A 102,079-nucleotide genomic window follows, 5' to 3' on the forward strand; every position below is an offset into this window, starting at 1 on the left:
GGTCCTTCGGCGATTTCGTTGTTTGGTGAATGTCAGAGCTTACACTCCCCTACGGGGCATAGCCTGCTACACACCCAGGCTGTATGGTAGAACCTGTTTCTCCCAGGCTACAAACTTGTACAGCATGTTATTGTACTGAATACTGTAGCAGTTAGAACACAATGAATAGTAAGTATTTGTGTATCTAAACATATCTAAACATAGAAAAGGTACAGTAACAATGCGGTGTTTAATTTTGTGGAAGCACTATGATTTTATGGGAGCACCATCACGTGTGCAGTCCGTGGTTGAATGAAATGCTGGTGTGCAATGTATGACTGTATACCCTCTAGGTTCTGTTTCTCGGGAGAACCCTAATACGCCGCTGGATTTTTATTCTCCATTCCTCTTACCATCAGTGAAGTGAGCATCTTTTCATATATTTCAGAGCCACCTGTGTTCCCTTTGGGGAGAACCATTTGTTAATAACCATACCTAATTTCCTGTTGGTTGTCAGTGTTTCTCTTAATGACTTGTAGGGGCTCTTATGATTATTTTTAGCATTTACTCAGTATTTCATCCATTTAGTTACATTTTTCTAAATCTTTTTTTTTTTTTTTTTTTTGGCTGTATATAATAAAAACAAGGCCCTTCATTTTATTGAAAAGTTTAGCCTCAGTTGCTCAATTGTGTAACGAGGATGGAAGCATGTGGGCTCATGGGCCCAGGGGCATCAGCCTCTTACTCATCTCTGGGTAACAATACCTTTCTCCCGTTGCTCCTCCAATCCTTGCCCCACTCATTTATATTTTTGTCCTTTTTTTTTTTTGAGATGGAGTTTTGCTCTCGTCACCTAGGCTGGGGAGGCCTCAGAATCAGCACAGGAGGCTAAAGGCACTTCTCACATGGTGGAGGCAAGAGAAAATGCAAAGATGCAAAAGCAGAAACCCCTGATAAGGAAAACTATCAGATCTTGTGAGACTTATTCACTTTCATGAGAACAGTATGGGGGAAACCATGACCAGAAGGTGCTTTGGGGTTTGGCCCTTGCTTCTGACTTCATCTGCTACCCTTCTGCCCCTCAGTTTAAATATTATCTCCTTTGAGAGGCCAGCCCTCACCATACTACTACTACCCAGCTAGGTTTACCCCAAAGACACATTAATCTCTTACTCTTGTCAAAAGACAAAATTACAATGAATTTAGTTAAAGATCTCGATTGGCTTTATTTGTGATTCTAGAATTGAGCAACACAGGATTCCATGAAACAGAGTACATGTTCTGATGTGCTGAGCACAGGTTGCCTTTATAGACAGAAAGGACACAGAGGACAAAAAGTAGATTGGTTATTTCAAAGCCACTGTCCTTGTAAGACGGGGACAGGGAGACAGAACAATAGCAAATTAACTTATTTGTTAACTTCAGCCAGGCTACCTTTTTATGTGTAGGGATTAAAATAGAGGCAACTTTATTATCGTGTCAGTGGAAGATTGAAACCAGCCTGTTTGGGAAATTGGCTGTCACCTCTCTGCTGATGTCTTGAGCGGTCAGCTAACAACTTAGTTTCAGTTTGGTGAGGCGGGACTTTAGCCTGGGTGACTCCACTTTGATGTTTAGTCTGACTTGTTGGGGCCTCATACAGGAGTTTAGTCCAAGTCAATGACCTTCCATAATTTTTGTTTAGTGCTCCATGCCCTGTGCCTCCCCTTCACTGCACTTCTTGCAGTTTGTAATATTTTATTTTCTCTTTCCTTGGCTCCCTGGCAAACCCTGCATTAAACTATAAAGTCCATGAGAGCAGAGAAAACGTCTGTCTGCTTCATCATTGAATCCCTGGGGCCTAGAATGGCTCCCGACAGGCAGTAGGTGTCAGGCAGTCTAATGACTTAGACGAAATGCTCCAGATGGTGAAGATACATTGAGATCATGGACCGGCAAATCCTGAACATACACCACAGACCATTTGGATATTTCTTTTATCATCATTATTACTGGTCTTATTTTATTTCTTTCAAATCTTTCCACGTCCCTGCCTTACAAGGACAGTAACTTCGAAACGGCCATGGAAGGATTTGAAAGGAACTAGGTCCTTCCAGACCTAATGACTCCTTTAAAGATTGGAGACATTGGTTCTTTTTTTTTTTCCCTAGGGACTTCATTTGCAAGGGAGCACACCTCTTCAGCACTGAGCAGGAGGCGGCGGCGGCAACCCCGGTTGCTATGGCAATCCCTGGCCAATGGAGCACGGAACCATGTGTGCCTCGAAAGCCAGCCTGCTGGGGTGGGCCGCCCTCCTGTCTGTGGCAGCTTTAGGGTAACACCAGGCCTTGTCCATATACTTTGGGTGTGGTGAGCCAGGGGGCTGCAAGCTCCCAGGGAAGCCAGGCCCCAGGCCTGTGGTTGTCAGGGCTGTGTGTGTGGCTTTCTGACAAACAAGAACAAAACACCTGTGCTTGGCCATGAGCCAACCATGAGCAAATACAGAAGGAAGGTGAAGACCTAAGATCAAATCACTTGCTGAGTACCCAGTTGCCCCCAGGAGAGCAGGCAGCGGCAAATGCCCCAGACTGAACCCTACCCCCACCTGCTTTTGTAAATAAAGTTTGACTGGAACACAGCCACATCCATTGATCACATACTGTCTCTGACTGCTTTTGTGCCACCACAGCAGAGACTGCGTGGGCCATAAAACCTAAAAGATTTCCTGTCTGGAACTTTCCAGAAAAAGTTTATTGACCCTAGTTGTGAAGGGTTTTAAGGTGAGGAAAGGGAAGAGGCCTGAGATAATTTACATGGCCTTCTACCGAGGTTTGTTTTTCGTTTTATATTTTTATGTATTTTTTTTTTTTTTTTTGAGACAGAGTTTTGCTCTTGTTGCCCAGGCTGGAGTGTAATGGCATGATCTCGGCTCACTGCAGCCTCCGCCTCCCGGGTTCAAGCTATTCTCCTGCCTCAGCCTCCTGAGTAGCTGGGATTACAGGCGCCCACCACCATGCCCGGCTAATTTTTTGTATTTTTAAAAGAGACAAGGTTTCACCATGTTGGCCAGGCCGTTCTTGAACTCCTGACCTCAGGTGATCCACCCGCCTCGGCCTCCCAAAGTGCTGGAATTACAGGCATGAGCCACCATGCCCAGCATCATTTGTAATTTTTTTTTTTTTTGAGACGGAGTCTCTGTCACCCAGGCTGGAGTGCAGTGGCGTGATCTCGGCTCACTGCAAACTCCTCCTCTTGGGTTCATGCCATTCTCCTGCCTCAGCCTCCAGAGTAGCTGGTACTACAGGCACCCGCCACCATGCCCAGCTAACTTTTTGTATTTTTAGTAGAGACAGAATTTCACCGTGTTAGCCAGGATGGTTTCGATCTCCTGACCTCGTGATCCGCCCACCTCGGCCTCCCAAAGTGCTGGGATTACAGCCGTGAGCCACCACGCCCAGCCCATTTTTAATTTTTTTTAACATTCATCAGATGCTGCTTTGTGGCAAGTTCTTTTTAATGCATGATCCCATTTACTTTTCACAACAGCTCCATTTTACAGACGAGAATAACTGCAGTTGCCAGGGTTAGCAAATATTGCATGCAACATTCTTATACTAAAAACTATTTATTGTTTATCTGAAAATCAAATTTTTGTTTGTTTTAAGCAGAGTCTCGTTCTGTCGCCCAGGCTGGAGTGCAGTGGCACAATCTCAGCTCACTGCAATCTCCACCTCCTGGATTCAAGTTATTCTACTGCCTCAGCCTCCTGAGTAGTTGGGATTACAGGTGCCTGCCACCATGCCCGGCTAATTTTTGTATTTTTAGTTGAGACAGGGGTTTGCCATATTGCCCAGGCTGGTCTTGAACTCCTGACCTCAGGTGATTCACCCACCTCAGCCTCCCAAAGTGCTGGGATTACAGGCGTGAGCCACTGCACCTGGCCTGAAATTCAAATTTTACTGAACATCCTGTATTTGGTCTGGCCTCCCTATTAATAACACAATCAAGGTCACACAACCAGTACTGGAAAAGCCATCATTACACTCAGGACTTAAAGCCCTTGGTTAGGCCGGGCGCAGTGGCTCAAGCCTGTAATCCCAGCACTTTGGGAGGCTGAGACGGGCGGATCACAAGGTCAGGAGATTGAGACCATCCTGGCTAACACGGTGAAACCCCGTCTCTACTAAAAAATACAAAAAACTAGCCGGGTGAGGTGGCGGGCGCCTGTAGTCCCAGCTACTCGGGAGGCTGAGGCAGGAGAATGGTGTAAACCTGGGAGGCGGAGCTTGCAGTGAGCTGAGATCCGGCCACAGGGCGACAGCAAGATTCCGTCTCAAAAGAAAAAAAAAAAAAGGCCCTTGGTTAAAAGTATTACCATGAGCACAGGCAGGCTGTGGAAAAAGTCACTAGCTTAGAGGGCAGAATGAGAATGCAGGGTCTACCATGAAACAGCTGTGACTGGGGTAGGTCATCCAGCTTTTCCAAGCTTTGGCATGCCTCACCCATGAAATGGGATGATCAGCTCCTGCTCGCATATCTCACTGATTAAAAATAATAATAAATCTTGACCAGGCGTGGTGGCTCACACCTGTACAATTCCAGCACTTTGGGAGGCCAAGGCGGGTGGATCACCTGAGGTCAGGAGTTCGAGACCAGCCTGACCAACATGGAGAAACCCCATCTCTACTAAAAATACAAAATTAGCCGGGTGTCGTGGTGCGTGCCTGTAATCCCAGTTACTCAGGAGGCTGAGGCAGGAGAATCACTTGAATCTGGGAGGTGGAGGTTACGGTGAGCTGAGATCACGCCCTTGCACTCCAGCCTGGGCAACAAGAGTGAAACTCCATCTATAAGAATAATAATAATAAACCTCCCTAGCTCTCTGAAGGATGACAGTGTATGAGAGAAAATGTCAGGAGGGCCTATGGGAGATTTTGGTGAGGAAGTCCCCAGTTATTCAGAAATGGCTCCTATTCTCCAAAAACACCAGGAAAAATTTTTGAGAGAATTCTTCCTCTTTCAAGTCCACAGGGCCAACAGCAGCATCTGCCTGGATAACCACACAGATATGAGCTCAGCTCTTCTGCCTTGGCCACTGTCAGATTCCTAAGTCCGAAACCCCTTGAGTAGGAAGGCTGGAGCTCCCTGACCCCAAGGTCACCCCCAGGAGTGGTCCAGGGCCAGAGATGAGTTGGAGGCCTCGCTTCCCTCTTCCCCTCCCTCGGACCTCTGCAGTGGAAAGCTAATATGGTTTGACTGTGTGCCCACCCAAAACTCATCTTGAATTGTAGCTCCCATAATTCCCATGTGTTGTGGGAGGGACCTGGTGGGAGATAACTGAATCATGAGGGCAGTTTCCCCCATACTGTTCTTATGGAAGTGAGTAAGTCTCACAAGATCTGATGGCTTTCCTTATCAGGGATTGCTCCTTTTGCTTCTTTTCATTTTCTCTTGCTGCCGCCATGTGAGAAGTGCCTTTCACCTCCTGCCATAATTCTGAGGCCTCCCCAGCCATGTGGAACTATAAGTCCAATTAAACCTCTTTTTCGTCCCAGTCTTATGTCTTTATCAGCAGTGTGAAAACGGACTAATACAGAAGCCGTCAGGCTCCACCTTGCCCTCTGCCGCTGGGGCCTCAGAGAACCCTGCTGGGTGCAACGAGTCCCTTGGGATTCTGCTTGGCAAAACCACCAATGGGGTTTTCCTCCATCATCATCAATCCTAAGCTCCTCAGTGTGGCATCCAAGTCCCTTCAAGACCCTGACCCCACATTGCTTCCCAGGGCCACCTACTGCCACCCTCTCTCTATTCCAGACAATCTCCCCAGAGGAGCTGGGGAGGGGCGTGGACCCTTTCGCCTTCCTGTATTTTTCTGGGAAATAATTTTCCCACCTTCTCCATTCATCAAAGGCCTCCCTGGCCCCCAGCATCCAACCCCTGAGTCCCCCTTTCCTGGCCACTCAAACCCTTTCCTCTGCTCTGTGCCTTCTGTGGGCCTTCGGTCATTCTGTCTTGTGTGTCTGTCCATCTCCCTCTTTTATTTTATTTTTTATTTTAATTGAGGCAGAGTCTTGTCTGTCACCCAGGCTGGAGTGCAATGACATGATCTCTGCTCACTGCAACCTCCGCCTCCTGGGTTCAAGCAATTCTTTTGCCTCAGCCTTCTGAGTAGCTGGGACTACAGGCACCCACCACCACGCCTGGCTAATTTGTTTCTATTTTTAGTAGAGGAAGGGTTTCGCCATGTTGGCCAGACTGGTCTGGAACTCCTGACCTCAGGTGATCCACCCGTCTCAGCCTCCCAAATTGCTGGGATTATAGCCGTGAGTCACCACGCCCAGCCCATCTTCCTCTTTAAACTGTGTGCTGCACAAGGTTGGTTTATCCGTCTCTGTGTCCACCCAGAAACTAACATCCAGGGCCTTGTCCACTGAGAGTGCCGAATGGAACCATCCTGCCAAAGCAACACTCTCTCTCAGAAGGGTAGATTTAGCTGAAAACACATCTTCAGGTTAGAATGCCTCCCACAATCTTCAACAAAGCTGGTGGGAGGAGGATGGTCCCTTGGACTGTGGTGCAGAGGGTTGTATGGGATTGAGGGTCTGGGCTGGGGCAGACACTTTGCAAACATTATCTCAGGACTCCTCCTAGCAACCCCATTGTCATTACAGGATTATTACCCCATTTTACAGATGAGCCACTGAGGCCACGGAATAAATTACTCCAAGACAGGAGCCCAAAAATAGGAGAGCCCTAGTCTTGCCTGAGGTTCTCTTGCCCGAGACAGCCACACTCTCCCTCACAAGGCCCTGCAAGGTGGATAAGACCAGAGCTGGTCAAGGCATCCCCCACTCCCACTTATTTTTTTTTGGAGACAGGGTCTAGTTTCGTCACCCAGGCTGGAGTGCAGTGGCATGATCATGGCTCACTACAGCCTTGACCACCTCGGCTCAAGGGATCCTCCTACCGCAGCCTCCTGAGTAGCTGGGACTACAGGCACATGCCATCATGCCCAGCTAATTTTTTTCTGCTTTTTTCTTCTTATGTATAGAGACAGGGTTTCACTATGTTACCCAGGCTGGTCTCAAACTCCTGGGTTCAAGCGGTCCTCCCACCTCAGCTTTCCAAAGTGCACACATTTCCATTTTTATGATAAAGAAACTCAGGCTTACAGAGGTGATCTCTGTGCCTCCTTCCACAGCCAGTGAGGGGTAGAGTGAAGACTTACCAGCACCTGCACAAGCTACTTGTCCCGAAACATTGGTGACAGAGACTTAGTGAATGCATAACGAATCAGCTGTGACTTCTGTGCTCTGCCAACATTCCACATCTTGGGGGCCTCTGGTTCGTGCAGCCCTCATTCCAGAGCTCAGTGCCCTCAGAGCCTGTCAGAAACCCAAGGTGCTAAAGGAAACCGTGTCTTCTGGGCTGTGCACCCCAAATCCAACATGCATTTCCCTCAAATCCAGAAAGGCTCTGAGCCAGGCCAGAGTTCCACCGAGAGGCAGGGAAAGCAACTAAGTCTCCGAGGCATTAAATAACTCAAAGTCCTGCGCCTGGTAAGGGGCAGAGCCTGTGTTCTTTCTTCATGCTGCAACACTGTAGGTGACCAAATAAAATTAGGCTTAAACCCAGTGCCAGGGCACGCAGGACAGGGTATCATCAAACAATGCCAGTGTTTGTAACAAATGGAAATCTTCCCACAACCATGGCTGTCTCCCTCATCTCCTTCCCTAGGTTGGAGAGCATCACCAAATAGCCATGCGGTCATCCTATGGACACCTGCACACATACAAATGATGATTCAGGAGTTCAATTGCCAGCTCGTCCATACTAAATCCCCCTGTTCTGTGCCAAGGATATCACACTGATGTATTTGGATACCTGTCATTGGCCCCCCTAAAAACTCCCACATGTAAGCCATTCCCCATTCTCTCTCCATAAGAGTGCACATCAGGAAAGGGTGGGCGAGATAGATACATCACTGGCTTTGTAGTCAAGGGCGCTTGTTCAAGGAGAACAGGAACCTTGCACACCAGCCTGAGAGGTTAAGTGTGCATGCACGTTTACTTCCATTTTTCCCACAAGTACTGCTGCTGCTTGTACTCCTAGTACACTCCTCAAGCAACCCTTGGAGGAGGTGGGACAGGAAATACTCTCCTGATCTGGAGGTTGGAGAAACAGACTCAGCAAGGCAACCTGCTTTTCCCAAAGTCCCTCAACCAGTAAGGAACACAGGCAGGGCAGGCTCAAGGCCCTGGATTCCTGCTCTTCCAGTCAGAGCTGCAACCCCTCAAATTCACACGTACCAAACCATGGCTTCCAGAGGCCCCAGAGCAGCTCGGAGGAGGGGCCGCTTTGGGCCCCCAGGATGTGGCAGAGCCCTTGACAGCCGAACTGTGTTCCATGAGTCCTAATGAGACTGGTTTAAATAGCACTCCAGAGAGTGTGCAGGGCCCTTACTCAGAAGCACTCCAGCCCTGGAAGAGACATACCTGGAAGTTCTGGTTCTCTAGAGAACCAGAGAGAAGACCCTGTACCAAATGTATACCACTTCCCATCAGCCACTGGCGCACATCAAGTGCGGACCTTGGGCTTTGGAACCAGGCACATCTGGTTCACACCCAGCTCCCCTGGCCAGCCGCAGGCCCCTTTCCCATCACCCAAGCTCTCCCTGCTTCGAGTGAGGACTGAAGAAGAGGGCATCGGGGAGGCCCCAGCACCGGGAAGCTCTCACCCACGAGCACCTTTACAGACTTTCCCATGACATATGTTTAACATGCTCACTGTAGATAAAGTACAAAATAAAGATAAGGGGGAAAAAGCCATAAAAGTCTTAGCACCCATAATCTTACCACCCAGCTGCCCACTTAACGTATTTTTGAACATCCTGCTAGACGTGTGTGTGCATGCATGTGTGTGTGTGCATGTGTATGTGCGCTTGTGCACTCTCAACATCTCTACGGTGATCTTAATCCCTCAAAAGGTGCCTTGGTTTTTATGCCTTATTATTAACTCTGTCAGTTATATTCAATTATTCACTATTACAGACAGAGCTATTAGGAGTGAACAATCTTGTAGCTAAAGCTTTGAGCATTTTCTAATTTCATAGATTTTTCTTAGAAATAAAACTGTGGCAAATGCACTTTTGTGACTTTTGATATATGTTGTCGTATTTTCTTTTTTAGAGATAAGGTCTCACTCTCTTGTCCAGGCTGGAGTACAGTAACATGATCATGGCTCACTGCAGCCTCAAATTCCTGGGCTCAATGATCCTCCTGCCTCAGCCTCCCAAGTAGCTGGGACCACAGGCGTGCATCACCATGCCCAGCTAATTTTTAATTTTTGTAGAGATGGGGGGTGGTCTCGCTATGTTGCCCATGCTGGTCTCAAACTCCTGAGCTCAGAGGATCCACTGACTCTGGCCTCCCAAAGTGCTGGGATCATAGGCATGAGCCACTGTGCCTGGCCCTATATTACCATATTTATACTCTTGGTTTCATAGCCAAAGCATTGTATTTTCTTATTATTTTAACATGAATTTTTAATCATTAATGAGGTTAAGTGTCTGTAGGAATGCTTATTGCATTTTTACACTTACTATTTTTTTTTTGAGATGGACTCTCGCTCTGTCACGCAAGATTGAGGACAGTGGTGTGATCTTGGCTCACGGCAACCTCCAATTCCCAGGTTCAAGCGATTCTCCTGCCTCAGCCTCCCGACTAGCTGGGATTACAGGAATAAGCCACCACACCCGGCTAATTTTTGTATTTTTTTTAGTAAAGATGGGGTTTCACCATGTCGGCCAGGCTGGTCTTGAACTCCTGATTTCAGGTGATCTGCCCGCCTTGGCCTCCCAAAGTGCTGGGATTAGAGGTGTGAGCCACCACGCCCGGCCTATATTTACACTTCTTGTATTGGGTCTGTTGTCCATGTTTTCTGCTGGAATATTTTTCCTGATTTATTTTTTAATAAGTATTCTTTTATATTGAGTATACAAACCCATTAGCTATTATATGTGAGGCAAATATTCTCCTACTTTTATTTTTAGTGGTAACAATAATAATACGTCTCTCTGTCCAAGAAGCTATGCCTGAAACTAGGATTTTACCTACTGTGTTTGGTAAAGGTAAAATTTGAAATAGCTCATGTGGAATCACAAAGCCTGGTGTTGAGACTTATCCTAGGAGCCAAAGACTGGCCAGGCTGTGTGTGTGTGTGTGTATGTGTGCTGTGCATAGTGTGTGTTGTGTGGTGTGTGTGTGTGTTCTTAAGTCACCAGGTCAGATTATCTAGATTTTATTTTATTTTATTTTGTTTTATTTTTTTGTAGAGATGACGTCTCACTATGCTGCTCAGGCTGGTCTCGAACTCCTGGGCTCAAGAGATCTTCCTGCCTCAGCCTCCCAAACTGCTGTGATTATTGACATGAGCCACAGCTCCTGGCCAAGCTTACCTGGATTTCAAAAGATAAACACAAGGTAAGACAGAACTCACTCAACCAATGCCCACCAGTTATTAGATCTCATCATATCTGCCTCACATGTAAGGTTTTTCTGAAGTATGTTTTCTTTTGAAATCATAACGTTCCTGATCACACACTGTAGTCCGGATTTCCTAGTCTGTCATCTAATTTTGCAAACCTTAACTAAAAATATAAAATAAAATCTGTGTTTTACTTAGGAAATCTTTTTTTACTTAGGAAAGCATTTTATTACATATATTATTTTTTGACACAACATCTCAGTGAAGTAACCAGGAAATAGACTATTTCTCCCCATTTTATAGATGGGTAAAATGAGGCTCAGGGAATGGAATTATCAATGCAAAGTCATTAAGGGGTGGAGGCTACACTCAAACCCAGACATTCTGACTCCAACTCTGGAAGATTCTTCGTGAGCCCACAGTGGTTTGGGGCCCAGGAGTGGAGCCAGAAACCCTCACTGCTTATAACGAGGTGATTGGTCTGCTCAGCACTGGGGCCTCAATTTCCCTGTCTGCATTATCTCTGCAGCATTAGCTAAAGTAAAACACCCACATGGGGTCAGGGATCAGGGCGCCGTGCCACTGCAGTAGGCTTGTCCTGTCCTGGCTGGCGCCACCAGCGTGGTAGGGAGTTGCCCACTCTTGAGCTAATGGCGCCACATCCCCGCAGTCAGCCTCCCAACAGTCATCTGTGGACACCCATCTCCGCAGCACCTCTCAACAGTGACAGTTCTCATCCCTGTCACAAGTGTCTCTGGATGATTTCCTGTCATTTTCTGCGTGAGTGTGTGGGTAAACGCTTCCACTTTCAATCACTTTGGGCTTGTTGACAAGTGGCTTGAATCTTCTTTGTTCATCCGTCAAAAAGTTATCAAACCCTTCCCTGTGCCATGCATTTTGGGGCCTGATGGGGATGGAGAAAAAAGTAGATGAGAATCCTGGCTCTTCGGGAGCCTTCTGTCTAGTAAAAGACACCTATGAGCGGGGTCCCAGGAGAGGAGGGAGCAATCAAGAAAGCTGAGCTTCCCAGGGGTGATGTTGGACTGAGCACTGCAGAATGAATAGGAGCTGGCCAGAGGGAGAAGAGGGAAAGGCTCAAAGGAATGGCCCAGGCAAAAGCACAGTTTCAAGGGTGGGGCTTGGTGTGATGGTGGGAGGAGCATCCGGCTGAGGGTGAAGCAGGAGCTAGACTGGGGGCTGCAGGTTGTGAAGAACCCCAGGTGCCAGGCTGAGGAGCTGCTTTTATCCTGTCCTCCCAGTGACTCCTGCATGGAGGGCAGGTCAGGTGTGACTTAGCTGCCAACCTCAAGGCACACATAGGACAAGGGAAGGAAAGAGCTGACCACTAGAGTCCTCCCATGGTACTGGCATCCAAAATGGGTCACTCTGGCTGAGAAATCCCCCTGCTCCTGCAGTCATAGCGGGCAGTGCCAGGGCTCAGAGGTGCTGATGCAGTGGCCCAAACCACCCAACATGGTGGCTGATTCCCGTTTTCCCTGGGCCTTCAAGGCTTGAGCAGGATGGTGTCTACCTTGCAGGCCGGAAGTCTTCCCCTGTGGGGCTAGAAAAGCATCTCTGCTGCCTTGGGGTTGATTTTTTCCCTGCTGTCTAATCAACTTGCTGCTCCACAACTGATTCAAACTATTTCTCAGCCCCAGGTCAGGCTCTTGCCTCACTTTCAGACCACAGCAGACATTGCTCCACACTCAGTGCTAATCCTAATCTTGCTACACCCCTGCATGACTGGCTTCCATAATCACAGTAGTAATAGCCATAAGGGTAACCCCTGCCTTTCCTAAGGGCTTCCTTTGTGCCAAGCACCACACTAGAACGGTTCACCGTGCTCGTGGCCACTGTGCTCCCCTGCCCCCTGCTCGTTCTCCCTCCACTCTGGGCTACTGTTACCCAGCAATGGGCTTGCTGCCTGAAGTACATAGAGGCTAATATTATGGCACTCGCTTTTGAGAACAGCAAAAGCTTTATTGTAAGCTGGCTTACAAGGAGACAGGAGCCAACACCCAAATCTGTCTCCCTGAGCTGGGCTCTGGGGATGGGTTTTATAGGCAGAGAGTAACAGTGAAAGAGACAAGAAGGTGCAAAGAAGCATGATCTGATAGGTTCATGCAAAGAGGCCATGACAGGTCCTTGGCTCTTGGCCAGGTGCAGTGGCTCACGTCTGTAATCCCAGCACTTTGGGAGGCCAAGGCAGGCAGATCACTTGAGGTCAAGAGTTTGAAACCAGCCTGGCCAACATGGTGAAACCCCGTCTCTACTAAAAATACAAAGATTATCCAGGCATGGTGGCAAGTGCCTGTAATCCCAGCTACGTGGGAGGCTGAGGCAGGAGAATCGCTTGAACCTGGGAGGTGGAGGCTGAAGTGAGCCAAGCTTGACCCACTGCACTCCAGCAACAAAGTGAGACTCTGTCTCAAAAAAAAAAAAAAAAAAAAAAAAGTTCTTGGCTCTTAAGTGTGTGCTGCAACAAAACAGGGCACCACTGGCTTCCTCATTTGGTCCCCATTCCTGGCTTCTAGTACTCAGTTTCCATCTGTTTTCCATTCCATCCGGCTCTGGGGTCATCAGTCGGGCACACTTAGCTCATCTGGACATGCTCAGGTTACCTGCCTTGCAACCTGGGGCTGTTTTAACAGAAAAACAACTCATCATTTTGTCACTGATAAAGTTGAGCCAAATGGGACTGCTTCTGCAATTAACCTTCCTTCTACCAATGATGTGGGTTTTGAGGCCCTGTACAATCTAATGCTTTGTCAACCAAGCCAAAATTCAATTCTGAATCAGTTGAGATACTGAGTTTGGCTGTGTAAATGTAACAGATATTCAGAGTATCAGCGATTTAAACAAGACGCAAGACTGTCTCTCCCACGAAGAAGTCTAAGAAGGCATGGCGCCTCTGCACTGCAAAGTTAGCAGGGACCCAGTCTCCTTCTGTCTGATTGCTCTGCCACCCCCAAGGTGTCGCCTTCTCACGGAGTCCATGAAGGAGCACCACCACCACGTCCCTTTGAGGGCATGCAATCCAGGAGTTGCAGGGTTCACTTGCATTCAGATCCTATTGTGTCCGGAATTGATGGGTTCTTGGTCTCGCTGACTTCAAGAATGAAGCCGCGGACTGTCACGGTGAGTGTTACAGCTCTTAAAGGCAGCACGTCTGGAGTTGTTTGTTCCTCCTGGTGGGTTCATGGTCTTGCTGGCTTCAGGAGTGAAGCTGCAGACCTTTGCCACGAGTGTTACAGCTCATGAAGGTGGCGTGGACCCAAAGAGTAAGCAGCAGCAAAATTTATTGTAAAGAGCGAAAGAACAAAGCTTCCACAGTGTGGAAGGGGACCCAAGCCGGTTTCCACTGCTGTCTCGGGCAGCCTCTTTTTATTCCCTTATCTGACCCCATCCACATCCTGCTGATTGGTCCATTTTACAGAGAGCTAATTGGTCCCTTTTGACAGAGTGCTGATTGGTGCGTTTACAATCCCTGAGCTAGACACAGAGTGCTGATTGGTGCATTTACAATGGTTTAGCTAGACACAGAGTGCTAGACAGAAAAGTTCTCCAAGTCCTCACTAGATTATCTAGATACAGAGTATTGATTGGTGTATTTACAAACCTTGAGCTAGACACAGACTGCTGAGTGGTGCATTTACAATCCTCTAGCTAGACATAAAAGTTCTCCAAGTCCCTACCTGACTCAGGAGCCCAGCTAGCTTCGTCTAGTGGATCCCATGCCAGGGCCGCGGGTGGAGCTGCCTGCCAATCCTGCACTGCGCACCTGCACTCCTCAGCCCTTGGGTGGTTGATGGGACCGGGCACTGTGGAGCAGGGGGAAGCACCCATCGGGAAGGCTCGGGCTGTGCAGGATCCCACCGGTGGGGGGGCTTGGGCTTTGTGGGCTGCAGGTCCCAAGCCTGCCCCGTGGGGAGGCCGCTGAGGCCTGGTGTGAACTCGAGCATGGTGCAGGTGGGCCGGCAGTGCTGGGGGACACAGTGCACCCTCTGCAGCTGCTGGCCTGGGTCTAAGCCCCTCACTGCCCAGGGCCAGTGGCGCTGGCCGGCCGCTCTGAGTGCAGGGCCCACCAAGCCCATGCCCACCTGGAACTCACGCTGGCCCACAAACGCTGCACACAGCCCCAGTTCCTGCCCATACCTCTCCCTCCACATCTCCCCACAAGCAGAGGGAGCCTGTTCCGGCCTTGGCCAGCCCAGAGAGGGGCTCCCACAGTGCAGTGGCAGGCTGAAGGTCTCCTCAAGCACGGCCAGAGTGGGTGTTGAGGCCGAGGAGGTGCCAAGAGTGAGCGAGGGCTGCCAGGGCTGCCAGCACACTGTCACCTCTCAATCCCCCCCTCTAAACAGGACATCCCAATTGCTGTTGGGAATTTGGTCGATGACACTCTAGCTACTTCCTGCTGGACAGGGGCGATGAGGGGGCCCTGCAGTTGCAGTGTCCTCCAGAGGGAAGCTCTCTAGGCCAGTAAAAGTGCCAGCGGGTCGGTCCAGGGGTCCTCAGTAGAAGTTGTTAGTTGAACTCATTGGGGTTCCATTTGTAAGACCATCCGTAGCTTGATGGCCTCGATTCCAGAGGAAACAAATTTGACAAGAAGGTTAAAAATACAGGGTCCAAAAGTGAGTAACAGCAAGATGGCTGCCACGGGACCTAGAAAGGGGAGAAGCCATGTTGCCCAACTCCAGAGGTTGGTATAAGAGTTTGAAAGGTGTCTCATTTCAGAAGTCTTTTCCTGTAAATGCTGGGTGGCATCTCGTACTATCCCTTACTGGTTAGTATAAAAACAACACTCTTCCCCTAAGAAGGTGTAGAGTCCTCCTTTCTCAGCAGTGAGGAGGTCTAGGCCTCGACAGTTTTGGAGAGTCACTGCTACTAAAGAGTCTATTTGGGATTGTAAAGTAAGGATAGATTTTGTTATTTCTTGCAAACTGAGAAATCCTTTGAGAGTGTGTGGTAGTAGGATAATGAAGTAGATAAACCGGCTAATTCTGGTTCCTGTAGCAGTAGCCATTCCTAACCCTATAAGTAGGGATATTAGTTGTATGCTCTGTGCTGACGGACTTGAGCTTTGAGGGGTACTGAAAAGGTCTGATTTCCTGTGGCAACGTTAATGTTGGGACTTAGAAAGACTAAGGTGCAGGTGCCCGTCCAGTTAGTGGGGAGGCAGATATAGGTCGACGTTCCACATAAGAATATACCTTGGCTGGGTAGACAGAACTTTACCCTGGCCTTTAAAGGAATAGGGTACACTGTTTTTTCTTTACTATTTCTATCTCTGTTTTTGACTTCTTCATTGTCTCTCTTCTCTTTCTCTCTGACTCCCTCTTTTTCTCTCTGACTCTTCCGCTCTCTCTCTCTTTCTGTCTCTTTCTCTCTTTTTGCTGCCTCTGCCAGCTGCTTATGCTGCTGTTCTCCCTTCTCCTTCCCCTTTTTGATGGCTTTGGCAGTGTAAGACTGCCACCTTCTTCGGTTTTTGCACTGTGTGCAGTAACTCCATGATTTCCTTGTGGTATTTAATGGGGGTTCCCCAAGGTTAGGAACTCCCTTTCTTTCCATATTGCAGCATGGGCATGTAGGATTAGATAAGCGTACTTGCTATCTGTATACACATTTATTCTTTTTCCCTTTCCCAGTTCTAAAGTTCGGGTAAGTGCTACTAGTTCTGCTAACTGGGCACTGGTGCCTGGGGGAAGAGGCTTACTTTCAAGTATGGTTACCTCACTAACCATGGCGTAACCTGCCTTTCGTATCCCATTCTCCACAAATGAACTTCCATCAGTATATAGGTTAAGGTCAGGATTAGCTAAGGGGACTTCTAAGAGATCATCTTGGGCAGCAAAAATCTGGACTATAATTTGGTGGCAGTCATGCTCAATTGGTTCCCCATCCTCTGGGAGAAAAGTGGCAGGGTTGAGGGCCATGCACATGCGTATTTGAAGCACCGGTCCCTCAAGGAGTAGCACCTGGTATCTAAGTAGGCAGTTTTCTGATAGCCATAAACTTCCTTTCCCACCTAGTGTGCCATTTACATTATGAGTAGTCCAGACAGTGAGATCCTTTCCTTGTATTATCTTGGTAGCCTCTGACACTAAGACAGCCACTGCTGCAACTACCCTTAAACAGTGAGGTCAGCCTTTTGCTACTACATCAGTTTCCTTACTTAGGTATGCCACTGGTAGCGGGGTTGTCCCACGAGTCTGAGTAAGGACTCCAAGAGCTACCCCTGCTCTCTCTCTGACGTATAAAGAGAAGTTTTGTCCTGTCGGAAGGCTTAAGGCTAGAGCTTGTACTAGGGCCTGCTTTAAGGTTTTGAAGGCTGTTTCTGCCTCTGGTTCCCATTCTACTAGATGACTATTTGCCCTCTGGGTTTCCTTGATTAGAGTATAGAGGGGCCCGACTATCTTGCTGTATCGGAGATCCATAGTTGGCAAAAGTCGGCAATTCCAAGGAACCCCCACAACTGTTTCAATGTCTTAGGGTAAGGATAAGCCAGTATAGGCTGCATTTGTTCCTTGCTGAGGGCCCTCATCCCTCTGGCTAAGATTAGGCCTAGATATTTGACCTGCTGTAGGCAAAGCTGGGCCTTCAACCTAGATGCCTTGTACCCTTGATTAGCTAGAAAGTTCAAGAGATCTAGAGTAGCCTGCTGGCATGAGGCTTCTGAACTGGTAGCTAAAAGTAAATCCTCCACATATTGAAGGACCAGAGTGCCTGAACTTGAGAAGTGGCCTAGATCTTGGGCCAGTGCCCGACCAAACAGGTGAGGGCTATCCCTAAACCCTTGGGGCAAGACTGTCCACGTGTTAGGACATTTGGTCTGTGGAATCCTCAAAGGTAAAGAAAAACTGCGAGTCAGAGTGCAGGGGAATACAGAAGGTATCCTTGAGGTCCAGAGCCATGAACCATTCTGCTTCCTCTGGTATTTGAGAGAGCCAGGTATAGGGGTTTGGTACAACTGGATATAGAGGAATTACTGCCTCATTGATGAGTCTAAGATCTTGCACTAGTCTCCACTGACCATTCAGTTTTTGTACTCCCAGAATTTGGGGTGTTGCAAGGACTGCTGCATTTCCTTGCTAAACCTTGAGCTTTTAAATGTTTAACAATATCCTGTAATCCTTTATGAGCTTGAGGCCTTGAGGGATACTGCCTTTGATAAGGAAAAGTGGTGGGATCTTTTAACCTGATTTGGACTGGGCGGGCATTTTTTACCCTTCCAAATTGTCCTTCCAATGCCCAGACTTCAGGGTTGATTCCCTCTTCAAGTAGGAGACAACAAATGGGTAACTTGTTCCCCATATTTATGTATATAATAGCTCCATCCTTGGCTAATATATCTCTCTGTAATAAAGGTGTGGGATTTTCAGGCATAACAAGAAAGGCATGTGAAAAGAGCAAAGTCTCCCAATTACAACTGAGGAGGTAGGAGAAATACCTGGTTACAGGCTGTCCCAGGATTCCTCGGATGGTAACGGACCTTGAGGACAGTCATCCAGGACAGTCATCCAGGAGATTAACACTGTGAAGGCCACGCCAGTATCCAGGAGGAAGTCAATTTCCTGGCCCTTCGTCCTCTGGGGCAGTGCACCTTCCAGTGATTGCCTCTGCATAGTGGACATGGACAAGGGGGCAGCTTGTTTCTCATTGGACAATCTTTTTTAAAGTGTCCTAATAAACCACACTGATAACAAGCCCTACCAGGTGATTGGCCTGCTCCATTTTCTGTCCCCTCTGAACCACCAAGGTTTGTTTGTCTGACGGCCATGACTAAGGCTGCAGCCTCTTATCTCACTTTTCCTTTTGGACCTTTTCGTCTTGGTCCCTATTATAGAACACCAAGGTTGCCAGGTTTAATAATGCCTCCAAATTTTGTTCAGGGCCCAGGGCTTGCTTTTGGAGCTTTCTCCTGATATCTGTGACTGACTGGGTAATAAACTTATCTTTTAGAATCAATTGACCCTCAAGTGATTCAGGTGACAGGGCAGTATATTTTCGTAAGGCCTCACGTAGCCGCTCAAGGAAGGCAGAGGATTTTCTTCTTTTCCCTGAGTTATGGTGGGCATCATTGAATAATTCATGGGCTTTTTTCTAATTCTCCTTAGTCCTTCTAGAACACAGGTCAATAGATGTTTACGACTCCAGTCCCCATGACCTGAGTCAATGTCCCAGTAGGGATCCATACTGGGGATGGCTTGCTGACCGGTAGGGAATTTGTCCCTTTCTTCAGCTGTCATTCTATCATTTACTTGACTAAGATACCAGGTAACTCCAAACTCTCGGGCTGCAGCTAAAGCCACATTCTTTTCATTAAAGGCCAGGGTTTGATCTAACAGTAGCATGACATCTCTCCAAACGAGGTCGAAGGTTTGCCCTAGACCCTATAGGACATCTATGTACCTATCAGGATCATCTGAAAACTTCCCAAGGTCTGCCTTGATCTGCTTTAAATCAGAGAGGGAGAAAGGGACATGTACCCGGGTTGGGCCAAATTCCCCTCCCCCTACAGCTTGAAGGGGGCATAACCGATAGCCTGGGGGTTTTTGTGGTCCTTTGGAGATTTCCTTGCTTATTTCCTTCTGGGCAGGGGCGATTAGAGAAGGATTATCATTAATAGGAAGGGGAGCTATAGGGAGGGCTAGGATATGGGAGTAAGCTGAGAGGTCCTCCTGTGGGATGTAAATTGCAAGCTTTGCATAGTTGTGGATTCTCCCTCAATGAAAAGAAAGCTTGGACATAATGTATTTCACTCCATTTGCCTTCCCTCTTACAGAAAAGGTCAAGCTGCAGGATAGTACTGTAATGTGTACTTCCCTCAGGTGGCCATTTTTCCCCATCAGAGAGAGAATATTGGGGCCAAGCTGTAGTGCAGAAAAAAATGAGCCACCTCTTTTTCAGGGTTTGTGGGTCAAATTGGTCCCGATGGCTTAGGAGGCATTTCAAGGGTGAGCCTGTTGATGCCTGAGTGTTTCCCATCTGAAAGACAAAACCACCCACAGTTTTGGTTTTTGTTTCTCCCTCTGCCCAAGAACCTGCAGCAGTCCCTGGACCTGCTGATCAGAATAGTTGCGCTCACCGATGCAGCAGCAGAAACACTCGTTTTCCTCTTACATCACAAAGAGGACTGAGGAATGTTGGATTTAGTGGCCCTTACCAATGCATTCTCGAAAACCTGCACCCTTTTCTGTCCTCCTAGACCACAAAGAGGACCAAGAAAAATCGGATTTAGTGGCCTTTACCCACGCATTCTCGAAAACCTGTTAGAGTCCTAAGCATTCTCCTGTTAGTATTGGGACTTTACCCCCATCCTATAGAGATGTTATGCCCCAAATATGAAGCAGAGGGCCATACCCTGAGGGAGGGAAGGGAGCTCCAGAGTTGGAAGAGTGACAACTTTTGCCGTCACTTCTATGAATAGGAAGGATACAATTTCTGAGGCTCCTCACATCCTAGCTTCAGGAATAGCTTTTGTTAGGCCTGCTTGACCGAGGAGCGATCCTAAAATTCCAGATAGTCCCCCCATGACAGGGCTTTAGGCAAAAATTATGTCTTTCTGATTGGGAGCCCTGGTGCCTAAAGAAGGCAGCAGAGTCCTGGAGTTTATGCTAGAAGTCATTCTTATAGGAGAAACTAAAGCACCAGAGACAGTGGGTGGTTTTCAGAAGCGGGACTAGTCTCACAGAAGAGAGGTGAGAGGAAGTTTGTCTGGCAGGCATTAGGACCCAGGAGGAAAAGGGTCAGGATAGATAAGATAGATGGGCGAGTCTCGCTTGGGCGACATGCCTTTTTAGAGTTCCGCTCATGGCCGCAGGGTCAACCAACTTGTTGTCAGGACCCCTGAGCTGCATGGCTTTCCTCTCTGTTGACCCTTGGTTTAGCCCAGAAGTACAGGAAAAGTGGAAGCTGGTTCCAGGTAAACCAACACTCCCAACTCCGAAGAGTCAGGGGTTGTTAGAGAGCCCTTTCCCAGAAAGCCTGACACCCGTGTCTTTAGTCCGGTGGCCGTGCTAGTCACTTTTAACTGGCCGACAGGTGCCTGGTATTTAGCCCCCGAATTCTAAGGAAAAATAGGACAGAATAGCAAGCAAAAGGGGTCCGTTGATACTCACCGCTTGGCGATAGGCAATGGTCTCACCACTTGACGATAGTCTCACTGCTTGGCAATAGACGATAGGCCCTTCGTGGTTGCCAAAATGTGTCCAGAATTGGTGGGTTCTTAGTCTCCCTGACTTCAAGAATGAAGATGCGGACTGTTGCAGTGAGTGTTACAGCTCTTAAAGGCAGCACACGTCTGGAATTGTTCGTTCCTCCCCATGGGTTCGTGGTCTCGCTGGCTTCAGGAGTGAAGCTGCAGACCCTTGCCATGAGTGTTACAGCTCATGAAGACGGCATGGACCCAAAGAGTAAGGAGCAGCAAAGATTTATGGTAAAGAGTGAAAGAACAAAGCTTCCACAATGTGGAAGAGGACCCGAGTGCGTTTCCACTGCTGGCTCAGGCAGCCTGCTTTTATTACCTTATCTGACCCCACCCACATCCTGCTGATTAGTCCATTTTACAGAGAGCTGATTGGTCTGTTTTGACAGAGTGCTGATTGGTGCGTTTACAATCCCTGAGCTAGACACAGAGTGCTGATTGGTGCGTTTACAATCGTTTAGCTAGACACAGAGTGCTAGACAGAAAAGTTCTCCAAGTCCCCACTAGATTAGCTAGATACAGAGCACTGATTGGTGCATTTACAAACCTTGAGCTAGACACAGAATGCTGATTGGTGCATTTACAATCCTCTAGCTAGACATAAAAGTTCTCCAAGTCCCCACCCAACTTAGGAGCCCAGCTGGCTTCACCTAGTGGATCCTGTGCCAGGGCCGCAGGCAGAGCTGCCCACAAGTCCCACGCCCTGTGCCTGCACTCCTCAGCCCTTGTGTGGTTGATGGGACCAGGGGCCGCAGAGCAGGGGGCAGTGCCCGTCAGGGAGGCTTGGTCCGCGTGGGAGCCCACCGGTGGGGGGTCTCGGGCATGGTGGGCTGCAGGACCCGAGCCCTGCCCTGCAGGTAGGCAGCTGAGGCCCTGCAAGAACTCGAGCTTGGCGCGGGTGGGCCGGCAGTGCTGGGGGACCTAGTGCACCCTCCGCAGCTGCTGGCCCGGGTGCTAAGCCCCTCACTGCCCTGGTTGAAAGAAAGAGGGAAGGAAGGAAGTTTGTGTGCAAGGATCTCACAAAGCAATGCAGTTCTGAGCTCAGCAAGACAGCCAGGGATCCTCCAGCCAAAGTCATCCAGCACAGGAAGCCTGCATCTTCCACCTTTCCTCCCTGTCCCTGCCAGGCCCAGCCATGGACTAGGAGCAGCCCAGGGGAAGCGTAGCCTTATGGAAATGGGTTTCCAAGGGCAGCAGCAGGGTTGCTGGTCACCAACGCTCCCACAGTCAGAGTTCTGAGAGGCCTTGCTCATGGCCCCTGCACTGAGGAACCTGGGCCAAGCTGCTTCATTTTTAAGCCTCCTATTTCCTCAACTATAAAGTGGGGGTAGTAATTTCTAACTCACAATGTAGGCGTTTGAGATCATATCTGTGAGTTTATTTCTATGCCAAGCACACACGAAGCTCTCAATCATTGACTGTTTTTATTATTGTTGTCGATGGTGATGTCATTGTCATTATTGTATATTGAAGGCTCTCAGGCAGTGGACAGGCATGAGCAGAGCCATGCATTAGAAACGGTCCCATCGCACTCAACCTGCCTCAGTCTCTTCCCTCAGCCCTCTGGGAGTATCGGTAACTCTCAAAAACAAGTCCCCTCCCTCTTTCTGAAATGACTTGCCAGAAGGGGCCCAGGCAGCAAGATGTATAAAACAGAAATGGAAATGGAAAACTCGGGCCAGGGGAGGGGGCAGGAGGAGCCACACAGGGTCACTCGGCTTCAGCAGGCACCAGGCACCGTGGCTCCGTGGGTCCCAGCAGCATCCCAGCCTCCCAGGGGCTGCCTCCTGCCTCAGGCTCTGTGAGAGGGTCACAGGTTTGTGGGAGGTTGTTTCTCTTTCCAAAACTGCTGACTAATAAGGGGCATTAAAAGAAGAAGCCTGGGCCGGGCGCTGTGGCTTGCTCCTGTAATTCCAGCACTCTGGGAGGCCGAGGCGGGCGAATCACTTGAGGTCAGGAGTTCGAGACCAGTCTGGCCAACATGGTGAAACCCCGTCTCTACTAAAAATACAGAAATTAGCTGGGTGTGGTGGCGGGCACCTGTAATCCCAGCTACTCAGGAAGCTGAGGCAAGAGAATCACTTGAACCTGGGAGGTGGAGGTTGCAGTGAGCCAAGATTGTGCCACTGCACTCCAGCCTGGGCAACAGAGTGAGACTCTGTCTCAGAAAAATAAATAAAACAAAATAAAGTAAAATTAAATTAAATAAGAAGGCTGTTTCTTAAAGCAAATATACAATTCAAATGAACTGATTGAGCACCTGTGCCAGGCCCTGGGGAATCAAAATGAACAAAACATAGGCCCTGCCCTCAAGGGGCTCCCAGCAAGAGACGTGTCCCTAACAAACATCAGGGCCTGTGATGGGTCTAAGGAACACGTGGGAAACGGTGAGATTGTGCAGGAAGGGAGGAGGAATCCAAGCTGGGTGGTCAGAGAGCCCACAGGCAGTTCAAGGGGATTTACACGCAAGGACACAGAGGGTGCGTCCTAGAGGCATGGTTCTGCAGGAGGGTGAAGGGCAAGGAGGATTTGGATCTCGAGGGCCAATGGGGGCCAAAGCCCTGAGGGCCTGAGGTCAGCAAAGCCTTGACTGTGAGGTCCTAGGGAGCCACGCAGAGTATAAGCCAAGCTGGTGGATGAGCTTTGCATTTCAGGACTTTGCACAGGAGCAGTGTGAGGCTGAGGGGGCTGGGCAAAGGCTGGTCATTCATCTTCTGCCCCCACTACACCTTGAAGCCCCAAAAAGTAAAGACAGTTGCCTTTCTTGTTTCCTCAACGTGGAAAGATCATGTTGGTCATGACCTTCCAAGGTCGTGACCAATCACCCAGTAGGTGATGGATCAGTGCTTCCTGTCCTGAATGCATACATGATGGAGGAATGACCTATACATTTAGGCCAGCATTTTCCAAAATGTATTCCCAAACCAAAAGATGAATAGCTGATCAATTTCCCAAAGGAGGTAGAAACATACCAGATATTCACTCGCTGCCATCTGGGCCAGGCCTCACATACATGATCTCTTCCAGTTTAATGCGTACAGCAGCCCACCTGGCCCCACTTGACAACTGCAAAAACTGAGGCTCTGAGAGTTTAATGTCTTGCCAGAGACATTAAAGGTCATGGTAATGACAAAATTCAAAAGCAGATGTTGTTAAATCAAATGCTTTTTCTAACAGTGCACACACGCACAGAAATAAGCTCACATTCAGTCAGGGAAAACATTCTGCACTCTGTGTGTGTGTGTGTGTGTGTGTGTGTGTATGTATTTGCAGCCTCCTCTGAGGTTTTCCATGGAACTGTTGTATAAATGGAGGTGACTGGCTCAGGAGCAGCCCTGCAAGATGCACAGGGGACCCCGCCTGAAGCGTCAGCACAGGCAAAACCAAACACATCCAGAGAAATCGGAACTAGGTCTGTTTGCAAGAACAGAGGCTGCTCAGCTGAGGCAAGAACACCACTGTTGTCTGTGCTGGCTTTCGTCTGGAATGTCTTTAAATAAAATGATTTGCCCTCGGCCAGGTGCAGTGGTTCATGCTTGTAATCCCAGCACTTTCGGAGGCCAAGGCGGGTGGATCACCTGAGGTCAGGAGTTGGAGACCAGCCTGACCAACAAGGTAAAATCCCATCTCTACTAAAAATACAAAAATTAGCCAGGTGTGGTGGCAGGCGCCTGTAGTCCCAGGTACTCGGGAGGCTGAGACAGGAGAATTGCTTGAACCCAGGAGGCAGAGGTTGCGGTGAGCCGAGATTGTGCCACTGCACTCCAGCCTAGGTGATAGAGCAAGACTCTGTCTCAAAAAAAAAAAAAAAAAAAAAAAAAAAAAAAAAAAAAAGATTTGTACTCTAAACATGAGCATTTCCAATTAATCTCCTTTTTAAGCAGAAGATGTTATCTCCAGGCAGCAATAAATCAAAGTCCAAATGAAAGGGGTTACTCTGGCCACCCAGTGGGCTGTCATGATGGGGAAGCTGGAGGCTCAGGACCTGGCAATGCCCCCGCCCTCATCAGTGCTGCCTTTTGTGGCGGAAACGAGTCTTTGTCTGCAGGTCTGGGGAGCTCGAAGACAGATGTGTAACCCTGTTGGCTGTACCTTCAGCAGGTGTCTAGAATTCAACCTCATCCCCATCTCCATGCCACTCCCTCCAACTTCCTCCCTGGGATCACCACCTCCTAACTCTGCCCTCCCCTCCGTCTTCCAGACTATCCCCATCATAGACAGAATGACCCTTTTAAAGCTCAGACTCTGCAATACTGGCTGCCCGTCTCACTCACGGAGAAGGAACAGGACCAGGAGGGCCTAGTGATGGAAGGACCAACACATGATTGGATGACAGACCCTGAAGGGCCCTTGTGGAGGGGCTCCATGGGAGGTGGCTGTGAAACCACCCAGGCTGAGGCTCCCCCGTGGGCTTGCGTCATGCCTGGCCAAAGCTTGCAAAGTGGAGGCTGTATCGCATTTTCTGTTTTCCCCAAGCCTGACATCCAGTGGGCACTAATAAAGGTTTAACGAATAAATTAGTGCGTGCAAGGGACAGAAGTATTGCTCTATGGTTGCAATATTTCATGTTTTTTCCTTAGGCAAAAAGGACATTAAAAACCATTTGAGACGGAGTCTTGCTCTGTCACCCAGGCTGGAGTGTAATGGTGTAATCTCAGCTCACTGCAACCTCCACCTCCTGGGTTCAAGCGATTCTCCTGCCTCAGCCTCCTGAGTAGCGGGGACTACAGGCATGCGCTACCACGCCCAGCTAATTTTTATATTTTTAGTCGAGACGGGGTTTCACCATGTTGGTCAGGATGGTCTCAATCTCTTGACCTTGAGATCCACCCACCTCAGCCTCCCAAAGTACTGGGATTACAGGCATGAGCCACCACACATGGCCAATATAAAAAAAATTTTAAGGTGATTTTTACCTGGCGATGGTACTGCCCTTACCTTAGGAGGCATTTGAAGCTATGTGAAGGCATTTAATTTTTTAGTTTTGGTTATCACAGTGACTGGGGGTGTTACTGATATTTAGTACCCATGGTAAATATTTTGAAATGGGTAAGATACGCAATTTTACAATCATCCCACTCAGAATGCCAAATAGCACCTGTATTAGTCTATTCTCACACTGCTAATAAAGACATACCCGAGACTGGGTAATTTATTAAGGAAAGAGATTTAATGGATTCACAGTTCCACATGGCTGGGGAGGCCTCACAATCATGGCAGAAGGCAAAGGAGAAGCAAAGGCATGTCTTACATTGCGGCAGGCAAGAGGGCATGTGCAGAGGAACTGCTCTTTAGAAAACCGCCAGATCTTGTGAGACTTATTCACTATCACGAGAACAGCACAGGAAAGACCTGCCCCCACCCCCGATTCAATCACGTCCATTGGGTCTTTCCCACGACACATGGAAATTATGTGAGCTACAATTCCAGATGAGATTTGGGTGAGGACACAGCTAAACCATATCAGCACCCCACTGAGTTAGCCTGTTGGCCTGACCATCATCCCCATTTGACATCTGGTGAAGGTGAAGCTGGTAAGCTCATTCAGCTAGAAAGTGGAGGAAGTAAACTCTTGCTCTCTGCATCCCATGGTTATGGGGCGTCCTCATGGAATGAGACTCTAGATGTAAGGAAGTGGAAAAAGGGGTTTTCTCCCTTGCTTTATCCCTACCTGCTGCCCCCATCAGAAGAGCCAGGCTCTGTCCTATGCTGCAGAAGTTTGTGTTACAGCCTTGCTCCTCCCTGACCTTTGTTTCCTTAACAGCCTGAATGACCTGGGGAGTCCATGTGCTATGTCTTCTAGAGGAGGAGGTGGGGAGAGGGCTTCAGGGGCCTAGGGAGCAGGTGAAGAGCCAGTCAAGCCATATGACTGGCAGATCCTCAACCTGCCTGATGACAATGACGCTGAGGAGGGGAGGCTGGGCTCAGGGTCCAGGGTCTCTGGTCATCAATCACCCCCAGGCCCTAGGCTACAGGCTCAGAAGCAGCAAGTCCTCCTCAGGGCCTGAGGCCAGAGCTGGGGCAGTGGATGTCTTAGCAGGAACTAGCTTGGATTTTCACATTACAGGGGGTAGAGGGAAGGGAAGAACCCAGGAATAACGGATACTACATGTACCCCAAATGACAGGATGTGGGGGGCAGGAATTGGATTTTTTTTTTTTTTTTTTTTTTGAGACGGAGTCTCGCGCTGTTGCCCAGGCTGCAGTGCATTGTCATGATCTCAGCTCACTGCAAGCTCCGCCTTCTCGGTGCATGCCATTCTCCTGCCTCAGCCTCCCAAGTAGCTGGGACTACAGGTGCCCACCACCACACCTGGCTAATTTTTTGTATTTTTAGTAGAGACGGGGTTTCACCATGTTAGCCAGGATGGTCTCGATCTCCTGACCTCACGATCCGCCCGCCTCGGCCTCCCAAAGTGCTGGGATTATAGGTGTGAGCCACCATGCCCGGCCGGGAATGGGATTTAATTTGATTTAGGAATATACATAGCCATGTACCCTAAAGAGTCACGCATGAGCCCGCTACTGGACAGACAGGGAGCACAGGCAGGGAGTAGGGGGCCTTACCCAAGCCACAGCCAGAGAAAGCTGGGGTCTCATCTCCTTCCCCACTCTCCTGCCACCATCCCCCACAACAGGAAGGCAGGCCCACATTTCTGAGGTCTGATTCTGTCAAAGCCTCAGATTTTCTCTAGAAATGTCAACAAATGCCCCCAGAAAACCACCCTCCCTCTCCTGTCTCCAGGAACCCAGGGTTTACCAAGAGGAAATTATGTGCCCCTACTCATTGGCCTCACCTGCTCCAGCAGGGGGGTGGAGATTAAGACCAGAGAAGTTCCTCGGCTTGCCCAATCCTGCAAAGGCCAAAGGCTCGCGGTGAGTCAGACTCAGATCCAGGCTTCTGGGCTCCAGGTCTGGCCCCTCTGCTGCCCCAGCCTCCACTGTTGGGCAGCTGAGGTCTCCCAGAGTCCAGGTGAGTGGAGCCAAGTGGGAAGGTTTCCAGCTCTCTAGGCGTCAGTTGCCATTTGTACTTCCCCATCTGATTACCGCACTCTAGATAGGTGAACTGCATCTCTGCATCCCTAGAGGGTGACAGTAACTGCCAAAATAGGGAGCAGTGGGGTGGCGGGGGATGCTCAGGGACCATGACACATGGGTGGTGACCATCAACCACCAAATATCCCCTGGAACCAGTTGTAAGAACTCAGTGCCAAGAGACGTCAGTGGGTGGCACTGAGGAATCAGAGGTGATGAGCTCACCCCAGGCAGCACCTCCCACCCGGGTAAGCAAAGGCACACTGTAAAAGCGGCGAGTACATCCGAGGGTTTCTCAAGCTGACTAGGACACAAGGGAAACCAGCCAAAACCCCCAAGCCGGGCGTGGTGGGTGTTGGCAGCCTGGAGGTGGGGAGTGGTGGTGGCAGGATGCCTCGTTTCCCAGGCAACACAGTGGAAACTGTCCCACAAACACCAGCCCGGGGGTGGGAGGGGGCACAGAAGGGTAGGCAGGGCTGACATCTGAGATGGGAATCTGCTTAGCTACTGCCAGAGGCCTGCCTCCTCCGAGTGCCTGGGGCCCTGGCTCCACCTTCGGGGATGCTCTGTGTTGGCGGAGTTCTGCATGTATTTATTCTTTTACTCAGTAAATGTTTACTGAGCCCCAATGTAGATTGTAGTGGAAGAGCATTGGCTCTAAAGTCAGAAAGACCGGGTCTGGATCTCACCTTTGATGCTTCCAGTTATGTGCCCTTATAGGCTATGTCACCTCTCTGAGCCTCAATTTTCTCATCTGAAGAGTGGGAATTCTACCACATTCAAAGGTTGCCATAAGTATGAAATAGGAGAGTAGATGGCAGATAACCAGTATTCAGTGAACTCAGCTATTATTGTCTGGCTCCATGTCAGACACAAGCTAGATCCACTGGGGTGGGTGACAAGGGGAAAGCAGACACAGAAATGAATTAGATGCACTCCTGCCCTTGGGAAGCTCTCCTAGCCTATCTGGTGGAGGAGCCTGACTAGAATCCTAAATTAGGTCAGTAGAACATCTGGAGAGCCATGGTAGAGATGAGCAAAATGCTGGGGAGCACCTAGGAGAACCCCAACTAGGGGGTTGAGGAAGGCATTGAAAAAGCATTTTGGTAAACTTCATCAGACAAGAAATGAGTAGGAAAGACATTCCAGGCAGAGAGAACAATATATACAAAGGCAGGAAAGCAAAACCTCAGCATGGGTTGGAAGGACAGCAAGTAGATCAACTGAGATGAAGCCTAGGGTAAATGATTTTGATAGTGCCACAGGGACTTGGGGAAAGACAGGAGAGAGAAGATGGCCAAAAATAGGCAGGGATTAGATGATAAAGGGCCATTTGATTGAACACTTTGATAACTTTTTAACAGAGGAGTTACACAGGATTGAATTTAGAACGACCACTCTCTGAAACCAGAAGTATATTGATAGTGCATATATAGACCCACAGAGCAGTAAAACAGAATCAAGTTCAGGAAAAGACACATGCATATATGGGAACTGGGTTTATGACAGAATGGTATCATACATCAGAGAGGAAAGGACATACTATTCAATAAGTGGTATTGAAGCAATTAGTTATCTATATGAAGTGATGTATAATTATATCCCTCCCTCACACCATATCCAAAATATAAATTCAAAACCTAAATGTGACAAAAATAATGTAAAATAATTAGAAGAAAATTTGAATCAAGCATAGACTTGTAGTTTCACTACAGGACTTTTTCTCTGACCTGAGCTGTCTTCTATTTTGGCGGAATCACTACACCCATTGAAGACAATATTTATGACATTGGCATAGACAAAATATACTTAAATCAGACACCAGAAGCAAAAATTATAGGCTAAAAAAAGTATCAAATTTGACCACATCAGAATTTAAAACTTCATATAAATAGTTAATTGCTTCAATACCATTTATCAAATAGTATGTCCTTTCTTCTCTGATATATGATGCAATTCTATCATAAACTCAGTTCCCATAGATGCACAAGTCTTTTCCTGGACTTGATTCTATTTTATTGCTCTGTGGGTCTATATATGCACATCAATACACTTCTGGTTTAAAAGAGAGGTCTTTCTGAATTCAACCCTGTGTAACTCCCCTGTTCAAAAGTCACTGATAAAGGACACCATAGACAAAGTTAAAACGTAAGTATTGATTGGAGGAAAATATATGCAAAACATGATAGGTAAAGGATTGGTATCAAGGATGTTTGAAGAACTCCCATAAAATAACAAGGAACAGGCAAATGGGCAAAATATATGAATAGGTAATTTACAGTAGAAGAAACCCAAATGGATTTACTCAACAGAATTAGGAATCAGAAACAGATAAATTACAACAAGATACCAGGGTCACCCATCAGATCCACAAAACAAAGTCTAAACATTGAGTGTTGGAAAGGTTGAGGGAAATGGGTCTTCCCATATACAACGGATGGGAGTGTAAACTGACACCACCATTTTGGAGGACAATTCAGCAGTATCTAGTGAAACTGCAAGTATAACCCAGCAAGGCTCCTTCTAGGTGTTTAGATAAATGTTTGTACCTAAGTACACAAGGGGACAGGTATGAGGGGGTGATCACAGTGTTGTTTGTAATAGGGAAGAACTGGAAACTATTTACATAACCATCAATAGGAGAAGGCATAAATAAATTGTGAAATGGTCCTGCAGAGGAATTCCAGACAGTAGTTCAGGGGAATAGACTAGGGTTATGTGAGCACAAATAAGAGTAGATCTCAAGATGTAATAAAGAACGGATGTGCATGAAACACACTAATCTCACAGCACCAGTCTGTCATGTAGGTAGTAATGAAGAGAGGAATAAACTGGAAATGGAAGCTGGGAGTTGACAAACAGAGGAGGTGATGTAAACTAGCACAATGGAATTGGTTCTCACAATGGAAACTAGAGTCTCAGGATTCCAGACTGGGAAGGGGCCGCTGAGGGTCCGTGATCCAAAACTCTCCTTTTCCAGACTCCCTATTTGCCACTCATCCTCATAGACTCCCAGGCTTTTTCTCTGACCTGAGCTGTCTTCCATTTTGGGGGAATCACTACACACATTGAAGACAAGAGGACTGAGCCTCAAAGAAACAAAGATGGCAGCAAAGGTAGTTCCCAGTCTAGGCAGCAAGCTGTAATCAAGGACGTATTGAGGCCCTACCATTAGCCCAGCACTGAGATTTTAGATTGAGTTATAAAGACGGGCAAGATAGACAAGATGTAAAACAGAACAGAGATTGCCAAGCATGAGGAAGCACAAGGAAAGTGCAAGTTTCAGCAGGTCTGGAGAGGAACCCAGGAATCTCTGTTTTTTAAACACACTTGAAGTTATTCTGTTCTAAGTGGTCCACAAACCTTATTTTAGAAAAAAATGTCATGCATACTGGCACTGAGAGGAACCTAGAGAATGTCTAGTCCAACGTCCTAATTACAAGTGAGAAAACGGAGAACTAGAGAACTGACTTGTCAAAGAAAGTTAGAAAGCTACCTTAGTGGAATATGAAGAGGAACACTGATATTAAACCCTATCCTACCTCAAGTATAGACCCAGAAGGCACTTCACCTACATTGTCTCAATTCTCCCAACAACTGAGGCTCAGAAAAGTTAAGTAACTTGTCCAAGGTCTCTTAGCCAGACAGCAGTGAGGCCAAACTCATACCTAGCTTCATCAGACTCCAAAGGCTAAAAAGTCTTCCAAAGGAAGCACAAAGGCAAGACATTGACTTATTTTCATAAGGTTTCACCAAAAGAGAAGTGCCAGAGCTTCTGTTTCCTCTCCTAGTCTTTTTACTTTTTCATGTTGGAGGGGTGGGTAGAAGGAGGTTTGGAGTTGTTCTCACTCTTCTGTGAACCTTTCCAATCACCCATGTTCCAGCAGGTTCAGCCCAACCTCAGGCCAAAGCCCACAGAGCCATCTGGAAAAGTGCAGGTCTGGAAACCTCCTCAGTCAGTCTTTTTTAAAAAAACTTAAGACCTGATGAGTCACCATGGAGCCAGTCACAAACAGGCATGTGCCTTCTTCAGATGCCTTGGTCCGTGGCTATAGGGAAAGTTCTCTGCAGAAGTGTAGATCAGAAGTCCCCCCAGGTGGGTCTGTGATGACACATACAGCTCGACAACACACGGTTCTGCCCCAGGCCGCTCAGGGTGTCACTTGGGATGCTGAACAATATGAGATCCTGTCTCCGAGGTAGTTATGTTCCCTAAACATACCGTTCATTAGCTCCTTATTTCTGTGCACACCTTTGAACGCCTTCTGCTGCAGGTGTCCTTTCTCCTCCAGCTGATGAACGCCTTCCCCTCCCCTAAGGTCCCTATAGAATAGCTCCTTGTATAGTCACGTGGCCATACTGATGTATACTTGGGGCAACTGGCGGAAAAAAAAAAAAAGCTTTAGCTAAATAACTTTGATGAAGATCTAGACAAACAGAACAGGACAGACAGAACTGGGTCACTCCAAGGATAGGATTCCTGGATGAGTAAACCATTACTCTATCAACCCTCTTTAGAGACATCGCAAAACTAAGTGTCCTGGGACAAGTCTCTTTCCCTCTCTGAACCCCAGAACCCCCTCTATAAAATGGGGACATTGGGACTGGGCGCAGTGGCTCATGCCTGTTGTAATCCCAGCACTTTGGGAGGCCGAGGTGGGTGGATCACCTGAGGTCAGGAGTTCAAGACCAGCCTGGCCAACATGGTAAAACCCCTTCTCTACTAAAAATACAAAAATTAGCTAGGCGTGGTGGAGGGTACCTGTAATACCAGCCACTTGGGAGGCTGAGACAGTAGAATTGCTTGAACCTGGAAGGCAGAGGTTGCAGTGAGCTGAGATCGTGCCACTGCACTTCAGCCTGGGCAACAAGAGTGAAACTCCATCTCAATCAATCAATCAATCAATAAAATTGGGACACTGGATGTTCCTTACAGGTCCCCCAGCTCTGACAACTTTATGCCTTCGTGACTCTGGGTCCCCTTTCTCTTCTCCTGAGGGTCATCTGGTGCCCTGGAGAGCGTATGTCCCCACCTGTTGATACCATCACTGGCCTCAGCCTAAGGAGGGGCTCACTCTGTTTGGTTTTCTAGTTTCTCCTCTTGGTGTCCCCTCCCTCAGTCTTCTGGAACACTCAGCTGTGGGACCCTGGGCAAGCAGGGATCTCTCGGGCCCTTATCTTGCTGCTTTTACCATGCCACCCTGTCTCCATGAAGCACAGAGGCCCTGCACAGCCCTCTCCTCCCAGAGTCCCAGCCAGTGTGCGGAGCACCTGCTCAACCTACCTGGGGTCTGTGCTACTCCCACTCTAACCCTCACCAGCCTTCTGACCCTTCTCTCAGGGACTCACAATAGCAACCCACTTTCTTCCTTCTCAGACTCTCTCTAAACTCTTTCCCCCAGCCCGAAAAGGCACTCATCATCTCTCTGTGATGGAAAAACCCCTGGGTGGTTCATGGCGTTACCTCTGTGCTCTGAGGCCTCTGGACTTTGTTCATAACATTGAAACCAGGCTGCTGGGGAGGGTGGCAGACAAAACATCTCATTTCACTCCCTCCCAAAAGCCCACCAGAATGATAGTAAACAGATTCACTCACACACACACACGCACACACATACGTACACACGCACATACGTGCACACGCACACATGCACACATGTAGGTGCACACACAGAAATAACAGGAGAGCAGACCCTGATGTTTGCAAGCAGATGGAAGAATGGTAACAGACTTAGCAGACCCCAGAAAGCAAAATCTCAAACCCACGCTCGAGAAAATTGAGAACCAACTACTCAGAATTCTCAAGAAATCAACAGGATCAAGAACCTCTGGCACTCAAGTAAAAGGGTTACTAAAATAAGGAGGATTGACTCAAAGGAGCCAGAAAAGTAGTTGGGTCCCAAGGGTCCCCTCTTCACTCATGAGTACCTGCCCTTCCTCTTCCCAGAAGAAGATTGGAGGTCTATTCTCAGGAGAAGAGTAAAAGTGGTTCTTGGGGTTGGGGGATGCATGCACAGTTGAGGACATACACTCTCACCACAGATGGCAGGTTTAAGTGAATATATGATGCTCAATGCTCAAACCACTGCCCCCACAGCGGGCCTGAGGTCTGGAGCTGGGTCTTCGCCTCGGTGAAGAGACTGGAAATGTCTTCTCTAGAGAAATGAGCCACAGAATGCACCTTTTCTCACTGGGCATTCAGACCCACACCAGAGCTCATCTCTGAGACATTTCAGAATACCGTGGGTAAACAGAAGATCATGCAAGCTTCCAGAGAGGGGAACAGGTCACATTCCAAAAGATAGGAACTAGAATGGGCTTTATTTCTTTTTCTTTTCCTGTTTTTTGAGACAGATTCTCGCTCTGTCATCCAGGCTGGAGTGCAGTGGCGCTATCTCAGCTCCCTACAACTCCACCTCCCAGGTTCAAGTGATTTTCGTGCCTCAGCCTCCCAGAGTAGCTGGAATTATAGGCATGCATCACCATGCCCAGCTAATTTTTGTATTTTTTGTAGAGATGGGGGTATCGCCATGTTGCCCAGACTGATCTTGAACTCCTGACCTCAAGTGATCTGCCTGCCTTGGCCTCCCAAACTACTGGGATTACAGGCTACCACACCCAGCCAAGAATGGGCTTGATATCCTACAGCAACCCTGGAAGCTAAAAGATAGGAGAGCAATGGCTTCGGAATTCGAGGGATACTGGTTTATGATCTAGAATGCTACAAATAGCCAACCTATTCATCAGGGAGAGGTAAGAACAGGACACGTTCAGACATGCAAGGACCCAAAAGGCTTAACTGCAATGACTCCCTTCTCAGGAAACCTCTAGAGAATGTCCCCCTTTTAAAGGAGGGGTAACCCAAGAAAGAGTCACTGGGCACAGGAAACAAGCAGCCCCGCATGGAAAGGCAGCTGAGGGTGGTCCCTATACGAGGCACAGGCAGACGCTGGAAAGACGGGTGCACGCTGGACACGGGGCGCAGGTAGGAAAGTGCCTGGAGAGACTGACCGTTTCAGGAGGATGAACCCAGCAGTGCCTGGTACATTGGAATGTCTCGAGAGGACCTTGAGACAACTGGTGAAAAGTTCGGAGTTGAATTGGTGATAAATACACAGAAAATTAAACCATAAAAAGACAATTATTAACTTCAAGGATAACAAAAAATTTGTGTAGAAAAGGAAAAGTACTCACGACATTTTACTATATTTTTTAACTGATCTAAAGTATTTCCATGGCTTAATGATATATGATGACTATGAATCTAACTAAAATTATATCATAATTCCATAGGGATGTAGGAAGGTGTATCACAGAGGCACCTGACAGCAATAACTCAAGCACACCCTGAGAATGACGCTGTGTGTGTTTCACATTCTGAGCTAAGGAATCCGGGAGTGGCCAACCTGGAAATTCACTCCTTATCTATAAAGGGCGTCTGAACCCCTGGTCCGTTCCTTTGAATATAGGTCATACAAGGAATTGAGGTCCTTTGTTTTGGGTTAAATGAAGGTTGCTAGGTGGAAGTTGGTAAGTGAAATGCTACATAAACTGCACGCTTTTTACAAACAGTTGCAGTTCTCCTGTTCAGCTGCCACTCCTGAACTGCCCTGTATGTAAGGCCACAATAAACCCTACGTCTCATTCGCTGGCTCCGGGTCTCTTCTTTGGCCTCCTGGACATGGTGTGGTACCATCCCTTAGAGTCAACAGGGGTTCAGCCTGACTGAAGGATTCACATGTCTAGGGATAGCAGAGCATGGAAAATGAGCTTAATTTCCACCTTCCAGGAGGAGAAGTCAGTGATGGGGTCCACACTGAAAAATTAAAAAGTGATTATGCAGCTGGGCACGGTGGCTCATGCCTGTAATCCTAACACTTTGGGAGGCAGAGGTGGGCAGGTCACCTGAGGTCAGGAGTTTGAGACCAGCCTTGCCAACATGGTGAAACCCCATCTTTACTAAAATTACCAAAAAACTTAGCCAGGCACGGTGGTGGTGCCTGTAATCCCAGCTACTTGATGAGGCTGAGGCAGGAGAATCGTTCAAACCCGGGAGGCAGAGGTTGCAGTGAGCCAAGATGGCGCCATCACACTCCAGCCTGGGTGACAAGAGGGAGACTCCGTCTTAAAAAAAAAAACAGTAATTATGCAAACCTGTCTTCTAGAGATAGACAGGCCATCCTGATAATCAGCTAAAAACACTTTGGGAGGCGGAGGTGGGCAGATCTCTTGAGCTCAGGAGTTTGAGACCAGCCTGGGCAACATGACAAGACCACCATCTCTACTAAACATACAAAAATAAATTAGCTGGAAGTAGTGGCGCATGCCAGTGGTCCCAGATCTTTGGGGGACTGAGGCAGGAGGGTAGCTTGAGTCTGGAAGGTCGAGGCTGCAGTCAGCCGTGTTCAAAGCGAGACCCTGTCTTAAAAACAAAATCAGTAAACAAAGTGAAAGGCTACTTCAAGGAGGGAAATAGGGAGCAGGGGCAGGAACTGCTGTTGTGTTTCTACAAGACACCTTCTAGAGCTATTCTCTTCAATATATGTGCATAAAACACAAAAGAAAAGGAGAAAAGAGGGTGGTGGCCCTCACTTCTGTCTTTGCTCTGTGAGAACAGTTGCATTCCTACATGGAAAGCTCTTGGGGAACCCGAGAGGCACGGGCAGATTGACTGGAGTCCAACTTCAGAGCCGGAGTCTCTGCCATACAAGCTTCCTAGAGGCAGCCAACAGCGCAGAGGCCCAAGACCAGAGAGAATCAAGCCCCTGAGCCTGGCCCTGTAGCATCAGCCCCTGACCACACTGAGCGTACGAGGCCACTCAGCACAGGACGTGTCCCGGTGATGGGAAGTGCACGTTTCCAGTCTCTCTTCCCAGGGAAGAGGGCGCCACGCAGTCCAGCGAAAGGCAGTTCCCCCCACCCTGCCCACCCCAGCCCCGAGCACCGGCTTGGCACCCACTGGGTGCTCTGAACATTGGCAAATGCATGTCATGGACAAAACACTGAGTTCTCAAATTTGGTATGTGTGGCCGGGCATGGTGGTTCACACCTGTAATCCCAGCACTTTGGGAGGCCAAGGCAGGTGGATCACCTGACGTCAGGAGTTCAAGGGCAGCCGGGCCAACGTGGTGAAACCCCATCTGTACTCAAATTACAAACAAAATTAACTGAGCATCGTGCCAGGCACCTGTAGTCCTAGCTACTCGAGAGGCTAAGGCAGGAGAATCGCTTGAACCTGGGAGGCAGAGGTTGCAGTGAGCTGAGATCGTGCCATTGCACTCTCCAGCCTGGGTGACAGAGTAAGACTCCATCTCAAAAGAAAAAAGAATAAAATAAAATTGGTATGTGTGTCTTTCTCGTCTGGTCCTCACATCTTCCGTGTAAAGGAGGTGGAGTTTTTTTTCATATTCCTTTCTTCAGACAAGATAAAGGAGTTGTTTATATTTTTTCAAAGCCAATATATTGAGAGTCCAGAAGGTGAAACAATGTCCCAAGGGCGCAGGGTTCCTGCTTGTAGAAGTGAGATGTTCTCAAACTCACTGCGCCGGCTCTCGCCTGAGCACAGCAAGCCCGGCTTCTTTTCATTCCTGCTTCCTGGAGGCCTCACAGAAGCCACCCACGGAGAGGCGGGGGTGGGAGGCCACGGAGCACTCGAAGACTCAGGCAGCGCTGGCACGGGACAGTGCAGTGAAATGGGACACACGGACCTGAAATGGGACGACCAACTTGCCAGCCTTTGTCCCCGCAGTGGCTGCACACAACAATTCACCTTCGTGACTGTCTCAGAAAGCAATTTAGGAAAGCCTGCGAGAAACTGGGTCAATGTACAGGCCTGAGCGATGACAGGCCCAGGTTTTCCTTGAGAGAAAGCTCTCCTGTAGGGACCCAGCAGGAGATGGGCCCAGGGACAGCGTGAACTGACGCGGATCAAACCCTCAGCAGGGTTAGGCTCGCCACTCACACAATCTGTGGGCGTATTTGTGGGATGAGCAGACCCGGAAACTGAGGCTCAGACACGCCAGGTTCCCTGCCCGGGAAGTGGACAGTGTCCGAGGTCCTTCCACCAGAGCACACGGACCAACCCAAGCGGGGTTCCTGGGAATCAAAGCTTCCAAAGGTGGCTTGTCCTGGGCTGTCATCTGCGGCATACCTAAGACTTAAACATGAGCTGCTTCAAGGGAGGGCGTTAGCCGGGTGGCCGGCCCGCGGGGAGCTCGGTATTTTTAGTCATTTTGTCATACAGACCAGGATGGAGAGATGAGAAACCGCAGGGACTGGCACAGGCCTCGGGATGAACTCACGAGGCCTGAAATAGGAGGAGCCCAGCCTCCTGATGCCTGTCCAGGCCTCTGTGCTGAGTCAACCACAGAAGTGCCAGTTGCGTTCTTTCTTTTTTTCTGGGGCCCCAAATCTCTTTTAGAGGGTATTAAATCAAAGAGAGATTGATCTAGAAGGAAACTTAAAAGATTGTAGCGTCTAAGCCCTTTCTTTGACGAATGAGGCTAAAAGAAGGGGAGTTTCCTGTGAAGTACTGGAGGACCCTCACCCTAGGCCCCTTGACCACACCCTGTCTCTGCACCATCCCAGGGCAGAGGGCTGAGGTGGAGTGTGGAGGGCGTGGCCCTGCCGTTAGAAAGCCCTGGGTGTGGATTCTGTCTCGTTGCTCACAAGCTTGGCAGCTTCCACCTGCTGCTTTGCTTGCTCTGTGATGCTCATTTCTCAAATCGGGATGTTGTGGATTTTTGAGACATTCCAAGGAGACAACATACAAACATGCCTTCTCGTCCTCTTCCTGTTCCACCAACTTCGGGGAATTCTGGGAGGAAGGAGATCTAACAAGCTGCTGTGGAAGTCCCCAGTGGAACCCTTCCAGCAGCCATTCCCTCCCCCCTCTCCCCAGGAGAACCTGATTGCGTCCAGCACCCTCTCCCCTTGGCCAAGTGCTTCCGGAGGTGGTCAGCGCCCAGCACCAGGGTGCGAGTAAGATGATCCTCAGCCACTTGTTGGCGAATCAGAAATGAAAGGCAATCTGCTGGGGCAAATGGTCCCGAGATGTTGTCATGCAGATGTGACATCTGGGCCTAAGGCAGCTTTGCCAGGAAGGACCTCAACCTGAGAGCTAAGGACAGCAGAGAAGAATAAAGAAAAGAACTGGAGTCCACGGCTCTAGACTGCTTGTCACATGAGATCACAGATTGCTCACCCTCTAAGCCATTCCCCATTCCCCTTGGAGGCTTTTGATATTTGAAGCCCACCCAGATCATTCTCGCTGCAATGGATGAGTCTGAACAGAAGTACAGTTTTATTTTTAATGCCAAGGCTAACTCAGGACTGAGCTCTCCTTGAGGCCCTTTCAAAAGACGGTGCAATTTCATTAATCCAGCAGTCTCTCCTTTCACGCAAACTTCCTGACCGTCCTGCTCCTCCCAACGTGCCTGTGTGTTCAAGGCTGTGTCGCACTTGGATCCTGAAGTCAGGTGTCCCAGTGATGTCAAAAGAAACTGTCAGGCCGGGCACAGTGGCTCACACCTATAATCCCAGTGCTTTGGGAGGCTGAGGCAGAACACCTGAGGTCAGGAGTTCGAGACCAGCCTGGTCAACATGGTGAAACCCTGTCTCTACTAAAAATACAAAAATTAGCGGAGTGCAGTGGCAGGCGCCTGTAGTCCCAGCTACTTGGGAGGCTGAGGCACAATTGCTTGAACCCAGGAGGCGGAGGTTGCAGTGAGCCAAGACTGTGCCACTGCATTCCAGCCTGGGCAACAGAGTCAGACTTCATCTCAAAAAAAAGAAAAATAAAGAAGAATTGGAGGGCATGTTTGTTCGCTGCCTCCTGAGAGCTTCACGTGACCTCTGGGGGCACACCACCAGAGTCTGTATCCCACCCACTCCCTCCCTCATGGGTCAGGTCTGGCCGTGGGGAGCCTGCATTTGTCCCTTCCAGTAGCAGCCAGGCCTGGGCTTGCTACTCAAACTGCCTCCCTGCCGCTTGGCCTTTTCACACTGAACCACAGAGTTTAATCTGGGAGAGGGGCTAGACAGGGGGACTGTGAAGGTGGTGGCCAAGCCAGGTGAGGCAATGGTGGGAAGAAGGGAGATGGGTGACAAGATTCAATTCTTGAACTGTCAAAGGTGAGGTCTCTGCTGGTCTTAGGACTCCGTTCTTGGCTTTAAAGACCCAGATGAGCAGGTGTCATTTGAAGGCCAGAAATTTGGGAAGACATAAAATCAACATTTATTAAGCAACTACTGTGTTCCAGGAACCATCCTTTATGAATGAGGTTGCTCTTCTATACCCATTTTATAGGTGATGAGACTGAGGCTCAGAGGGTAGAGAGCATCAAATCCAGCTCAGAAGTCTGGTGGGTTTAGCTCCAAAGCCTGTGCTTTCCACAGCACCGACTGCCCTCAGGTATCAAATAAAGGACACACAGAGTAAACTGGACTTACGATAGACTTCATGTGAGAGAGATCTCACTGCACTTGGCTTTTTAGTAAGAGGCAAGATTTATACAATCTGAAGAGAAACCTTTTTAGGAAAAAATAAGCATGATGGGTTCCATGTACCTCCCCACCAGGAAGAGCGAGGCTGCTGGCTGCAGCGTGGGAGTGGCTCTTCTCCTGGATAGGTCGGGCTTCTGACCACTCTGCTAGGCTAGGGTGACCCCAGGCTATGCTACCTCCGCTCCCTCATCACTAGCTGGTCCCCATCACCAACCCAGGAAGGGAGGCTTATTGGAATAGCACAGTATGTCCGTGTATGCAAGTGGGGGTGTGTGTGTGTAGCTAAAACTCAAGTCTTGGCGGGGAAGGGAAGTGAAACTAAAAGGTCTGTATATTTATTTGACTAGGCCCAAGTGGGGCTGTGTAAGTGTGTGTGTTTGTGTGTGTATAATCTAATTTTGTTTGTGTCCGTGAGGCTGAATTTCAACTCAGGATCCTGCATCCCATCTCCTTCTGGCCAGCACGAGGAGGCTGGCACAACTGGGGAGGAATCTGCTGGGATTCGCTGTGAAGCTACACTGGTTTCCTCCCAGATGAATCTGGACAGGTCTAGATGAGTCACAAATTCTGAATCCCCCAGGGGCCGCATTTCCTTCCTATAATCCCTTTCTGTCGTTAGACTGTGCAGAGTGAAATCAGATTGAGGCTGATTTGCAGGAAGCACCTGAAACAAAATATTCTGAGGTTGCCTCAGGACCTGCCTGGGGTCCTGGGGTGTCAGGGCCACAGGGTCCACAAAGGAGCCAAGGAACTCAGCTGCACTCTTCCTGGCAGGGGCCAAGGCCTGAGCACCCCTTCCTCACACTGCCTCCCGACTGCCCTCCACCAGGAAAGACCCCACCAACAAGAGCTCAAGGAGCATGAACACCAAGGGGGCACACACAGCATTCTGTCTTCCTGTCCCTCTCCAGTTGTCGTTTGTTAAGGGACACTGGAGCCAGTGCTTCCCCACTCTTGCCCTTGCTTTTAATGACCCCCAAGCTCTACCTGTAGCAGGACCAAGAAGTCCATCTTCTTAACAAAATTTTGAGCCTCCATCTCCTTCCCAGAAACCCCCCCCACCTTCCCCTTCTCAGGCCTAGGAAGGCCTCACGGCATGTGGAAGGGGTACTCCTCTGAGTGCTGGGGCCTCTGTCCCTCACCAGCAGCATCTCTGGCCAGCCAGTCAGCTTCCTAAGCCCTTGTTCTTCATTTGTGAACAGAGCTGAGGTTTACTCCTAGCTCACGAGATGAAGAAGGAAACCCAGGCATGGTGGCTCATGCCTGTAATACCTTGGCTTTGAGAGGCCAAGGTGGGAGGATCGCTTGAGGCCAGTTCAAGACTAGCCTGAGCAATTGGACAAAACCCCCTCCACAAAAACCGAAAAAACTCAGTGGTGGTTCATGCCCGTAGTCCTAGCTACTGAGAAGCATCACTTGAGCACAGGAGTTCAAGGGTGCAGTGAGCTATGATCATACCACTGCAGTCCTCCTGCGCTAGATCCTGTCTCTAAAAATAAAAATACAATGAAAAAAAAAAATGTGGATCCAACTCCTGGGAAGCAGAAGCTGTTGGCGTTAGAACTTTGTCCACCTTTTCTGTATCATGTATGTAAAACACCTTTTTCTTTCATTATCTGCACGTATTTTCTACTGGTTAATATTTACATATCTTTTTCCATTATGTACTTGCAACATTCCTGAATCCTTTTATTTAGATGTAAGTAGCATAGAGTGGGTTTAAAAAAAAAACAAATAGTCTCACGATTTTTGTCTTTAACAAGATTATCTAAGCCGGGCACAGTGGCTCATGCCTATAATCTCAGCACTTTGGGAGCCCAAGGCGGGCAGATCACTTGAGGTCAGGAGTTTGAGACCAGCCTGGCCAATATGGAAACACCGTCTCCAATAAAAACACAAAAATAAGCCGCTTGGTTGTGCATGCTTGTAATCCCAGCTACTCAGGAGGCTGAGGCAGAAGAATCATTTGAACCCGGGAGGCAGAGTTTGCAGTGAACCGAGATCGTGCCATTGCACCCCAGCCTGACTGACAGAGCAAGACTCCATCTCAAAAACAAACAAAAAACCCCAAAAAGACAAGATTATCTAATTTATTTACATTTTACATAATTTCTGATATATTTCTATTTAAATATACCATTTTTGTGATAATGGTATTTTGGTATTGTAATTTTAAAGTCCTTATCTGATAAAAATACACCCTACAATGTTTATGAATAAAATAACATGATGTCTGAGATTTGTTTTAAAATAGGAAAAAGTGGAAAACAGAAATGAAACTAGACCGTTAAGTATTAGGATAATGGATGTATAACGTTCATGATACTATTCTGTTTATTTTATTTTTATTTATTTAGATACAGGGTCTCAATCTGTTGCACAGGCTGAACTGCAGTGTCACAAGCATAGCTCACGGCAACCTCTAGCTGCTGGGATCAAGCCATCCTCCCGCCTTAGGCTCCCAAGTAGCTATACTACAGGCCTATACCACCATACCTGGCTAATTGTAATTTAATTTTTTTTTTCAGAGACAAGGTCTTACTATGTTGCCCAGGCTAGTCTCAAACTCCTGGGCTCAAGCAATCCCCCCACGTCCACCTTTCAAAGTATCTGGATTACCGGTGTGAGATACCATGCCTGGCCTATTTTTGTGGTACTTAATTTCCCATAATAAAAAGTGTTTTTTTAAATCTGGCTTTTTTTTTTTTTTTTTTAAAGAAATGGAGTCTTGCTATATTGCCCAGGCTGGAATGCAGTTGCTATTCACATGAACAATCATAGCACATGCTATAGCCTGGAACTCTTGGGCTCAAGGGATCCTCCTGCCTCAGGCATTAAACAGGATATGCTAAGGGTGTATGCCACCGCACCTGGCCACCTGGCTCTCTGCTCTTATTTTATACTTTCTAGTTGTCCTGTCTATTTTATGTTTCTTTTTCTCTCATATCTTGCCCTCTCTTAGATTATTTTTTAGCATTCTACCTTTCCCTTTCATTCATTTGGAAGTTACATACACTGTTTCCATTTAATCAGAATTTACCATTGAAATTACAACATGCATTCTCAGCTTAACCAAGTCTAACATTAATCAGTGTTTTTGTCCTCCTCTCTCAACTGCATTTATTTCTCCCTCAACTTATCTGCAACTGTTTTCATGTATCTTAATTCTATTTTTAAGCCCTACAGGACGTTATTATCATTGCTTAGTGTAGTCTGTGTTCATTTAGATTCATTCACACATTCACCAGTTTCTTTGTTCCTCATTTCTTTTTGTACCACAGACTTTCCCACTGGAATTATCCTTTTTCTAACTGAAGTATATCCTATAGAATTTAAGTCTTTGTATGACAAACTCTCTCAACTGTCCTTGTATGAAACTCTATTTTTGAAAGATGTTTGTGTTGAGCATGGGAGTCTAAATTAGCAATTATTGCCAGCCCGTTGGATTCTGTTATCTTGAGCTTCTAGAGTTGCTTTGAGAAGTCAGCTCTCAGTCCCTCTGTGGCTCATGTGCATTTTTCTTTCTAGCTACTTCCTAGGTTATCACTTTCTGGTGGTTTTTCTGAACTTTCACGGTGACGTATCGCAGTGCAGATTTCATTTTAGTTATCCAGTTTGGGATTCACTGTGATTCTTTAATTTGCGGATCAATGCCTTTTATTAGTTCCAGAAAAATTCTCAGCCATCATCTCCTCAAATATCACCTCTGCCACACTGTCTTTCTCTTCTCTTTCTAGGCTTTCAGCCTATACTGGGCTTTTTCGCTCTATATCTCTTGCCTTGTTACTGGAATAATTTTCCATCTTGTCTTTCCACACTGCACTCTGCAAACGTTTTTCTAATTGTTTTTACATTTCACTAATATCGCTTCTGCTACGTACAATCTACTATGAAATCCGTCCTTTTGGTTTTCATTTCAATTATTGCAGTTTATTATTTCTACAAGTTCTATGAGGTTCTTTCTCAAATTTTCTATGGGACTTTTCATAGATTCCTATTGCCTGAAGAATCTTCAAGCCTGGATTTGAGTTTGTTAGTCGCTATAGTCTTTTATAGTCTGGTTCTTGCGCGGTTTCTGTGAGAGCCTAATTGTCTATTACAGGTCTGGTTGTGTCCAGATTTGGGGGGTTCTTGGTCTCGCTGGCTTCAAGAATGAAGCCGTGGACCCTTGTAGTGAATGTTGCAGTTCTTAAAGATTGTGTGTCCAGGGTTTGTTCCTTCAGATGTGTCTGGAGCTTCTTCCTTCTGGTGGGTTTGTGGTCTTACTGACAGGCGTGAAACAGCAGACCTTTGCGGTGAGTGTTACAGCTCGTAAAGGCGGCATGTCTGGAGTTGTTCGTTCTTCCTGGTGGGTTTGTGGTCTCACTGGCTTCAGGAGTGAAGGTGCAGACCTTCACAGCCTTAGTTACAACCCATACAGGCGGTGTGCACCCAAAAGGTGAGCACTAGATTTATTACAAAGAGCAAAAGAAAACAGCTTCTACAGAGTGCAAGCAGACCCCAGCAGGTTGTCACCGCTGGCTCTGGCAGCCTGCTTTTAGTCCCTTATCTGACCCCACCCACATCCTGCTGATTGGTCCATTTTACAGAGAGCTGATTGGTCCGTTTTACAGAGCGCTGATTGGTCCATTTTACAGAGAGCTGATTTGTCCATTTTGACAGAGTGCTGATTGGTGGGTGCATTTACAATCCCTGAGACTAGACACAGAGTGCTAGATGGAAAAAGCTCAAAGTCCCGACTGGGTTAGCTAGATACAGAGTACTGATTGGTGTATTTACAAACCTTGAGCTAGACACAGAGTACTGATTGGTGTATTTACAAACCTTGAGCTAGACACAGAGTGCTGATTGGTGTATTTACAAACCCTGAGCTAGACACAGAATGCTGATTGGTGCATTTATAATCGTTTAGCTAGACACAGAGTGCTAGACAGAGAAGTTCTCCAAGTCCCCACTAGGTTAGCTAGATACAGAGTACTGATTGGTGTATTTACAAACCTTGAGCTAGACACAGGGTGCTGATTGGTGTATTTACAATCCCTTGACTAGATATAAAGGTTCCCCAAGCCCCCACTAGACCCAGGAGCCCAGCTGGCTTCACCTAGTGGATCTGGCACCAGGGCTGCAGGCAGAGCTACCCACCAGTCGCGCGATGTGCACCTGCACTTCTCAACCCTTGGGTGGTTGATGGGATCCAGCGCTGCAGAGCAGGGGGCAGCCCTTGTTGGGGAGGCTCAGGCTGCGCAGGAGCCCAAGGAGGGGTGTTGGGGGAGGCTCAGGCATGGCGGGCTGTGGGTCCCAAGCCCTGCCCCACTGGGAGGTATCTGAGGTCCAGCGAGAATTCAAGTGCAGTGCTGGTGGGCCAGTAGTGCTAGGGGACCCAGTGCACCCTCCATAGCAGCTGGCCTGGGTGCTAAGCCCCTCATTGCCCAGGGCCGGCAGCACCACGGCCTCTCCCAGTGTGGGGCCCACCAAGCCCACGCCTACCCGGAACTCGCACCTGCCTGCCAGCGCCTTGCACAGCCTGGGTCCCACCCTCACTTCTCCCTCCACACCTCCCTACAAGCAGAGGGAGCCAGCTCTGGCCTCGGCCAGCCCAGAGAGGGGCTCCCACAGTGCAGCAGCGGGCTGAAGGGCTCCTCAAGCATGGCCAGAGTTGTTGCCGAGGCCAAGGAGGTGCTGAGAGCGAGCAAGGGCTGCCAGCATGTTGTCACCTCTCATGCTCATTGTATTTAAAAATTGCCTGTAGGAATAATTTGCCACCCATTGATAAAGATGTCTCCCCAAAGAGGATATATATTTGTTCCTTCTAGGCACCTAGAGCATTACCAGGTTCAAGCTCGAGAGTTTCTGACCCAGGTAAGGCAGGAGAATAAGGTCTGGAGGCAGGGAACCTAACGGGGATTCACACCGATTTCCCAGAACTTAATCAAAAGGAAAATTCCCCTTTGTAAGCCCTCTTCCCTTTTCCTGCCTCACAGATGAAAAATGAAAGTACTTCTGATTGGTCCCTTCCTGCAACCAATGAGACTAGTCATGGGCCTAGTCTTAATTTGCATAGGGATATAACTTGGTAACTTCATTACAGTTGCTTCCACAAGCGATCAGACTGGTTGTGGGCCACTACTTCATTTACATAGGGTGTAAACCAAGTAACCAGTGGGAAACCTCTAGAAGGTATTTAAAACCCAGAAAAAGGTATAACTAGCACTCTTGAGCACTGCTTGTTGGAGTGATCTCACACTGTGTGTCGCATACTTTTGTTTCAATAAATCTATGCTTTTGTTGCTTCATTCTTTCCTTGCTTTGTGTGTGCGTTTTGTCCAATGTTTTGTTCAAAATACCAAGAACCTGGACAACTCGTAGTCAAGACCCTCCCCTGGAAGCACAGGGGCTTTTCCATTTACAGATTTTGATATTATATTTTTCATCCTGAGAATCTTGAATCTTAGGTTCTAGTTTTCTGGATTTAGCAAATGATCTCAGGGCAAGAACATCTGTAATTCAGGCTTACCTCTCTGAATGAATGTTCCCTTCATTTTTGATGTGGTGGTTTCTTAGTGTCTTAATATTTCTTTAATGCTTTCATCAAGACATGTCTTGTCCGTATTTTTTAGTTTTGTTCAGTAGGAAGATTTTTCCAAATAGCCTGTCAACAATCCTGAAAATTAGAAGTCTTTTTGAAGTTTAGACTATGAAATCCTCATACTAGAGCAGTGTTTCACAAACTTTAATGTGCATAAACATTACATTGGGATTTTTTTTTTTTTTTTGAGATAGAGTCTCACTATGTAGCCCAGGTTGGAGTGCAGTGGCACGATCTTCACTCACTGTAACCTCCGCCTCCAGGGTCCCAGTTCAAGCAATTCTCCTCCCTCAGCCTCCCGAGTAGCTGGGATTACAGGCATGTGCCTCCTCGTCCAGCTAATTTTTTTTTGTTGTTTTAGTAGAGACGGGGTTTCACCATGTTGGCCAGGCTGGTCTTGAACTCCTGGCCTCAAGTGATCCGCCCGCCTCAGCCTCCCAAAGTGCTGTGATTACAGGCGTGAGCCACCGCGTCCGGCCGGGATCTTCTTAAAATGTATATCCTGACTAAGTCTGGGCTGAGAAATCATGAATTTGCATCTTTAACAAGCTACAGATGCTGCCGGTCCTACTGCTTCATGGACCACTATTCTGCGTGGGAAAGCAATAGAGGACATTTTTCCAGAAAAAATAGGGAATCTCTGCATTTTACTCTCTTTTTTCCTTGTTTGAAGTCTATTAGATTCAAATCTACACTTAATTTTAACAAATCTATTTATCTGGTTTCACAGAACACAAAAGAATAGGAGTGTGTGTGTTTGTTGGGTAGAGGAGGGTCTGCCAGAGATAGGGACATAGATAATTGCCAGAGATATCTGGTCCCTGAATAACTCTTAAGCTACCTGTTCTGGCCAAAGCAGGGTCAAGTATTACAACCAACCTCCAGGTCTGAAAGTGCATTACCTATAGCAATTGTTTTCAATTTTTTGGTCTCAGTGCATCTTTACATTCTTAAAAAGTATCAAAAAACCCAAAGAGCTTTTAATTATGCAGGTTATATCTGTCAATATTTACCATATTGGAAATTAAAATAGATAAAAGTTTTAAAATATATGTTTATTAATGAATTGAAAATAATGCCAGGCATGGTAGCTCATGCCTGTAATCCCAGCACTTTGGGAGGCTGAGGCAGGTAGATCACTTGAGCTCAGGAGTTTGAGACCAGACTGGAGAACATGGTGAAACCCCACCTCTACAAAAAATACAAAAATTAGCCAGGAATAGTAGTGCCCACCTGTTATCCCAGCTACTTGGGTAGGCTGGGGTGGGAGGATCACTTGAGCCCAAGAGGTGGAGGCTGCAGTCAGCGGCAATCATGCCACTGCACTCCAGTCTGGGTGACAGAAAAAAAAGAAGAAGAAAATAATGATTAATGCATTACATATGAATATATCTTCTGAAATATAATTGTATTTTTCAAAACAACAATAAATTTCCTGAGAAGAGTAGCACTGTTTTATAGTTGGAAAACCTATACCTGCTTTTAAATTCAATCCATTGTGATATTTTGGTTTGTTTGCAGAATTTAAAGAATAGCTAGGCCGAGCACGGTGGCTCATGCCTGTAATCCCAGCACTTTGGGAGGCTGAGGTGAGTGGATCACCTGAGGTCAGGAGTTCGAGACCAGCGTGACCAATATAGTGAAACCCCATCTCTACTAAAAATACAAAAATAACTGGGTGTGGTGGTGGGCGCCTGTAGTCCTAGCTACTCAGGAGGCCGAGACAGGAGAATTGCTTCAACCCAGGAGGCGGAGGTTGCAGTGAGCCGAGATCATGCCACTGCACAGAGCAAGACTCCGTCTCAAAAAACAAACAAACAAAAAAATAGCTGGCTCACAGAGACATGTAGTTTGAAAAAATAGGAATATTTTAATGGTCTTTTTCAGTTAATTGTGGATACTCTAACTTGATATTACATAAGACTTCAATAAATGGTAGTTTCTTAGAGGTAGTTGCAGTGGAGAATCTGAATTTCTATCAATGAACTTTTTATGCTTGGTTACATTAAAATCCATTGTTCTATCTGCTACTTTCAATGCATCTCTTATTCATGCATGATTTTGTAACATAATGCATTTGTTATTTGCAAAGTATTGGTTCACTGAGTGATACAGAGCTTCCAAATGTTGACATGTTTCATCATACAATATTAAAAGACAGGCCTGGCACAGTGGCTCACGCCTGTAATCCCAGCACTTTGGGAGGCCGAGGCGAGTGGATCACTCGAGGTCAGGAGTTCAAGATCAGCCTGACCAACATGGTGAAACCCCATTTCTACCAAAAATATAAAAAATTGGCCAGGTGTGGTGGCACGCACCTATAATCCCAGCTACTTGAGCGGCTGAGGCAGTAGAATCGCTTGGACCCGGGAGGCGGAGGTTCCAGTGAGCTGAGATCGAGCCACTGCACTCCAGCCTGGGCAACAAGAGTGAGACTCCATCTCAAATAAAAATAAAACAATTTAAAAAATGAAAACCACACCCATTCATCTTTACCCACGGCTTATCAGTGTTTAAGTAATGGGAGGCTTAGCTGAAGGTGGCAGATACAAATTTTCTAAATTCTAATTTTTCAGTTGAAAATTCAAATTGTATTTATTGCCGACAAATACTATCAGTTGTTTTCCTTGAAGCGACAGGCTCCTTGATTGATTTTGTGGAAATGTTTGTCAAACATCTAAGTCAGAATAACCAGCACTTGTTTGTCAGTTGTCCTTTGCAAGTAAAAATGACACTCCCTGAAAAATGCAGCTAGTTCAGCCTGCAACTGCGTTGCACAAATGCTTTCCTTCAGACATCACATTTGATCACTTCCCAGTTCCTCATGCAGAATATTAAAAGGACCTGTACTCAAAGGTTGAGATTTTATAAAATTAGTAATTTCTACAGCTTCACCAAGGACATTCTTTTTGTTCTTTATTTTTTTATTTTTATTTTTTATTTTTAGAGTCTGTGTTCTGCTGAAGTCAAGGACATTCTTAAATGAAACTGGCTTTTTTCTCACTGAGTGCCCGGTGATAAGGAGCACAGTGACCGCTAGAGCAGGTTGGGGCCTCTGCCTCCATCCATGCCGAGGTGCCAGCAGTTTACACACCATTGCTTTTGTACCATCAGTGCAAAGGCCACCTCAGTGAACAGGGCAGAACAACTCATTATTATTATATTATAGAGATAATTTTGACCTTGAGGACTCCTTGAAGGGTTTTGGATTCCGCTAGGGGTTCAAGGACCACAATTTGAAAGCCAGTCGAGCTAAGATTTTAAAACCCTACTAGGCTGGGTGCGGTGGCTCACACCTGTAATCCCAGCACTTTGGGAGGCTGAGGTGGGGGGATCACTTGAGTCCAAGAGTTTGTGACCAGCCTGGGTAACATAATGAGGCTCTGTCTCTACAAAAAGATTTAAAAATTAGCCGGGTGTGGTGGCATGTGCCTGTGTCCCCAGCTATTTGAGAGGCTAGGTGGGAGGATTGCTTGAGCCTGGGATGCTGAAACTGCAGTGAGTCATGATCACGCCACTGCACTCCAGCCTGGGTGACAGAGTGAGACCCTGTCTCAAAACAATAATAAATAAATCTTACTGTGAGCTACTTCATAACCCTTAGAAACAAGGAAGTGGAGCTGTATATCCTCACATGGAAATTTTTCTAAGTCAAATTTAGTATGTAAAAATAAAAATTTAAACAAGCAAGTAATGGGACAATAGTATTCTATGTACTATGACATCACATTTGTGTGTGTGTGTGTGTGTGTGATGCATACCATACTGTTAGTAATTTCAGAGAGCTTCAAGGTTTTTTGTTCTTGTTCTTATTTTGTTTTGTTTTGTTTTGTTTTGAGACAGAGTCTTGCTCTGTTACCCAGGCTGGAGTGCAATGGCGTGATCTTGGTTCACTGCAACTCCACCTCCCAGGTTCAAGTGATTCTCCTGCCTCAGTCTCCCAAGTAACTGGGATTACAGGCATGTGCCACCACACCTGGCTAATTTTTGTATTTTCAGTAGGGCCAGGGTTTCACCATGTTGGTGAGGCTGGTCTTGAACTCCTGACTTCAGGTGATCCTCCAGCCTCGGCCTCCCAGAGTGCTGGGATTACAGTCGTGAGCCACCATGCCCGGCCTCAAGTTTTTACTTTATATGCCTGTATCCATCTACTAGAATAATGTATTTATAGGTTGTTTCACTCAATGACTTAACAGTTTTTTTAAATGAAACAAAGGGAGAGGAAAGAGCCTATTTTCTCAGCTTAATGGCGCCTTACTTCAGGCCTGGGCCCATGGCAGGCAAAGGAGGAAGCCATCACCACATTTGTTTCCTGGGGGGGACTGGGGAGGGAGTGTGAGCACTGAACCGGTCTCTGAGGAGTGTGGCATGGAGAGCTTTGAAGAGATCAAGCAAATGCACACGTTCTGCTGCCAAGGCTTTTACCAAACAGCCCCGGTTTTCTCCTCAGGTGGGAGCAGCAGAAGAAGGGAATGCTTTTACTTCTTTTTGTTTATATATATAGCAATCTGCAGTAAAGGAGGTGAAATAACTCTTTTTTTTTTAAGACAGCTTCTTGCTCTGGCACCCAGGCTAGAGCACAGCGGTACAATCATGGCTCACTGTAGCCGTGACGTTGCAGGCTCAAGCATTCCTCACACCTCAGCCTCCTGCGTAGCTGGGACCACGGGCATGCGCCACTGTGCCCAGCTAATTTTTTTACAAAACTTTTTGTAAAAACAGGTTCTCACTGTGTTGCCCAGGCTGGTCTCAAACTTCTGGGCTCAAGTGATCCTTCCACCTTGGCCTCCCAAAGTGCTGGGATTATAGGCATCAGCCACCACGCCTGGCTTGAAGTAACTTCTACCTCAGGGTGGCTGTGGTGGCTGAGGGCGGCTGGGAAGGGCTAGGCCTGAACTACAGTCTGTGGGAGCAAGGTCTTGGGGGCAGGCCTGTGGCTGGAAGGAATTACAGTGCAGCAGATGGAGCTGAGGCCTGCAGGAGCCTCCGGGAGAGACGGTTGAACTGCTGGCCCTGCTCCTTCAAGGTTAGGAGACCTCAGGCAACTGGCTTCCTCTCCCTGACTCTTGGCTTCCTGGTTTGTAAGAGGGGATATAACACGACTCGCAAAATGTTGTTGGTGAACAGTAAAGGAAATAATGTGTAGAGGATCAAGCAGAGTCTAGCACATAGCACTCATTCATTGGGAGTGTGATCCTAAGAATAAGTGTTAATCAGGTAAAATGTGAGGGAAGATGCTATGGACTGAGTGCCTGTGTCCCCACCAAAAACCCGTATGTTGAAACCTGTTCTGCGGCAGGCAGATCTATGCAAACCTACCCCTAAAGGCCAGGGGAGCTGAGAGGCCAAAGAAAGGCTGACAAAATCCAGTTTCTCAGAAAGAAACATCTAATAGAGACTTCGGAACAGAAGGCATGTCTTGGGCAGCTGCAAGATGGTGGATCTCCAGGTCATTATCATCTCCCAGACCCAGAGCTTACGTACCATAAAGAAAGGGTATATGCGCTTCAGAAAGAATTTGCCTATGCAGAGGATTTACAGTAAACAGTAGATAAAGCAGAAATCTTAGAGGCATTCCTGGAACTGGAATTCATCAGAAGTCAACATAGCAGACTAGCATCCAAGATGGAGTTGCTTTAGCCCCTACAAAACCTAGTCTCCAATGTGATGGTATTAGGTGGAGGGGCCTATGGGAGATGATTAGGTCGTGAGAACAGAACCCTCAAGAATGAGATTAATGCCCTTATAAAAGAGGCCCCAGAGAGATGCCTTCCCTTTCTACCATGTGAGGACACGTCTATGAATCAGAAAGCAGGTCCTCACCAAACACCAAATCTACCTTGACCTTGGATTTCTCAGACCCCAGATCTGTGAGAAATGAATTTCTGTTGTGTATAAGCCACCCAGTTAATGGCCTTGTATTACAGCAGATAATACAGCAGATAGACTAAGACAGAAGGGTCCCACGGGGGTACTGTCACTTACATGCCACTTTGTGGGAGGCCAGCAAGAAGGATGGCAGGTACTGGGGCTTCAGGAACAAGCCTGGGGTTCAGACACAGAATTATAGCACCTGTGGAGGTGGAATGGGGAGGGCTGGCGTGTCCCAGAGCATGAGGCAGGTTCACAGGACAGAGTCCCAGCCTAGGCCCAGGAAATGAGGCAGGGTCCTGTGACCCAAACAAGAGAACTTGGCAGGCAGCCTATCGTGGGGTTGTGGCAGGCAGGGCTGGACAGACCTGTGCAGGCACCCACACATGCTCTCAGTCTGAAGGCAGGAATGCTGCCCCTCTTCCCCGAGTTCCATGCACTCAGTCCAGGGCTGAAAGGAATGGGTGAAGGACCCCCATGAGGTTGCAGTCCCACCACATGCTACAGCCAGGGCATGAGCTTTTAGGACTCTTTCAGCCTGGGATCTGATGGGTCCTATGGACTGGGCTGGGCTGTGCCTCCTGTCATGTGTAGTGTCTTAGTCTGTTCCAGCTGCTCTAACAAAATATCATAGACTTGTAAACAACAGAAATTTTGTCCTCACAGTTCTAGAACCTGGGAAGTCCAAGATTAAGGTGCTGGCAGACTCAGTGCCTGGAGAGGACCCATTTCCTGGTTCATAGACAGCTGTCTTCTCGTTGTGTTCTCACAAGGTGGAAGTGGCAAGGCAGCTCTCTGGGGTCTGTTCTCTAAGGGTACTAATCACATCGTGAGGGTGTGGTCTCATGATATAATCACCTACTAAAGGCCCCGCCTCCAAGTACCATCATTTCGGCAATTAGATTTCAACATATGAATTTTGGGGGAAACACAGACTTTCAGGCCATAGATGGAGGAAGGCCTGGAAGCAGGCACTGGGTCGGCTTGGTTTTCAGAGTGTCTTACATCTGCGTGGGCCTGAGACATGGGAGCTGGGCTTTGAGGCGTGGGTGGTGATATGGTCTGACTCTGCGTCCCCACCCAAATTTCATCTTGAATCGTAATCCGAATTGCAATCTCCACATGTTGGGGGAGGTGATTCGATCATGGGGGCGGTGCCCCCATGCTGTTCCCATGATAGCGTATGAGTTTTCACAAGATCTGAGGGTTTTATAGAGGGCTTTTCTCCCTTTTGCTCTGCACTTCTCTCTCCTGCTGCCATGTGAAGGAGGACATGTTTGCTTCCCCTTCCGCCGTGATTGTAAATTTCCTGAGGCCTTCCCAGCCATGTGAAACTGTGAATCGATTAAACCTCTTTCCTTTATAACTTACCTAGTCTTGGGCATTCCTTACAACAGCATGAGGAAGAACTAATACAGGTTGTGCTTGGCAGAACTCAAGAACTTAGTAGAATATCAGCCTACTGTGTACTGTAGAGATTACAGAGAAGTCCAAATGACAACTCCTGCTTTCAGTTTCAGTGAGGAAGTAATATTACCTTATATAAAATAATAATATGATTGTGTATTCTAAAATACAGTACAATTAATGAAAGCCATAAGAATGTGTTTGTTCTTTTATTTACTCATCTCTTTTAATGAGCATATCTGCTCAGAAGCCAGGAAAAGATTGATAAATGTGACTACTAAATTTAAATTTAAAACTTTTATGAGGCAAAAATAAATAAACAAATAAGAAATAAGAAGGAATAATAAACAACAAACTGGGGGGAGATGATATATAAACAGGCTAATTTCATTAAAATCTAAAGGACCTAGGCAAATCAATATGAAAGTGAAAAATAACCAAATAGGACAATGAGAAAAGGACATTGTAACTAAGTAGTTCACTGAAAAGGAAATATAAATGACCAATAATAACATTTTAAAAATACAACTTTTCGGCCGGGCGCGGTGGCTCAAGCCTGTAATCCCAGCACTTTGGGAGGCCGAGGCAGGTGGATCACGAGGTCAGGAGATCGAGACTATCCTGGCTAACATGGTGAAACCCCGTCTCTACTAAAAATACAAAAAACTAGCCGGGCGTGGTGGCGGGCGCCTGTAGTCTCAGCTACTTGGGAGGCTGAGGCCGGAGAATGGCGTGAACCCGGGAGGCGGAGCTTGCAGTGAGCCGAGATCACGCCACTGCACTCCAGCCTGGGAGACACAGCGAGACTCCGTCTCAAAAAAAAAAAAATAAAAAAAATAAAATAAAATAAAAATACAACTTTTCTCAAATTAGTGCCACTCAGAAAACTGAATTGTATTTTTCAGACTAGTAAAAATTACAGAGGTGACTACATTGTGTTGGCAAGAGTTTTTGGAAAAAGACTCCTGCCCTATGCTTGGACTTTAATTTGTTGCTACCTTTTCAGAGACCTTTGACAAATTCTAAATGCCCTTGCTATGTCCTAGCAATTTCATTTCTAGAAATTTGTCCTATAACTACCTATGTACAAGAGCAAATAGGTACATATAAAAAGAGATTATAACGGCCAGGTGCGGTGGCTCAGGCCTGTAATCCCAGCACTTTGGGAGGCTGATGTAGGTGGATCACCTGAGGACAGGAGTTCGAGACCAGCCTGGCTAACATGGTGAAACCCTGTCTCTACTAAAAATACAAAAATTAGCCAGTCATGGTGGCACGCACCTGTAATCAATCCCAGATACTCAGTAGGCTGAGGCAGGAGAATCATTTGAACCCGGGAGGTGGATGTTGCAGTGAGCTGAGATGGCACCACTGCACTCCAGTCTGGGCAACAGAGTGAGACCCTGTCTCCAAAAAAAAAAAAAAAAAAAAAGAGAGAGAGAGATACGGATACAGCACTGTCTAAAATAGAAAAAAAGCAATTTAAGATGCGAAATTGTTTAAATAGACTTTTCTAGACTTCTATTATGGTATATTATGCATCGATAGATTAAAGTAGATCTATACGTGTTGCCATGGAAAGTTTTAAAAGCTATATTGCTGGCCAGGCCAGGCATGGTGGCTCACACTTGTAATCCCAGTACTTTGGGAGGCCGAAGCAGGAGGATCACTTAAGGTCAGGAGTTCAAGACCAGCCTGGCCAACATGGTGAAACCCCATCTCTACTAAAAATACAAAAAATTAGACCGGTATGGTGGTGGGTGCCTGTAATCCCAGCTACTCAGGAGGCTGAAGCAGCAGAATCGTTTGAACCCAGGAGGCAGAGGTTGCAATGTACCACTGCACTCCAACCTGGGCAACAGAGGGAGACTCCATCTCAAAAAAATAAAATAAAGCTAAATTGCTGGACAGGCGTGGTGGCTCACCTATAATCCCAGCTACTCAGGAGGCTGAGGTGGGAGGATCACTCAAAGCCAGAAGCTCAAGGCTACAGTGAGCTGTGATTGCACCACTGTACTTCAGCCTGAGTGAACCTGCCTCAAAAAAAAAAAAAAAAAAAAAAGCTAAAGTGAAAAAGGCAAGCGTGGGACAGCATGGCCCACATGGCCCTGTGCATATGCTCACGTGCATGGTGCCTGAGTGTACATGTAGTATAGTCGTTCAGGTGTAGTCAATATCTAGAAGGCTGCTCTCCTCATGTATGTGGATGCCTCTGAAGAATGAGATTCAGAAGTGGCAGGAAACTTTTATTCATTTTTTGCTTTAGACCCTTTTGCAATGTTGGAATTACTTTTAAACCAGTTTAAAATTGTTACTGAGCATCTAATCCATACCTAGTGCCGTGTTGTACCCTGCAAATACAAAGATAAAATTCACATTCACTGGCCTCCAGCAGCCCCCACGTCACGAGGACAGAGGTGTAGAAGAATAGGTCGGGCACAACATGTTAAGTGTGACACAGCGAGCTCGGTTTTCAGGAACAGGAGGCAGGGTCTGGCACCACTTTTTGGAGGAGCTGACGTGTGAGCTCTGAAGGCTCTACTGAGCCAGTGAGGCAGAGGGCAAGTGGAGGACCCCAGGCTGAAAAAGAACTGGCACCAGCGTGCGGAGCCCCACAAGCAGGGCGCTTAGGGGTCCCCAGGTAGTTTGCTATGGCTGACATGTGGTGACTGTGGGCACGTGGTGAGAGGCAGGCTGTAGACAGGGGCAGAGCACATAGGGCTATGGGGTCCTCCTGTCCTCCTGCAGGAGTGGGCAGTCATTTGTGGCTGCAGTCAAAGTGGTGGCTTCTTGGAAGAGAAGAAGCTTCCGGCAGCTTCTGGCACCTTCTAGGATTGTTTGCGCAGGATCTCAAATTCTCTCTCTTTCTTGGTTGGCTTTTAACAAATCTTCCTGTGATGGGGAGTGTGTGAAGGGCTGGCGAGCAGAGGAGCTGGAAGCTGAGACCAGGTCATCTGAATCACTCCTTTGTAGAGGGTGCATGTTTTTCCGACAGACTCCTCTCTGCTGTAAGTGAAAATTGCTGAGGGAGTGCACTCCTGGGTGTGCTATAACAACTCCCCCGGGGTCCTAGCTGTGAAGACGCACTGTGCTGCTTCTCACAGCTATCCGGGAAACCAGAGCTGTGTGGCTTCCCAAGGCCCCGCCCTGCGACCTCTCCGCCATAGAGTAAGGATGGGGACAGAAGAGACAGCAACACGTTTGCAAATCTGTGATACTTGTTTCTTAATTTCCATCTAACCAAGCTCACTGAAAGAATAGATCAAGGATGATGTCAGCAAGCCTAGGTAGTTTGACTACTTAGTCATCCTCAAGGAAATGGGGCATTTGGTTAATTGAATTCTATGGCTCCCATTGAGTTACCACGGTGACAAAGGATAGATGTGCCAGAGCCGAAAGCATTGAGACATTAAAAGACTATACTTAATACTCCATGCTGCGGATTCAGTCTTTCTGGGAGAATTCAAAAGGAACCAAGTAGCTGGCAAAGCCGGATTCACTGTAATGGGCATCAGTTTCTCTGCCCAAGATTTTGGAGGTAAGAGGTTCTGGAGTTTGGATTGAGTCAATGGCCTCAGGCAAGCTTTGGCTCAAAACCCTACACTGGCTTCTCAGATAGGATTAACAGGTTTAAGAAAAAAAAAACACGCCCAGTTAAATTTGAATTTCAGATACACAATGAATACTCTTTTAGCATAAGTATGTTCATGCAAATATCCATTGTGTTTCTGAAATTTGAATTTAACTGAGCATTCTTCATTTGAGCATTCTTCATTGGGACAACCCAATCCCAAAGTCTACAATTTAAAGCATCAGTCTGGCATCCAGTTCCCCAGGGCTGAGCCCCTTCCTAACTTTTCCCTCCCGAAACGTCCTTTCCTACTCCCTGTTCCCTGATTGGTACTCAGTTTAGCTTGCAGACAAGTTCAACTACCTCCCACACAGCGCATTGTCTTTTGCTTTCTGGCCCTTGGTTCTTTGCAAACTTGTTCCCCTTCACTTTCCATTCTAAGCGAGTGGGTACTGTGACATCCTTGACCCCGGGGAGGACAGAGCCCCTCTCCTTTTTAAACATCTTTAGTATCTTTTTGATTGAGCTTCTATGATTATAGAGGGCACTTACTGCTTGGTCTGCCTGACACCTCCTCCCTTCTGGGAAGCATGCCTTCTTTGGAGAACTGCTTCTCCTCTGACTCTAACCCTTTGATTTTAGCAGGAGCTTCCCAACTCTTCTATGACTCTGCCGCTGGCCACAGATGACTGGCCCAGAGGTGGACACCTGATCCAAGCCAGGTCTTATCAGATCCTTCTCCAGGCATTTTTAATATCTCATTTTGTCTGGCACCCAGTTCAGATAACACCCCGACACCTGTACTGGGCATTGAGCCAGAATCACCATTCTTATCCAAACATAATCTTTTCATGTGTTAGGATCGATAGTCTAAATTAGCATCTCAACTAAGGATACTCGTGTACTGTGGTGACAGAAGAGGCCACAATATAACAGGATAAGCCCTGGTCCAGGAGTCCAGAGAGAGACCTGAGCTCTAGTGGCAGCTCAGCCACTAACTTCCTGCAGGACTCATCATCCCAGCAGACTGCAAGCCCCGAGGGCAGGACCACCTCTTATCCTTCTCTCCAGCCTCAGCACACACACTGGGTAGGTGTTAGATAAATGGTTGACAGTGATGGTGATCATGATGATGGCAACAATGACAGCATGACTGCTGTTCCCTGGACCTCAGCTTTCTGGATTTTTGTTTGTTTGTTTGTTTGTTTTTTAGAGTTCTGTTGCCTATGCTGGAGTGCAGTGGCATAATCAGAGTTCACAGAAGCCTCACACTCCTGGGTTCGTCCCACCTCAGCCTCTTGAGCAGTTACAACTACAGGTGTGCACCACCACACCTGGCTAGTTTCTCTCTCTCTCTCTTTCTTTTTTTTTTTTTGGTAGAGATGGGTCTCACTATGTTGCCCAGGCCAGTCTCAAACTCCTGGTGTCAAGGGATCCTCCCGCCTGAGCCTTCCAAAGTGTTGGGATTACAGGTGTGAGCCACCACACCCAGCCTAAATGTTCTTAATAAAACCCCAAATTAAATACTTAATGTGGCTCTCTTTTTTTTTTTTTTTTTTTTTTTAGACAGGGTCTCGCTCTGTCACCCAGGCTGGAGTGCAGTGGTGCAATCTTGGCTAACTGCAACCTCCACCTTCTGGGTTCAAGCAATCTCCTGGCTCAGCCCCTCAAGTAGCTGGAACTACAGGCGTGAGCCATTATGTCTGGCTAACTTTTGTATTTTTAGTAGTGACGGGGTTTCACCGTGTTGGCCAGGCTGGTCTCGAACTCCTAACCTCAAGTGATCCGTCCACCTCAGCCTCCCAAATTGCTGGGATTACAGATGTGAGCCACTGTACCTGGCCTGCTCTTCAAAAGAAAGACTGTCAGGAGAAAGAGAAGACAAGCCACAGGCTGGGAGAAAATGTCTGCATAAGGCACTTCTGATTAAAAACTGTTATCTAAAATATACAAATAACCCTTAAAACTCAACAGAAAGAAAATGAACAATCCAAAAAAATAACGGGAAAAAGACTCAAACAGGCTGGGCACGGTGGCTGATGCCTGTAATCTCAGCACTTTGGGAGGCCGAGGTGGGTGGATCACTTGAGGTCAGGAGTTCAAGACCAGCCTGGCCAAAATGGTGAAACCCTGTCTCTACATTGGACAGGCATGGCGGTGGGTGCCTATAGTCCCAGCTACTCAGGAGGCTGAGGCAGGAGAATCGTTTGAACCTGGGAGGTGGAGGTTGCAGTGAGCTGAGATCACACCATTGCACTCCAGCCTGGACAACAGAGCGAGACTCCATCTCAAAAAAAAAAGGAAAAAAAGAAAAAGAAAAACACTTATACAGACCCCTCACCAAAGATGTACAGATGGAAAAATAAGTGTATGAGAAGATGCTCAACATCATACATCCTTAGGGAATTACAAATTAAAACAATGAGATACCACTACACACCTATTAGCATGGCCAAAATCCAAAACACTGACAACACGAAATGCTGATGGGGATGTAGAGTAACAGGAACACGGGAGTGCAAAACGGTATAGCCACTTTGGAGAACAGTTTGGGTTTTTTACAAAACTAAACATACAATCATGCTACTTGGTAGTTACCCAAACAATTGAAAACTTATGTCCACCAAAAACTTGCACAAGAATGTTTAGAGCAGGCTGGGCATGGTGGCTAATGCATGTAATCCCAGCACTTTGGTAGGCCGACGTGGGCAAATTGTTTGAGGCCAGGAGTTCGAAACCAGCCTGGCCAACATGGTGAAACCCTGCCTCTACCAAAAATACAAAAAAATTAGCTGGGCACGGTGGCATATGCCTGTAATCCTAGCTACTCAGGAGGCTGAGGTAGGAGAGTCACTTGAACCTAGGAAATGGAGGTTGCAGTGAGCCAAGATCATGCCACTGTACTTCAGCCTGGGCGACAGAGTGAGACTCCCTCCATCTCAAAAATAACAATAAAATAATGTCTAGAGCAGCTTTACTCATAGTTGCCAAAACTTGGAAACATCCCAGATGTCCTTCAATAGGTGAATGGATAAACTGTGGTATATCCACACAATGGAATATTATTCAGTGCTTTAAAAAAAGAGCTATCAAGCTGCATGGAGGAAAATTAAATGCATATTACTAAGTGAATGAATCCAAGCTGAAAAGGCTACTTACGGTACAATTCCAGCTATATGACATTCTGGAAAAGGCAAAACTATGGAGACAGTAAAAAGATCAGTGGTTGCCAGGGGTTTGAGGGAAGATAGGGATGAATAGGCAGAGCAAGGAGGATTTTTAGGACAATGAAACTATTCTGTATGATGTCATAATGGTGGGTACTGTCATATAATCTGCCAAAACACATACCCTAATGTAAGCTATGGACTGTGAGTGATAATAGGGTGTCAACATTGGTTCATCAATTACAACAACCTCGTTGGTGCAGAATGTTGATGGTCTGTGCAGGAGCGGGTATATGGGAAGTCTCTGTACCTTCAGCTCAATTTTGCTGTGAATCTAAACTGCTCTAAAAAATAAAGTCTCGGCCGGGCGCGGTGGCTCAAGCCTGTAATCCCAGCACTTTGGGAGGCCGAGACGGGCGGATCACGAGGTCAGGAGTTCGAGACCATCCTGGCTAACACGGTGAAACCCCGTCTCTACTAAAAAATACAAAAAAAAAAACTAGCCGAGCGAGGTGGCGGGCGCCTGTAGTCCCGGCTACTCAGGAGGCTGAGGCAGGAGAATGGCGTAAAAACCCGGGAGGCGGAGCTTGCAGTGAGCTGAGATCTGGCCACTGCACTCCAGCCTGGGCGACACAGCGAGACTCCGTCTCAAAAAAAAAAAAAAAAATAATAATGATAATAATAATAAAGTCTCTATAACAATATATATACTTAATACAGAATTGATATGAGGTAGGGTTATGACTGTTTTTTTTTTAGACCTGTCTTGCTTCGCGCAGTGGTGCAATCACAGCTCACTGCAGCCTTGACCTCCCGGGCTCAAGGGATCCTCCCACCTCAGCCTCTCATGGGGCCACAGGTGCGTGCCACCACGCCTGACTAATTTTTTTTTTTTTTTTTTTTTAAGACAGGATCTTGTTATGTTGCCCAGCCTGGTCTCAAACTCTTGGACTCAAGCAATCCTCCCACTTCAGTCTCCCAAAGTGCTGGAATTACAGGTGTGAACCATTGCACCCGGCCAGGGCTACAGTATTCTTAAAACAAGGTAGTCCAGGAATAGACTCTGTGTAATAATCATTTTTCGCCTTCCTGTTTACTAAATCTACATATTGTATAAACTATTTTTTTTTTCTTTTTGAGACAGAGTCTTGCTCTTTCACCCAGGCTGGAGTGCAGTGGCACGCTCGGCTCAGTGCAAGCTCTGTCTCCCAGGTTTGAGCAATTCTTTTGCCTGAGCCTCCCAAGTCGCTGGGATTACAGGTTTGTACCACAAGGCCCAGCTAACTTTTTTTTTTTTTTTTTTTTTTTTTTTTTTTTTTTTTTGAGACAGAGTCTCGCTCTGTCGCCCAGGCTGGAGTGCAGTGGCCAGATCTCAGCTCACTGCAAGCTCCGCCTCCCGGGTTCACGCCATTCTCCTGCCTCAGCCTCCCGAGTAGCTGGGACTACAGGCGCCCGCCACCTCGCCCGGCTAGTTTTTTGTATTTTTTTTTTAGTAGAGACGGGGTTTCACCGTGTTAGCCAGGATGGTCTCGATCTCCTGACCTTGTGATCCACCCGTCTCGGCCTCCCAAAGTGCTGGGATTACAGGCTTGAGCCACCGCGCCCGGCCCCAGCTAACTTTTGTATTTTTAGTAGAGACAGGGTTTCACCATGTTGGTCAGGCTGGTCTCAAACTGCTGGCCTCAAATGATCCACCCGCCTCGGCCTCCCAAAGTGCTGGGATTACAGGCGTGAGCCACCGTGCCCAGCCTACACCTTGTACAAACTTCTATCATTGCAGTGATCACATAGGTCTTTATCCAACTGAGGTGTGCATAATATTAGGAGTATGTGAAAAGATTTTAGGTGATACACAAACAAATGTTTCTATTCTACTCTTTATTTTTAAATGTATCAGAATAAATATGGGTAACATATATAGTATTGATAGGAAGTTTTCCTTTAAGATAAAGAATGTATTGAGGAAATGATAAATAGTGCAGGGAGCACTGAGGTGGCCTGACACACAAATAGAAATATGGCCCCCCAAAAAAAATCCAGGAAAGGGAAACATAGAGAATGGGTTTGCTTTGCAAATGCTGCCGGGTGGCAACAACCTGCTTACGCACCAGGGAATTTGTAGGCCATCCCGGGCCTCTCTCATCTGCCTTTTACAAGGAAGGCCTTTTGTGTATTTAGGGGGTTGATATGCAATGTGTTGGTGTCACTTTATAAAATCAACACATTTTAGGAAAGTTGCACTTAAATCGAACTGTTACAAAGCAAAAATTCATAGTGAAGGCCAGGCACAGTGGCTCATGCCTATAATCCCAGCATTTTGGGAGGTCAAGGCAGGCAGATCACTTGAGGTCAGGAGTTCAAGACCAGCCTGGCCAACATGGTAAGACCCCATCTCTACTAAAAATACAAAAATTAGCTGGGCGTGGTGGCACAAGCCTGTAATCCCAGCTACTTGGGAGGCTGAGGCAGGAGAATCTCTTGAACCCGGGAGGTGGAGGTTGCAGTGAGGTGAGACTGCGCCACCGCACTCCAGCCTGGGAGACAGAGTGAGACTCCGTCTCAAAAAAGAATTCATAGTGACGCTTACTATTCACTGGCTACTGCAGTGGCTTAAAAAAATAAAATGACAGCCTGGGCGCGGTGGCTCATGCCTGTAATCTCAGTACTTCGGGAGGACAAGGCAGGCAGATCACGACATCACGAGATCAAGACTATCCTGGTTAACACGGTGAAACCCCATCTCTACTAAAAATACAAAAAATTAGCCAGGCATGTTGGCAGACGCCTGTAGTCCCAGCTGCTCGGGAGGCTGAGGCAGGAGAATGGCATGAACCCGGCAGGCAGAGCTTGCAGTGAGCAGAGGTCATGCCACTGCATTCCAGCCTGGGCGACGGAGCGAGACTCCATCTCAAAAATAAATAAATAAAATAAAATAAAATAAAAATTTAAAAAATGACAGGGGCTGTGAGAAATCCATCAGCTACTTTGTGTCACATCCAGAAAATAACTAATGGCTTTGCCCCAGGGCTACAGCTGCCCCGAAGGGTATTATGAAGGATTAAAGAGTATCAAGGGAGTAATTCTAATTTAAGACTCACAGTGCCTTAAATCTGTCATGATGAGAAATGAAAACTTCTATTTCTGTACTCTGACAAGAAGGCTTGGAGAGGCATTCTCAGAAAGAGGCAGAAATCTGAAGTCCAGGAGTAGAAGCTCAGCTGGGGGTCAGAGCAAGGTTGGGCGGGGGCCAGACAAAGATGGAGGCAGCAGAAGCCAACAAGTCCAGGCAGTTGAGGCAGAGGGGCCTCAGAAGCCTAAGTCGGTGCTCAAAATACATATCATTCATTTTTTCCTCAAAAGTGAATGAATGGGGCTGCCGGGTGTTTCTGTTACACAGGAGCCTTCATCTTGACAGTCTATCTGGGCTTTCAGAAAGTTTTGTGAAATGTTTTGCCAGTATTTACTCAGCTGCATGAACCTGTTTACTTTTTAAGTAAACATCTTTTAGATTCAAGAGTAAATGAAACCTTAGGCAGTCAAAGCAAGCAGGCAGAAGATTCCAGATCTGCTGATTGCAGTCTCCTATCTACACGCTCAAAATCGAGAACTGGCTCCAGGTAGCTGTCCAGCCCTGGAGCTTAAGTCACCATGACTGGATGCAGCCGGGCCTGGGTGCTACATCAGTGTCTCCACCCAGGTGTCAAGTTCTGCCAACAGCCCCCAACCAGGAGTCTGCCAGGCAGCAAACCCAACTCTCCTTCTCAGGCTGGCACCAGCCCAAGAAGAGAGAATGCAGGGCAATCATGAGCAGGGACAAGGCACAGCCTCTTCCGACAGAGTCCACCCTTCCAGGCTCCTCTCTAGAAAGCAGAGCCAGGACATGTCTTTGCCTGAACACTCCTTCAGAGGTTCTTGCATTTTGGACAACTGCAGTTGGATCCCAGAGTTCACTTGCAGAAAACAGAACCCAGGCTATAGAATGAACTGTTCAGAGGCACCCAGGCTCAGAAACATACATAGAAAATGAAAAGATCATTCTAGATATAAACATACATGTAAAATAAAAATATCTTTCCAGATATAAAAATACCACTCCACCCAGCACTTTGGGAGGCCAAGAAGAGCTAATCTCCTGAGGTCAGGAGTTCGAGACCAGCCTGGCCAACTTGGCAAAACCCTGTCTTTATTAAAAATACAAAAATGGCCGGGCGCGGTGGCTCACGCCTGTAATCCCAGCACTTTGGGAGGCCGAGGCAGGCGGATCACAAGGTCAGGAGATCGAGACCACGGTGAAACCCCGTCTCTACTGAAAATACAAAAAATTAGCCGGGCACGGTGGCGGGCGCCTGTAGTCCCAGCTACTTGGGAGGCTGAGGCAGGAGAATGGCGTGAACCTGGGAGGTGGAGCTCGCAGTGAGCCAAGATAGTGCCACTGCACTCCAACTTAGCGGACAGAGCAAGACTCCGTCTCAAAAAAAAAAAAAAAATACAAAAATTAGCGGGGCACGGTGGCTCATGCCTGTAATCCCAGCTACTCGGGAGACTGAGGCAGGAGAATCACTTGAACTCGGTAGGCAGAGGTTGCAGTGAGTCAAGATCACGCCACTGCATTCTCCAGCCTGGGTGACAGAGCAAGACTCTGTCTAAAAAACAACAACAACAACAACAGCAACAACAAACGCTCCAGAGGGAGTCTGGAGTTCACAGCCAATGTCACCCACTGGGTGCTACTTCAATCCCTAACTGAGCAGGTCTGGCATAGTCTTCCCTGGTTCTGGTCCAGATCAACTTTTCTCATCATTCTCTTTGTGCTTGAGTTATTTTCAGCCTCACAAGTTCTGTGACATTACAGCCATTTGTTGGTGTCAACAACATGAGTACAGAGAGGTCTTATTCTCTCTGTCTGCAGAGTCCCATGTCAACGGCACAGACTCAACCCACTGTCCTGTCACTCTGGGTATTCCTGTGTCTATTTGTTCCTGCAGGGTTCACGTGAAGCTGAAATGATGGTGTCTTTCTCCAGGCACTCTCTACCCATGGGAACAAGTCTGCAAATCTTCCTCTATGAATGTCTGATACATCTGCAGAGGTTGGAAGATATTTTTACAGACCTCTTTGGCTTTAAGCAGGGAAGATACATTCTGGAGTTAAGTGGGAGACCTTCTCTGACCCATGATTTCTTACTGTGTTCCTTTATCAAATTGTCCCTTCTTTGGGATCGTTAGTGTTAGGAACCACCCCCGTTCCTTTTCTGCCTCACCAGGGTTTTGTAGTTCTGCTCTTTCCTACCCCGATTGACTGGGATATCCTCTCTGCACCAGCCCATGTGATCCCAGCAAGAAACTGAAGACCCTTGGTCAAATCTTACCTGTGGGAGACTCCTCCACACACCCAGACCCCACGGTGAACATCTGGAGGCTCATCAGGTGAGCTGTTTCTATCAATAAAATGGTTCCTGAAAAGTTGTATGTAAGTAACATTTTTATAAATTGAAAATCTGACAGGAACTCTGCATATAGTCTATTTAGATTTAAATACACCTTGTCGTACAAATACTTAATCCCTCTATATTTTAGGTTTTGTGAATCGTGTTTTTCTAATAGTGTATTTTTTGTTTGTTTGTTTTGAGACAGCGTCTCACTCTGTCACCCAGGCTGGAGTGCAATAGCGCCATCTCAGCTCACTGCAACCTCCACCTCCTGGGTTCCAGCGATTCTCCTGCCTCAGCCTCCCGAGTAGCTGGGATTATAAGCATGCACCACCATGCCCAGCTAATTTTTGTATTTTTAGTAGAGACGGGGGTTTCACCATGTTGGCCAGGCTGGTCTCGAACTCCTGACCTCTGGTGGTCTCCCCGCCTTGGGCTCCCAAAGTGCTAGCATTATAGGCACAAGCCACTGCACCTGGCCTAATAGTGCATTATCTTAAAGAGGAACCCTTCTCCAGCGACAAGGCCATGAGTGTCCACTAGAAGCAAAGCCAGGCCCCAGCTGGAGGAGACAGCCTGTCTGAAGGCAAGAGGCTGGGAGACTGAGTACAAGAGAAGAGATATGTCTCCTACCTCCCTAGCCTGGAGGAACCTGTCCTCACCCTGAGGGGGCCAGTCCTTAATCTATGAGGACCTGTTATCGGCCCACCTGAGATATGTAGACAACATGACATGGCCTGTCCATACCCTGAGGGGACCAGTCCTCAGCCTGGAGAATGTATTTCTACATTTCTTTGTCTCAAGTAGCCTGTGGGCTGTTACAGTCCCCAGCTCGAGACCATGTGCTACTCATCTTTGTGCCCCTTCTGGGCGCAGTGCCCAGGGAATATTGTTGGAGTTCCCCCAGCTTCTTCAGTAATTTCCACTTTCCCTGGGACACACCCATGAGGACACACACCTGCATTCTTTCCCATTTTCACCCCCTTTTTCTTTGCAGGTCTCACCTCTGGACCAAAGGTCCATAAGTTATTGTTGTTAAGAATTTCCCCAATGCCTTTTTTCTTGGGGAGCAGTTTCCAGGTCCAATTCAACAAATACTTATTGTATGTCTATAACTGAATGCAAGGGACGGGGCTACTCGCTATGAAGGTACAAACCAATAGTGGAAGTATTGCCCATCCTGTCCCACCTAAAGTCTATTAGGAAAACAGAGGGGATGCTTCCCTATGCTGCAGAGATATTCCCCAGGGAAGATAACCTTAGTTCACACAGAGCCCCCTGGAGACAGGATATTGACATGGCCATTGCATCCCAGGCTCTGATCCAAGGTAAGCCCTTGACGTTGAATCGCACAGCTGAGCTCCTGAGACTGCTGAACTAGCTGGTCGCTAATGTGTGAGCTGTAGGCCGAAAGAGGACTCGCATTCCGGAATGTTTAGATCAACCAGTCAACACCCCTAGGGGTGTCCATGCGGGAGACAAATGTCAGTGAAAGGCAGGAACCAGAGACTGAGCTGATATCATCCACAACGACTGCCACAGCCACTCACTTCCCGCTGCAGGGACAGGTTACCCTGGGGCCATGGGGTTGTATCACCTGGTCAGGGCCAGAGACATGCTGCCTGGACATGGCTCTGCAGTCCGCGTTAACCCTTCACTTCCACTGACACCTTTTCTTTTCTTTTCCTTTCTTTTCCACCTTTTCTTTTCTTTTCCTTTCTTTTCCTTTCTCTCTTTCTTTCTTTCTTTCTCTCTCTCTCTCTCTCTCTCTCTCTTTCTTTCTTTCTTTCTTTCTTTCTTTCTTTCCTTTCTTTCCTTTCTTTCTTTCTTTCTTTCTTTCTTTCTTTCTTTCTTTCTTTCTTTCTTTCTTTCTTTCTTTCTTTCTTTCTTTCTTTCTTTCTTTCATGAAGTCTCACTCTGTCACCCAGGCTGGAGTGCAGTGGTGTGATCTTGTCTCACTGCAACCTCCGCCTCCCAGGTTCAAGCAATTCTCCTGCCTCAGCCTCCCCAGTAGCTGGGACTACAGGCGTCGGCCACCATACTCAGCTAATATTTGTATTTTTTAGTAGAGATGGGATTTCACCATATTGGCCAGGCTGGTTTCAAACTCCTGACCTTGTGATCCACCCGCCTTGGCCTCCCAAAGTGTGAGATTACAGGCATGAGCCACCACGCCTGGCCCACATTTGCTTATTTAATCTATTAGGAGTACTGATTCATTAATTCAGTCAGTAAGTCCTTCTCCACCTGCTCCTTTTCTGGAAGACATTTTGCCTTTGAAGTTGATTTTATCTATCACGCACTGCCTAACTAGCTTGACTCTTGGTCTCTGGACGTGTCTCCCGGTCACCAATGGGCCACCTCCAAGGCAGGACCTCCATTGTGCCAACTCAACAAAGCAGGCTAAGCTACATGTCTAACAAGTGCTGTGGAACAGTAGAAGGGAGAGCCTTTACTCAGCTGATTCAAAGAACTTCATGGAATGGGTGGGATTGGTACAGGTTTTGGAGGATGCTGGAATTTGAATAGGCAGAAAGAAGAGGGAGGTGGTATATTTAGGTGAGCAGAAACTTGGAGGAAGGCAAGAAAAAAGAGGTGACAGGCCTGCTAAGGAGAAAGCTATGAAGGAGAATCTGGGGAGGTGAAAGCAGAGAGAGAGCCAAAGGAGCTCATGCCGTGAGAATGGGGACCATGGAAGGCTTTTGTGCAGAGTGACACAATCAAAGTATAACTTCAGGAAAACTAAGCTGGCGATAGAAGAAGAGCCTGGTTTTAGACAGATCAAATGCCAAGTAAAAGATTCCCAGAATAGAATTATAAATAGAGTTTCCACAAATACAAAAACTCTTGCCCTAGTTCACCCTAGGCATCTGTCTGTGGAGGGGGATTAGAATTTGTCACAAATGGAACTCCCAAGAGAAGGGTAAAAAGGTAATATTGTGCTGCTATATTCAAAAATAGCATTAAGCAGCAAAAACACATTTTGCAAGCCAGACTGTTATCTAAAGAAAGGATCCCCCAAGTTTCTTTCTTCCTTCGGCATGTCAGCATGTGGGCTTGGAAGACTCAGCCCACAGAGTTCTCCTGCAGTGCATAGGAGAGATCCCAGTTCATCATTAAAGCTTAGCTGGAAGCAGAGTGAAGGAAGATATGATGTAGGAGAAGTAAATGAAAAGCCCACGTTTTTTCTGGCTTGGTGGATGGAGGAGAGAGAGTAAAGAGAGTGAGGAGATAAAGCAGGCAGGCGTGGGACCCCCCATGTCCCCATCAAGGCTTGCACTTGGAAAGGGAGCATTAAATAAGTTCAAGGTTGACATCAAGGACAGATGATCATATCCAGGCTGCCTGCCATGGCAGGATGAGGTGGCTTATGGCAGAAGCTGGGGAGGGCACCTGGGCAGGAGGGCAGGGGCAGGACAGGGCAGACACTCCGGGGCTGCAGCTAGGGTGCCCCTATTGAACCCTAATCACGTAAGGGAAGACCGGGTCACAAGGCACTCCAGCCTCAGACGTCAATGGGGCAAGAGGAATTCAGGTGGGTCAAACTCATCACCTAGGGAACAGAGTGGGAGTGGACACCATCATCGAGGACTCCAAGTATTTGCTGTTGCTGTAAGAAAATGTAAACCCTTCTCTGATACCTCCAGACACCATCTTGGAGCCAGAAGAGGTGACTGAGAGACTGAGTATCTGTATCCAAATGCAAGACAGTTTCCTAAAGGGGCCATTTCAGTGAACAGATCGGACCATGTTTATACAAGATTGAATATAAAATTAATTGTTTCCACTAATCAGTGGGTCGGGGTGAGTGGACCTCAGGAGAACAGACCACATTAAGGATGGAAAAAGTTTAAATTGCACCCTCTTTCCTCTGCACATCCGAGTGGCAGTGAGTTACATTTTACTTTACCAAATTATGAACTAGGTAGAAGAGACAGGAAGCTGTGGGGTCAGAAAACTGGGACAATGTTTGGCTATGCCCTCAAATTGTACCTAGAAAACCCAATCGTCTTACAGAATGTGGTGAACCTGTGCATGTCTCTTGTTTCTGCTAAAGCCACTGTTAATAAGAACATCTGTCTTTCCCTTTTATATGAAGCAGGGTTACAGGTGGCAAACTTCTAGCACTAATTAGCACTCTGCAATAAGCAGCTCTCCATCTTGAGGGCTAATGTCCCTATCTCTCCCTATCTCATGCCTCGAGTCTCAAAGAAACAAGCCCATAAACTGGGGATGGGTCAACATTTCACAACCCGTATGATCATGCAGCGTGCAGCTCTTGTGTATATCCTAGTGGAAGCTGAATTTGTTGGCTAATAGGATACAAGACAGGAAGAGCTTAGAATCAAGGGTCCAGGAGACAGAGGAGTAGGCAAGACTGTCTCCATTACTTTCTCCTCTGAGATTGAGGACAATTCACACAAATGTGGTCAGAGACTCGTGCTCTGAGAACTGAGAGAGCCAGTGGTAGAGGAGTCATTTTTGGTTGCAAAGAAACATTGCAGTGGATTGAACTGATGAGAGACAGGCTGCCTGCTGGAGTCTTAGCAACCATCTTTTCTGAAAGGAAAGAGAGGCGGGTGGCCACACTGCCAGCACCTTCTCCTGACTGTCTTGCATTTGCTCTTCCCTCACTGGAACCTGATAACTAATTCCTCGTATAGTAAGGGGATACTACTGAAGTTTTCAGTATCGTTAACATCATCCAAAACAGCTCTTATATTGCCTTCGTATACGTACATTGAAATGCTTACTGCATTTATTTTCAATGTAAAGAGCTATGTGATAGCAACCTTAAAGGGAAAAAAAAGTTTAAAAATCAACATCACCCATAATCCCAATATTCTAACTCAAAACAGCCTTTTCCTGTTTTGCACACTAACTTCCACATCCACACTTGTTTTATAACCTTGTAATCAAGTGTATAGACGGTATGGTATTCCCCTTTTGTTTTCATTAACGGTATGTCACAAGCATTTTCCCACATTTTCATAAAAATGATTAATAACGGGGCCGGGAATGGTGGCTCACACCTGTAATCCCAGCACTTTGGGATGCCGAGGTAGGCAGATCGCTTGAGGTCAGGAGTTTGAGACCAGCCTGGCCAACATGGTGAAACCCTGTCTCCACTACAAATACAAAAATTAGCTGGGCGTGGTGGCGGGTGCCTGTAATCCCAGCCACTCAGAAGGCTGAGACAGGAGAATCGCTGGAACCCGGGAGTTGGAGGTTGCAGTGAACCGAGATTGCACCACTGCACTCCAGCCTAGGCAACAGAGCGAGACTCTGTCTCAAAAAAAAAAAAAAAAGATTAATAATGGCTACAATCTATTTCCTCATATGTCATATCATGATTTACACCATGTATTTTTTAAGTTCAAAGCAGAAGCTCTGTCCCACCTACCACTGTGGCCACCATGGTGCTCTGCCACAGTGGAACCTCAACAGATCTGTCAGGACGTCACGTACAAGATCAATACTCAATAGCATGACAGCATCAGTATTCATCTTGGCCTTTGTCAGCCTCCAAGGTTTCCTGCCTCATCCCACTGCTGCCTCCGCCTATTAATAAGGTCTCTCCTCCCTCAGCCCATTTCCTACACAGAAGTGGAAACCCCAGGTGGGCACACTGGCTCACAGTTGGCAGTCCCAGCACTTTGGGAGGCCGAGGCAGGAGGATCACTTAAATTCAGGAGTTCGAGATCAGCCTGAGCAACATAGTGAGACCATGTCTCTATAAAAAATAAAAATAAAAAATTACCCAAGTGCAGTGGCACGTACCTGTAGTCCTAGCTACTTAGGAGGCCAAGGCAGGAGGATCGCTTGAGGCCAGGAGGTCAAGGCTGCAGTAAGCCATGTTTGTGCCACTGCACTCTAGCCTGGACAACAGAGTGAGGCCTTGTCTCTGGGGGGAAACCCCAGAGGCCCAGAGTCCCAGCCCCTTCCAGGCAGGCCTGAAAGGAATGGCAACCAAATGGAGCCACGGATGGTTCCAGAGGGCTGCAACAGTGGAACAGCAAGCCCCACTGCCCTGTGTTCAGAATTGGTCATAGCCGTGTCCCTTCGTGTTGTGGCCCTGGCCAAGGCTGTGGTCATTGCCCAGTTCTCGGCTCCTGTTTATCTCCCACGCCTGTCTCTGCAGCCCTCTGGCAAGTCTAAGAGCTACCCAATATGCTGTCAATAAATCTCTTTTCTACGTCAACTAGCCTGAGTCTGTTTCTGTTTCTGTTGTTTGCAGAGACAACAGAAACAGACTGGTTCAATCCTCATTTTCTATTCCTATCAAAGCCTGTCCAAGAGAGAACTAAAAATCTATTTCCACTGAGGCAGAAAAATACCCTCTCATTCATACAAAGCTTTACTACGTACAATATTCTTTTTTCATTATGCATGTTCTCATTTGATTTGTCAAGTCAAAGCATTATAACTTACCTATATGTATTGTGTTCAACTAAAAGGTAAGAAAAATAGGGCCCAGAGTGGCTCAGTGAATGATCCAGAGTCACACAGTAAGTCATCACGTCTTCTAACTGGAAATTCCGAGCTATCTTCACTTATCAAGCTACCTCCCACATCACAGGCTTGATTTCAGGCATTGCAGGATGGCAGGAAACTAACTGGGGACAGGGAGATGGAGTACAGAACGGGGGAGGCTTCAGATGGAGCAGTTAGAACGAGTAGGCATATAGAACAAGCAGTGATTTCTGCCAGTTGACGGGGAAAGAGGTCTTGGAGACACATTCACATGCACACACTCACACACACACACAACACTCACACACTCACCCAGCTTACACGCCCTTTCTGCTTTTCCATTACAATGTGCTAAGCCTCCTATGAATTGGTGAGCAGCCACCCAGCCTAGCAAAGCACACCTTTGATGAGCTTCTATTTTTGTGACACTAAGTATTCCACCCTGTGGACTTGAAAACCTAACGCCCTCAGTTGAAATGACTCACACACTGAGACCCTGGTGAGGTAAAGGGAACAAAACTGCTGCTTTGCAAGTTTGGTATGAGGGCAGCCAGACCCCAGCCTCCTGCTGCTGAACCACCCTTGCGCTGCCTGCAGGCGGGAATTCAACCAGCTTTGGAAAGGTTCAGACATAAATTCAGGGAGCAGCACCAAACAGGTGACAAAAAAACGTGAGAGGTAGGCCCCTGACTGTGTGAGGCAGACCCCTAGCATTATGAGGCTGAAATCACAGAAGACGAATAGAGGCTCCTCCCACAGATCCACTGCCACTGACGGAATAGCAGGCTCCCGCCGGGCAGGCACAACACAATGGGAAGCACGCGGCAGTGCCGGAGATGCCAACCTGCCAAAACGAGAAAGCGAGGAAGCTGCATCCGGCTGAGCTCTGGAGCTAACCACGATTTATTAGACACAGGAAGGTGTCTTGGCTTGGGTTGCATTGAGAGAAGAGCCTGGGAGGAGGATTTGGGAGCAGGTCATTTATTTGGGAGATGGTCTCAGGAAGGAGTGTGGGAGGAGGAAAACCCAGAAGAAAAGACAATGAGTGTGTGTTACTGACAAAGGGTGGGCACCCTGTTTTAATACATTAATGATAAAGGTTAAGTATCATGTATGGTGATAAAAAATAATAATACTAAAGGCCCACAAAGGATGGTTACTATTGTAGGTAATAGAGGCTCAGTCTTGTTAGGGACCCTCTGAAGAACCATGCAGAATGTGCCTCAGAGTTATCCGACCAGAGTATGGGGAAGTTGGAGAATGTAGGTACCACTGGTTTTTTTGGCGTTTTTTGTTTTTTGTTTTTTTGAAGATGGAGTCTCACTCTGTTGCCCAGGCTGGTGTGCAATGGCACCATCTCTGCTCACTGCAACCTCCGCCTCCTGGGTTCAAGTGATTCTCCTGCCTTAGCCTCCTGAGTAGCGGGAATTACAAGCATGTGCCAGATGGCTGGCTGAATTTTGTATTTTTAGTAAAGACAGGGTTTCACCATGTTGGCCAGGTTGGTCTCGAACTCCTGGCCTCAAGTGATCTACCCACCTCGGCCTCTTGAAGTGCTGGGATTACAGGCATGAGCCACCGTGCCCGGCCCCATTGGAGTTTTGTTTTTTGTTGTTGTTCTTTGATTTTTTTTCTTTTTTTTTTTTTGGAGACAGAGTCTCACTCTGTGGCCCAGGCTGGAATGCAGTGTTGCAATCACTGCTCACTGCAGCCTCAACTTCCTGGGCTCAAGGGATCCTCCTGCCTCAGCCTCCTGAGTAGCTGGGACTACAGGCGCATGCCACCATGCCCAGCTAATTTTTATTTTTATTTTTTATAGAGGTAAGGTCTCATTATGTTGCCCAGGCTGGTCTGGAACTCCTGAGTTCAAGTGATCCTCCCACCTCAGCCTCCTAAAGTGCTGGGATTACAGGCATGAGCCGCTGTCTCCAGCCATTTCATCAGTTAATGGTTGTCCCAGGAGCGTCAGTCCTTTCCCCATTACCTCCCTCTCCTGATGAACACACACAATGTTCAGGAGAAAACCATGAGTCAGTGAAGCAGAATAACAGCTGCAGTGCTTAACGTGGGGCCACAGTTTCCAGAATGTAAGCAATGCTGAAACCAGGCATGCCCAGGCAGTGTGGCATGCAAACCTCTGCTAACCCGGGACGGAGGAGTGTGCAGTGTCACCGTGTGGATGCCGTCAGCCAAATCCAAACAACTGTGGAAAATGTCTGCAGGACTCATGACCTGGTTTCTTCCACAATTAAATGGCATTAAAAAAAAAAAGAAGGGGAACAGACATAAGAAACACACCCATCCAGCACCACACTTACTCTTTTAAGGATCCTAATTTGAACAAACCAACTGTAAAAGACTGTTTTGAGACAACTGAGGAAAACTGAATGTGGCCTACATGTGAGATAATATTAAGAAATTTATTGGCTGGGTGCAGGGGCTTATGCCTGTAATCTCAGCACTTTGAGAGGCCAAGGTGGGAAGATCACTGGACCCCAGGAGTTCAAGACCAGCTTGGGCAACATAGGGAGACCCTGTCTCTACAAAAAATTTAAAAATTAGCTGGGCATGGTGGCATGTGCATGTGGTCCCAGCTACTCAGAAGGCTGAAGTGGGAGGATTGCTTAAGCCCAGGAGGTCGAGGTTGCAGTGAGCTGTGATACTCCAGCCTAGGGGACAAAGTAAGATGCCATTTCCCCCACCCACCGCCCTCAAAAAAAGACAAAGAAATATATTCTGTTAGGTCTGAGAATGGCAAGTAGCTGAGTTTGTTTTTTTAAGTCCTTTCCTATTAGAAATCTATACTGAAATCTTTATGGATGAAATTACATGATGACTGAGATTTGCTTTAAAAGACTCCTGCAAAAACAAAATGTTGGTGCGAGTGCAGATGAAATAAGAATAGCAAAATGATGATCATTGTTGAAGCTGGGTGGTAGGTATAATATGGTAGTATGCAATTTTCTCTACTTTTATGAGAAATGTCTTTAAATAAGGTTACATTTGGGGAAAAAAAGGAAAGCAATGATAGGCTCCAGGAGGCATCATCTATCCAATGCTTGTTTATTGAGTAGCATTTTTGTGTGTTCAAAGATGAGTGAAATTGTCTCTACTCTCTGTAAGCAGAAGGTGGAGGGACAAAGAGGAGCTAAGTCCTCAAGCCTTGTGCACGGTTAAGAAGCAATACCACACCACCCCTGGAGGCTGCCTCCCAGCAGTGATTAACCAGCATCCATGGGAGTAATACTGACAGCGAGTGCTGGGTGGAGCCTGCACTGGAGAAGAGAGAAAAGGTGTGGGGCTTCACACCTCTCCCCATTCTGGAGCCTACAGCTTAATCGCCTATATTAAAACCTTCCTTCTAAACCCTCATTTTTATAAAATTCAATTTGATTTCTGATTCTTTTTTTTTTTTTTTTTTTTTTTGAGACGGAGTCTCGCTCTGTCGCCCAGGCTGGAGTGCAGTGGGATTTCTGATTCTTAAGATTCCTCTACATTCAGTCAGCTAATGCACTCAAATATTATTATTAGTGTTTTGAGAACGCCTAGAAGCAGCAGAATTGGGTGGTTAGGGGTTGAACAGAGAGGCAGGAGAGAAGTAGAAACTCTGTTTTGGGAAGGCTGGAAGTGAGAAAGTTGGGTCAGAATTCCACAGGGCCTTGGCATCGGGCTCATGCCTAACAGGAAGGAGGAAGCAAGCTTTCAAGATGGGGTGAGGGTCCCATTAGTTTCTGCAAAGCTTTGCACAGAGTCATGTGGTACCCCCAGCCTGGGGCCAAGGGCACCGAGCAGGTTCTCCTGCAAGTGCTGTTCAAGCCAAAGTGATCAGGAAGAACTTCTTCCATCGAGGACACCCAGGCAACTCTGTCTCTGATCCCCAGACTGAAAGCAGGGAGTCATCACAGTTCAACTCAGTTAAACATTTTTGAACTTTACTGTGTGTCAGTAAAAGTTCTGGCCCTGGAGCTACGGAGACCAAGTGGGTACGTTCTCTTTGTCAAGGTTCTTTGATAGTACAACAGAAACGACCTCCAGATGTGAGGGAACTCACAGTCCTAATGGAAAAGCTGAAGAACCAAGCTTCAGAGAGGACAGACACCAGAGGAGCTCTGGGGACCTAGGGACTGAAGCCATAGGACAGGCTCCAGCCATGTTCAGCCTTTTTGTCACCCCACTCAAATCCAGATACCGGGGAAGAGGCTTTTGGAGGGACCATCAGAAGCACACTTGGTGGCAGATGTGCTACCCCTCAATAAGAAAGGTGTTTTGTTTGGTTGGTTTTTGTTTTGAGATGGAGTCTTGCTCTGTCTTCCAGGCTCACTGCAATCTCTGCCTCCCAGGCTCAAGTGATTTTCATGCCTCAGCATCTCAAATAGCTGGGACTACAGGCGTGCACCACCACACCCAGCTAATTTTTGTATTTTTAGTATAGATGGGGTTTTGCCACGTTGGCCAGGCTGGTCTCAAACTCCTGACCTCAAGTCTATCCGCCTGCCTCGACCTCCCGAAGTGCTGGGATTACAGACATGAGCCACCGCGCCCAGCCAATAAGAAAGCTTTTAAAAAGGGAAGTTACTAGCCACTCCTCTCAGTCAGATGCATTGGCTTCTGGCTGTCTGGGTTGTCTAGAGGCAGACTCTGTGCAGGCTGAGCACAGCAGGGAAGGGGCTCCGTTAGATGGGGGATGAGTCTTTGTTTCACACTGACTCATCCCTGCATCCTGAGGCTGTTGACTGTGTAGACTCAGCCCTGGCATAGGTGAACTGGGGTCAGGCCTGTGGTTCTTACTTGTAAATCTGAGATAATCTATAAATGGTTTTCTCCGTAGTTTTCTTTCCCAGTAGAAGCAGTTCTTTTTTTTTTTTTTTTTTTTGAGACAGAGTCTCACACTGTCGCCCAGGCTGAAGTGCAATGGTGCAATCTCAGCTCACTGCAACCTCTGCCTCCGGGTTCAAGCTATTCTCCTGCCTCAGTCTCCCTAGTAGCTGGGACTATAAGTGCATGTCACCACGACCAGCTAATTTTTTGTATTTTTAGCAGAGACAGGATTTCACTATGTTGGCCAGGCTGGTCTCAAACTCCTGACTTCATGATCTGCCCACCTCGGCCTCCCAAAATGCTGGGATTACAGGCGTGAGCCACCACACCCAGCCTAGTAGAAGCAGTTCTTACAGAAAAGTTTCTGTTTGCAAGAGAGGTGACTCGAAACTTGATACTTGATTTTGTTTTGCTGTAAATGACTTTAAACATTTTTTAAAATCCTCTAGAACTTTGGAAGGGGAGGCTCCCCTGCCCGGGGCTGCAGACTGTGGTAGTGGCTGCCAGTCACATCAGTGGGGGCTGGGCACACCCAGGACCCTCCAAGGGCTCATTTCTTACCCCAGGGTCAGGGTAAGCATCTTTGGTGACCACAGTCAAGGTGGGCTTGGAGCCACAGATTCTATTTCATGCTGACCCATGCCTGTGAAGTGCACCCAGCCTGGGGAGTTGGAATTACTCATGCCCAGTCAGCCAGCTACTGAAGATAAAAATCAGAACAAAAACTAAAGACGCTTGGGGTTGTGGCTTGGTTGAATAGCTGAGTCACACTTCATCTTCTTCCACTCTCAGCTCAAAGATCGAAAGGAAGCCCAGAGTCTGACAGTCATCGAGTCTGACACGCTCCCACTGCAAGAGAAGTTTGAATTCCCCTCTCCAGCATTCTGGCCACCGAGTGGTCCTGGCTGTCCTTGAGGGTCTTTGGTGACAAGGAACTCACCTTCCAGGGAAGCCTCTTCCACCTTAGGACAATTCAGATTATGAAAGAACTCTCAGATATGGAGCTGAAACTGTCTACCTAATTGTTCCTTTTGGGTTTCACAGAAAAAAAAATTTTTTTTCTTTTTTCTTTTTTTTTTTTGAGACAGGGTCTGGCTCTGGCTCTGTCACCCAGCCTGGAGTGCAGTGGCACGCTCTTCAGCTCACTGCAACCTCCACCTCTCCGGCTCAAGCAATTCTCAGGCCTCAGCCTCCCAAGTTGGGACTACAGGCACACACCACCACACCCAGCTAATTTGTTGTATTTTCAGTAGAGATGGGTTTTCGCCATGTTGGCCAGCCTGGTCTCAAACTCCTGGTCTCAAGTTGAGCTGCCCACCTTGGCCCCCCAAAGTGCTGGGATTACAGTGGTGAGTCACCATGCCCAGCCAGAAAAAAAAATTTTTTTGTTCTTCTTTCAATGGATAGAAGAACAAATGGTTCTTTCAATGGTTCTTCTTCAGATATATGATAACAGTTTTCAGAGTCTCCTCCAAGCTATAGCCTCAGTCCTTCAGGTATCTCCTGTGACATCTCTCGAACCTCCCCACCAGCCCTAGTGGCTCCCTCTGCGTGCAGTCCAGGCTGTCCCCATTTCTCTGAAAGCCTGTGAGCACAAAAGTCCAGTTTTCTGGGTGAGCAGCGTGTGGCTGCTAATACTGCATGATGCTTGGCACCACATAGGCAGCCATAAGCACTGTGGAAGAAAGGAGAAAAGTGGAGTAGAGAAGACAGGAGGGAGAGGGGGAAAGAAAGGGAAGATGAAAAGAAAAGGAAGGAGGTAGAGTAGATGGCTTTCAGCCAACACCTGCATGTCATTTCTAGCAGAGTTGCTGTTGTTGCAGTCTCCCCTGCCTGGGCTGGACTGCGCTGTCCCAGACCCTGTCCCCCAGGTGCCCCCACAAACTTGCTGCAATTCAGAAGGCTGTCTGTCTTGGAGTCCTCAGCATACCTGCTCCTGCTGCTGGAGAACTGGGCCCTGGAGAGAGTGCAGCACCCAGAGGCAGCTAGGAAAGCTGACAACCTCCCAGCCCCATTCAGCACCATATCCCAGTACTTAGAGCTGGGGCCCTAGCAGGGATGCAGAGGTCCAAGTTTGGGCTCCGGAAACTGCTGGCCCAAGGCAATCAGTGGCTGCTCTGCTTCCAGTTGTGGAATGCACTTCAGAACTCACCCCCAAACTTCCACACCACTTTCTAGGGCAAGAGAAAACAGAGACAGGAAGATGTAGTGGAGTGATGACCAGAGGCATTTTCACTAACAGGGCGCTTTCGTACTCATGATCTCATTCAGGCTCGCTGGGACCTTTATTTTCTCATTTCACGGATATATAAGCAAAGGATCAGAGAGGTTTGCCCAAGGTTAATCTCAGTATCGTTCAGAGAACTATAGTTCTATAGAGTCTCACAGACAGAACCCAATCTCTATCTCATGTCATTCTCTCCTCTCCCCGGTCCTAGTAGATAGAAGTTGTGCTTACTTTCAGAGATAGAAACTGACAACCAGAGATTTAGGTTAGTGGCCCAAGCTCACACAGTTAGTGAGTATCTCGGAATAAAAATCTTGGTTATTCAGGCTAACACCCATGCTGTGTCCACTTGATTTATATGGGAAATAAAACACCCCATTGAGCGAACAATACGAATAATCCGTATGAAAAGTCTGTTCTGTTCTGTGCTTATGCTAACTTCTTAGTCTGTGGAAACAAAGCATTTCACAGACACCCAATAGAAGCCATGAAAACGTCTCCCATTGTCTTTTCCATGATGTGCTCCTAAGAGGAAAACTGATGTGCCAACGAGGATTGGCCCCAAGCACGGAATCTCCATGAAAGAACAATGCTTTCTTTAAAAAAGGCATTATAAGCAGAATACAAAATTAGAGGTTCACTGTGATCACCACGGAGGAGGATGAAATGCATATGGAAATAGACAAAGGCTGGAAGGGAAATGCAAACATTCAATCAGTTCAATGGCAAAGGGATGGTTTATTTTTCTTTCTTAAAAATGTATTTAATGTCTTTATCATATTTGTGCAATAACAAAAAAGACTCTCATACAATGCACAAATATTATAATCTGAAATACAGAAGACCTCCACGCAGTGGTATAAACCTAAGCTGCAGCTGCCAGAGTCCCTGGGATATTCCTGCTTGGTTGACCATGTTTGACCTTGACCAGTTCCCTTAACAGTCACCATAGAGATGGAGAAGAGAGGGAGGCGGAGCAGTCTTCCCACCATGCAGTTTGGCTGACTGCTTGTTACTATAACGTTTTGAACACAGACTGTTCCCAACGTCTCCGTTTTTGTAGAGCCTTGTCTTCAGGTCAGAGTTAATTAAATTCTGCTGACTTCCCAGAGCACCTACTATGTGCTGAGCCCCGGATATACAAAGAAAAGCAGGATAGGTCCCTGCCCAGTAACAGCTCATAGCAGGCTCAGTTCTTGGTGGCTTTTGGAGCCTGTGAAGGGTGAAGAATCATACGCTCCTAAACTGCTTCAAAACTTAAAAATAATAGAACCCATAATGTACCCTTTAAGTCTCCAAATCTTGCTAAGTAATTGCTAATCTTGCTAAGTAATTGCCAAGGCTTTTTCTTTTCTTTTCTTTCTTTTTTTGGCTCACTTTCTTTTTTTTTTGCTCACTAGACAGGACACGAGATATGTATATTTTATTTTTATCCCTAGACTGTATCATCAACTTCTGGAGAACAGAGGCTGTGCTTTAATTACCTATATTCCTGGCACAGGGCCTAGCACTGGCCACTTACTGAGCAGTAGGGACTCAGTGTTTGCTGAATGTACTAAGCATCCAGAATGAATGCTGCATTGTGCTTCTGAATGGAAGAGTGTATGGATGGGTGCATGGATGGATGGGGGGGTAGATGGAGGGTGGAAGGATGGATGGATGGATAGATAGGTCGATGAGTGAATAGATGAATGGTGGATGGGTGATTGGGTGGATGGATGGATGGGGTATGGATGGTGGGAGGGTGGATGGATGGATGGATGGATAGATGGATGAGTGGATGGATGAACAGGTGGATGGATGGATGGATGGATAGATGGATGAATAGGTGGATGGGTGGATGGATGATGGATGGATGGATGGATGGATGGGGGGTAGATGGAGGGTGGAAGGATGGATGGATGGATAGATAGGTCAATGAGTGAATGGATGAACGGTGGATGGGTGATTGGGTGGATGGATGGATGGGGTATGGATGGTGGGAGGTTGGATAGATGGATGGATAGATGAATGAGTGGATGGATGAACAGGTGGATGGGTGGATGGATGGATGAAGGGATGGAAGAATGGATGGATGGATGGATGGATGGATGGATGGATGGATAGATGGATGAATAGGTGGATGGGTGGATGGATGGATGGATGGATGGATGGATGGATGGATGGATGGATGGATGGATGGGTGGAGAGTAAGGCACTGCATCAAGATACAGATGCAGAAGTTGGGAAACAGTAGGAAAGTTTAATCAAGAACTATTCACAAAGTGGAGGAAAATGTTTATGGCAATCAGTAATGGATGCAGTTTCCTGGGGTAAGAAATAGAAGGAGCAGTTACCACCCCTAGCCCTGAGGGACAAAGGGAAAAAAATAATGACCAGAACCCAGGGAGAGGAGCTGACCAGAGAGGAAGCATCACGGAGAGGGAAGTAGGCAGGTCACACATACAATGTGTGGCCTTTTCCCTCTGACTTTTTTCTTTTTTAAATTATACTTTTAAGTTCTGGGGTACATGTGCACAACGTGCAGGTTTGTTACATATGTATATATGTGCCATGTTGGTGTGCTGCACCCATTAACTCGTCATTTACATTAGGTATATCTCCTAATGCTATCCCTCCCCGTTCCCCCCACCCCACGACAGGCCCCAGTATGTGATGTTCCCCACCCTGCGTCCAAATGTTCTCATTGTTCAAGTCCCGGCTCTGAGTGAGAACATACTCTTTTTTCGTGTAGCATAATGTCTTCAAGGTTTATGCATGTTGTACTTTATTTCCTTTGTTGTCTAGTAGCATTCCATCCTGTAGATATACTACATCTTGTTTATCTGGAATGCATTATGAATGCTGCTATGAGCATTTGTGTGCAAGTTTTTGGGTGTACATGTGCTCTCATTTCTCTTGGAAATATACGCAGCAGTGGAATGGCAGGGTCATGTGGTAACTCTGTTTAGCCTTTTGAGGAACTGCTAGACAATTTTCCAGCCACTGTTAAGTGTCTGCCCCATTTAACATTCCCACTAGCAGCACACAAGGGCTCCAGTGCCTCCACACCCTCCACACATTATGATCTGTCTTTTTGATATGTAGCTGTCTTTTGATGCATCCTAGTGGGTGTGAAGTGGTGTCTCATTGTGGGTTTCATTTGCATTTCCCTGAGAGCTAATGGCAAACATAGCTTTGCCTTGTTACTTCATCTGCAGCAGTGTCAGTAAAAGACAGTATGTTAGGTTTGGAGGGAACTTGGATGTCACTGCTCCAACTTTGTCATTTTCTAGATGGGAAAACAAAGGCTCAGAGCAGACCAGGGGCTTGCCCACATTCATGCAATCAGTCAGGGGAAACCCTGGGGATAGAGCTCAGGTTTTCTGACACCTAGACTGTGACTTCTTTCTCTGTCATCTGGATCAGAGGACAGGTGCTATGTTCCTCCAGCGCTGTCGCCACCCTTCTTCACCCTGCACTGTGCCCAGAGAGGCTGGCGCATACCAGCTACATCAATGCATCCCTTGCCCTCTAGTTTCTTTTTTCTTTTTCTTTTTCTTTTTTTTTTTTTTTTGAGACAGAGTCTCACTCTGTCTCCTGGGCTAGAGTGCAGTGGTGTGATCTCAGCTCACTGCAACCTCCATCTCCCAGGTTCAAATGATTCTCCTGCCTCAGCCTCCTGAGTAGTTGGGACTACAGGTGCACATCACCATGCCTGGCTACTTTTTGTATTTTTAGTAGAGACGGGGTTTCACCATGTTGGCCAGGCTCGTCTCAAACTCCTGACCTCAGATGATCCACCTACCTCAGCCTACCAAAGTACTGGGATTACAGGCGTGAACCACCGTGCCTGGCCCTAGTTTCTTTTTTTTCTTTTTTTTTTTTGAGATGGAGTCTTGCTCTGTTGCCCAGGCTGGAGTGCAGTGGCACCATCTCAGCTCACTGCAAGCTTAGCACCACCACACCCTGCTAATTTTTGTATTTTTTGTAGAGACAGTGTTTCACCGTGTTGCCCAGGCTGGACTTGAACTCTTGGCCTCCCAAAGCACTGGGATTACAGGCATGAACCATGGTGCCCGGCCGCCCTTTATGGGGTTCAGCCAGTGGAAGGCACCAGCTAGAGATTGGCATGCAAGAGGTGCTGAGGCTGTGTGACCTGGCTCCCTTGAGGGCAGACCAGAGAGTGAAGAGAGGCTGGGAGGGAGACTTGGTCAGGTGAGCAGCCAGCCAGCAGGAGCCTCCTTCAGAGGAAGATGTGGGTTTATTTATCTCTCTTGCTCTCTCCTATGCGGAAAGCTCTTCACTGCTGCTCAGCCCTGGAGAGGCGGGAGAGGGGCAAAGCTCCCCCCAACCCCACAACCCCTTGCAAGTGATTGCTAATATTTATCATGTGTTTGCCAAGTGCCAGGACAATGCCAAATACCTCAAAGGTGTTAGCTCATTTTATATTTGCAGGAACCCTAGGAGGCAAGTCCAGTTTCCAGATGAGGGACGTTCAGGTGCGGAAGGAGTAGCTGTCAAGGTCACGCAGCAATGCAGGTGCAGTCGGTGGCAGGACTAGATATAGAAACTCCTGTTTTGGCACAATCCACACTCCATTCCTCACCCCACCCCCAACACTGCATTCTGCTGCAGGGCCAGGCCGTGCCACTGAGAGGTCACCATCTGTAGCACCTGCCTGGCTGCCTTGAGGTCTAGAGTCCTGGGACTGTGACAGGACCAGGTAGGTATCAGCTGGGAGGCAGGCCATCCATAAAGACCTCATGGGTGCTGAGCAGGCCTCACTGGGCATGGAAAACAGCCCTCCCTACTGCACCACGGGTCACTGTTGTACCTGGGGAGGGATGAAATCCAGGTGTGTTATACTCACGGCACATCTCAATGCAGACTCATCACGTTTCAAGCGTTCAATAGCCACGTGTGCTTAGTGGCTACCATATTAGACAGTGCATTTTGAAATGAAATTTCAAAATAAAATTTTAATAATAAAGGCTCAGGAAAAGCAGGTAACCTTCCCAAGGTCACGTAACTAGAAATGGCAGCGTTGAGGTATGAACCTTGCCTGTCTGACACCAAACCTGGGCATTGCCCACTACCCCACACAACCAGGGGCCTCAGGGTGCAGATCTGGGCGTGGTTTGGAACATTGCATCCTGCACAGCCTGGGCAGGGGGGCTCCCTGCTGACTTCCAGCTCATGACTTCTTCCGGTTATGAAGATGGCACTCAGGGGGTGCAGGGTCGGGTAGGGAGGCAGAAGGATGCAGTCTGTGTGTCCTGTAGGGAGGACTTGTACCCAAGAAGCCAAGGGAGCCCTAGCAGTTGAAGCTGTAACCCAGAGACAATCAGTCATTTTCTGCCACTCATTTCTGTCTCAGCAAAGCCCACCTAGCTGCAGGGCCCAGCCCTCCCCAGGAAAGCCAGGAGCGTGCTGTTTCCAAACTCCCAATATTTGCTGTCCTTGCAAACCAATAAGGTCGCAGCCTGCAAAGAATGCTGATGGAATCGATGGCAACTAAGGGTGACTTTGAAAAAGAACAGGAGCACTGCTGAAACAGCTCACTCAATGACAGGGACATCAATGAGAGAACTAGAGAGGGATCAATACCCTGAAGGTGAACCGTTTGCAAACTAGAACCACTATTGAGCAACTGACAAGCCAGCCTCAGAAATGGGCATCCATGTGAACATAAAGGGAGGTGCTTACAAGCTCCCCAAACCATCTTTTTTTTTCAAGCAGAAAATTCTGCTTATGCACATGTAATGGAAGTCTCTTTACCAAATCATGAGTCTCTTTGATTTTCGGAGTTTCAAAAGAGATCCTGGCTTCCTTTGACCTGAGTATCATTTCACGAACCACTTCAGGTGTCAATAAATAAGAAATGGTTTCAGGTCTGAAGGGCCTGCTTTACACACATAGTGCAAGGGTCTGGAACCAGAGCCAGGACTGGGAAATTTAGAGATCTGGATTCAAGTCTTGGTTCAGACATTAACCAACTGGGAGCTCTCAGATACCCCATTTACCTAGTCTGAGCTGCAGTTTCCCCTTCTATAAAGTGGGTCTGGATGACGTGTGGTGTCCAAGGTGTGCCCATTCCTTAGTGGCAAGGAGGAATAAGGATTGCTGGGAAGATTCGAAGAAAAATATCTCACATAGAGAAGGAGCTTAATAAGTGATTGTAAATTGAATGAAGGTAATAGGTAAATTCTAGATCCCTCTGAGCTCCATTTACCATTTTTTGTGTTCTCACTCCCACCCACCTCCTCTGCCCCATCTCTCACTATCCCTGCCTGGTACTTGAAGTTCCCAACGTTATCTCCCTGTTTGTGTCTTCCTGAGCACGCTGTTTTTCATGTATGACTGTCTTTGCATATGCCGTTTCTCCTGCCTAAAACTCCCTTCCATCCTGCACTGGCTTGCCTAACCCTTATTCATTCTTTAAAACCCAAGGTAAGTGTCATTTACTCCTGACCTCCCTTCCTGTACGTTATGAGTGAGTTTCCATCCCCAAACAGCATTGTTCTCTTCTTCTCTGGGGCTGCCTCAGCACTGTGGAGACTTTTTTCCCTGTGTGTAGAGAATTGTACTGTAATTGATTTTTATCTCTACTGAACTGGGACTCCCCAAGGGCAGGGACTCCTTGTTCCTCATTGTGGCCCCAGCCTGGGACCGTGCTCAGGAAGATGGGTATGGTTCTACCTTGTCCCACAGCACCTTATTCCTCTGAGGAGGCCCGAGGATGTGCCGGACATCCTATCTCGGGGGGCTTTGCTCCCCTGAAGAATCCAGGCTTTCCTATATCCGAGAGATCCCTTCCCCAAACGCTCCCCAGGGATATGTTCTCCCTGCAAGTAAACATGAGGCTGGGTCTATGGGGGCTGGGCGCTGGCAAGAGCCTGGTGAGGAGCCCTCTTTGCAGCCAGGACACACCACGCCCACCCTTCCTCTTCTTCCTCCATTGCTGCCATTGTCCATTAAAGCAGCACTGCCCCAGAGGACCAAGGGAGCCGGAGGAGTAGACAGGTTATAGGGAGTTTCCCTCTACCCATTCCCTCTCCTCCCCTCTAGCTCTCTTTCTCCTTTAAAAAAACATTTGTGGACAGCTTACCATGGGATCCATGGTTACTTATCACAGTTACTTGGGATACAGAAGCCATCATCACAGGCCCTGCCTTGGGAGAGCTCATGGGCCAGTGGGAGGAAGCACAGAAGGAAACCTATGGTTGCAAGGGAGGGCAGGAAATGCAATGCTGAGGTCCACCAGGTGCCAGCATGCAATGAGACAGCAAGGGGCAGGGCGAGGGCAGACACTGTGCAGATGGCTGAACAGGGGAGGGAGCTTCAAGAACAGCCTGCACCCTTGGTGGGCTGCCTCTGCCATGCCTCTTCTCTGGATGTCTCCTGAACCTTGCAAAAGCACTATGGTGGGCAGTGGTGGCCCTGGGGTCAGGGCTGTTTGGAAAAGAGTCGGAGAAAATTTAGAAGAGGAGAACCTTGGTCTTAAAGGATGAGTAGACTCTTGTCAGTAACAAAGAGCAGGACATTCCAGGTAGAGGGAAGAGCATGATGCAGGGAGGGAGGAGGGCGGAGGAGGGGCTGGAGAGCAGGAGGACTGCCAGAGACAGCGGAGAGGTGGGCAAGGACCAGGACTGGGGGCCTGATGCCACGCTCAGGGGTTTAATTATCCTGGGCAGGTGGACAGCCATGGAAGGGGTGCACATGCGGGGGTGACATCATCTGCCTCTCCTTCTACTTAGGTCCCCCAGAACCTCTAGGCTCTCTGTAGGTAGAGCCACAAACACTACTCACATGCCATGTGTTGAGTTTCTCAGCCTCCTGAGGCCTTCTCAGGACTAGCCCCAGAAGCAGCCAGCTTCAATCTCCTGAAGTAGCCACGTCCTTGCACAGCTTTCCTCACTGGGAACCCATTGATGCAGCTCTCCAGTGCATCAGGTCCGAATCCCCACTGCCAGGAGTGACAGTCAAAATACCTCACCTCCGACCCAACGACCCGACCCAACGTGGCAGAGTCCCAGAAGCAGCAGAGCTGGAGGCCCCCACCCACCACCCCCAGGGCTGGGCCAGGGATTAACCCTTTCATTGCTAGATCAGGGTGTGGAGAATTTATAGGGTTCCAGGAAAGAATGGGAGCGACAGGGGGGCACTCATGATGCTTGGGGGCAGCCAATCTTTACTCATGAGAGCAGCCTATTTCAGTATGTTCACAACCCACACACCTGTCCGGGCCACACACCGTCCACGTCGGCCCTTAGGTAAAGACCTGGAAGAGATGCTTCCTGAAGTCCCTTCCAGCAATGACAGGGAGGCCCCTAATCCAAGTGACGGAGGGCTCAAGTGAGACTAAACACGACCTTGAACTGGAAGGCACTTTTGTTGGTCAGTTACCGTAGCGCAGTTACTTCTGCGCTAACCAAGAGAATGACTCTGTACTCGAAACTCTGGTCAGTGATGAAACTCACTTTCGAAGAACTTTGGAGTACGTGATGGTTTTCCTGCCTATGGTTTTTCACAAAAGCTGCCAGGAGCCTAGAATTCTGCACCGGGAAATACAGACAAATACTTGCTGTCATCGGAAACCTGTAAAACCACTCACCAAGTGAAGAGCATGTGTGAACAGGGTCTCTGATGAGACATTGGTCCCTGCAATGCCTGCTGGATACTCACTTTTCAATCATCATCAGCTGACTACACAGGAATCCGGGCAGACACGCATGAAAACGTGCAGCATGCACTGATCACAGGCAGCCCCGAGTGGTGTCTCACTTACTTGAAACAAGGAATTAGGCCTGGCAGGTGACTAAGTTGGAATTTCTGAGGTTAACGATCTAGAATAAATAATGTGTGCTACAAAAGATGCTCGAAATTAATATTTATTGAATATCTACTACACATTCACTCTGTTAGGTGCTGGGAGAGACACAAACACAGTCTCTGCGCTCAAGGTGGGGAACTACCATGGCACATGGTGAACAATAAATTGCTTTTCAACAACACTGAAAAATGTAAAGGACCCTAAAACTATAGGGTGATACAGAACCTCAAGCCTCACAACCAAAGTCACTTCAAAATAGATGTTGAACTTCATGAACAATTTCTAAACACAACTTGAAGCTTTTTCCATCAACAAATATTTGACTCTTACCAATCAGTCAATTGGGTATGTGCCTAGCCCTGTGGATTGTTGTCTACAAAGTAAATGATTTTAAACTACATACTGCGAAGAAGAAAAACACATGGGTTCTCTCTTAGGTAGGGAGCACTTAGCCCTGTGGGAACAGTCCAGGCTAAAGCCGTTTCCTATTGTGTGGGTTTCCAAGATGCCTCCAATCCATGCACCTTCACCCTAGCACCTGTGTCTCTTCTCAGTCAATAGAGTTCACATTGGCCCACTCTGTGTTTCAAATACAGATGTCAGCCCTGCACCAAATCACAGCCCAGCAGCCCCCTCAGAGCTCAGAGGTGTCCCTCAGCCTGGCCTCCCACAGGAAAAGTCCCAATATCTGAGGCTCTAGACAAGATTCTGTACCCAGAACATAGCTTTCAAGAGGGCACCCAAAGGGGAGCTCCGAGTGGCAAGGAAGGCTCTGAGGCTCAGAGATAGGGGGCAGAGGAGCTTCAGGGAGGGGTCTATGGCCTAAGAGAGGAGAGAGAAGAGGGTCTCACCCCTTCTCTACCTCTAGTGCGCCCAGATTCAGAGGAGATGTTGGCATCATGGGGGCAGAAAAGGAAACAGCACAGCTGCTAACGAAGACTAGACAGGGTGATTTGGGGCCAGAGTAAGTTGGGAGAACTGAGAAAGAAAGAGAATGAGGCTGGCGGAAATGTCACACTCCAGAAAAGCTGAGGCTTAGCCTACAGGGATGGGGGAGGCCCCGCAGGGAGGGTGGGACACTCTCTTCAGAACAACCAGGAATGGACAGTTTCATCTCCCTCTCAAGAACAACTGCAGGCCGGCGCGGTGGCTCATGCCTGTAATCCCAGCACTTTGGGAGGCCAAGGCATGTGGATCACAAGGTCAGGAGATCGAGACCATCCTGGCTAACACGGTGAAACCCCATCTCTACTAAAAACACAAAAAAATTAGCTGGGCTTGGTGGCGGTTGCCTGTAGTTCCAGCTATTTGGGAGCCTGAGGCAGGAGAATGGCGTGAACCCGGGAGGCGGAGCTTGCAGTGAGCTGAGACGGCACCACTGCACTCCAGCCTGGGCGACAGAGCGAGACTCCGTCTCAAAAAAAAAAAAAAAAAAAAAAAAAGAACAACTTCAAAGCGCAGGGCGTCAGGGCTGAATGAGTCCTTGGAGATAATGATGATGATCAGTGTTATCATAACAGACAACAGCAACCACTGTGAACTGAGCACTCACTGTTGGTCACATGCTGCGCAGGGCTTTACACAAAGCATCTCATTTAATTCTCACAGCAACCACTGTGCTAAAGAGGAAACAGAGATGCAGATAAGTTAAGCCACTCTCCCAGGGTCACCGAGTTCGCGGCAGACTGGCCTGGAACCCGGGTCTTCTGATCACTTCAGATCCTGTGTTTAGTCAGCTGTCTTTTGAATGCAAGCTTCAGATAATTCTTCTTAGCACAGGAACTGTTCTGAATTGTCATTGCACATTTCATGACCATAAACTACTTTCGTAAATGATTTCTCTTTTATGAAATGGATTAGAGCATGCAAACTTGCCCTAAAGTCCTCTCACACATCTTATGGGAATGATATGGGAGGATGTCCTTCACCCTCTAAATAGCCTGTAATTTTGAAATATTTATGAATTGATAGGGTCAGAGGATTATTTAAAACTCCTGTACGATCATAATCGCCTCTCTGTCTCACACAAGAATGGCTGTGGGGGTTAACATCATGAAAATAAAATAGAAAAAGATGCCTCGGGCCAAGTACAGTGGCTCACGTCTGTAATCCCAGCGTTTTGGGAGGTCAAGGTGGGCGGATCACTTGAGGCCAGGAGCTCAAAACCAGTCTGGCCAAGATGTCGAAATCCTGTCTCTACTAAAAATACAAAAATTAGCTGGGCATATGGCATGTGCCTGTAGTCCCAGCTATTCAGGAGGCTGAGGCAGGAGGATTGCTTGAACCCAGGAGGCAGAGGTTGCAGTGAGCCCAGATCATGCCACTGCACTCCAGCCTGGGCAACAGAGTGAGACTCTGTCTCAAAAACATAAATAAATAAATAAAAATAAAAAGATGTCTTGGAGTGACCTTGGATGCCTCTTGATTTCTGCATCTAATCAATATCTCTGCAATCTCTCTCGTCACCCTCCTGCACACACTCCCCCAACCCACTGCCACTGTCATCGTCACCTCTGGAGTTCTCTGCAGTCGCCTCCTACCCCAAATCCTCCAACCTATCCTTTACAATGTAGCTGTGGGGACTTTTCTTAAAAATCCCAGCAGGTGGCCCTCGGGCTTAAAAGCGTTGATGATAGAGACAGAAAGTAGGATGGTGGCAGTTGCCGGGAACTAGGGTGAGGGGAGCATGGGGGGTGAGTGTTAAATGGGTGCAGAGTTTCAGTTTTAAAAGATGAAAGAATTCTGGAGATGGATGGTGGTGCTGGCTGTACAGCATTTTGAATGTGTTTAATGCCACTGGACTGTACACTTAAAAATGGTTTACATGGTAAATTTTATGTTATGTATATATACCACAATAAAAACATCAATTTAAAAAGTATCTGATGATTTCTAATGGTCTCAGGATACAATGTCTTTTCCTCAGGGAGATACTCAAGGTTCCTAAGAATGTGGTTTCAGGCAAGGCGCAGTGACTCACACCTGTAATCCCAGCACTTTGGGAGGCTGAGAAGGAGGATCACTTGAGGCCAGGAGCTTGAGACCAGCCTGGGCAACATAGCAAGACCTCTGTCTCTACAAAAATAAGAAAATAAAACAAAATGTAAAACTCAATGGGTTAAAAAAACAACACGAAACAAAAAAAACCAGCAGGTTTTAAAGATTGGGGTAAAAAGAATGTGGTCCCAATCTTTGTTTTTTTTGTTTTGTTTTTTTTAGAGACGGAGTCCTACTCTGTCGCCCAGGCTGGAATGCAGTAGCATAATCTCGACTCACTGCAACCTCCACCTCCCAGGTTCAAGTGATTCCCCTGTCTCAGCCTTCTAAGTAGCTGGGATTACAGGCTCCCGCCACCATGCCTGGCTAATTCTTGTATTTTTAGTAGAGACGGGGTTTCACCATCTTGGCCAGGCTGGTCTCGAACTCCTGACCTCGTGATCCACTCACCTCGGCCTCCCAAAGTGCTGGGATTACAAGCATGAGCCACGGTGCCCGGCCATGTGGTCCCAATCTTTAGCAGCGACCTCATCTCCCACCTCCTTGCCTGCTGCCCACACACACACCATATCCCAACAAATCCGTTCCAAAACTGCCATGCCTTCTCATGACTCCTTGCCCTGTACATGCTGTTCCTTCTCTCTGGGATGCACCTCTCCCTCTACCAATGGCTGGGAACATCTTCAGACCCATTTAAATAAGTCACCTCCTCTGCAAAGCCTTCACACCTCCACACACTTGGCACCCAATGTGACCTTCTTCTCAAAGGCACAGGCCATGTCTTTGTGCCCTAGGTCTCCCCAAGGCCTAGCAGACACTCAGTGAATGTTTGTTAACTGTTTAATGAATATGAGTTTTGTCCTCATCTGGGGGAGCTTGACAAGACCTACATAAATGAAGTTATTCATTTCTAAAAAGTGTGATGCAATCTAGAGGTAGAATCGCATCTTCAACAAGAGGCAGATCTTTGTGGGTCTTGGAGGAGGGCAAGTCTGGGGAGGGAAAAGCCTTCCAGGTAGGGGCATCAATGACAGTAAAGCTCCCCCAACCCTTTCCAGAGAGAGAAACATGAAATCCAGGCTAAGGCTTTTCCCAGGCTCCAGCTTCTGCACACTGTCCAAGCATAGCTTTTGCTTCTTTTTTCTGCCATGTAGACTGGAAACCCAAGTATAACTGCAGGGGATGTGCTATTTTTGGGCTGCCCAGCCTCTGAAGCCCCTTTCTTTGTTGGAAGAATCCCCCACTTTATGAATCTTAGTGGGAAGTGGAGCCCACTTTCCTTTTTGAAAGGTGTACATTCTAGATACTTATTCCCCCTAGCTTATCTTGAACCTTGGCATGGCACGTGACTTGGGCCTGGCCAGAAACCACAGCCAGGATTTCGAATCTGGAGTGAATGATCCAAAGCAGCAGGGACTGTGGAGAATTCCTTTGTGGGGCAGCAGCAAGGCTTGGTGTCATGGATTTCAATGAGAGTAGAGGGTACTGGACTGTGTTGGCATCCAGGTTCCAGGACCTGGTGCCATGGAGTCAGTGCAGCATGCTGTGATGTCTGCTGTTTAGTGGCAGAAGCAACAGGGATCTCCCTGGGAGAGGTCTGCATGGTGATTTGGGCCATGGTTCTAGCTGCACACCCTCCCAGCGCCTGCTCATTCGATAAGCCTGCTTCACCAACATGCCTCACCATCAGTAAGAAGTAATAGTCTTATATTTCAATCCACTAGAGTTGGTTTCTTTCATTTGCAAATAAGGACTCTGATATAGTAATTAATACAGACCAAGCTAGGCCCCTGGTCTTCAGGAAAGGGAAAGAAAATATGCATTTTCTGAGCATCTACTAGGTGCTTACTAGTGTTCTAAAAACTTCAGCTAATGTACCTAGATGTGCTTTTTTCCTGGATGCTTTGAGGATCTTGGAGTGATAATCTCATCTGCACTGCCCAGACCTCTGACAGTGTAGGGGCTGTCAGAGCCCTGCTTCATCAACATCACCTCCAGGCCGAGGTTTCAGCATCAGCCTCCAGATCCCAGCCCCGGCAGAGACAGCTTATATGGCAGCTACAACTGCCCAGCAAAGACCCAAGACTGCCTGCTTTGGCCTGGTGAGCTAAATCCTCATTTCACCGACTTCTTGCATTTTTTATTTTAATGTCTCTCATTTGGTCTCATGTTCTAAATCTCTTGGCTCAAGAAGCAACAAGTTGCTACCTTTTGTCCTCTATTCTAGGAAGTTTGTGTGACAGTTGTAGCAGCTGGATTCTGTCTGAACACATTCCAGCAATTTGCCTGCTACAGGATCCTTCAGAGTGAGGCTGGCCGCATCAGTCTGGTCAACTGCAGCTCTGAGTTTCAGAACCACAATCAGTGAGTGTGGCTGGGACCGTTTGCATCAATTACAGCAATTGCTGTCCCCAGGCAGAGAGCATCTCATATTAATAGCTGAGTGGGTTGATGAAACTCTGTTTTTTTCCAGCGGTGGCTTTTGATGTAACAAGCTTTTATGCCCTTTGTCTAGATGAATGACGGCCCCAAATATCTTACCTGGGTTTTCCCTGGTTTAAGGAAATCCAGAAGAGAAATCATCCAAATAAATCAGGGTGATTGATCACATTCAAAAGGGTTCTTTTCTCTCTCTGCAAAAGGTTTCTTCACTGGGTTCTCTCAGCTGCCTTCTGATGCAGTTGAGAATTTGTTTACAGAACTGGACATGACTAAGGAGAAGGAGGGCGGTCAGGGGCTGCCTGGATCTTCCAGCCCCTCCCAGCTAGAGTCACGGGTGCCTCCAGCTGTGTGCTGGAGCCTGGCCAGAGCCTGAAGCTGTCCTGACCAGCAGCCTCAGCTCTGTCCTTTGGGTACTGTGCACTAACCTATGACTTCTCCTTCCATCCTTTGTGAATTCGTCCACTTGGCCATTGCTTTCTTGGCACCCAGCGTGTCTGCCAAGCACTCTGCTAGGCACTGGGGCTACACAGGCAAATCACATGGATGTAGCACCCCCTCTCTGAGATACCTTCAGCTATTGGACAAGTGGACCAGAGGAAGCAACATCAAATAACTACCTGCTTGGGGAGTCCAGGATGGGGGCACTCACCTAGCTGAGAGGGGCTCAGAGCCCTAGAACACCCCAGGGAGAAAGTGCCATTTCCTCGAAGACCTGAGAGATGAGCGGGTAGCCAGGGGAAGATGGCAGCAGAGCAAAGCCCAGAAGAGGCTGAAGCAGAGAGAAGGAATGGAGCCAGAAGAGAAGACAGACAGGAGTCAGGGAGCTCCTCACCAGCCTTCCTCCCTGGAGCTTCCTAACAACCCTGTGGGCTAGGACTCTCACTACCATCACCCCCATTTTATAAATGGGGAAACTGAGGCACAGAGCGGCCAGCTGACCTGCCCAACGTCACATATCTCGTGAGTAGTGCAGCCATGATTTGAACCCAGGTCATCTGGCTCCTGAGTCCAACCACCATGCTGAGCTGCAGCTGAATAACGGTGAAGGGTTTTAAGTCACAAAGCAAAATGAAGGTCACACTTGCGTTTTTTTGTTTTATTTTGTTTTGTTTTTGAGACGGAGTCTCGCTCTGTCGCCCAGGCTGGAGTGCAGTGGCCGGATCTCAGCTCACTGCAAGCTCCGCCTCCCGGATTCACGCCATTCTCCTGCCTCAGCCTCCCGAGTAGCTGGGACTACAGGCGCCCGCCACCTCGCCTAGCTAATTTTTTGTATTTTTTAGTAGAGACGGGGTTTCACCGTGTTAGCCAGCATGGTCTCGATCTCCTGACCTCGTGATCCGCCCATCTTGGCCTCCCAAAGTGCTGGGATTACAGGCTTGAGCCACCGCGCCCGGCCCACACTTGCGTTTTTTACAGAGCTCCTCCTGCTGAAGGGGTTGAGGGTAGCACAGCGAGTCTCCCAGCATGTCCTGGGCTTTTAAAGTGCCCCATGTGCTTGGTGCTGAGCTGGTTAGGGCAGGAGGAGGAGAGGTAGAAGAGTCCTCTGCACCACAGCTGCCTAGCTCTCCTGGCCGGTCACATTCCAACTTCGTATCCAGATCCACCTTTTCGGGAGTCAGCCCCGTCCAAACGAAACTCCAGCACAAGGAGAAACACCTGTGCCTTCCTCCCTTCCCAGGGGCCCCTCCAAGGGCAGCAGGAAGGATGGAAACACAGATTGGCATGACCTCAGTGGCTGTCCCCACAGGGGTCCCTTTCACTCCATAGCCTTCTGGTGCCTGAGCCCACACTCATGTCTCCCTTCTCTCAACTCCCATAGCACTTATTGTGAGAAGCACACAATCAACTCCTGTGTGCATTGTTCTCTAGCTGTTTTGTGGTCATTCATCTCTTCAACTATCTCGAATTGTCTGGAGATGAGTCATAATTAGGGAGATGATTATGTACCAAAACTTAAAAAAATCCCAACTCTCATATATGTCCAGAGAGAGACAGAGAGAGAACGTATATGTCTACGTATAATATGAAGCATAAAAATACGAAACATAATGACCATTTTTTTGTGATGATTAAGGCTAATTGCCGCGTACCTAGGGCCTGACTGGGACATATGGGCCATGTACCTCGACACTATTTGGCCCTGGCCTCTCCAGCTTTTTTATGAGCTCTTTATGGGTTTGTCATCTCTGCCTTGTCCACTGATTGCCTTGCATAGACCATAGAAATGGGCTCCCCAAAGCCCTAGCTGTCACTCTACTCAAAGTCATCTGCGGAAATGTGGAGTAGATTTCAGAGGAAGTGTCGGGAATAATTCTGCTCTCACCTTCTAAGTAGCCACTTCTGGACTGCTGTGGACCCGGAAACCTGGTAACTGAACAACTTGCAACTGAAGAGAAAGGGGATTTTCCCTGCCTTTGCTGGCCTCCAGGTTAGGCACCCACCTCTGTGCTCTCAGTCAAGCTCCTTCTAAGCACAGACTGTGTCTTAATCATGCTGGAAACCCCAGCCCTTAGGACAGCATCTGGCAGGTGGAAGACCTTCAAACATTTTGTGGAATGAATTAGCAGGAAATTGAGTCTGAGCGAGGGCTTGGAGAATGCTCCTCTAAGTCTTGTAAGGGTGAGCATCAGTCTGTGATCTTGCGACAGTTTTCTGATGGCTCAGGGACCTTCTGTGCTGGCTTCAAGGTTCTGGGTACACTCTTCCGAGCAGAGGCAATCCTGTATCTATTGGAACATCTGCTGAAGACATAGCTCTGCCTTGTGTGCTTTCCTCCTGTGGCTTTACTATTCTAGTGACTCTGCATATGGTTGGGCACATAGTAAGCACACAAGGCCAATGGTCAGTGTTATTGGAAACGCATCCTGAATGGTCTGGATCCAGTCTCCAAACAAGCCTTCACTGAATGCCTTCTGTGGCCCAGTAAAGTCACCAGGGACATGCAGGTCAGATGTAACTTCTCCCACTGGGAGGTAGCAGTCTGATGGTGGTAGTGGGAGAGGACGGGAACCATGTAGACAATTAAAGGGAACAGACAAGGGACAAGGATGCACCTCTTTCGCTGCTGGATGTGTTGAGCATAGAAACAGAGCCTTCTACATGAAAATAAAATCAGCCTCTGACTCACGGGTAGATACATATTCAGCCGCCCACCAGCCTCAAATAACTAAACATTGTTCCCAGGCCAGCAAACACTGGAGCTTCTGTCTTCCACTGCAGGTAGCACAGATTCTTGCTTGTTGTAATAGAAGATTGAAATCAGACAGACCTGTTTTTAAGTCTTAACTCTAAAGTTTACCAATTGGGATAGGTAATTTAACCTCTCTGAGCATCAGTTTAGTCAGCCAGTGGGAACTACAATAGCTAAGTTTACCCAGCTGTTGAGCAGTCACCGAATACAAGATTTAAAAACAAACAAACAAAAAAAACCCTTACCCTCAAGAGGCTCATGGTCCGGTAAGGGAGAGAAGAGAGACTGGTATGTTGCAGACACACATTAAAAGCTATTAAAAGATATCCATATCTGACCAGGCGTAGTGGCTAACACCTGTAATCCCAGCACTTTAGGAAGCCAAGGTGGGCAGATCACCTGAGGTCACGGGTTCAAGACTAGCCTGACCAACATGGTGAAACTCCATCTCTACCAAAAATACAAAAATTAGCCAGGCGTGGTGGCATGTGCCTGTAGTCCCAGCAACTTAGGAGGCTGAGGCAGGAGAATTGCTTGAACCCGGGAAGTAAAGGTTGCAGCGAGCCGAGATCATGCCACTGCACTCCAGCCTGGGCAACAGAGTGAGGCTCCAAAGAAAAGAAACAGATATCCATATCATTTGTTGGGTAAAAAAAAGGTTACTAAATGCATTCAATAGAATACACACATGTATTTATATGTATGTGTATGTGTGTAGAGAGAGAGATTTATTAAAAGGAATTTGTTCACACAGTTACGGATGCTGGCAAGTTCAAAACCTGCAGGCCAGCAGGATGTAGATCCAGGAGAGCTCATGTTCCCTTTCTAGTTCTAAAAGCATCTGCGGGGGACACAGGAAGGGCCGGCGCTTCGGATGGAGTCTGAAGGCAGTCTGCTGGAAAGTTCCCTCTTGCTCAAATAAGGATGCTTTTTGTGTTCTTTTCAGGTCTTCTGACTTGATGAGGCCCACCCATATTAGGGAGTGCAAACTGCTTATTCAAAGTCTACTGATCTAGGCCAGGTGCAGTGGCTCACGCCTATAATCCCAGCACTTTGGGAGGCTGAGGCAGGTGGATCACTTGAGGTCAGGAGTTCAAGACCAGCCTGGCCAACATGATGAAACCCCGTCTCTACTAAAAATACAAAAATTAGCCAGGCATGGTGGTGCACATCTATAATTCCAGCCACTCAGGAGGCTGAGGCAGGAGAATCGCTTGAACCAGGGAGGTGAGGGCTGCAGTGAGCCAAGATCACACCACTGCGCTCCAGCCTGGGTGACAGAGTGAGACTGTCTCAAAAAACAAAACCAAAAAAACCACCACCAACAACAAAGTCCACTGATTTAAACGCTAATCTCATCCAAAAACACCCTCACAGAAACACTCAGAATAGTGTTTGACTAAGTATCTGGGTATTGTGATCCACCAAGTTGACACATACAACTAACCATCACCTTGAACAAAGTGAATAAAGTTTCAAACTAAGGAATATGTAGAAAGACTTCCTTGACCAGGCTCCCTTAATTTCCCCATCTATCTGTGACTCTGCGAAACCTCATTTAGCACCCACAGGCCAGGTGGGGGCAACTCTTTATCTGCCCACTGCACAGAAGCACCAATAGTAATTATATGAAGATTTTGGATGAAAAGTCCCACTCAAATGTTTGCTTGTCACTACACTAGCTGCCATATGGCAGGAAAGGAAGAAGTTTCTGGCGATCCACTGGTCTGAGTAAATAAATCACTGAAACAATTTATGAGAGTGAGCTCAACCAGGTCTCATTCATTCTGAAATGTACATGGAATGCAGCCATTCTGTAGACCATTAACTGCACTAATTACAACAATGATTCAAGAGATAAGCTTTCACTAAACATTTAATAAAGTTCTAAGGTTCCTTGCAGCTGGATAGCATCCCCCCAGTGCTGTACCCCATCCCCAAGCAGAGGGAAAGAAGGAAAAAAGAAAATGCTATTTACTGAACACTTGCTATATGCTCAGCATTTTCCTATGTGACAGTTCATTTAATCTCCAAACAACTCTTTGATGTTGCGATGATGATGATGATGATGATGATGATGATGATGATTTTTGAGACAGGGTCTCACTCTGTTGCCTAGGCTGGAGTGCAGAGGTGCAATCATGGCTCACACCAGCCTCAACCTTCTGGCCTCAGGTGATCCTCCCATCTCAGCCTCCCAGGTAGCTGGGACTGCAGGTGTGCGCCATCACGCCCAGATAACTTTTATATTTTTTTGTAGATACAGGTTTTTGCCATGTTGCCTACACTGGTCTGGAACTCTTGGGCTCAAGCAATCCACCATCTCAACCTCCCAAAGTATTGGGATTACAGACATGAGCCACTGTGCCCAGCTGGGATTATTTTTCCAGATTACAGATAGAGGGAACTGAGTTTCACAGAAGATCAAGGTATCCAAGCTCAAATCACATATAAATAGCAGGGCTGGATTTTAGGGTCTTCTGGCTCCATGTTAATGTGCTCCTTTTTGTTCCAGGAGTTTCTTCATACCAGGTAACTTAGAAAAAATAACAAGAACTTCATAAATAAGGTAATAATTTCTCAGTACTCCCTTTGCTAGCTGTCTGTTCCCTGCACTTCTTCCCAGTATGTTGGATGTGATGCTTAACAGGTTTCATATTTACTAGGGAGAAACTCTTAGAAGACAGAGGCTGGTCTGATCTGTCCTAGGTTCTCTGCAGCACCTAGCAGAGATCTGGGGAGACTTGGTGAGGCAGCCTCAGCAGTGGTTAAAAAGATGGGCTTTGGCACCCAAACTGCATGGGGTCCGTATCCAAGTTCTGCCGCTCTCTAGCTGTGTGGCCCTGTACATCATGCTTGACCACCCTGTGCCTTCATTTCCTTGTCTGTGAAATAGAGACGGTGAGCATAATAACACCTACTTTGTAGTGGCATTAAGCAGATTGGATAAGTTAATTCTCGCTAAAAGACTTAAAATAGTGCTTGACACATGCAATCACTCAACACACATTAGTTCTTTCTGTGTCCAGGGACTTCAAGTTCCCAGAGCCTTATTTCTCTCCAACCCGAGTTCTTTCAGGCACAGAAGCCTTTAGCTATGCAGAGGGTCCTCTGAATCTTCCTAAAATGCAATTTTATACTGCATCATTGGTTGGAAGCAGTTTTTACCCATGATTCTAGATGATTGCAACCAGATGAGTTGGTGTTCAATAAATATTTGATTGAATGAAAGCAGAAATTTCAGAGACTGAGGTACAGAAAGCAGCAAAAACTTGCCCAAGGTCACTGGGGGAGACGGCAGCACAGCCTAGACTTTCTGACAAAGAATTTAGTGTGCTTGCTCCTTCTGGTAGCACCTCTCCCTACCACAGAGGTCCCATCCCCTGACGATTTCCTCTCCAGGGTCTCTATCCCCCATCCACCTCCACTGGCTTCTCCCCTTGCCCGGGTTGCCTCTAATTTTGGTGAGCTTGAAATTCACTGGTCATACAGAAGGCATTTTATCTGACCTTCCACATGCAAATTCTTTCCATTGGGATTTCTCGGTGTCCAGCTCCACCCCAGCCCACAGGGCCATAAACACTCATGTGTCTGCAGTGGGGCCCCAGGGATTCCAGAAATAACAGCAGGGCCCTCCATTAGAAGGCTGGAACATAGTAAGGCATTTCTGCGTTAAGACACAGGCCCTTTCCAATCCAGGCCGCTCCTGTCTGTCAAAGCACAAAGCAACCTTTACAAGTCAGGACAGGGAGGGGCAGTCAAGAGGGAGTCTGAATTTCTGGAAAGTCGGCACCTTCTCCTCCCATCTGTCTGCACTCTCAGATCTCCCATTCTAGAGATTCTCCGGATTCGCTCAGGTCTCCACCGAGAATGGGAAATTCTTTCTTGCCTGTGGCATTCTTGGGCCTTCTATGATCCATTCTCCCTAGACCTGCTGGAATCGGGATCATAGCAGCGTGAACCCAGAGGGCAATTCGCATCTTAAGATGGCACAAAGGCCACTCGCCAGACGGGCAGGACAGCCACCCTACCTGGATGGAGTTAGGGGACTGGAGTGCCAAGAGAGACAGGAGTGGTTTAAAAGGAAAGGGAGCTGCCAGGGATTACCCTGAATGGGAGGGGCCTGGGGAAATCTTTCTCACTTCAGCAGGGTGTTCCCCAGGAGGAGAAAATCAGAAATCGACATCCAGGGAGAGGATTTCGGCTTTTCAAGTGTGCTCTTACAAATAATACCAGAAACAAAAAGCGTGTGCGCATGTGACAATGATGTGAAAAATTATGGATTTAGATGCATAACCTGGAAAGCCTGAAAGAAACATAAAAATTGCTTTTTTGCGGGGAGCGATGTTATGGGCAGGGTTTTTGTGGGGGGGTGGGAAGGGGTGGTTCTAGGTGTTTTCCTGCAGATTGTGCTGAATGTCATTTCCCATTTTAAAGAAAACCACAATACTTGGCATTGTCACAGAGACTCGCCTGGATCTTCTGGGACCTACCTTTTCACAAGGGAAGTTTTTGTTTTAGGGTGCCCATCTGAAAACCTGAATTTATCACGTACGTGCCATACTGAAGCCACTGTCTCCAGGAATCAATTATTCTTTAATAGGGATGCGGTTTGCTTAATTCCCAGCCCTAATGGCAACGTGATTAAGGTCTGGGTTTAGTATCTTGGGATCCAAACCTTTGTCACAGATCGGAAGGTGGAGGAAAGAAAGGCCCCTGTGCTCCCAAACAGCTGAATATGTCACCCTCCAGTTCAGACTCGGCCAGAGACCTTGAGATGCAATGCACCATCCGCACCGGGAGACGTGGTCGCCGCTTCGGAGGTCGTGCGCGCCTCTGGGTCTCGTGCCGCACCCAGAAGTGCCGGGGTGGCGGGGAGGCTGAGGGGAGTTGGTAACGGC

The 102,079-nt window shown here is 47.5% G+C and overlaps 1 long non-coding RNA gene across 1 annotated transcript; it reads right to left on the reverse strand.

The window, feature by feature from the left end:
* Nucleotides 1-10,253: 10,253 nt before the first annotated feature.
* LOC106992834 (uncharacterized) lies at nucleotides 10,254-94,229 on the reverse strand. Its single transcript, XR_001438915.3, has 4 exons — nucleotides 94,088-94,229; nucleotides 91,532-91,624; nucleotides 84,395-84,550; nucleotides 10,254-11,347 (listed from the first exon to the last, which is right to left on the reverse strand). It is a non-coding gene; the product is annotated as an uncharacterized LOC106992834 (long non-coding RNA).
* Between the last annotated feature and the right edge of the window lie 7,850 nt (nucleotides 94,230-102,079).

Source organism: Macaca mulatta, chromosome 13, assembly GCF_049350105.2.
Source record: "Macaca mulatta isolate MMU2019108-1 chromosome 13, T2T-MMU8v2.0, whole genome shotgun sequence".
NCBI lineage: Eukaryota > Metazoa > Chordata > Mammalia > Primates > Cercopithecidae > Macaca > Macaca mulatta.